Source organism: Copadichromis virginalis, linkage group LG6 (assembly GCF_057382275.1).
Source record: "Copadichromis virginalis isolate Kocher_CV1m ecotype Utaka linkage group LG6, C_Virginalis_male_GT1.1, whole genome shotgun sequence".
Lineage (NCBI taxonomy): Eukaryota > Metazoa > Chordata > Actinopteri > Cichliformes > Cichlidae > Copadichromis > Copadichromis virginalis.
In genome coordinates this window covers 12,717,172-12,861,350 of record NC_140623.1, presented here as the reverse complement: position 1 = coordinate 12,861,350, position 144,179 = coordinate 12,717,172, and the positions used below count along the sequence as shown (strand labels likewise).

At 40.2% G+C, this 144,179-nt stretch overlaps 6 protein-coding genes across 10 annotated transcripts; 4 read left to right on the top strand and 2 right to left on the bottom strand.

Moving 5' to 3' along the window:
• The first annotated feature begins 25,796 nt into the window (after window positions 1-25,796).
• LOC146707394 (cell adhesion molecule 4-like) lies at window positions 25,797-39,864 on the top strand. The gene is made up of 5 exons (XM_085460757.1): window positions 25,797-25,932; window positions 33,786-34,055; window positions 34,220-34,549; window positions 39,288-39,545; window positions 39,728-39,864. Exons 1-5 carry the CDS (start codon window positions 25,797-25,799, stop codon window positions 39,862-39,864), a joined length of 1,131 nt encoding a protein of 376 aa, XP_085316883.1.
• A 10,938-nt stretch (window positions 39,865-50,802) lies between these two features.
• Window positions 50,803-55,542, top strand: LOC146707393 (cell adhesion molecule 4-like). Its single transcript, XM_085458727.1, has 5 exons — window positions 50,803-51,093; window positions 52,407-52,676; window positions 52,919-53,251; window positions 54,144-54,401; window positions 54,509-55,542. The coding sequence occupies exons 1-5, from the start codon at window positions 50,892-50,894 to the stop codon at window positions 54,703-54,705; spliced, it is 1,260 nt and encodes a 419-aa protein (XP_085314853.1). The 5' UTR covers window positions 50,803-50,891; the 3' UTR covers window positions 54,706-55,542.
• A 4,038-nt stretch (window positions 55,543-59,580) lies between these two features.
• Window positions 59,581-86,944, top strand: LOC146707392 (hsp90 co-chaperone Cdc37-like). 3 transcript variants are annotated; one of them, XM_085458730.1, is made up of 8 exons: window positions 59,581-59,848; window positions 76,270-76,566; window positions 76,647-76,752; window positions 84,687-84,802; window positions 84,888-85,010; window positions 85,096-85,278; window positions 86,471-86,542; window positions 86,661-86,944. In XM_085458730.1, the coding sequence occupies exons 1-8, from the start codon at window positions 59,741-59,743 to the stop codon at window positions 86,763-86,765; spliced, it is 1,110 nt and encodes a 369-aa protein (XP_085314856.1). In that variant the 5' UTR covers window positions 59,581-59,740; the 3' UTR covers window positions 86,766-86,944. The 3 variants fall into 3 exon arrangements, with proteins under 3 accessions (XP_085314856.1, XP_085314854.1, XP_085314855.1); XM_085458728.1 differs by having other exon boundaries at window positions 59,832-59,897; XM_085458729.1 differs by lacking the exon at window positions 59,581-59,848 and adding an exon at window positions 73,832-74,349.
• Window positions 86,945-90,260: 3,316 nt separating this feature from the next.
• On the top strand, window positions 90,261-112,452 carry LOC146707391 (3',5'-cyclic-AMP phosphodiesterase 4C-like). Of its 3 annotated transcripts, XM_085458705.1 has the most exons (18): window positions 90,261-90,382; window positions 90,842-90,969; window positions 91,348-92,095; window positions 93,103-93,237; window positions 97,201-97,328; window positions 97,421-97,603; window positions 97,705-97,744; window positions 97,985-98,055; window positions 99,330-99,492; window positions 99,867-99,960; window positions 100,065-100,222; window positions 102,213-102,311; window positions 102,403-102,567; window positions 104,531-104,630; window positions 104,714-104,868; window positions 106,815-106,937; window positions 107,015-107,197; window positions 110,332-112,452. In XM_085458705.1, exons 3-18 carry the CDS (start codon window positions 92,054-92,056, stop codon window positions 111,217-111,219), a joined length of 2,727 nt encoding a protein of 908 aa, XP_085314831.1. In that variant the 5' UTR covers window positions 90,261-90,382; window positions 90,842-90,969; window positions 91,348-92,053; the 3' UTR covers window positions 111,220-112,452. The 3 variants fall into 3 exon arrangements, with proteins under 3 accessions (XP_085314831.1, XP_085314832.1, XP_085314830.1); XM_085458706.1 differs by lacking the exon at window positions 90,842-90,969 and having other exon boundaries at window positions 91,352-92,095; XM_085458704.1 differs by lacking the exon at window positions 90,842-90,969.
• Window positions 112,453-115,167: 2,715 nt separating this feature from the next.
• Window positions 115,168-125,495, bottom strand: LOC146707390 (ADP-ribosylation factor-binding protein GGA1-like). The gene is made up of 16 exons (XM_085458715.1): window positions 125,222-125,495; window positions 123,618-123,702; window positions 123,086-123,161; window positions 122,450-122,548; window positions 121,840-121,963; window positions 121,549-121,649; window positions 121,395-121,475; window positions 121,165-121,302; window positions 119,412-119,619; window positions 119,155-119,334; window positions 119,002-119,063; window positions 118,821-118,927; window positions 118,579-118,718; window positions 118,293-118,462; window positions 117,419-117,529; window positions 115,168-117,068 (listed from the first exon to the last, which is right to left on the bottom strand). The coding sequence occupies exons 1-16, from the start codon at window positions 125,262-125,264 to the stop codon at window positions 116,958-116,960; spliced, it is 1,836 nt and encodes a 611-aa protein (XP_085314841.1). The 5' UTR covers window positions 125,265-125,495; the 3' UTR covers window positions 115,168-116,957.
• A 1,246-nt stretch (window positions 125,496-126,741) lies between these two features.
• On the bottom strand, window positions 126,742-137,655 carry ears2 (glutamyl-tRNA synthetase 2, mitochondrial). The gene is made up of 10 exons (XM_085458717.1): window positions 137,243-137,655; window positions 134,527-134,682; window positions 133,493-133,682; window positions 132,942-133,092; window positions 132,332-132,653; window positions 132,140-132,248; window positions 131,113-131,266; window positions 130,704-130,834; window positions 130,483-130,618; window positions 126,742-128,008 (listed from the first exon to the last, which is right to left on the bottom strand). The coding sequence occupies exons 1-10, from the start codon at window positions 137,424-137,426 to the stop codon at window positions 127,910-127,912; spliced, it is 1,632 nt and encodes a 543-aa protein (XP_085314843.1). The 5' UTR covers window positions 137,427-137,655; the 3' UTR covers window positions 126,742-127,909.
• Between the last annotated feature and the right edge of the window lie 6,524 nt (window positions 137,656-144,179).

Below are 144,179 nucleotides of genomic sequence, written 5' to 3'. Positions count from 1 at the left end.
TTGCTGCCAGAATCTCCTCCAATGATTACATCCCGCGGTTAAAGGATTTTTCTGTTGTTTATTGTTTAGTTTAACTCTTGTTAGCTTGCCACATTCTTGCCTTAGTACTAGCAACTGGGAAGATATGTGCTATTTAGCCAACTTCTGGTCTTACAGCGACCCCTTGTGGACCCTACTAATTATAGTATTACCTGTTTCTGTTTCCAGACAACCATGCTTATAGTCACCTATACTGCATCTGCCACAATTATAAGTGCATATCTGGCTGTATCACGGTTGGATTAATCATGGCAAGCCCTGCTGTAACCAGTTCTTCTGTGAAGCTTCATTAAAGACGGTGAACTAAACTCCTGGACTGCTGCAGTCTTTCTGACCCAAGACTTAGGCCAGACTTGTATACCCAGCACTTCCAGTACATATATATTCTACACAAATGTTTATCAGTTGAAGAATCAGACTCCTTTTAAACATTATATTTGTACTAAATGTGTATGTAAATATGGTGTCTGTATATTTAATGCCTATATTTGTGACTGTGTTTCTGTTGTAGTTTATTCCTGTATGAATGTTAAATACTTGACTGAAAGTATTAAAAATGTATTTGCATTGCTTTACAGAAAAAGGGAAAAATCGTAGGACTGTGGGGGAAAGAGTGATTACCTCAGTTAAACAACTCGTGTAATTATATTAGGTTCATCTTTAAGGAACTCTGCATGTCTCCAAACAGCTTTGAATGTCTTTGAAATGAGAATAATACAAATAGAAAAAGAAAAAAAGTGGACACATGCAGACAAAGTAAAGAGATGAATATTCAGTAAGCTATAAAGATTCAAAGGTCTCTCAGTTTTTCTCAAATGTGTGTGAGGACTGCTTGTTTGTATTCTTGGATGCACTTAGTAAATCCAACAGCTCAGCTATTTGTTGTTTGTTGTTTTTAAAAGTTGCAGGAAGAACAAACTTCTTAAATAGTAAATGAAACAAAGCACAAATTCAAAGTTTTTTTTTTTCATTTTTATTATTTTTAATTTTTGTTTTTTAACTCAAAGTGTCCTGTTGTAACTGGACTTTTTGAGTTAAGAAACAGACCAAATCCCAACAACACTTCCCTCATGGTGCTTTATAATGTAAAGTCAAGACCCTACAATAATGCACAAAGACTCCAATCTCCTAGAGCAAGCACTTTGGCGACAGTGGGAAGGAAAAACTCACTTTTAAAAGAGAGAAACCTCCGGCAGACCCAGGCTCTAGGATGGGGTGGCCATCTGCCTCGGCCAGTTGGTGATGAGGGAAGGAAGTTGGGAGAAGAAGAGTAGTGATTTTTAACCACTCTGGTTTCAAAATTAAATTTAGAAAGCCCAATTGAAATGAATATTCACATGCACGTGTTGGTTCGACTTTAGCGTGCACATGAGAAAGCCCTAAAGATGATGTTTTGGCTCCTCAATTTTGCATGTTTTTTGAAGCTGCTGACGATTGCTTCATCCATTACTGGGTTTCTTGACCACATTAAGAGTATTGGAGAATCCCACCTGTCATGGAGTTCATTGTATATTGTCAGGGCGAGTTCTCCAATGTTCTCCAAGGACATTTTGTACTTTTTTGACAAAATTTTGTCCCAGATCTTCTGGAAAAGCCTCTCTACAATAAACTCGGATGCTACTGGATTCAGTGTCATCGTCTCATTTCCTTCGCTCATGGCGTGCATTACCAGATCTTTGGTCACATTTTTTACAACTTCCTTGTACTCTTGCCTGTCTTTAGAGACACTGAGTACTCTTGGTGGTAATGCCAAGAGGTGTTTGGTGAAGACTGAGACGGTAATATTGTCAAGCTGTTCCCTCAGATTAAAAACCAAAAGGTTTTCTTTGCAGTTGTGTGTGTTGCAAAGATCCTTGAGAATGGCCTTGCCCACATTAAAAATGCTGTCGTGGGATAAATTCAAGTGTTTCTCCTCAACTTCAGGCCAGATTTTCTCAATCAGACGATGGCTGATGCAGTCAGGAGTGAGGCGCTCTGTGAAGATCTTGTATTTGGAGGAGACTTTTTCTTTGGCCAGTAAAACCACCAACTGAATAACCCAGTTGACGCGCACCTTTTTCTGCAGCTTCAGTGTCTTTTCCAAAGCTGAAGCTGAAGCCCGATTGGTCTCATCCTTTAATACAAACTGCACTTCTTCTAACACTTGTTTTTCCTGTTCAGTTTGTCTCTTTGCGTCCTCTACCATTGTCTTCTCCTCTGACAGTGCTGCCTGTGCTTCATTCACTGCTTTTTTGGCCTCTTCACACTCTTTCTTTGCCAGTTTGGTCGTTTCTTCGAGTGCATTTTTCACTTGGTTCAGTTCAGCTTTTTCTGTGGCGTTTGAAACCATCAACTGAACAACTTTGTTGACACACAACTTTGAGGAGGAATCTGGGGTTGCCGTGTCTTTTTTCTCTGTCTTAGCCTCGGCTAATGGCTCTGTCTGCTCGTCCACTTTGTTCTGCATTTCTTTCGTGTCCTTCACCACTTTCTGTTCTTCCGGGACTTTTAAATTTTCTTCCTCCTCGACCTCCAGGTCGCCCAGTGTGCTCTCTGGCAGAGTGCACACTAATTCTGGTTTTGCTTGTTGGTCACTCGTTTTTGACATTTAAGCTACGATGTTACAATGAATCAGACATTCAAATAAGACTGAGGGTCGCAGAACAAAATCTCATCCAGTGAATCGCTCGTGACTGTAAGAAACGTGCTGGTCCAGTGTGGGTTTCACCTGCAATTTATAGACTTGAGTTGACTGTGACGTCACGGCCTGGTTCTCTTGCCTTTCATCTTTGAACCAGGCCCCGCCCACAACAACGTTCCATATTGGCTCATTGAAAATAGGTAACGCCCACAAATAACGGGCTGTCAGAGTTTCTGACGTCATGGCCCGATTCTCTCTTTCCTTTAATGTTTGAAAAAGGCCGAAAACCATTTTCACCACTTACGCAAAAGCTCTTCTCTGTGGTAGAAAACCTTTATTTTCCAGCTCTCTTCACTTCCATCCGCCTCTATCACGTCTTTTTGCCCACTCCCAGATTATTGCCTGTGGTCCTGTGGCTTACTCATAATATTTCAAACAAGCGGGCGAACTGATCTATTAATGTTTCCGACACACAGTTTACTTGAAACTGCGCTGATTTTCAACAATGAATAAATGACGTCTTCGTTTTCTGTGTTTTATATATATATAATGAAAAAAGCTGAACTGCAATTTTTTTTTAAATCAGCCTTAAAACCAACCACACCGATAAAATATATTTGCTGTTTTAATAACGTTTAATTGCCACTGTATGAGCTCATCTTGTGTTACATCCTTGAGAGAGAGACCTGCGGCTGCCTCCTTCCTTTGGCTCCTTGGGTGTCTTTATCTGAGCATCACTTTTGCTTCCACTATGACGCCCCTGGTAGCAACATTTAACTTTCAAGGCTGTTTACAATCAGAAAAAAATGTCTCAGTTTTGAGCGTAATCAGCTCTTAGTTATTCTGACCTCACCACAGCGCCATCGACACGACGTCTGTGTGCAGACTCATGACCGTCATGTCACACGTAGTAGAACACATGAGAGAGATGCTGGTTCATCACAGCCATAAATATGTTACAAATGAAGACATTTCACTATGTTCAGATACCGGATTTAGTGCTACATGTGGTATTTTAATAGAAAAGGCTGCGAGACAGTGTTTGGATCCCCGTTTTTTCATGTTGTCTGCAAATCTCAAAAGTGAGTGTTAAACTTTAACCTCACCTGTTCGCTGCAATAAAAATACAGATTTGTTAAAAAGTTATGTTTGTTATAACAGTAAGAATATGCTTACCTAGTTTTGCTATGAAAATTTGTAATTGTCATGGTCCTGGGTTGCTGAATCAGTGTTTTGAGTTTATTTTCTAGTTTCTTCTGTTTTTGTATTCGCTCTTAGGGGCTGGGTCTTGTGTTTAGTGTTTCTGTTATCCCTTCCTGGTGTTCTTATTTTGAATGGTAAATGGCCTGGATTTATATAGCGCTTTACTAGTCCCTAAGGACCCCAAAGCGCTTTACATATCCAGTCATCCACCCATTCACACACTGGTGATGGCAAGCCACATTGGAGCCACAGCCACCCTGGGGCGCACTGACAGAGGCGAGGCTGCCGGACACTGGCGCCACCGGGCCCTCTGACCACCACCAGTAGGCAACGGGTGAAGTGTCTTGCCCAAGGACACAACGACCGAGACTGTCCAAGCCGGGGCTCGAACCAGCAACCTTCCGATTACAAGACGAACTCCCAACTCTTCAGCCACGATCGCCCCAAGATTAAGTTAACTTTCGTTTATGTTTGAAATTATTGGGTTGATTTTTGTTTATATTTTTCAACGAAATAAACGCCAGAACTTAAAAGGCCGTGACACTGGTACTCATTTCTTGTCGTCTCACTGCCCTCGTTCTTTTCGCCTCCGTGCTCCCCTGGTTCATCTTCGCTCACTTCATCTGCACTTGGCTAGTTTTATTCTTCTTCGCTTGCACAGCCAAGACGAACTTCATGGAAAGTCCTTGTGGAGAATGGCTTCATCGAGCCACTGTTGGCCTCATTTGGTATTTCGACTGGTTTAATTTTGCCGAGGTGAAGACGCGGTACAGGACTGCGCCGTTTCACCGGTTTATACTGAGTGATATTTGCATCCTCTGTGCTGTGTGTAGGGTTGCCAACTCCCTGAAAAATAAATAAGGGACACCTCGTGGCCAGGGCCGGGCAACCCAGTTGTCTTCACCCTTCCCAGTGTGGTAGCTCTTTTTTTGTGTGTGAAATTATTTTTTAACCATTTGACTTGAACTTGATTTAAGCAGATGCATATTCTTTGTGATATGACTATATGTGAAACAAATGATCATTTAGCCATTTATTTTTAGCTCAAAATGACAACATTAACACAGTAAAACAGGTCTCCTTCTTAAACAGAAGCCTGTCATGCTTAACTTTTGAGAATATAAGTAAATCTTTCTTTAAAAGAACTCTGTCCTGCTTAACTTAAAATTATATAAATTAATAGAAAGCAATAGAACAAAAATATTCTTGTAACAGTGCACATATAGTGCATTTAGTACAATTGGCTTCAGCTGAGGTATTATTTCAGCTTTTCTAAAGCTAATTAGCTGCTCCTGTTTGTAAACCCGCTTGTTCCCATGATTACGCATCATAACTCATCATCATTATTCATCTATGTATTACTTTTATGTATTAGTCATCTATTTGTTGTAATCATTTATCCTTGCAGTTGTTTATTACACTTTATTACACTTGCCTGGTGGACAAGAAATTGGTTAAGGGTTCCCCGAGCTTTCACGCCCCTCGTGTTCTTCATGTGCCCACCATTAGAAGCATGCCTATGGAAAAAGTGCGCCAGCACACAGTGCAGTGCGCTTTATAGTGCACTTTTCCAGCCAGGTGTTTTCCTTTTCCCATTCCTCCCTGTACTTTTGCAGCCTTTTTTTCTTTCTCTGAGCGAACAAACATTGCTGCTCTAATGCTGGGCTCACACTGTGCGATTTTTGGCCCATTTTGAGCCGATTTTTGAGTCGTGCGACCGATTTGGTGATCGGCCCGATTTTGGCCTTCATCGTGCATCGTGTAGTATACGTGGGGTAACGAGAAGCGATTAACACCTCACGACCAGCTCCCGATCATCAATCGCTCGTGAGGGTGTCACCACAGGCGCTCACATTGCTCACGCGCAAACACATAAACGTCGGTGAAAAAGATGGAGCAGCACGGCTGTGCAGCGTGTGATCTGGATGGAGGCACAACTTGTAGAACTTTGGAAAGCTCATCCGAGCCTTTTCGATGTGGCATCACAAAATTATCACGACCATAACAACCGTGAAAATAGTTGGATTTACACTGTTGCTCAATCACAGCTGCCTTATTAATGTTTTTCATTAGCAATTTAGCAAAGTTGATGGTGGCGGTGTGCGTGTCTGTGTGAGTGAAAGACAGACACAGAGAGAGAGCGACAGATTTTCTGTTATAACCTTCATTTTATGGAGGCACAGTGTGCCGTCCGAGACTTGCACCGCAGTGTCGGCGTTTGTTTCCCTGTTGGCCGGTATTTTCTTCGTAAGCGACCTTTCCTCGACCAATGAGATAAACGATAATCTGACTTGTCATACTCGAATTGTCATAAGTGTGCTGTCAGCGCATTGGTCACAAAGCAGGGGAGGGGCTGGGAATTATGTTTTCAAACAAAGTGTTAATTCCATTAAAAGTTATAGACTACTTTTGATTCTCACTGTATTACGGGATAAAGTGCGTCCCTTATTAGCTCAATACGGGACGTGAACTTTTGTTTCTAAATACGGGACGATTCCGTTTTTTAAGGGACGGTTGGCAACCATAGCTGTGTGGTGCTGGAAGATGAGCACACATCCTCCTGATTTTGTGAAAGAGCCCATGTCAGCTTTAATTATTGCTGCCAGAATCTCCTCCAATGATTACATCCCGCGGTTAAAGGATTTTTCTGTTGTTTATTGTTTAGTTTAACTCTTGTTAGCTTGCCACATTCTTGCCTTAGTACTAGCAACTGGGAAGATATGTGCTATTTAGCCAACTTCTGGTCTTACAGCGACCCCTTGTGGACCCTACTAATTATAGTATTACCTGTTTCTGTTTCCAGACAACCATGCTTATAGTCACCTATACTGCATCTGCCACAATTATAAGTGCATATCTGGCTGTATCACGGTTGGATTAATCATGGCAAGCCCTGCTGTAACCAGTTCTTCTGTGAAGCTTCATTAAAGACGGTGAACTAAACTCCTGGACTGCTGCAGTCTTTCTGACCCAAGACTTAGGCCAGACTTGTATACCCAGCACTTCCAGTACATATATATTCTACACAAATGTTTATCAGTTGAAGAATCAGACTCCTTTTAAACATTATATTTGTACTAAATGTGTATGTAAATATGGTGTCTGTATATTTAATGCCTATATTTGTGACTGTGTTTCTGTTGTAGTTTATTCCTGTATGAATGTTAAATACTTGACTGAAAGTATTAAAAATGTATTTGCATTGCTTTACAGAAAAAGGGAAAAATCGTAGGACTGTGGGGGAAAGAGTGATTACCTCAGTTAAACAACTCGTGTAATTATATTAGGTTCATCTTTAAGGAACTCTGCATGTCTCCAAACAGCTTTGAATGTCTTTGAAATGAGAATAATACAAATAGAAAAAGAAAAAAAGTGGACACATGCAGACAAAGTAAAGAGATGAATATTCAGTAAGCTATAAAGATTCAAAGGTCTCTCAGTTTTTCTCAAATGTGTGTGAGGACTGCTTGTTTGTATTCTTGGATGCACTTAGTAAACCCAACAGCTCAGCTATTTGTTGTTTGTTGTTTTTAAAAGTTGCAGGAAGAACAAACTTCTTAAATAGTAAATGAAACAAAGCACAAATTCAAAGTTGTTTTTTTTTTCTTTTTTATTATTTTTAATTTTTGTTTTTTAACTCAAAGTGTCCTGTTGTAACTGGACTTTTTGAGTTAAGAAACAGACCAAATCCCAACAACACTTCCCTCATGGTGCTTTATAATGTAAAGTCAAGACCCTACAATAATGCACAAAGACTCCAATCCCCTAGAGCAAGCACTTTGGCGACAGTGGGAAGGAAAAACTCACTTTTAAAAGAGAGAAACCTCCGGCAGACCCAGGCTCTAGGATGGGGTGGCCATCTGCCTCGGCCAGTTGGTGATGAGGGAAGGAAGTTGGGAGAAGAAGAGTAGTGATTTTTAACCACTCTGGTTTCAAAATTAAATTTAGAAAGCCCAATTGAAATGAATATTCACATGCACGTGTTGGTTCGACTTTAGCGTGCACATGAGAAAGCCCTAAAGATGATGTTTTGGCTCCTCAATTTTGCATGTTTTTTGAAGCTGCTGACGATCGCTTCATCCATTACTGGGTTTCTTGACCACATTAAGAGTATTGGAGAATCCCACCTGTCATGGAGTTCATTGTATATTGTCAGGGCGAGTTCTCCAATGTTCTCCAAGGACATTTTGTACTTTTTTGACAAAATTTTGTCCCAGATCTTCTGGAAAAGCCTCTCTACAATAAACTCGGATGCTACTGGATTCAGTGTCATCGTCTCATTTCCTTCGCTCATGGCGTGCATTACCAGATCTTTGGTCACATTTTTTACAACTTCCTTGTACTCTTGCCTGTCTTTAGAGACACTGAGTACTCTTGGTGGTAATGCCAAGAGGTGTTTGGTGAAGACTGAGACGGTAATATTGTCAAGCTGTTCCCTCAGATTAAAAACCAAAAGGTTTTCTTTGCAGTTGTGTGTGTTGCAAAGATCCTTGAGAATGGCCTTGCCCACATTAAAAATGCTGTCGTGGGATAAATTCAAGTGTTTCTCCTCAACTTCAGGCCAGATTTTCTCAATCAGACGATGGCTGATGCAGTCAGGAGTGAGGCGCTCTGTGAAGATCTTGTATTTGGAGGAGACTTTTTCTTTGGCCAGTAAAACCACCAACTGAATAACCCAGTTGACGCGCACCTTTTTCTGCAGCTTCAGTGTCTTTTCCAAAGCTGAAGCTGAAGCCCGATTGGTCTCATCCTTTAATACAAACTGCACTTCTTCTAACACTTGTTTTTCCTGTTCAGTTTGTCTCTTTGCGTCCTCTACCATTGTCTTCTCCTCTGCTTCATTCACTGCTTTTTTGGCCTCTTCACACTCTTTCTTTGCCAGTTTGGTCGTTTCTTCGAGTGCATTTTTCACTTGGTTCAGTTCAGCTTTTTCTGTGGCGTTTGAAACCATCAACTGAACAACTTTGTTGACACACAACTTTGAGGAGGAATCTGGGGTTGCCGTGTCTTTTTTCTCTGTCTTCGCCTCGGCTAATGGCTCTGTCTGCTCGTCCACTTTGTTCTGCATTTCTTTCGTGTCCTTCACCACTTTCTGCTCTTCCGGGACTTTTAAATTTTCTTCCTCCTCGACCTCCAGGTCGCCCAGTGTGCTCTCTGGCAGAGTGCACACTAATTCTGGTTTTGCTTGTTGGTCACTCGTTTTTGACATTTAAGCTACGATGTTACAATGAATCAGACATTCAAATAAGACTGAGGGTCGCAGAACAAAATCTCATCCAGTGAATCGCTCGTGACTGTAAGAAACGTGCTGGTCCAGTGTGGGTTTCACCTGCAATTTATAGACTTGAGTTGACTGTGACGTCACGGCCTGGTTCTCTTGCCTTTCATCTTTGAACCAGGCCCCGCCCACAACAACGTTCCATATTGGCTCATTGAAAATAGGTAACGCCCACAAATAACGGGCTGTCAGAGTTTCTGACGTCATGGCCCGATTCTCTCTTTCCTTTAATGTTTGAAAAAGGCCGAAAACCATTTTCACCACTTACGCAAAAGCTCTTCTCTGTGGTAGAAAACCTTTATTTTCCAGCTCTCTTCACTTCCATCCGCCTCTATCACGTCTTTTTGCCCACTCCCAGATTATTGCCTGTGGTCCTGTGGCTTACTCATAATATTTCAAACAAGCGGGCGAACTGATCTATTAATGTTTCCGACACACAGTTTACTTGAAACTGCGCTGATTTTCAACAATGAATAAATGACGTCTTCGTTTTCTGTGTTTTATATATATATAATGAAAAAAGCTGAACTGCAATTTTTTTTAAAATCAGCCTTAAAACCAACCACACCGATAAAATATATTTGCTGTTTTAATAACGTTTAATTGCCACTGTATGAGCTCATCTTGTGTTACATCCTTGAGAGAGAGACCTGCGGCTGCCTCCTTCCTTTGGCTCCTTGGGTGTCTTTATCTGAGCATCACTTTTGCTTCCACTATGACGCCCCTGGTAGCAACATTTAACTTTCAAGGCTGTTTACAATCAGAAAAAAATGTCTCAGTTTTGAGCGTAATCAGCTCTTAGTTATTCTGACCTCACCACAGCGCCATCGACACGACGTCTGTGTGCAGACTCATGACCGTCATGTCACACGTAGTAGAACACATGAGAGAGATGCTGGTTCATCACAGCCATAAATATGTTACAAATGAAGACATTTCACTATGTTCAGATACCGGATTTAGTGCTACATGTGGTATTTTAATAGAAAAGGCTGCGAGACAGTGTTTGGATCCCCGTTTTTTCATGTTGTCTGCAAATCTCAAAAGTGAGTGTTAAACTTTAACCTCACCTGTTCGCTGCAATAAAAATACAGATTTGTTAAAAAGTTATGTTTGTTATAACAGTAAGAATATGCTTACCTAGTTTTGCTATGAAAATTTGTAATTGTCATGGTCCTGGGTTGCTGAATCAGTGTTTTGAGTTTATTTTCTAGTTTCTTCTGTTTTTGTATTCGCTCTTAGGGGCTGGGTCTTGTGTTTAGTGTTTCTGTTATCCCTTCCTGGTGTTCTTATTTTGAATGGTAAATGGCCTGGATTTATATAGCGCTTTACTAGTCCCTAAGGACCCCAAAGCGCTTTACATATCCAGTCATCCACCCATTCACACACTGGTGATGGCAAGCCACATTGGAGCCACAGCCACCCTGGGGCGCACTGACAGAGGCGAGGCTGCCGGACACTGGCGCCACCGGGCCCTCTGACCACCACCAGTAGGCAACGGGTGAAGTGTCTTGCCCAAGGACACAACGACCGAGACTGTCCAAGCCGGGGCTCGAACCAGCAACCTTCCGATTACAAGACGAACTCCCAACTCTTCAGCCACGATCGCCCCAAGATTAAGTTAACTTTCGTTTATGTTTGAAATTATTGGGTTGATTTTTGTTTATATTTTTCAACGAAATAAACGCCAGAACTTAAAAGGCCGTGACACTGGTACTCATTTCTTGTCGTCTCACTGCCCTCGTTCTTTTCGCCTCCGTGCTCCCCTGGTTCATCTTCGCTCACTTCATCTGCACTTGGCTAGTTTTATTCTTCTTCGCTTGCACAGCCAAGACGAACTTCATGGAAAGTCCTTGTGGAGAATGGCTTCATCGAGCCACTGTTGGCCTCATTTGGTATTTCGACTGGTTTAATTTTGCCGAGGTGAAGACGCGGTACAGGACTGCGCCGTTTCACCGGTTTATACTGAGTGATATTTGCATCCTCTGTGCTGTGTGTAGGGTTGCCAACTCCCTGAAAAATAAATAAGGGACACCTCGTGGCCAGGGCCGGGCAACCCAGTTGTCTTCACCCTTCCCAGTGTGGTAGCTCTTTTTTTGTGTGTGAAATTATTTTTTAACCATTTGACTTGAACTTGATTTAAGCAGATGCATATTCTTTGTGATATGACTATATGTGAAACAAATGATCATTTAGCCATTTATTTTTAGCTCAAAATGACAACATTAACACAGTAAAACAGGTCTCTTTCTTAAACAGAAGCCTGTCATGCTTAACTTTTGAGAATATAAGTAAATCTTTCTTTAAAAGAACTCTGTCCTGCTTAACTTAAAATTATATAAATTAATAGAAAGCAATAGAACAAAAATATTCTTGTAACAGTGCACATATAGTGCATTTAGTACAATTGGCTTCAGCTGAGGTATTATTTCAGCTTTTCTAATGCTAATTAGCTGCTCCTGTTTGTAAACCCGCTTGTTCCCATGATTACGCATCATAACTCATCATCATTATTCATCTATGTATTACTTTTATGTATTAGTCATCTATTTGTTGTAATCATTTATCCTTGCAGTTGTTTATTACACAAAATAAATTATATTATTACACTTCTGGCCACATAGCGCTGATATTCACTGCACATGCCCATATTAACCTTAACCAGAGGGTTTAAAAAAACAAACCAGTGTTTACATACCATATCTGCTTCTGCCATGCCTGGTGGACAAGAAATTGGTTAAGGGTTCCCCGAGCTTTCACGCCCCTCGTGTTCTTCATGTGCCCACCATTAGAAGCATGCCTATGGAAAAAGTGCGCCAGCACACAGTGCAGTGCGCTTTATAGTGCACTTTTCCAGCCAGGTGTTTTCCTTTTCCCATTCCTCCCTGTACTTTTGCAGCCTTTTTTTTCTTTCTCTGAGCGAACAAACATTGCTGCTCTAATGCTGGGCTCACACTGTGCGATTTTTGGCCCATTTTGAGCCGATTTTTGAGTCGTGCGACCGATTTGGTGATCGGCCCGATTTTGGCCTTCATCGTGCATCGTGTAGTATACGTGGGGTAACGAGAAGCGATTAACACCTCGAGCAGCTCCCGATCATCAATCGCTCGTGAGGGTGTCACCACAGGCGCTCACATTGCTCACGCGCAAACACATAAACGTCGGTGAAAAAGATGGAGCAGCACGGCTGTGCAGCGTGTGATCTGGACACAAGCGATGGAGGCACAACTTGTAGAACTTTGGAAAGCTCATCCGAGCCTTTTCCATGTGGCATCACAAAATTATCACGACCATAACAACCGTGAAAATAGTTTGATTTACACTGTTGCTCAATCACAGCTGCCTTATTAATGTTTTTCATTAGCAATTTAGCAAAGTTGATGGTGGCGGTGTGCGTGTCTGTGTGAGTGAAAGACAGACACAGAGAGCGAGCGACAGATTTTCTGTTATAACCTTCATTTTATGGACGCACAGTGTGCCGTCCGAGACTTGCACCGCAGTGTCGGCGTTTGTTTCCCTGTTGGCCGGTATTTTCTTCGTAAGCGACCTTTCCTCGACCAATGAGATAAGCGATAATCTGACTTGTCATACTCGAATTGTCATAAGTGTGCTGTCAGCGCATTGGTCACAAAGCAGGAGAGGGGCTGGGAATTATGTTTTCAAACAAAGTGTTAATTCCATTAAAAGTTATAGACTACTTTTGATTCTCACTGTATTACGGGATAAAGTGCGTCCCTTATTAGCTCAATACGGGACGTGAACTTTTGTTTCTAAATACGGGACGATTCCGTTTTTTAAGGGACGGTTGGCAACCATAGCTGTGTGGTGCTGGAAGATGAGCACACATCCTCCTGATTTTGTGAAAGAGCCCATGTCAGCTTTAATTATTGCTGCCAGAATCTCCTCCAATGATTACATCCCGCGGTTAAAGGATTTTTCTGTTGTTTATTGTTTAGTTTAACTCTTGTTAGCTTGCCACATTCTTGCCTTAGTACTAGCAACTGGGAAGATGTGCTATTTAGCCAACTTCTGGTCTTACAGCGACCCCTTGTGGACCCTACTAATTATAGTATTACCTGTTTCTGTTTCCAGACAACCATGCTTATAGTCACCTATACTGCATCTGCCACAATTATAAGTGCATATCTGGCTGTATCACGGTTGGATTAATCATGGCAAGCCCTGCTGTAACCAGTTCTTCTGTGAAGCTTCATTAAAGACGGTGAACTAAACTCCTGGACTGCTGCAGTCTTTCTGACCCAAGACTTATTAGGCCAGACTTGTATACCCAGCACTTCCAGTACATATATATTCTACACAAATGTTTATCAGTTGAAGAATCAGACTCCTTTTAAACATTATATTTGTACTAAATGTGTATGTAAATATGGTGTCTGTATATTTAATGCCTATATTTGTGACTGTGTTTCTGTTGTAGTTTATTCCTGTATGAATGTTAAATACTTGACTGAAAGTATTAAAAATGTATTTGCATTGCTTTACAGAAAAAGGGAAAAATCGTAGGACTGTGGGGGAAAGAGTGATTACCTCAGTTAAACAACTCGTGTAATTATATTAGGTTCATCTTTAAGGAACTCTGCATGTCTCCAAACAGCTTTGAATGTCTTTGAAATGAGAATAATACAAATAGAAAAAGAAAAAAAGTGGACACATGCAGACAAAGTAAAGAGATGAATATTCAGTAAGCTATAAAGATTCAAAGGTCTCTCAGTTTTTCTCAAATGTGTGTGAGGACTGCTTGTTTGTATTCTTGGATGCACTTAGTAAATCCAACAGCTCAGCTATTTGTTGTTTGTTGTTTTTAAAAGTTGCAGGAAGAACAAACTTCTTAAATAGTAAATGAAACAAAGCACAAATTCAACGTTTTTTTTTTTCATTTTTATTATTTTTAATTTTTGTTTTTTAACTCAAAGTGTCCTGTTGTAACTGGACTTTTTGAGTTAAGAAACAGACCAAATCCCAACAACACTTCCCTCATGGTGCTTTATAATGTAAAGTCAAGACCCTACAATAATGCACAAAGACTCCAATCCCCTAGAGCAAGCACTTTGGCGACAGTGGGAAGGAAAAACTCACTTTTAAAAGAGAGAAACCTCCGGCAGACCCAGGCTCTAGGATGGGGTGGCCATCTGCCTCGGCCAGTTGGTGATGAGGGAAGGAAGTTGGGAGAAGAAGAGTAGTGATTTTTAACCACTCTGGTTTCAAAATTAAATTTAGAAAGCCCAATTGAAATGAATATTCACATGCACGTGTTGGTTCGACTTTAGCGTGCACATGAGAAAGCCCTAAAGATGATGTTTTGGCTCCTCAATTTTGCATGTTTTTTGAAGCTGCTGACGATTGCTTCATCCATTACTGGGTTTCTTGACCACATTAAGAGTATTGGAGAATCCCACCTGTCATGGAGTTCATTGTATATTGTCAGGGCGAGTTCTCCAATGTTCTCCAAGGACATTTTGTACTTTTTTGACAAAATTTTGTCCCAGATCTTCTGGAAAAGCCTCTCTACAATAAACTCGGATGCTACTGGATTCAGTGTCATCGTCTCATTTCCTTCGCTCATGGCGTGCATTACCAGATCTTTGGTCACATTTTTTACAACTTCCTTGTACTCTTGCCTGTCTTTAGAGACACTGAGTACTCTTGGTGGTAATGCCAAGAGGTGTTTGGTGAAGACTGAGACGGTAATATTGTCAAGCTGTTCCCTCAGATTAAAAACCAAAAGGTTTTCTTTGCAGTTGTGTGTGTTGCAAAGATCCTTGAGAATGGCCTTGCCCACATTAAAAATGCTGTCGTGGGATAAATTCAAGTGTTTCTCCTCAACTTCAGGCCAGATTTTCTCAATCAGACGATGGCTGATGCAGTCAGGAGTGAGGCGCTCTGTGAAGATCTTGTATTTGGAGGAGACTTTTTCTTTGGCCAGTAAAACCACCAACTGAATAACCCAGTTGACGCGCACCTTTTTCTGCAACTTCAGTGTCTTTTCCAAAGCTGAAGCTGAAGCCCGATTGGTCTCATCCTTTAATACAAACTGCACTTCTTCTAACACTTGTTTTTCCTGTTCAGTTTGTCTCTTTGTGTCCTCTACCATTGTCTTCTCCTCTGACAGTGCTGCCTGTGCTTCATTCACTGCTTTTTTGGCCTCTTCACACTCTTTCTTTGCCAGTTTGGTCGTTTCTTCGAGTGCATTTTTCACTTGGTTCAGTTCAGCTTTTTCTGTGGCGTTTGAAACCATCAACTGAACAACTTTGTTGACACACAACTTTGAGGAGGAATCTGGGGTTGCCGTGTCGTTTTTCTCTGTCTTAGCCTCGGCTAATGGCTCTGTCTGCTCGTCCACTTTGTTCTGCATTTCTTTCGTGTCCTTCACCACTTTCTGCTCTTCCGGGACTTTTAAATTTTCTTCCTCCTCGACCTCCAGGTCGCCCAGTGTGCTCTCTGGCAGAGTGCACACTAATTCTGGTTTTGCTTGTTGGTCACTCGTTTTTGACATTTAAGCTACGATGTTACAATGAATCAGACATTCAAATAAGACTGAGGGTCGCAGAACAAAATCTCATCCAGTGAATCGCTCGTGACTGTAAGAAACGTGCTGGTCCAGTGTGGGTTTCACCTGCAATTTATAGACTTGAGTTGACTGTGACGTCACGGCCTGGTTCTCTTGCCTTTCATCTTTGAACCAGGCCCCGCCCACAACAACGTTCCATATTGGCTCATTGAAAATAGGTAACGCCCACAAATAACGGGCTGTCAGAGTTTCTGACGTCATGGCCCGATTCTCTCTTTCCTTTAATGTTTGAAAAAGGCCGAAAACCATTTTCACCACTTACGCAAAAGCTCTTCTCTGTGGTAGAAAACCTTTATTTTCCAGCTCTCTTCACTTCCATCCGCCTCTATCACGTCTTTTTGCCCACTCCCAGATTATTGCCTGTGGTCCTGTGGCTTACTCATAATATTTCAAACAAGCGGGCGAACTGATCTATTAATGTTTCCGACACACAGTTTACTTGAAACTGCGCTGATTTTCAACAATGAATAAATGACGTCTTCGTTTTCTGTGTTTTATATATATATAATGAAAAAAGCTGAACTGCAATTTTTTTTAAAATCAGCCTTAAAACCAACCACACCGATAAAATATATTTGCTGTTTTAATAACGTTTAATTGCCACTGTATGAGCTCATCTTGTGTTACATCCTTGAGAGAGAAACCTGCGGCTGCCTCCTTCCTTTGGCTCCTTGGGTGTCTTTATCTGAGCATCACTTTTGCTTCCACTATGACGCCCCTGGTAGCAACATTTAACTTTCAAGGCTGTTTACAATCAGAAAAAAATGTCTCAGTTTTGAGCGTAATCAGCTCTTAGTTATTCTGACCTCACCACAGCGCCATCGACACGACGTCTGTGTGCAGACTCATGACCGTCATGTCACACGTAGTAGAACACATGAGAGAGATGCTGGTTCATCACAGCCATAAATATGTTACAAATGAAGACATTTCACTATGTTCAGATACCGGATTTAGTGCTACATGTGGTATTTTAATAGAAAAGGCTGCGAGACAGTGTTTGGATCCCCGTTTTTTCACGTTGTCTGCAAATCTCAAAAGTGAGTGTTAAACTTTAACCTCACCTGTTCGCTGCAATAAAAATACAGATTTGTTAAAAAGTTATGTTTGTTATAACAGTAAGAATATGCTTACCTAGTTTTGCTATGAAAATTTGTAATTGTCATGGTCCTGGGTTGCTGAATCAGTGTTTTGAGTTTATTTTCTAGTTTCTTCTGTTTTTGTATTCGCTCTTAGGGGCTGGGTCTTGTGTTTAGTGTTTCTGTTATCCCTTCCTGGTGTTCTTATTTTGAATGGTAAATGGCCTGGATTTATATAGCGCTTTACTAGTCCCTAAGGACCCCAAAGCGCTTTACATATCCAGTCATCCACCCATTCACACACTGGTGATGGCAAGCCACATTGGAGCCACAGCCACCCTGGGGCGCACTGACAGAGGCGAGGCTGCCGGACACTGGCGCCACCGGGCCCTCTGACCACCACCAGTAGGCAACGGGTGAAGTGTCTTGCCCAAGGACACAACGACCGAGACTGTCCAAGCCGGGGCTCGAACCAGCAACCTTCCGATTACAAGACGAACTCCCAACTCTTCAGCCACGATCGCCCCAAGATTAAGTTAACTTTCGTTTATGTTTGAAATTATTGGGTTGATTTTTGTTTATATTTTTCAACGAAATAAACGCCAGAACTTAAAAGGCCGTGACACTGGTACTCATTTCTTGTCGTCTCACTGCCCTCGTTCTTTTCGCCTCCGTGCTCCCCTGGTTCATCTTCGCTCACTTCATCTGCACTTGGCTAGTTTTATTCTTCGCTTGCACAGCCAAGACGAACTTCATGGAAAGTCCTTGTGGAGAATGGCTTCATCGAGCCACTGTTGGCCTCATTTGGTATTTCGACTGGTTTAATTTTGCCGAGGTGAAGACGCGGTACAGGACTGCGCCGTTTCACCGGTTTATACTGAGTGATATTTGCATCCTCTGTGCTGTGTGTAGGGTTGCCAACTCCCTGAAAAATAAATAAGGGACACCTCGTGGCCAGGGCCGGGCAACCCAGTTGTCTTCACCCTTCCCAGTGTGGTAGCTCTTTTTTTGTGTGTGAAATTATTTTTTAACCATTTGACTTGAACTTGATTTAAGCAGATGCATATTCTTTGTGATATGACTATATGTGAAACAAATGATCATTTAGCCATTTATTTTTAGCTCAAAATGACAACATTAACACAGTAAAACAGGTCTCTTTCTTAAACAGAAGCCTGTCATGCTTAACTTTTGAGAATATAAGTAAATCTTTCTTTAAAAGAACTCTGTCCTGCTTAACTTAAAATTATATAAATTAATAGAAAGCAATAGAACGAAAAATATTCTTGTAACTGTGCACATTTAGTGCATTTAGTACAATTGGCTTCAGTTGAGGTATTATTTCAGCTTTTCTAAAGCTAATCAGCTGCTCCTGTTTGTAAACCCGCTTGTTCCCATGATTACGCATCATAACTCATCATCATTATTCATCTATGTATTACTTTTATGTATTAGTGATCTATTTGTTGTAATCATCTATCCTTGCAGTTGTTTATTACACAAAATAAATTATATTATTACACTTCTGGCCACATAGCGCTGATATTCACTGCACATGCCCATATTAACCTTAACCAGAGGGTTTAAAAAAACAAACCAGTGTTTACATACCATATCTGCTTCTGCCATGCCTGGTGGACAAGAAATTGGTTAAGGGTTCCCCGAGCTTTCATGCCCCTCGTGTTCTTCATGTGCCCACCATTAGAAGCATGCCTATGGAAAAAGTGCGCCAGCACACAGTGCAGTGCGCTTTATAGTGCACTTTTCCAGCCAGGTGTTTTCCTTTTCCCATTCCTCCCTGTACTTTTGCAGCCTTTTTTTTCTTTCTCTGAGCGAACAAACATTGCTGCTCTAATGCTGGGCTCACACTGTGCGATTTTTGGCCCATTTTGAGCCGATTTTTGAGTCGTGCGACCGATTTGGTGATCGGCCCGATTTTGGCCTTCATCGTGCATCGTGTAGTATACGTGGGGTAACGAGAAGCGATTAACACCTCGAGCAGCTCCCGATCATCAATCGCTCGTGAGGGTGTCACCACAGGCGCTCACATTGCTCACGCGCAAACACATAAACGTCGGTGAAAAAGATGGAGCAGCACGGCTGTGCAGCGTGTGATCTGGACACAAGCGATGGAGGCACAACTTGTAGAACTTTGGAAAGCTCATCCGAGCCTTTTCGATGTGGCATCACAAAATTATCACGACCATAACAACCGTGAAAATAGTTGGATTTACACTGCTGCTCAATCACAGCTGCCTTATTAATGTTTTTCATTAGCAATTTAGCAAAGTTGATGGTGGCGGTGTGCGTGTCTGTGTGAGTGAAAGACAGACACAGAGAGCGAGCGACAGATTTTCTGTTATAACCTTCATTTTATGGACGCACAGTGTGCCGTCCGAGACTTGCACCGCAGTGTCGGCGTTTGTTTCCCTGTTGGCCGGTATTTTCTTCGTAAGCGACCTTTCCTCGACCAATGAGATAAGCGATAATCTGACTTGTCATACTCGAATTGTCATAAGTGTGCTGTCAGCGCATTGGTCACAAAGCAGGAGAGGGGCTGGGAATTATGTTTTCAAACAAAGTGTTAATTCCATTAAAAGTTATAGACTACTTTTGATTCTCACTGTATTACGGGATAAAGTGCGTCCCTTATTAGCTCAATACGGGACGTGAACTTTTGTTTCTAAATACGGGACGATTCCGTTTTTTAAGGGACGGTTGGCAACCATAGCTGTGTGGTGCTGGAAGATGAGCACACATCCTCCTGATTTTGTGAAAGAGCCCATGTCAGCTTTAATTATTGCTGCCAGAATCTCCTCCAATGATTACATCCCGCGGTTAAAGGATTTTTCTGTTGTTTATTGTTTAGTTTAACTCTTGTTAGCTTGCCACATTCTTGCCTTAGTACTAGCAACTGGGAAGATGTGCTATTTAGCCAACTTCTGGTCTTACAGCGACCCCTTGTGGACCCTACTAATTATAGTATTACCTGTTTCTGTTTCCAGACAACCATGCTTATAGTCACCTATACTGCATCTGCCACAATTATAAGTGCATATCTGGCTGTATCACGGTTGGATTAATCATGGCAAGCCCTGCTGTAACCAGTTCTTCTGTGAAGCTTCATTAAAGACGGTGAACTAAACTCCTGGACTGCTGCAGTCTTTCTGACCCAAGACTTATTAGGCCAGACTTGTATACCCAGCACTTCCAGTACATATATATTCTACACAAATGTTTATCAGTTGAAGAATCAGACTCCTTTTAAACATTATATTTGTACTAAATGTGTATGTAAATATGGTGTCTGTATATTTAATGCCTATATTTGTGACTGTGTTTCTGTTGTAGTTTATTCCTGTATGAATGTTAAATACTTGACTGAAAGTATTAAAAATGTATTTGCATTGCTTTACAGAAAAAGGGAAAAATCGTAGGACTGTGGGGGAAAGAGTGATTACCTCAGTTAAACAACTCGTGTAATTATATTAGGTTCATCTTTAAGGAACTCTGCATGTCTCCAAACAGCTTTGAATGTCTTTGAAATGAGAATAATACAAATAGAAAAAGAAAAAAAGTGGACACATGCAGACAAAGTAAAGAGATGAATATTCAGTAAGCTATAAAGATTCAAAGGTCTCTCAGTTTTTCTCAAATGTGTGTGAGGACTGCTTGTTTGTATTCTTGGATGCACTTAGTAAATCCAACAGCTCAGCTATTTGTTGTTTGTTGTTTTTAAAAGTTGCAGGAAGAACAAACTTCTTAAATAGTAAATGAAACAAAGCACAAATTCAACGTTTTTTTTTTTCATTTTTATTATTTTTAATTTTTGTTTTTTAACTCAAAGTGTCCTGTTGTAACTGGACTTTTTGAGTTAAGAAACAGACCAAATCCCAACAACACTTCCCTCATGGTGCTTTATAATGTAAAGTCAAGACCCTACAATAATGCACAAAGACTCCAATCCCCTAGAGCAAGCACTTTGGCGACAGTGGGAAGGAAAAACTCACTTTTAAAAGAGAGAAACCTCCGGCAGACCCAGGCTCTAGGATGGGGTGGCCATCTGCCTCGGCCAGTTGGTGATGAGGGAAGGAAGTTGGGAGAAGAAGAGTAGTGATTTTTAACCACTCTGGTTTCAAAATTAAATTTAGAAAGCCCAATTGAAATGAATATTCACATGCACGTGTTGGTTCGACTTTAGCGTGCACATGAGAAAGCCCTAAAGATGATGTTTTGGCTCCTCAATTTTGCATGTTTTTTGAAGCTGCTGACGATTGCTTCATCCATTACTGGGTTTCTTGACCACATTAAGAGTATTGGAGAATCCCACCTGTCATGGAGTTCATTGTATATTGTCAGGGCGAGTTCTCCAATGTTCTCCAAGGACATTTTGTACTTTTTTGACAAAATTTTGTCCCAGATCTTCTGGAAAAGCCTCTCTACAATAAACTCGGATGCTACTGGATTCAGTGTCATCGTCTCATTTCCTTCGCTCATGGCGTGCATTACCAGATCTTTGGTCACATTTTTTACAACTTCCTTGTACTCTTGCCTGTCTTTAGAGACACTGAGTACTCTTGGTGGTAATGCCAAGAGGTGTTTGGTGAAGACTGAGACGGTAATATTGTCAAGCTGTTCCCTCAGATTAAAAACCAAAAGGTTTTCTTTGCAGTTGTGTGTGTTGCAAAGATCCTTGAGAATGGCCTTGCCCACATTAAAAATGCTGTCGTGGGATAAATTCAAGTGTTTCTCCTCAACTTCAGGCCAGATTTTCTCAATCAGACGATGGCTGATGCAGTCAGGAGTGAGGCGCTCTGTGAAGATCTTGTATTTGGAGGAGACTTTTTCTTTGGCCAGTAAAACCACCAACTGAATAACCCAGTTGACGCGCACCTTTTTCTGCAACTTCAGTGTCTTTTCCAAAGCTGAAGCTGAAGCCCGATTGGTCTCATCCTTTAATACAAACTGCACTTCTTCTAACACTTGTTTTTCCTGTTCAGTTTGTCTCTTTGCGTCCTCTACCATTGTCTTCTCCTCTGACAGTGCTGCCTGTGCTTCATTCACTGCTTTTTTGGCCTCTTCACACTCTTTCTTTGCCAGTTTGGTCGTTTCTTCGAGTGCATTTTTCACTTGGTTCAGTTCAGCTTTTTCTGTGGCGTTTGAAACCATCAACTGAACAACTTTGTTGACACACAACTTTGAGGAGGAATCTGGGGTTGCCGTGTCTTTTTTCTCTGTCTTAGCCTCGGCTAATGGCTCTGTCTGCTCGTCCACTTTGTTCTGCATTTCTTTCGTGTCCTTCACCACTTTCTGTTCTTCCGGGACTTTTAAATTTTCTTCCTCCTCGACCTCCAGGTCGCCCAGTGTGCTCTCTGGCAGAGTGCACACTAATTCTGGTTTTGCTTGTTGGTCACTCGTTTTTGACATTTAAGCTACGATGTTACAATGAATCAGACATTCAAATAAGACTGAGGGTCGCAGAACAAAATCTCATCCAGTGAATCGCTCGTGACTGTAAGAAACGTGCTGGTCCAGTGTGGGTTTCACCTGCAATTTATAGACTTGAGTTGACTGTGACGTCACGGCCTGGTTCTCTTGCCTTTCATCTTTGAACCAGGCCCCGCCCACAACAACGTTCCATATTGGCTCATTGAAAATAGGTAACGCCCACAAATAACGGGCTGTCAGAGTTTCTGACGTCATGGCCCGATTCTCTCTTTCCTTTAATGTTTGAAAAAGGCCGAAAACCATTTTCACCACTTACGCAAAAGCTCTTCTCTGTGGTAGAAAACCTTTATTTTCCAGCTCTCTTCACTTCCATCCGCCTCTATCACGTCTTTTTGCCCACTCCCAGATTATTGCCTGTGGTCCTGTGGCTTACTCATAATATTTCAAACAAGCGGGCGAACTGATCTATTAATGTTTCCGACACACAGTTTACTTGAAACTGCGCTGATTTTCAACAATGAATAAATGACGTCTTCGTTTTCTGTGTTTTATATATATATAATGAAAAAAGCTGAACTGCAATTTTTTTTTAAATCAGCCTTAAAACCAACCACACCGATAAAATATATTTGCCGTTTTAATAACGTTTAATTGCCACTGTATGAGCTCATCTTGTGTTACATCCTTGAGAGAGAGACCTGCGGCTGCCTCCTTCCTTTGGCTCCTTGGGTGTCTTTATCTGAGCATCACTTTTGCTTCCACTATGACGCCCCTGGTAGCAACATTTAACTTTCAAGGCTGTTTACAATCAGAAAAAAATGTCTCAGTTTTGAGCGTAATCAGCTCTTAGTTATTCTGACCTCACCACAGCGCCATCGACACGACGTCTGTGTGCAGACTCATGACCGTCATGTCACACGTAGTAGAACACATGAGAGAGATGCTGGTTCATCACAGCCATAAATATGTTACAAATGAAGACATTTCACTATGTTCAGATACCGGATTTAGTGCTACATGTGGTATTTTAATAGAAAAGGCTGCGAGACAGTGTTTGGATCCCTGTTTTTTCATGTTGTCTGCAAATCTCAAAAGTGAGTGTTAAACTTTAACCTCACCTGTTCGCTGCAATAAAAATACAGATTTGTTAAAAAGCTATGTTTGTTATAACAGTAAGAATATGCTTACCTAGTTTTGCTATGAAAATTTGTAATTGTCATGGTCCTGGGTTGCTGAATCAGTGTTTTGAGTTTATTTTCTAGTTTCTTCTGTTTTTGTATTCGCTCTTAGGGGCTGCGTCTTGTGTTTAGTGTTTCTGTTATCCCTTCCTGGTGTTCTTATTTTGAATGGTAAATGGCCTGGATTTATATAGCGCTTTACTAGTCCCTAAGGACCCCAAAGCGCTTTACATATCCAGTCATCCACCCATTCACACACTGGTGATGGCAAGCCACATTGGAGCCACAGCCACCCTGGGGCGCACTGACAGAGGCGAGGCTGCCGGACACTGGCGCCATCGTCTCACTGCCCTCGTTCTTTTCGCCTCCGTGCTCCCCTGGTTCATCTTCGCTCACTTCATCTGCACTTGGCTAGTTTTATTCTTCTTCGCTTGCACAGCCAAGACGAACTTCATGGAAAGTCCTTGTGGAGAATGGCTTCATCGAGCCACTGTTGGCCTCATTTGGTATTTCGACTGGTTTAATTTTGCCGAGGTGAAGACGCGGTACAGGACTGCGCCGTTTCACCGGTTTATACTGAGTGATATTTGCATCCTCTGTGGTGCTGGAAGATGAGCACACATCCTCCTGATTTTGTGAAAGAGCCCGTGTACACTTTAATCACAGCTGCCTGTGTTGCAGTTTATGTCCTATGTCTAATGCTTAAAGTTATTTATTATAAAGTCTTTCATCCAAATATGAGCTGAAAGGGGCCAACAGAGAGCAGCAACCTGAAGATGAGGTGGGACTTCGCTATTACACTCGATCATCTTTTCAAAAGAAAAATAGAAAAAATAGAAGAAAATAAATATGCAATTCTTCTGCATTAGATTACTTGTAAAAATGCCTCTGAGTTCATCAGGCTAACATTTAGCAGCTGTATGATATGAAATAACGAAAGAAGCAATAAATTGTTTATGCCATAAACAGTCTGTATATCTTTTTATAGCTGGAAAACATTTCACTTACCAAAGCTGGACACTTGATGGGTGCACAGAAAAGTGAGTAGGAAAACCAGAAGAATAAAATGGAAAAACATTGTCCCAGATAGATTTTTCTAAATCAAATGTGTGAAAATGATCAAACATGAAGTCCAAACGTGGATGGAAAGGGAATGGGTTTTGCTTTTCTGTTGCAGAGAGCAATGGTGACAGTGGAGGCTGTGTTTTGTTTGTTTTCTTTCTCCCTCAGCGCTGCATCCACTCGTTTTGTTATAACAGCCATGCCTTCAGTGAAAGTGGGTGTTGTAAAATCACCAAACAGGAGGCATGACAGAAGCAGGTCAGGTCTGCTTCCTGGGGAGGTTCTCGTGCATCCCTCTGCAGAATATTTTTTCAACTGACCTTACATAATGTGAGTAAGTATGGAGCGTTGCACTTTTTTAACAGGGCATTAAGGGAAAAGTAAGGACAAGAGTTTTGTAAGTCAGCCCTTGACTGGTTATAGTCTGTTCAGATGCTGACACTACTAGAATAGAAAGACCCTCACACAATAACAATAATAATAATAATAACAACAATACTATTCATAAAGCGCCTTTCAAGACACCCAAGGACACTTTACAATAGGATAAAACACATAATGGAAAAATGACAAAATGAAGAACAATAAAACAAAAACACAAGATAAAATGAACAAACAGTGGGTTCACAGTAAATATGCAGATTTGCAGACGTATCACTTATATCTCATCTTTTAAGCTTCATTAAAATCCATTTTTCCCTCTGACGTACAAAGCATTTATGAAAGTAATCTGACTGTTAAAAAAGTAAATCTTAAAATTAGACATACACAGCATGCGCTGAGCTGGATGTGTAGAGACAGAGCCGTATGTTCTGGAAACTGACTAGAGAGTCAGTTTGGGAGATGAATCCCGAACCACTTTGACTCAGGTCTGCTGACACCAAAGATCAGAATAATGAAGATTTCTGGTCATTTCCAAGGTTCACCTGAATTGCTCAGACTGTGCACCCTTCACTGGCATGAGAAGCTATAGGTCCTGTTATCTTGGACACCATAAACACCACCTCTCTGTGTGTCCAGTATTCACATTTAAAACTATCAGAGCTTTTCACAAAGCTGAAGCAAATGTTTCTAGACCAGGAAAGCTTTCACTTGGGTGGTCTCAGAATTTCACTTTAGCTTTCCACAGATGATGTTGTTCTATTGGCTTCATTAGGTGACGGCCTCCAGCTCACACTGGAGTGGTTTGCAGCCGAGTGCGAAGCGCTGGGAATGAGAACCTCCAGTGCAACTGGAGAAATGTGGAGTGCCACTCCAGGTCAGGGTCCTGCCCCAAGTGAAGAAGTTTTTTTTGTATATCATGGATGTGTTCACGAGTGATGGGAGAAGGGAGCAGGAGATGGACAAATGGATTGGTGCAGTGATGCGGACTCTGCACCAGATCGTATCAATATACCGGTCGCGCTACATCCCTACCCTCACCTATGGTCACGGGTGTAGGTAATGACCGAAAGAATGAGATCATCAATACAAGTGGTGGAAATGAGCTTCCTCCGAAGGGCGACTGGCCTCTTCCTAGAAATGGGGTGAGGAATTCAGCATCTGAGAGGGGCTTGGAGTAGAGCCGCTGCTCCTTCACATCGAAAGGAGCCAGCTGAGGTGATTCAGGCATCTGACAAGACGCCTCCTGGGAGAGGAGTTCTGGGCATGTCCCCCCAGGAGGAGGCCCTTAGGTGCAGACCAGGACACACTGGAGAGATTATATCTCTCGGCTGGCCTGGGAAAGCCTTGGTTTTCCTTTGGACAAGCTGGAGGAGGGGGCTGGGGAGAGCGAGGTCTGGGGTTCTCTGCTTAGGCTGCTGTCCCCGAGACCCGGCCCTGGAGAAGCGGAAGGAACTTCATACAAAATCTGAGAACAAATAAAAAAATGATATAACTAAGCACGGTCCGCTGTCCTTCCACTTACTGTATGATTTTTCTCCCAGCAGTATTAGTGGTGTGCTACCTTAGAACAAATTCAAAGATAGTTTATATCACACATGACAATCTTTATAATACAATAGAATAGCCCATTATTGTTATTGTACATGTACCACGACTGGGATTTCCACATCAACTGCACAGGAATAAAATATAAATAGTAAGACAGCAGGAATAAATAACAAACGGGAGGAATACATAAAAATTAGACATACTATAGAGACGTGCAGTTTGATGATTAAATGCCAATGACCTATCAAATCACAACAGGATCCCAGCAGTGATAGGAGTTAGGATGGGACTCCCCCAGAGATGCAGATGGAGGCTTGGATGGAGCTCTGAGGGAAAGCGGTGAGACAAAGGTTACACAAATGAGAGTCTGACAGGCAGGATGACAGAAGAGCAATGAGCTTTAAAGTATATGGAATGGGAGCTGACAGGGGCAAGGAAAAACCTTTTAACAGGAAGAAATCTCCAGCAGAACCAGGCTCAGGAGCCAGTAGGGTTTGGGGAGAGGGAGACAAGACAAATAACATGCTGTGGAAGAGACTCAGAGATTAACAATAACTCATAATTAAATGCAGAGAGGTGTAGAAACACATAGTGAGAGTAAAATGGATGTGAGAAGGAAAATCATTCAATGCATCATGGGAATCCCCCATCAGCCTACACCTAATGCAGCATAACTAAGGGAGGCTTCAGGGTCACCTGATCTAGTCCTAACTATATGAAACTTTTAAGCCTAATCTTAAAAAGTAGAGATGGTATCTCTCTCCCAAATCTGGTTCCACAGAAGAGGGGCGTGAAAGCTGAATGCGCTGCCTCCCATTTTCATTTCATTTCATTTTTTTTTTCATTTATTTATTCATTTTCAGGCACAACAAATACCTATATTGAACATAAAATGCACAAAACAAAAAACAAAAATTGCCTGAAAAAGGAGTGGGACGAAGAAAACTTATTAAATCCCACCCCTATACTCACTCATCAACAAAAAAAACAAACTTCCCGCAGCTACGCCCATCATTGCATACAGACCCATCAACAGCCCCGGGCACATACAAGCATCTAAACGGCAGCTCGCAAACAACAATTAGAGCCTTCATAACTGAATACAGAATATATAAATTATAAATTGGATTACCACAGGTAACAGGCAGTAATAACTACAAGTAACAAACACACATACATATACATACATATATATCTACACACACATGTACATATGTGTACATACATACGCACACTTTTTTTTTTTTTTTTTTTTTTATTTTGGAATCCATACCAGCAATGGTAAGAGAACAGACATTACAGAGCACACTAAAAGCATCATTGAGTATACTGTGACCAGACCAACTGTTTGTAGGGAAATTTAAATCTATGAATATTTTTGCATTGTTTCAATTGTAAACTCAGACTGTTCCAGATTTTCACACCACATACAGACACACAAAAGCCTTTACGGGTTGTTCGAGTTCTGGGTAATTTGAATTCTCCAAAGCCTCTCACATTATAAACCTTTTCTCGAATTTCAAATCTAGTTTGTAAATTTGCCGGTAAAAGTTTAGTAAAAGCTTTATACAAAATTATGGATGTATTGTAATTAACCAGATCCTGGAATTTAAGTAACTTTGCCTGAAGAAAGAATTTGTGAGTATGATCTAGATAACCAGCCTTGTGAATAATACGCAGTGCTCGTTTCTGTACTGTGACTAATGGATTAGTTGTATTTTTATATGTGTTTCCCCACACTTCCACACAATATGTAAGATATGGAAGAACCAGGGTACAGTACAGAGTACGAAGTGCATCTTTATCAAGGTATGGTTTCACTTTGTTCAAAACTGCGAGGCTTCTGGAAATTTTGGTTTTTATGTGTCTGACGTGGGGTTTCAATCAATTGGTACACCTTCAATGATAATTGGTAATTCTACATTATATTTTAAATTACCAAAAAACATTGCTTTAGTTTTATTTATATTTAATGATAATTTATTTATGTCCATCCATTTTTTTATTAATTTTAGCTCCCTGTTTACGGTCATTACAAGATCAGTATAATCATCGCTACTGAAAAATATGTTGGTGTCATCTGCGAACAGTATGAGTTTAAGTACTTGAGAAACATCAAAAATATCATTTATGTATACATTGAAAAGTTTTGGTCCCAACACTGACCCTTGGGGAACACCACATGTAATACCAAGTTTCTCTGAGTGGTAATGCCCTATGCTAACATATTGTTCCCGACCCGTTAGGTAACTTTTTAACCAGTTACCAGCTTTCCCTCGAATACCATATCTTTCCAATTTATCCAATAATATTGAGTGATTGATTGTGTCGAAGGCCTTTTTGAGATCAACAAAAATACCAACTGCATATTATTATTTTACTTTTAAATACTCGAGGAACCAGAACTAAGTCTGAGAGCAAGTGCTGTAATGGGGTGATACAGTTCTGTAAGGTTTTTAAGAAAAGATGGGGTCTGATTATTTGATGAGAAGGACTCTTACTGCAGAATTTTGGATCAACGGAAGACTTTTCAGCTGTTTTTAGGACAACTTGATAATAATGAAACTAGTTTTTCAGCCTCACTCTGCTACAGGATGTTTCTAATTTTAGAGATATTGCCCAAATATCTCTTAGATAAGATTAAGACAATTCATTAAACTTATTATCTTGAGTGTATTTAGTTACCTTAGGTTAAACCAACATTATTATTCTATTTTGAAAATAACATATGTCTGATAAACCGCAATTTAACCTGTTTGCAATATATGTATTTTTCTTGTTCATTTTATGTTACATTTAAAAATATACAGCCTGTCTGCAGCAATGTTAACCAGGCTTAAAGCTGATGTTACGCTAATCTCCAAATCCTGACTCATGGTACAGGCCTCTGCTCTGAGCTCTCGCACGTTTTGGTTGGTTTTGTTTGCTTAGCTGTTTTGGTGTTGGCCCTCCCTAAAATATTTTTGAACTTCATGAGCTGTCTCTAAAAAGAAATTCAAATGCTGACAAAACTGGTACATGAACATAAACACCCTTCCTGTGGTTTTGCCTTATCAGCTTCAGTCATGTGTGACGCATGTGTGAAAAGTGCTTGACACCTCACAGAACGCACTTTTTAGAAAGTGAAAATGTTTGAACTTAGATAACTTTGTTTTTGTTTTTTTACATAAAACATTTATATATTACCTTAGTTTTTGTTCTGTGTGATTTTTAATTTAATAAAATGTTCCCTCTCATCTGACAGCACTCATCATGGGCATTAATGCCATTGTATTTTGGGACTTTTAACGATTTCTTTGAACTGCTCTTTTTCCCTGCATCAAAATGACGACCTTTCCAGAGACATTGATAGGCCTTGTCAAGTTAAAATACTTTGTATAACCTTCAGAACCAGTTATTACAGATGTGAGTGTGTATATATCAAATCAAATAAAAAAACATTTTTTATATACACAATCATACACAATATGACATGCAGAGAGATGCTTATAGCTGTGCAACTGCCGACCAGATAAAAGAATAAAACTAAATTTAAAAGTCAAGTATAAAAGTTAAAAATCAAAATTAAAAAGGTGTGCAAATCAACAGTGTGCACACTGACAGTGAACAGTTATGAGTTATGAGGTATATTACTGAAGTACATTGTTGTTGTTGTTGTTGTTAAGTGCTTGTGCAATGATGTGTAGAGATATATAGATAAGAATATTTCTGTTTGTATGTAAACTCTGGCCCAGTGCGGACTGAATAAAGTCTAAAATAAATTCAAACTTGTGACCCAATTCTTGTTTGTGTGTTTTTTAACAGCGTGTGCTGTACAGTCATTGCACCCTGGAAAAAGAACAGTTCAAAGAAATGATTAAAAACCCACAAATTACCAAAAGTTTCACACCCACGACGAGTGTGTGTGTAAACCTATCATGTAAATTATTTTGATGAAGAAGTTTAGTTTGCATTTTGTATCTGGTATTTGTAAAAGCACCACTTGTTTATGATATTCCTACCCAGTCTCACATCACACCTACACACACACACACACACACACACACACACACACACACACACACACACACACACACACACACACACACACACACACAGAGCAGCAGTTCCTTTAAATTTCAGACCTGAGCTGATCAGCTTCACTTTTGGACGACATCAGCTGAACATCATGTTTTGCTGTTGCATATTTTTGGCTGTTTCTTTGTTGCATTCTCTGTGTCACTTCCATGTGTCAGGCTACGGTAAGTTCTCACACATGTGGAGTTTTGTTACTGTGTTTATAAATGGCAGTTCTATTTTTTGCAATGGTCTTATTTACTGTACATTATATTAAACAATTAAATTATGTGATTTTCACATGTATTGTTTCACAATATATATATATATTTATCGTAATTTTCTTAATTTACTTTTCTCAGTATTGTGCCTTCCTTATTTTCTGTGTAATAGTTATCATCTATATCCTTTTAAGTGCCAGACAGTGCATAACATATGAAGTGATATACTGTAACTATATGTGTAGTACAGTATTAACCACTTTCTTAGCTAATGGAGCAAAGCCTGGGAGCTACTTCAGGCAGGCTCTGCATCATGTATCAATTTGTTGGTTTATTTAACGTTCACATGTCATGGTTTGAGTGTTTTGAGCGTTTTGAGTTTTCCTTTTGATTTATGATGCTTTGCTTTATCAGGATGTTTAGGTCAGAGTTTTGCTCCTCTAATGTTTTGTGTTATTTTGTGTTCACGTTTCCTTCCGTTACATTGTGAAGATGTTTTAATTTCATTCAGTTTAGTCTTGAGTTCAGTTTTTTTATGCTGTTGAGTTTATTTGTATCTGTTTTTTGGGCTCTGTCTCTTTCCTGTGTCTCCTGTGAGAGTCTGCCATGTCCTCTGTGTGTTTTTCCCCAGTCATGTCTGTGTTTGGTCTCGCTCCCTCCGTGTCTCGTCTCCCATAACTGTTTCCATGTTTCCCTCTTTGTGTGTCCTTCCTTTGTCTCCGCAGTTGTCTTGTGTCCATTTGCGTTCCTTCCTCCAGCTCCGCCTTCTCGCTCCATGTTCCCACATCCAGGTCTTGTGTTCCGTGTTCTGTGTTTAGTGTTTAGCTTTAGTTCATGCAGTTTAGTTTGTTAGTTAAGTCTCTGTTCTCATTTGCCTCTTATTTATATTTTCATTCAACCCAAATAAACGGCTCGCCTTTTGTTTAAACTCACTCCCTTTTTCAAGTGTCTGCATTTGGGTCCTCATAATCTCTCCACACTGTCCGACATCAGAATTTCTCATCTCTCTCTGTCGCTTACTGTGTAGGAAAGGGTGACTATGTCTTTATGACGCACAAAGCTGGAAGATTCAAGTCAAATCTAAAAGTTACTTTAAGACAATCAATGATTAATTATCATTATTAACTGCAAAGTCAGTTATCATTTAAATGCTTAGCAGGGCCTCAATTTGCTCTAAAACAGCCTCAGTTCTTCTTGCTCTTGAGTCCAAAAGATGTTGACAGATTTGTCCCATTCAGTCTAGAGATGGCATGAAACCACTTTTTTATGCCCGATACCGATACCGATATCATAAATTTGGATATCGGCCGATATGAATCTGATATAGTGTGTTTTTTAATCAATATAACTGTTTTTTTTTTAATATCTTGCTGCTTTTTGTATAAGTTCATACTCAAGTAAAAAAAAAACCAAAAAAACCCCACTAAAGCTATTCTGTTATACCTGTATGCAAAAAATGCACTGCTCCCAAAATATTTCATTAATCGACGTAATCAAGTTTAATTTGATGCAGTGTGAAAAAAAATGCACAGAAATACATTTTTTTTTCAAGAATAATTAAATAGATTCAACATCTTTCTTCAACAGAACTGCAGACTGCACAGATGATACCTTCCCAAAGGAAAAAGTAGCTTACTAGGGTGTATTAGACTTAATGGACTTCTATTCATTTTACATCAGATTAAAAATTTGGGTGTAAGATTCAGATAATTATTTATTAAAAGCTAGACATTTTAAATGAGAATAAGAAAGAAAAGTATGTCTTTGTGCCCCCTTCTCCCTGTTCATGCCCTATCGGCCCCCCTGGCTAAACTTTGCTAGATCCGCCCCTGCACAGTTACCAGCCGTCAGCTAGTAGAAAAAGATCCTGGTGTAGAAAGTAATATTAAATAAATTCTAACAACAGCTTATCAAGCTTAAACGTGCTGCTGTTGTTCAGCCGCTGGTTTCCTCTTCCTGGTGCAAAGTGGGCGATAAACAAACAAGAGAGACGGACTCGCGACAGAAAAGCCGATCAGCTGATCACTGATCAGTTTCACGATTGAAGTAGCAGCAGGAGAGGGAGGGGGAGACAAGAGGCAGTCCTCCATATATCGGTTGTTAAGCTTAACGTGGGAATGCTTTACAAACATTCAGAGATGAACTTACACACTTGCTTTACTTCTCTCTGGGATAACTTCCTCTGAGATGAAATGCAGGATTGGTAGCGAGGCTACAAATACACACAGCCGCTCTATCACGTGAGCACACTGCTCCGATGTGCTACGGTTATGAGGAGGGTTACGCCGTGTCGAAAGTTTTGTGAGGTGCTTTTTTGATATTTAATGGATCGGATTACATTTTTTATTTTTCTCCGATATCCGATCCAGTAATTTACGTCAGTATCGGACCGATACCGATACGTAATATCGGATCCATCTCTAATTCAGTCAGTCTGTTTTTGGTTTGGAGACACCTGTGAGAAAAGATGTTGGAAAACTTTAACTGTCCAGATTTGGTGGAGCCTGTCTCTCTGCAGCCTCTGATTTCTGTTTTGGCTTGTTGAAACCCAACATGCATTTGTGCTGCTGTAGCCTCGAGGACAGATGCTTTTCTGTCCAGCACAGTTGCAGGTGAAATCTAAATGACCATAGTCTGTCCTTTCTCCTCTGGCCTCAACAAGCCACTGTCTCTGCAGAAGTGCTGCTCACTGGATGTTTTTGGTTTATCACATCTTTCAGAGTTACTGAAATGTGAATCCCAGGAGATCGACAGTTTCAAATATAGTCAAACGTTATCACAGTTGAAGCGATCGCATATTTTCTACATCCTTATATTTGTCACAGACAGCTGATCGATAATTGTAATCATATTCTTAACTTTTCACTTTCATGGGAATTTCTCCCACCTGCTTCATGGACACCATCATGATCTCCTGTACATGAAAAAGCTCATCCTCAGACAGGGTGCAGGCTTCAGTCATTTGTGACGGGCTCAGATTGGACCTGCTACACTTATACATTGAAAGCAACTGAGGTGAGCAGGATGGATGGTAAATATTTTCCTTGCAAATAATTGCATGTAATGTTTTTTTCTTACAGATCCTAGCTGCACAGAGTATCCTGTGTTCACTCCATCTGCACTGGTAGTGAAGTACGGTGACCCAGCCAATGTTACATGTGTTGTATGTCAGAAGGACTGCAGTGGAGATGTTTCAGGTTTAGAGCACACTGTGGGAAAAGTTTCACAAAATGGAACCACGATGTTCTGGACAGTTGACAGACTGACTGAATGGGGCATATCTCTACAGTGCTATTATACCAATGATGCTGGCAATCAGTGTACAAGCATTCTGAATCCAACTCTTTATCGTAAGTATGCTTACTTTAGAAAATGAGACTTTTTAGTGGATTTTACATCATCTGTGATCTAAATTTAATCTCTTTGTGTAAATACACAGTTAGATGGATTCATACTCTCAGCGGTTACTGACTGACATCTACCTGTGTTACTCGTTCTTTCCCTGTCTTCTCAGAGCCTCCAGAAAGTGTCTCCATCAGCTTTGTAAACCACACTGAGATGATGTTTGAGAATCAGCAGTACACCCTGCAGTGTAGCGTACAGAACGTAGCTCCTGTTCAAAGCCTCACTGTGACCTTCTACAGAGGAAACACAGCACTGGGTCACCTACAGTCCAACAGTGAACAGAAGAAACCAGTGAATGAGACCTTCACCCTGAACATCACTCCCAGAAGAGAAGATGATGGAGCCCAGTACTGGTGCGAAAGCAAGCTGGAGCTGAGACCAGCTGGACCACAGAGCCCTCCAGTGGTGACATCAGAAAAGCTCCCTGCTATAGTTCACTGTGAGTCTGAGGGGGGGAAACAGATTTACATTTACATGTGTAATTTTCATGGCTCTTTATGTAATGTAAGAGGTTTCAGTGCCTCAAATCATTTTCCCCATTTGTTCAATTTTCCATCGGATTATGACGAGAATACAATTTCTATCCTAAGTCTCAGACTGAAGACACATCTCTGACCAGTGAGACTCTGATCTTTTAATATCAATATATATCTAATATACAGTGGGTACGGAAAGTATTCAGGCACCCTTAAATTTTTCACTCATTGTTATATTGAAGCCATTTGCTAAAATCATTTAAGTTCATTTTTTCCTCATTAATGTACACACAGCACCCCATGCTGACAGAAAAACACAGAATTGTTGACATTTTTGCAGATTTATTAAAAAAAGAAAAACTGAAATATCACATGGTCCTAAGTATTCAGACCTTTTACTCAGTATTTAGTGGAAGTATTTTGGGAAAGATGCAACAAGTTTTTCACACCTGGATTTGGGGATCCTCTGCTATTCCTCCTTGCAGATGCTCTCTGATTCTGTCAGGTTGGATATAAACGTTGGTGGACAGCCATTTTTATGTTGGGTTTAAGTTAGGGCTCTGGCTCGGACATTCAAGAACAGTCACAGCGCTGGTGTGAAGTCACTCCTTTGTTATCTTAGCTGTGTGCTTAGGGTCATTGTCTTGTTGGAAGGTGAACCTTCGGCCCAGTCTGAGGTCCAGAGCACTTGGGAGAAGGTTTTCGTCCAGGATATCCCTGTACTTGGCCGCATTCATCTTTCCCTCACTTGCAACCAGTCGTCCTGTCCCTGCAGCTGAAAAACACACCCACAGCATGATGCTGCCACCAACATGCTTCACTGTTGGGACTGTACTGGGCAGGTGGTGAGCAGTGCCTGGTTTTCTCCACACATACCACTTAGAATTAAGGCCAAAAAGTTCTCTTGGTCTCTTCAGACCAGAGAATCTTATTTCTCACCATCTTGGAGTCCTTCAGGTGTTTGTTTGTTTTGTTTTTTTTAGCAAACTCCATGAGGGCATTCATGTGTCTTGCACTGAGGAGAGGCAAAGAATGAACAATTTAAGTGGGTCTGAATACTTTCCATACCCACTGTACACTACCAGTCAAAAGTTTGGACACACCTTCTGAGTTAATGGCGTTTCTTTATTTTCATGAACATTTACATTGTAGATTCTTCTGAAGGCATCAAAACTATGAACACGTATGGAATTATGTAATAAACAAAAAAGTGTGAAATAACTCAAAACACGTTTTATATTATAGATTCTTCAAAATAGCCACCTGTTCCTTTGATTACTACTTTGCGCACTCTTGGCATTCTCTCAATGAGCTTCATGAGGTCGTCACCTGAAATGTTTTTGCAACAGTCTTGAAGGAGTTCCCAGAGGTGCTGAGCACTTGTTGGTCTTTTTGTCTTCGCTCTGTGGTCCATCTCATCCCAAACAATCTCGACTGGGTTTCGGTCAGACGACTGTGCACTCCATCACTCTCCTTCTTGGTCAAATAGGCCTCTCACAGCCTGGAGGTGTGTTTGGGGTCGTTGTCCTGTTGAAAAATAAATGATGGTCCAACTAAATGCAAACTGGATAGGATGGCATGTTGGTTTAGTGTGCCTTCAATTTTGAATAAATCCCCAACAGTGTCACCAGGAGAGCACCCCCACACCATCACACCACCTCCTCCATGATTCACAGTGGGAACTATACATGTAGAGACCATCCGTTCACCTTTTCTGCTTTGCACAAAGACGCGGCAGGTGGAAACAAAGATCTCAGATTTGGACTCATCAGACCAAAGCACAGATTTCCACTGGTTTAATGTCCAATCCTTATGTTTCTTGGCCCAAACAAATCTCTTCTGATTGTTGCCTTTCCTTAGTCGTGGTTTTTAGCAGCTGTTTGACCATAAAGGCCTGATTCACGCAGTCTCCTCTGAACAGCTGATGTGGAGATGTGTCTGCTACTGGAACTCTGTGTGGCATTTATCTGGGCTCTGATCAGAGGTGCTGTTCACTTGCGATTTCTGAGGCTGGTGACTCGGATGAATTTATCCTCAGAAGCAGAGGTGACTCTCGGTCTTGCTTTCCTGGGGTGGTCCTCATGTGAGCCAGTTTCCTCGTAGTGCTTGATGTTTTAGCAATATTCTGACTGACTGACCTTCAGTTCTTAAAGTAATGATGAACTGTCATTTCTCTTTACTTAGCTCATTGGTTCTTCCCCTAATATGAATTCTAACAGTTGTCAAATAGGGCTGTCAGCTGGGTACCAACCTTCTGCACAACACAACTGATGGTCCCAACAATAATTAAGAAGACAAGAAATTCCACAAATGAAAAATGACAAGTCACACCTGTGAAGTACAAACAGGTGAGCATCATGAAGCTCATTGAGAGAAGACCAAGGGTTTGTAACGCTGTGGAGAGTCTTAGAAAAATGCATACACTATTGGTCTTAGAGCCACAAATCGACCACGCCCAAAAAAGTGCTATAAAAAATTTATATATTAATATTTTTTTCCACTTTAAATTAGCCAATCTTTTAGACCTACTTCTCCTTGAAATATTCATGTCAAGTTTTAATTACATTTCGCGGATTTTAACCCTTTATATCCCGGTTTCGTCACATGAGCGCACTGCTTTTTTTGCCCCAAAAAACAAAAAACTTGAATATTTTCCAAAAAAAACATTTGAGGTAATATTCAATTGTTATTATAATTAGGCCTTTGGATGGACTAAAGATTGGCACCAAGAGTCATTTCGATCGCCTTTTATTTTTTTTCCAGGAGCGCATTTCATAAAATGCACACTATCGACCACGCCCAAAAAGTGCAATAAAAATATTAAATATTAATTTTTTTTTCACTTTAAATTGGTCAGTCTTTTAAAACTACTTCTCCCTGAAATATTCATATAAAGTTTTAATTATATTTTCGTTGTTTTAACCCTTTAAATTACAAAAAAACTAAAAAAAAACCTAAAAAACTAAATATTTTCCCAAAAAAACATTTGAAGTAATATTTGATTGTTATTATAATTAGGCCTTTAGATGGACTAAAGATTGGCACAAACAGTCATTTCGATCGCCTTTTATTTTTTTTTTCAGGACCAGAAAATGGTCTCCAGGCGGCAAATGCTCCTCCTCTAGGCCGAAATAAGTGCATGTTGCCGGGGTAAGTCGCAACGATCACCGGGGCACGATCACCGGGGACTGCTTTTTCCAGCCCACACGTCCGATACCACGTGACAACAAATACGTCATTTCCTGTTGACTAAAAAAAAAAGCACCCTCTCATGGTCCTAGGGACCCAAAAATGGTCCCGCACGATCAGCGGGCGAAGCCGCTGCAGCACGCCGGAAATGACGCTTCATTCCCCGCAGGTCTCTTTAAGCAGCCCGCTGTTTTCCAGCCCCGGGTCAAATGTGGAGCAAGGGCACCACCCGGTGGACAAATAAAAAAATTACAATTCTAAGGCCTCTTCTCCAAAACAAAAACGAAACCTAAGCCATCACCCAGATGTTAACGGTATAAATCCTGCAGTGAAAAATAGCGTTTATAATGGGTTTCAATGGGGCACAAATCGACCCTAGGATCAATAGCGTAAGTTTATCGCTAGCTTAGCCACTGAAGCTAATTTCCGGAAGTCATACTGAAATTTTAACAGTAAATGTGACCAAACTTTTTTTTGCAGACTTTCGCTATATTCCATTCAACACTGTGCAAATGGCAGGTAATCAAAATTTGAAAATAGCCACAAATAGCCACAAATCGACCCAAGACCCTCCAGGGGTTTTAACAAAGCAAAGGGTGGCTACTTTGAGGAATCTAAAATATAAGACATTATTTTTAGAGTTATTTATCATTTATTTCTTTGCTACATAATTCCATATATCTTGCTTCATATATTTGATGTCTTCAGTAAGTATCTACAATAATGAAAGTAGTAAAAATAAAGAAAAAACATTAAACGAGATTATGTGTACAAACTTTTGGTAGTTTTTTGGTGTATACTGTATATTATGTTTTGTATAAAGAGCAACACCCTGCAAGGTAACTGCAGCAGTTAAATATAATGAAGTGGAATAAATAGTAAAATATTACCCACTGAAAAATAAGTATTAAGTATACTAGCATACGGTGAAAGTGAAGTATAGTATAGTGTACTAGAGACAGTAATTTGATACTTTCCACTCTCCATGAATATGTGCTTCCACTTCAGTGTGGACACAAGGGGCATGCTCAGTCTTTATGTGATAGTCATATTGCCTTTGACCTTTATTATGTTTTTGTTATTAATTTAAGACCCCCTCAGTAACATATTTAAGATGAACATGATTCTCAAATCATCACAATCAACAGCACAGTTTGATCACTGATGTGAGCCGGTGACATGAACACATTTAAGCAGGTAACTTATCCAAACAAAGGAGTCTGATGTCAGACACAACTGTTAACTCGCTACTCTGACTCACATCTGGATCCAGAAACCACCATACGTATATGTGCATCATATGACCTAGAGGGGATAACATTAATTGAGAACATTTAGTAATAACTCCAGAAAGCCTCAGAGGCTAATTGTACACAGTTCAGCAGAGATTAAAGGAATTGTCTGACTGTCAAAACAATTCATGTGTTCATCAGTGAACATTCCTCTTTTAAATTAAAAATGGTTGATTTTGCTAATATATTGTGTTCTGTTTCTTCTTCAATAATCACACAGATGGGCCTGAGCTCAATGAGCCACCAAATCCAGATGTGATCACAATCACGGAAGGAGACACTCTACACCTGAACTGCTCCTCTGTGGGAAACCCCAGCCCCTCATACACCTGGACACTCCCATTAAATAGCTCTCCTTCCTACAGTGGCAGCGTTCTCACTATTAAATCTGTTGGGTTTGAGCATGAAGGACAGCATATCTGCACTGTGAGCAACACTGTAGGGACTGTCACCAAGGAGTTTAACATTGACGTACAAAGTGAGTGTTGTCAGATACTTCCTGGAAAATGAGTCACTGAAGATCAATCACAATATTTTCCTCTAGAAATGATACAGCAGTTGAGAATAATCCAATCTTTAATCCAAGAATTAAATTCATTGTGATTGTTTTGGTGTTTTTAATTTGCCTCGTGTATATTATTCTTCTTTTCTTTTTTACAGTCAGCTCCATCCCATACATAATACGTGGAACCTTACTGGGAGTTCTGGTCCTTGTCGGTCTGTCACTGGGATGCTACTGTAAACGCAAGCAAAGGGGAAACTACAAACTCAGTAAAATTATTGTTATTGACAGCTGAAGAAATGACTGAATGGTTAACACCTGATTCTGATTAGCAGCTTGTCTGTCTATCCTCTGTGAGCAAACTTCCTGTTTAGCACATATGCAAGGCAAGCTTTCACATTTCTGATCATTTCTGATCAACAGTTGATTTCTTTCTTTAAATATTACAGATATTTATACAGCTGTTGATGAGCTGTAGTCCCTCACTCTCTGTTTAGCCGAACTAAATTCATGGTTCTCTTCCAATTTTCTTAAACTCAATAGTAACACATCAGAGCTTCTGCTGGTAGGCACTAAACAACACTATCCAGAACTAATAGCTTTTCAATTACAATCAATAACTGGCCAGTCTCTGTTTCTCCATGTGTGAAAAGTTTGGGTGTCGTCCTCGATAGTACTCTTGTAACTCACACATCAATAACATTACTCGGTCTGCATATTTCCATTTGTGTAACATTAATCGTCTCCGTCCTTTTCCCACATGCCACTGCTGTTCTTGTTCATAGCCTGGTCACTTCCCGGATCGATTACTGCAACTCTCTTCTTTTTGGTCTTAGTCAAAAATTTCTCCATAAGCTTCAACGTGTCCCGAACTCTGCTGCTCGTATTATCACCAGGACCCCTTCTATGCACCACATCACCCCTGCTCTGCAGCAGCTTCATTGGCTTCCGCTCAAATACCGCATCAATTTCAAGATACTTTTGTATACATTTAAGGCTATTCATCATCTCTCCCCTTCATACCTCTCTGATCTGGTTCAGATCACCATTCCTTCTCGGCTCCTCTCTCTGTCCCTTCCCCTCGGTTAGCCACCATGGGGCACAGGGCTTTCTCTGCTCCTCGACTTTGGAATTCCCTTCCTCCTGATATGATAAATATCACTTCCTTCTCTCTTTTTAAGTCTAGACTCAAAACTCACCTGTTCACAATAGCCTATTCCACATAAGCTTTTCCATTCTGCTTTTTAAATTTACTCCACATTTTATCTTTATAACTTTGTAAACTGTTATGCTTGTTGTTGTTATTGCTTGTCTCTATTCTGCTGTGTACAGTGTCCCTGAGTGTTTTGAAAGGCGCTTTTAAAATAAAATGTATTATTATTATTATTATTAGTCTCAAAGTAGGGCCATAGGGTCTGCAAAATAATTTACTATCAGTTAAACAAATTTCTTTGTTATATCACAAAAACATCTGGGTGTCATTTTGTCTACAAAACAACCACATGGTGTCCTCTTCACTCCCTCGTGATATCAGTGGGACAAAGATCACTGTCAAAGATCACTGAGTGTGTGCAGGTGACCAGTATGTGTGGATATTTACTGGATATTTATTGCAATGTTATTATTCTTTGCATACTTCGGGCAACATCTTAACTGACTTATTTTCCTTGATCAAAACTCTTACATGATGTTAGCGATGTCTCTTTGTTGCATTTACAGTAGTTTGTTGTTGTTGTTCAGCTTAAGTACAGATTTCAGAGCTGTGGTTTAATTATTATTTCATGTTAGATCCTTGTTTTCTTATGTTTAAGCAACAGCTGCCACTGTGTAATTATCTAACAACCTGCATTCATAATGACATTTATTTATTCGTTACAGAAGCACACACACACACACACACAGACTAACGAGCTATCATATCAATACTTTGTAACTGATGCCCCCTGGTGGTCACATCTTTTAAGAAACAAACATTATTGTCCTTCAAATTTGCTGCAACAGGGTCTTCAGATCAGCGGCGCCTCCAGGATTTTTTCATTGGTGTGGCCATATTTCCATTTTTATTATGCTGTTGTCAAAAATAGGTGACTTGAAAAATAGAGTTGATATCACTGAAAACAGATACAAACATACAGACTTTTAACTTCACACAAAGTGCTGTCACTGTTATGCTTGCAGTTTATTCACCCACAGTTTTTATTTCATTTTTTACTTTTTTTTAGTTCAGCGAGAGAAGTGAATAATGTTTGAGTCTTGAACGAGTACGTTTAAGGATCCGTGTTTGTATTTGTTAAAGTCTTTGTTTGTCCCATTTCATCCTCAGCCTATCCAAGCGCACTTATCTGAACAAATCACTCAAATCCCTCCCTGTCATAGCCTCTGTCTGTCTGACTTCTGCAAGTGAATTTGCTGTAAAGCAAAGCACATCTGCAAGGGAAGGTTCATTGTTTATACTCATCATTAGTTTCATCTCTGATTTAATGTTACATTTGTGCTCTGCCAGCTGTTGATGAGCAGTGGATTTCAAAGTGGGGTTCAAGATCCTAAAACCCAGTCTGCAAAATAATTTACTAACATTAATTTACTAAAAATGTCACTAATGTCACTGACAAATTAGTCTTTATTCAATGTTTTTAAACAAATAATTGCATCTAAGAGCACAAATGGTGTCAAGATTATAATAGATAAATATTCTCACCTGTGAGGGGGTCGCTGGGCCCAAAGGTTTGACTAGTGAGCTCCTCCTGAGGACCTTTAATAATGTAATACTTGTGTTTTACCACTAGAAGACGCTAGATAATAATCTGAGATACTGGAGGCAGTGTGAGCAACAGTTAATATGAAAAAGCTGATGATCTGCATGAATCTGAACTTTTCAGTCAAGATCACAGTCAGAGCTACAGTGGGGCAAAAAAGTATTTAGTCAGCCACCGATTGTGCAAGTTCCCCCACTTAAAATGATGACAGAGGTCAGTAATTTGTATCAGAGGTACACTTCAACTGTGAGAGACAGAATGTGAAAAAAAAATCCATGAATTCACATGGTAGGATTTGTAAAGAATTTATTCGTAAATCAGGGTGGAAAATAAGTATTTGGTCACCTCAAACAAGGAAAATCTATGGCTCTCACAGACCTGTAACGTCTTCTGTAAGAAGCTTTTCTGTCCCCCACTCGTTACCTGTATGAATGGCACCTGTTTGAACTCATCATCTGTATAAAAGAGACCTGTCCACAGCCTCAAACAGTCAGACTCCAAACTCCGCCATGGCCAAGACCAAAGAGCTTTCGAAGGACACCAGGAAAAGTATTGTAGACCTGCACCAGACTGGGAAGAGTGAATCTACAATAGGCAAGCAGCTTGGTGTGAAAAAATCAACTGTGGGAGCAATCATCAGAAAATGGAAGACATACAAGACCACTGATAATCTCCCTCGATCTGGGGCTCCACGCAAGATCTCATCCCGTGGGGTCAAAATGATCATGAGAACGGTGAGCAAAGATCCCAGAACCACACGGGGGGACCTGGTGAATGACCTGCAGAGAGCTGGGACCAAAGTAACAAAGGTCACCATCAGTAACACACTACAACGGCAGGGAATCAAATCCCGCAGTGCCAGACGTGTTCCGCTGCTGAAGCCAGTGCATGTCCAGGCCCGTCTGAAGTTTGCCACAGAGCACATGGATGATACAGCAGAGGATTGGGAGGATGTCATGTGGTCAGATGAAACCAAAGTAGAACTTTTTGGTATAAACTCAACTCGTCGTGTTTGGAGGAAGAAGAATACTGAGTTGCGTCCCAAGAACACCATACCTACTGTGAAGCATGGGGGTGGAAACATCATGCTATGGGGCTGTTTTTCTGCCAAGGGGACAGGACGACTGATCCGTGTTAAGGACAGAATGAATGGGGCCATGTATCGTGAGATTTTGAGCCAAAACCTCCTTCCATCAGTGAGAACTTTGAAGATGAAACGAGGCTGGGTCTTCCAACATGACAATGATCCAAAACACACCGCCCGGGCAACAAAGGAGTGGCTCCGTAAGAAGCATTTGAAAGTCCTGGAGTGGCCTAGCCAGTCTCCAGACCTCAACCCCATAGAAAATCTGTGGCGGGAGTTGAAAGTCCGTGTTGCTCGGCGACAGCCCCAAAACATCACTGCTCTCGAGAAGATCTGCATGGAGGAATGGGCCAAAATACCAGCTACTGTGTGTGCAAACCTGGTAAAGACCTATAGTAAACGTTTGACCTCTGTTATTGCCAACAAAGGTTATGTTACAAAGTATTGAGTTGTATTTTTGTTATTGACCAAATACTTATTTTCCACCCTGATTTACGAATAAATTCTTTACAAATCCTACCATGTGGATTCATGGATTTTTTTTTCACATTCTGTCTCTCACAGTTGACGTGTACCTCTGGTGCAAATTACTGACCTCTGTCATCATTTTAAGTGGGGGAACTTGCACAATCGGTGGCTGACTAAATACTTTTTTGCCCCACTGTACTATGGTAGTGACATAATTCTCCAGGCCTATTTCCTGTTATTTAAAGGTTGAGCTATTCCCATGTCAGACAATCATAACATGTAATGTAATAACAATGACCTTTCTTTTCTCACATAACACCACACACACACACATCAAACTTGGATTATTTATGTGAATATTACCTGATTAAGACATTTTCACAAAGTTATGTAGCTTATACGTATCTCACTTTGACCCTGAATATAAATAACTGTGAATAGAGGGTTATTAGTGGGGACTCTATTGTTAATTGCCCCTTGGAGATAAATAAAGTCTCTCTGACTCTGATTCAGTGAGAAAAGATGGACATGAGTTATTGCTGAAACAAACTTGAACTGAAACCATACAGCATCAGTATATTTTAATACTAGATGAGCCTAATGTGTTTGGACAGGCTGTAACCAGCACAAGCCTCACACACTTCTCACCTGACCAGCTGTCGTAAGAGGACAGTGTGCTACAGGCGAGGAGAGGGAAAAAGAAACAAAACAGAAAAATGGGAAACACTTCATATAATTGAATTCAGCAGATTAACTATAAGAATAAAAACATATAAAATAAATAGTATGAGTGTACACATAAAAACAAATAAGCTAATGAGGCCGAAGAAAGGCGTAAAAGCATGAAAACCCTGACAGCAGAGTGTAATTTGATGACAGGGCCTACCAGTTAGTTAAACTTTAGAATAAAGCAAACTAGAATCGATCCTGTCAAGCTGTTATTTCTGTTTTTTTTGTTTGTAGAAGCTTTCAGTGTCTGTAAGAGGTATCAGTCATCACTCAGAGAGCTGTGACTTCTTTATATTCTCATAGGAGTACTGGCAGTATGACTAGCTGCCAGTTCTTTGAATCAAAGTCATAGTGTTAAAATTAGCCGTACTGAGAAAAAAAGTCCCGTCAGGATGCAAACGTAATCCACTCCTCAGTGAAACTCATCGATCCACTGTTGCTTCATTTTTTCCACTTCTGTCAACTTTGCAGAACTGAAAACTCAGTTTTAGCTAATCTGACGCAGGCCTGTTACAGGTCAAAGCTGAAGTATATAGATGTACTGTTAAGTGGAATCTGAATGTAGAAATATGCATTTATGTTTTAGCATTTTCATTTCCAAACAATCAACAAAGTCCTGGTGAAATTTAAAGGCTGCTCAGTTTTGCCTCCAGCGTGTGTGTTTTCTCCCCTCTGTGTGTTTGTGTGCATGTTTCTTATTTAAAAGTTTCAGGAGGACAGGTTAAGAGGAGGCAGACGGGTAAAACTGTAAAATGCAAATCTTCATGCCAGAGCTTGACTCAGATGTGGAAGCAGTCAGATAATCAAAACAAACCAGAAGAGGAACAGGCAGAGGGCGAAGTCCAGAAATGACTTGGCTCTGTCCAAAACTAGACATCTTTAAGGTTTTTAAGCTACTTTAAAGCATTTTTTCTCTGTTGGCAATTTGTAACCTCATGAATGAACATCAGAGATTAGCTCGAGTTATAAGGAGAAGCTTTCACTGAGCCTGAATAAAAATCAGTGGAAAAGCTAGAAAGCAAAACATGGGCATTTTTCTTCTTCTTCTGGTCACTGGAGGCTGACAAACGAACTAGTGAAGCTAAGCTAACTAAAGTATGACTCCAACCATTCCCACGGTTTTTGCCACCTTTACTTTCATTTCTTCTTTACCAACGGGAAACTGAAACAATGAATGCTCTGATTTGATTCATTATACTGTTTAATGTGTTGTGAATTTAAACAGAAACACGTATATGTAAAAAAAAACAACAAAAAAAACAACCACACATCCATGTGGCAAATCAAACTTTAAAAGCAGTTATACAAACTCACAAACACACAGAAAAATATTAACAAGATGAAGCACAAACCTCCGCTAATGCAGCTCAGTCTCTGAGCAGTGTTTACTTTTAGGGAATAGTATTGTATTTTATACACATACACTATGTAGGAGCAGGTAATGGACAAGGTATTGATTTGTAAATAACTGGATGTGAACAACTTCAGCCTATTATATAATATTATGCTACAGTATATTTACAGTACAGTAACTAACTAACAAGTCATTGTCTTTCTCATTTTTAAAGATGTAACAAACTTTGGATTCAACTTGATGTAAAATATAAATCAGGTTTGATATCATTTGTGACATGATATTTGATTGTAAACTATAATGTCATATTTAAGATCTCCACTATCATTTTATAAATGTTGCCAATATTAACAAAGGCACTAAATTTTAACCACAGTTTTAAAGATAAAAGACATTTTATGAAAGTTTAACCTTATTTGACCTCAAAGAAGCCGTCAGAGGTCCAAAGGAATTGTCAGGGCCTGGATCTGTGACCCAGTGTTTTGAGTTTATTTTGTATTTTTGTTTTTCTTTTGTTAGATTGCATCAATGTTAAGTTCTTGTGTTATTTAGTTAGGGTTTATTGAGTGATTTATTCTAGTATGTTTTTATCCATGTCTCCGTATTCATGAGTCTTTCCTGTCTTCGATGTAAGTCTGTCTTAGTTATGCTTTCGTCTCCCTTATCTGTTCCCATGTGTCTCTCCCTGTGTTCTCAAGCTTGTGTTGTCATGTCCACGTTTCATTATGTTTCACAAACACTGTGTAGGAGCAGGACCGGAGTGGACTGCAGACAAATTTCCATGACTCCACTCCACAAGATTTCATAATTTTTTTCAAAATGTTCTTTTTACCAACAGAATAACATCCAATGCTACCAAAAACATAACTTCCTTGTCTGAGGTATTTACTGAAAAAGCCCTGTAACATTACAGACTTTCAGTGACTCTACTTCAAACTATGGTTATCTGATAACCACAGTTTAATAGATCTGGAGAAAGGAGATGTTGGGCAGATGTTACACTCCTTAATTCTGTGGGTATAGTATTCTAGGAATGTGCTCAGTAAGATTCAGGATTCAAGAAGTTTATTGTCATATACACCACAAAACACAAGTGGCCGTGCAGAGCAATGAAATTCTTACTTTGCGAGTTCCCTTCACTCAACTAAATAAACAACTAACTAACTAAAATAAGGAATAAACTTAACTAAAGTAAGAGAAATGTATTTTAAAGCCAGTTTAATTATTTTTCCCAGTTTAATTAGCCCCAGTTCACACAATAATGACGTGAATTTGAGTTTTTAATCTCATGTTTTCAGATCCTGCTTATGGATTCTTTCTACTGATGTAGATGTGATCCAACTTGTCTGGTAGTTTATGTGAGACTGAGGCTGATTCTGTTGTTATAATTCTGATTCTTGTGATTCTTCCATCATTTAAACACTTTGAGTTAATTATTCAATTATCCAATATTATCCAGTAGCAATATTTACTGATTAAAATCTCACATTCATTCATTGATTCTAAAAATCTAATAATAATCCAGTGTCTCTGATATGTGGATTATGAACTGCATCTATTTAGCTGTTCCCTCGCTTACCCACATTTCAGTTACTACACATTACAAAAACACAAGACTGAATTCACATCCCTACATGATGAGCTACATCGGGGTGGCTGTAGCTCAGGTGGCAGAGCAGGTCAGCCACTAATCAGAAGGTCGGTGGTTTGATCCCAGGCTGCCTCCTGGCTGCATGCCAAATATCCTTGGGCAAGATACTAACCCCGTGTTTGCCTACTGGTGGTGGTCAGAGGGCCCGGTGGCGCCAGTGTCCGGCAGCCTCGCCTCTGTCAGTGCGCCCCAGGGCAGCTGTGGCTACAACGTAGCTTGCCATCGCCAGTGTGTGAATGTGTGTGTGAATGGGTGAATGACTGAATGTAGTGTGAAGCGCTTTGGGGTCCTTAGGGACTAGAAAAGCGCTATACAAATGCAGGCCATTTACCATTTAAAATCTGTGATCGCACTGAGAATACCACCGCATGCCTTTACACTACAAATGGCACCAGCGTGTCTGGCACTGTCCCAGCACAGAGAAGCAGAGAGATAAGGTCTAACCAGAAAGCTCACAGAGTCCAGTTTAACTTTATCTGGAAGTTTTGTCTGAAGCTCCAGTCAAACAGAATATAAACTCCTTCACCATTAGATGTTTAACAGTCCTCGTTCTCTCTTCCCTTCACTGCCCTGATTGGTCTCTTTGAGGCTTTCCAAGTCTTCATGCACAGAAGCACCTCCCCTGTCACTTTAGTCCCGAAAAACCTTTTACTTCCTGACTCACTAACAAACTTACATCATCCTGCTTGATTCTCCTACTTGTAACATTTTGAATCACCATTGTTGCCAGGGTTGCTGGAAAGCTGCGCTCACAGTCACAGGAAGTCCAGACTGGAATGTGCCAAGTGTCCTCAGATCATGAGGTGATGACAGCAGTGGTCTCTTTTAAGTATATAGTTGATCTCATTTGACATTTAAATCCAGTATTTAGTTATGTTGGAAGTGATTAATGAAAAGTTAAAGTGGTTTAGTTTCTTTGTATTCAGATCATTTCTTAGTGTTTGCTTGTTTTTCCTTTTGACCTCTGTTTGTTAGGTCACTTTTTGCCACTTCAGTTTTGTTTGTAGGTTTTGTTGAAGCTGTTGGTTTGTTGTGTTTTGCTGTTTTTATTTAGCCTAAGTTTACTTCCATTAATGGCTCAGAACTATGATTTTCTTTTTCTAAAACTATTTTTGATTCTTTTTTGATGATCAAATAAAATCCACGTGTTTCACAACCATCTAACCTGTTAGCAGTCGGACGTACCGCCCACGGTACATACATCAGTCCTACAAATTTTGCCTAAAATTTGTAGGACTGCTAAGGGGCTAACCAATGTTCAGTTCATGTCCACTCTATTTAAATAACGCATTTTACAAACAATAGCAAACATCATGAAGATAAATCTAAAATGAAGCTAAGTAACTGGAATCTGGGATGGCAGCCTTACAACAGCAAACTCCAGCATTAGCCAGCATTTTCTGCATTGAGAGCTTCTGTGTTACTACTTTAAGTTCATTTGTCTACTTCTAGTTAAATTTTTTTGCTTGAGTAACATATTACATGCCTTAGTGTCTGTAGCACAAACATTTTACAGATTCATATCAGTGCTTTTACTTGGATTAATATTAAAAAAAGATGTTTGGTGTGAATAACAAATTGTAGCTCATACTATACCAACAGCATGACTTGAAAACTTTTTATAAATGACTAACACCTTCAGAATTTCCTCATTTAATGTTGCCATGGTTTCAGTGGTTGGCTCACAACCAACATTTTTGTATCTGCCTCAAAAAATGAAAACCAAAGCATTAAAATGAGTCCAAAAAGCAAAGGGAGGCAAGATTTTAGTAAACACAGAAGCATGTTGGGAATGTAAACTGTCTTTACACTCCTTAAGGCTCAGCACGATTACCAGTGACCCCCGAGTCAAAAGCCTTTTCACTAACACTTGTTCGTTTTTACTGTTACATATAAAAATATTAAAGGAGCTATAAAGAGAATAGTATACTTTAGACAATGTCACTGATATTGTGATTTTTTTTTAATTGGAGAATGGATAAATGCATTTGTTTGATCTAGTCTGTGTGACAAATCAGTTCGTTTGGGGAGATTTAAACTTCACAACACTGTGTTTTTATGATTATGAAACTTTCGTCCCTGACTCAAATGAATGACATGAACGAATGACAAGTTTTCTTCAGATGGCTTGGTCTCTCTGTTTCACTCGTGTGGCTCTGCTGCTGCACTTCTAGATTTTCTGATATGTAGTCGTGCCTCTTATGACTTCAAGCTGGAGTAAGGGGGAGCGAGAATAAACAGACTAAAAATAACTAAGGAGGAGTGACTAAACAAGGTTGTAGATCATTTCTGAAGTGTGAAGGAATGAAACAGATAGGAAGACAGGCTAAAGGGCTTTTAATGCTTCAGTCTTAGCAGTTGAGAGCTGGTCCTGTGCACGACTTTGTCCTGGAGGAAGGCTTCACAGGAAAGAGATAAGGGAAATCTGCTTCACTGAAATAACTAGGCCTCAGCATTTGTGTGTGCAGACCAGCAGGAAGGGACATAAAGTATATTTGCTGAAGTTTTTGAGTTTATTGAAATATTTCTAATTTATACATTTAAAAGCAAAACACTGCAAACTGTTATTGTCTTTCCTTTAAGAAAGCACATTTTAGAATTTATCACTCAGATCAGTCAGACTACATACACGTTTTCATTTACCAGTGTGTGTGTGTGTGTGTGTGTGTTTGTGTGTGTGTGTGTGTAAGATAAGATAAGATAAGATAAGATAAGATAAGATAAAACTTTATTAATCCCTCGGGTGGGTTCCTCTGGGAAATTCGGTTTCCAAAAGCACAGCACCGGCAGAAGTTACAGTTACAGAATATTATATATGCACACACACACACACACACACACACATATATAAATACAGAGACATATAAATAAAATATACGAAGGGGATAAATAGAATAAATAGGAATAAAAATAAAAATACAAGTGAATTGCACATTTCAAGTATGGAGTCTATTGCACCATTGACTATTAACAAAAGTACTGTACAAAAGGTATTGCACAGTGAGGTGAAGAGGCACTACAGCTTAGTTGTTCCCCCCTCCTTTGTCCTCCTGTTGTTTCCCCTCCCTCTCCCCTTTGTGTGTGTGTGTGTGTGGGGGGGGTCGTGGTGTTCAGAGGACCTGACTGCTATGAGGCTGACATGAGCTCATCGCTTATTTTTCTTAATGGGATTTCCCCGAAAATTCAGATTTCCCGGATGGATGTTTTCGATTTCACTTTCCCAAAGAGAAGACCAGCCCGCTGATCCACGCCCACAGCTTATAAAGGAGCGTGGACCTCCATGTTGCTATCTGTTCTGCTCTCAGTTCATTACAGACACCATCTGGCCAACAAACTTTGGGCTCGGAGATTTTTTTTATTAACAAACGTTTTTTCTTTTTCGTTTTCCCAACGAAACTATCTGGACACGATGCTTTCCTGTTACCTTTTCCTCGTTATTTCTTTGATGATCTCCTTCCGAGACGTCCGCGTGTCCGCCTCTGGTAAGTGTCCCGTTATCTGTTGTGCTCAGAGATTTTTTTTTTCCCCGTACTTTTGGGGGGTAGAGTGTTGCTGCTTCAAAGTAATACAACAGTTTGACGCTTCGTGTTTTTATTATGAGACTCAGAGATTGAATTATTTCATTATGTCTCATGTTATTAAATAGATGGGGGGGGGGGGGGGGGGGATGAAAGGAGTCAACATAAAGTTTTACTAGCAAAGTGCTTCTTAGAATCGACCTCCAAAATCTCCGGACCCCTCTACCGATGGAAAAGCATTCTTCCTAAAGCTGTTCATTCGTTTGGTGTTTTGGTGGTGGCTGAGAAACCAGACGTGTATAAACTAGAGCGATAAAAATATATTACAAAGTGGCTCCATGGCGTAGGGATTTACAAATTCTCCGCTTTGATCCATTTGGGACTGTGTCCGGATGGCAGCTGACCTAAAAATCTGCCACATCAAACTTCATCAAGCTTCCCGCTGTGGTGATCTGTTGTTGGGAGCAGCCGAAAGTAGCTTACAAAGACTGTCAGACATTTTCCATTTGTGATGAATATATTTGCTTAGCAGGAGACTTAGGAAAACTTCATTCAAATAAACTACAGTAGCCTGTAACCTGCACAGTTACAGTTACTCTTTTTCACATATCTGGATCTGATCAGGCTAACCCACACTGGTTAAACTGATTTGAGATCTATAGTGACCGCGAGGTCTGTAGCATATAATTTACATGCTTTTTTATAGTCATTAAACCAATCAGAGACCCGGGTCTCTGATTGGTTTAACTGATGTTGGTTTAACTGATTGGTTTAACTCACACTTTATGAAAGTGAGACCAATTAGGATGGAACAGGATCGACTGATCACTCAGAACAACTTTATGATTGATTTGCTCTGACTGTGCCTCAAGGAAAGATGCACATAAGGGCCAAAACTTCCCACTGCAGGGTTCAACTGTTCAAATTTTTCCTTTAACTTGTCACCAGAGTGTGTAACTATGCAAACAACGTCTCTGTGATTTCTTAATCCTTATTCTAATTCTTATTATATATAAACCTTGTACAAAATGTTCTGATATCAATTGAGAAGTTGAATCTACTTGTATAATCTTGCTGATTAATTTTGTGTTTGATTTTAAATAAACATATACACACAGAGAACAGCAGAGCCATATAATGTACAAAGATTTTATTGGGTTGCAAAACCTTTTACAGGATACAAAATATACAGTAATGTCTGACTAAAATAGTGCACACTGTGTATGAAGTGTATCTGCTAATCTACCAAATAACAACACTGGATGTGTTTCTTACAGGTTCTAACTGCACAGAAAATCCTGTGTTCACTCCATCTGCGCTGGTAGTGAAGTACGGTGACCCAGCCAATGTTACATGTGTTGCATGTCAGAAGGACTGCAGTGGAGATGTTCCAGGTTTAGAGCACGCTGTGGGAAAAATTTCACAAAATGGAACCACGATGTTCTGGACAGTTGACAGACTGACTGAATGGGGCATATCTCTACAGTGCTATCATACCAATGATGCTGGCAATCAGTGTACTACCGTTCTGAATCCAACTCTTTATCGTAAGTATGCTTACTTTATAACAGGAGACGCATTAGTGAATTTTACATCACTTACAATTAGTTATAATTCTAAAGTGATAATTGCTTTATAACTGTATTATTATATTAATTCATAGATTAAACTTCTTTATTTGTGGAAACATACAATTGGATGGATTCATACTCTCAGCTGCTGCAGACCAACCTCTAGCTTACATTCTATGTTGTTCTTTACATTTTTGTTTCTTTCCTTGTCTTCTCAGAGCCTCCAGAAAGTGTCTCCATCAGCTTTGTAAACCACACTGAGATGATGTTTGAGAATCAGCAGTACACCCTGCAGTGTAGCGTACAGAACGTAGCTCCTGTTCAAAGCCTCACTATGACCTTCTACAGAGGAAACACAGCACTGGGTCACCTACAGTCCGACAGTGAACAGAAGAAACCAGTGAATGAGACCTTCACTCTGAACATCACCCCCAGAAGAAAAGATGATGGAGCCCAGTACTGGTGTGAAGCCAAGCTGGAGCTGGGACCAGCTGGACCACAGCGCCCTCCAGTGGTGACATCAGAAAAATTCTCTGCTCCTCCAGTCTACTGTGAGTCTGAGAGAAATAAAGACGCTCTTTGTTCTGTTCCTCAGAGTTTAACATTTTGAGCATGTTTCATGTCACTGGTTTAGTTTTATGTCCCATTACTTTACTGTTTTGATTCTTCCTCACACCTCTCATCACTGTTAATGAACAGGCTCTAAAAAGCATCATCAACAAACTGTTGACTGACACAAGCTGATGAACATAGTGGAGGATTTAGCTGCTAAAAACTAAAACACTCAGTGTGTTTGTAGAGACCAAAAATAGAACTCCACTTTGTTTGTGAACCTTAAAAAATAATAATAATTGTGTTTAAACTCTAAATGAAATTTTTTTTAGTATATATCAATTTAAATCTGGAAGCAATTGACTGCAACAAATCTTCAAGAAAGAAAAGTCTGTTCTTTTTATTATGTTAAAGCCACTCCAGAAAAACTCATCCACTCCTTTCAGAGTGCCATATGGCTAGAATAACTCTCTGAACTGTCAGACTGACCTATTAATGTCACACTGCATGTAATATAAATTTTATGTCAGATGTTTAGTGCGGTGAGCATTAACCTGCAAAGTAAGTAGAGCAGTTAAACATCATGAAGTGGACAAACTGGTAAAATATGATCCTTTGAAATCTTAAAGAGTAGAAATTAAGCGAAATGGGCTGAACTGTGGACAGTGCTTTCCACTTTCTGCTGTATATTATGTTAGTGAATAATCTGTTTTACATTTCCAACGTGTTAAACATTTTCTCTGTCAATTATCACAGATGAAAAGTTACAGAGATTAACAAAATTGCGCGACTGTGAAAACAGGCCCATGTTTCCCGATATTGAATTTCTCTTCCAAAATTGTTTGTTTTGCTAAATCTTTTGTTCTTTTTTTTCCTTCAATAATCACACAGATGGGCCTGAGCTCAATGAGCCACGAAATCCAGATGTGATTACAGTCAAAGAAGGAGACACTGTACACCTGAACTGCTCCTCTGTGGGAAACCCCAGCCCCTCATACACCTGGACACGCCCAAAAAATAGCTCATCTTCCTACACTGGCAGCGTTCTCACTATCAGTTCTGTCGGCTTTGAGCATGAAGGACAGTATATCTGCACTGTGAGCAACACAGTAGGGAATGTCACCAAGGAGTTTAACGTTGATGTACAAGGTGAGATTTTAGTTTGTTTTTCACATCCAGTTTCAATTCAAGCAGTGTTTGGATATTTTCTGTTTGACTAATTTGAATATTCTCTTTTTCTGTTTTCTTTACCAAAGCCTCTATTCCCAACTCTGCAGCTTTCCCCTGGATATGGATAATAGTTGGGGTATCTGTGGCTGTTCTGTTTGTCCTCATTTGTGTGCTATGTTGTCTTTTCTATAAACAAAACCGAAAGGGAAGCTACAACCTAAAGGATGTTTTACGGTTTCCTATGCGCACTGCCTTGCCTCTGCAAAACTGCGAGAATATCTGAACTGTGGACAAACAGTCTGGAGCTGTTTCTTCGACATTAGGTGCTGTCTAATTCTTCAAGTCAATTTGTCAAGTTTGACATCATCCCGGTTTGATTGAGGTAGTGGTTACCTTCCTCTACTGATGACATCTGATGACACCAAACAACAAAAATGACAGCATGAAATGAAGACTTTAAGTGACGTGACCGGTGACCTAAATACTGAATGGAAAAAAAGCTTCTTTCTCTTTTAACAAGCTTCTGCTTTTAAGGTACTGTAACACAGTCAGCAGCAGTTCTGCAGTCACTTCCTGTAAATATGCTGCCTTAAATCCAGGTCTTGGGTTGCAGCTTTTAAGGAGTGATCTCTAGATTTCATTGTAGTGAGTGTGGAATTCAAAGTTCCCGTGTCGATATAGACTGAAAACATAGGATGTCACCAGCTTTTTCCTTTAACTGTTACACAGCCTGGAATTTAGTACTGTTGTCATGGCAGCAGCTTACTGGCCTTTGTCTGTATTTCTGCCACTACTTTGAACTAGAAGCAAGATGTAAAACATTCGCGATTTTGACTGTTGACTGCTGAGAAAATCGAGTTCTATGAGAAATATTTGATATTATTTTAAGTTATGTTTTCAGTATTTGGTGACTGTAAAAGTACAAACTCAAGACTAACAGGACACTAACTTAAAGATTCTGCACACTTTTTTTTTTTTCAATTTGTTTTGGCAAATGTGAAAGTAAATTAATGCTATCAAATCCATATGCAAGCAGAGGGCTGAATATCCACTATCACTGCTGTGTGGATGAACATGCTGTTTAACTGTTTTGTTTGTATAAAAATAATTTAAATGACTTTGTATGTTTATTTAGACATGTGCTTTTTTTGTACTAAAGTCTAAAGGAGAATTTCTGTTGCTTCCTTCAACGAGTGTAGTGGCTGCAATTGTGTCAGGCTAGCTTTGCACTCCTGACCTCCACTGTAGAGAATCAGAGGAGAAATGTGAAACATGCAGGTTATTGGCTCTGCCAGCACGCTGCCTCAGACTTGCAGCTCCCATCATTGCCAGGAATCTGGAAGAGGATCGTGCCAACTTAGAGCCATGCTTCTACCGGCTGATGGGAAATAGACAAGGCTGAAGTGTTTTGTTGTTCACATCCGTTATGAAATTTCCACTGAAGCCCTGAAACCCTCAGAAAGTCTAAAGTGTAAAAAATAAGTGGTCTCTGTGACACCACCCACTGGCTTGTGGGCTGAGGTTTTGAAGCCTCAGGTTTGACACCATCTAAGACATGTTAGGCGTCATGTTTCTGACCTGTAGCAACCCCCATCTTTCATATATTATCTACGATTCAAACAAACAGCTAGTGACCTACCAACGGTTGCCACATCCATGTATGTTTGTGTATAGTATGTGTGATTGTTTGTTATATTGTGGGTATTAGTGAAAAAGGCTAAGTTGTAATAATACAGTGCACACTGGAGCTTGTGTTTATTTTTAAAATGTAAATAAATTACAGAACCTTTTTTGAAAAAAAAAAAAAAAAAAAAAGAGAAACATGTATACTGATTTTTTTTTTCTGATTCTATTTATCCTGTGGAAAAATCTCACCTTGTCTATTTGTCTACATTCAGTTCAATTCATTTTTATTTATATAGCGCTAAATCAGGATAACGCAAGGTGCTTTATATTGTAAGGTGAAGACACTACAGAGAAAACCAAAGCAATTAGGTGAACCCTTATTAGCAAACACTCTGGCAACAGGGGGGGGTGGAAAACCTCAATTTTAACAGGAGGAATTCTCTGACAGAAGCAGACTCAGGGAGGGGCAGCCATCTACTGCAAATGTTTGGAGCAGAGGGGAAGGGAGACAGGGCAAAAGACAGCCAGAGAGTAATAATAACTAAACAATTCAAATAATTAAACTACTAAAAACATTTTTAGTGGAGAGTGAAAAAAGGTGAGTGTGGAAGAAACACTCAGCGCATCTGTCACGGCAGTGTAACGGACTCGGCGCGGACTGAGGAAGCACGGTTCAAACAGTTCTTTATTAATGACACTGGTGCGCTATATACATGTGAAGGGGTGGAAACACCAGGGCCCCGAGGGTCAACAGGTTGGGGAAACACACGTCTTCGTACTCCCTCCTCTCCTGGTCCGAACAATCTCCACACAAGCAGCTCACTTTCACTCACCCCAGGCGTCACAAAGAGGGCAGATCCAGATAAACCTATTTACAGAGACGTGGATTAGTCAAAGGCAAGTACGGGAACAACAGAATCGCTATAGAGCCGGGCAATACTAACAAGAGTAGCTCAATGTTCCAGCGGTGAGTAGTTCAGAGCCCCTGCCTTAAGAAGAGCCAGAGATCAACTGCAAATCACCGGTGATCAGCTGCAGGTGCGTAGGCCAAGGGCGGGAGCCCAATCTGAGCTCCGCCCAGGCAGACAGGCAAGAGAGAGAGCATGGCGAGGAGAGCAGAGAGAGCAAAACAACAAACACTTGTGGCCACACTGGGCTGGCCGGGGAGGCACAGGGACCATGACAGCATCATGGGAAGCCCTCCAGGATCCTAGGCCTACTAATGGGCAGTTCAGGCTTACCTGATCTAGACTTAACTATAAACTGAAATTAAAGAGGGTGCTTGTCTTTTAAGAGCTGATTGCACAGAAGAAGGCCCTGAAAGCTGAAGTAAGCTTTGAGCAGTCTGAAAGTGAAAAGCACTAATGGAGTGATATGGTACAATGACGGGTCCTGATTGTTCAAGAGCTTGTATGTGAAATATTTCTGTATGTATATCAAAGTCTACCTGACATGTTCTTTCACTGTGAAAACAATAAACACAAGTAATGAGAGAACTGGAACTGGTAATTACGAATTTCCTGTTTATAAGATTCTTCAACGCCAGATTAACTCCTGCACTCTTCTGAATGTCTTTGGATTTCAGGGGAAACTCCGCTGCAGAAGTTGTACATAGGATGAGTGAGTAAATGTGCTTCCTCCCCCTGCTTCCTTCACAGGAAGACATTTCCAGTGAAAGGAGGAAGGGAAAAAAGAGGGCACTAAGCCTGGTTTTTCTTATCATGCCATGCTTATTCACTGAAAGAACATCAAAAAAAAAAAAAAAGCACACCCAAACCTCCTTTAACATCCAACTTGTCTTCTTACATTAAACTTGTCTCAGTCCTGTGTAAGCCCCAGTAGAAAGTGTTTCTCCCCCGCTGATGAAATAAGTAATGCTTGTAAACCACTTAAAATATATATCTTGTGCTAAACATAATTAAGGCTGGTGTAATGTCCTCCCTTGTGTTTGTTATTGTTGGAATCACTTCAGTGTGTGAGGCTGGCTGTTTAGCTGTTCTTTAAAGACCTTTCATATTGTACACTTTTAGCCCTGCGATAGACCGGCAGCATGTTCAGGAGTACCCCGCTTCTCATCCCATGATAGCTAAGATAGGCTCCAGCAGCCACCCGCAAGCCTGATAGGATCTCCATTATCTTGAGCTAAAATCAAATTCAAATTCAAATTACTGGATGAATGGATAAAAAGTAACACATGTAACCATTTTTCTCAGCAAAACAATATTCTTCTATGATGTTTATAAATAGCTATGATGTAACAAATTAATAAATCATCAAAGTAGCTTGACTCGTCAAAAAATGTGATTTGGAAATCTTGGACATTCTGAAAATCAGAAGTTAAATCCCTTTTCTTACTGGAAGGAATGCATTGCTTTCCTGTGAAGCTGCGCTTAGAGCAGGCCTTTCCTTTATGGCATAATCCCCACAGTCATGTGCACAACAAGAACTTCCGATGAACAAGCCTGACACCACGCTTTTTTTCCAAGTTGCCATGGGGAAAATCTGCGCATATAAAAACACTTCCAGAGGAAACATCTGCCCTTTTTATGGTCACAAGAGTTCATGATGAACTGCAAAACTTTCAAAACAAGTTCAACATGGTGTTTCATTTCCTTTATATCCTTTTATTTGGTAAACTCAGCAAAACTGCTTGAATAAGTTCAAAACTACATGACTACAAGATCTAACGGTCTTTTCAAGAAAACATTGTAAACAAATGTCAAGATGTGACCCTGTGAAGACTTCCCAAAACTGGTGCCAGGAGTCTAGCAGTCCATCTGAACAAAAGGCTCTTATACTTAAACAGATATACGTGTGTTTGCTATACCATATATCAGCAAGAGAAGATACGACCTCTCATAGAAGGTGTGTGATCTATGCCAGAACCCTCTGAAGAGGAGTGAACGCACCCCCCTCTTCATGTTACACAGAGTTGTTACAGACCTCCTAGGATGAGACATTCTTTCAATCTACAAATGGTTACATACTTCTAAGCATATATATAAATATATATTTCTGGGCATAAATGACAATCCAACAATACAAATCTAACAAAAACACTTCCACTTTGGTAGAGCTGATGGTGTTATAGGAAGGAAGACTAACTGATGTGCTGAATCGGTGGCAAAGATTAAGAGGTGTGGCCCAATACTATTGACCGAAGTGTCAAAAGAAGAGCTTCAAGAAGACTGTTCCTAAAATCTATTTATAGAAATGACAATGAAAACTTGCCTGGAGCTCAGGCTGTGTTGAGGAATAAATGTGGCGACACTAAATGTCAACTTTCAAGTTCACTGGAATTCTGCAAACACATTTTTTCCTTACAGTGTATGCCCAAGTATGTTTGCACACGTTTCAATAAATCATTGCATCTATTTATCATTAATATATAAAATATAAATATGTGTAGTTCAGGTCTCTTGCGCAGCCCTGTAGTTTATAAATAATATATTATAACAATGTAAGCACACCCCCTTTAATCCAACCCTAAGTAAACGCTACACTTTCAACAAGCGCTTCTTGATGACGTAAGTGGCTGCATTGCGCCTGGCGTTGTCCTTGGATACGGGATTTCTCCTCTTAGCTTGTTTCGCTAAGAAGATTGGACTCCGTCTTTGCTCGCTTGGCTGATGTTTTGTCGGTGTAGGCTCACAGAAGTTGCCTCTTAGTATAACTGATAGGAGTGGGACAGCATGAGCGGTATCGACTACAGCGTGTGGGACCACATCTACGTGTCAGACGATGAAGATGTCACGTGCCCGTTCGTGGACACTCCGAGCTTGTTCAGAATGAGACACCGGGTCAGCAGTGACAGTAGTGCTAGCCGTGAAGTTTGGAGTGCTACACCTGGTTAGTCTTCCCACTAGTAAACCTGTAGTAGCAAACCGAGAGGGAGTAGACAGTTTGAGCAGCCGGTGTTACTTATGTGTAAATATACAGCGGATATACGCAATTCGGCTGCAGGATTATTTTAAGCCTTTAGTTTCCTAAAGGCAGCCACCGGTCCGGTGATGAGTCACCGATAGAGAAAGAAAAAGCAACGCTGTGTGTGAGATAGTGAGGTAATTCTGTAAAGTTTTGGGGGGTTTCCATATACTTTGCTGTTGGGTAACATCAGGTTATTTTAAAAGGGGAAATTACTTGAAATCCTTTAGCATCTGAAACATGGTAAACAACAAGGCATTTGAAGGAAGAAGGCAAAAAAAAAAATACTAAAAGAGGAAGACAGCTCTTAAAGAGAAGTCCACTGCCAAATTAACAACAACAAAAAATGTTTCCAAAGTCAAAAAAAGAACCACTAGAAGAAATTAAAAGTTTACTTTAAATGATCAAAACATACAAATGAAACCTGCAGTGTCATTTAACAGGAAATGTAACATGTAGCATGTAAAGATCTGCTCCTGATCTCCAAAGTAATAATAGGCTTTCCTGGAGCTTTCAGTCCCCTCCTACACTCTGCTTGATGAGCTTTTCCTGAGCTTTCTAATGCACTCTCAGAGTCTTCATCTCTTTAATGGTAAACACATTAAAAGTATGCTCATCTAAAATGTGTATTGTACACTGAAGAGATGTCACATGTTTAATGTTCGACAGCAGTTTTTCTTCTCTGATTTTCATTTTAAGTTTGAAACGCATGCCAGGATTTTGAGAAGAAAATTAATCTAAATGACATTGTTAGAAGGTAAAAAGGAGTTTGTGTAAGTAAGATTAAAGTGCGTTTGCTACAGTAACACTGTTGGTCAGACTGTGTCTGTCTGTGGAAACTGGCTCTGATAAGCTTATCTCATTGTTACCGTAGAAAGTGAAAGGTTCTAGAGAAACTTTCATTTCAGTATTTCCCTGGCTTCTGTTGCCTATTGTGTCACCTGTTTGTTTTTTTAACACTTTACAGTTTGAAACATAAAAACTTTCCAGGATAACGGGAAAGTTTTTACATTAACACCACTGTGTTTGAAATGTTAACTGTGGAGAAGAAAATTCCAGTTAGATTTTTTGAACTGTGCGACTGTATAAATGTGACCACATCATGTAAACTCACTCATGCACTTACACAGTGTCAATAAAGCTCCCAAAAGTCAAGGCAAGAATTTGTTCAGAGACTGTTGAACTCAGACTCCAGTTGGAGTTCAATGACCTTGTTTTCCCGTCTGCACTGCAAACACATTTAAAACTAAAAGAGGCCAAAGGGCTGTGAAACAAGCTCTGAGGTCTCATGATTGCGGTTATTTGTCACCTTGTTGGTCGCTCTGTAGATTTCATTCTTCTGTGTAAGCTGAGCCAATCATGTGCTACCTTTTTCAGTCAGGAAGGAACATGTCATGGAGACACATGAGATATGTGAAAAAAAAAATGGCAACACAGCTTCTGTAAATAGAACATTTCAGCAGTCAGTGCACTCTGTGCTGCTGTTTATTAGTGTGAATGCTTGAAAAGCATTCACAGTATTGTTCTTCGAATCTTTATTAGTGTGAATGCTTGAAAAGCATTCACAGTATTGTTATTCGAATCTTTATTAGTGTGAATGCTTGAAAAGCATTCACAGTATTGTTATTCTAATCTTTATTAGTGTGAATGCTTGAAAAGCATTCACAGTATTGTTCTTCTAATCTTTATTCTATTTTATTTATTATTCTGTATTCCGTACGTTTTTTGTAATCTATCTCCTTCAAAACCGTTCAACTTAGAAAAACCATTCAAACACCGTTAGATTCCTATTCTTTTGGACATGACTGCTTCTATTTTTCTCATTTCTAACATTTATATTTTTAATTTTATTCAACTTTATTTAACAAAAATTTATAATGTATTTCAATGGAGAGACCCTTCAAATTCTCATTCAAATTCCTCCTCTTTAAACTGTATCTACTTCAACATACGTTCACATAGAGCCTCCATTCAAACTTTAAAACGAAGACAAGACATTCAACTATTCAACTTGTATTTATCTTTTCAATATCTATTATACTTTTTCTTCAGTTCCAGTTTAAGTTTCATGATGTTTTTTCAGCCGTTTCAGAGTTTATAATGGGTGTGTATGGGACGGAATGTTGGGGCTAGAGTGAGACAGCTCAACTGCTAGAGTGAGAGGAGCAAAAAAATTAATCTTAAAATCTTTTTTAAAACTGCTGCTGTGTCCGCAGCGTTTGCTCTACAGGTATGATTTTACCCTCAAATCGTAGCCATCGCTGTCCTCTTTCATCCAATGTGTTTACTATTGTACTAGGTGTTATGGTTCTTTCATAAATGTCACCAATGCACAGCCTCCTCCCTCCAACTCTTCCATAGACTCTAATGTTAAAATGGCTCAGAAGGTTCGTTTGAAAATCAGAAGAGCATGGTGTCTTTCCACTGTCACCACGTCCATATAATAAACTCCACAGACATGAAAACTGAGAATTTGGTAGACTAGACATTGCTGTCGCTCACAGTGAAAGAATTTTGTCAATACGACTTTTACTTTTCATTTGGGAACGATTTGTTTCGGCCTGACTTTTCTGTTCATTTTAAGCAGCAAAAGTGAGGCGCATGTCTGTGTCCGTGTGTATGGAGCCCTTGGGTGCAGTCACTATAGCAACCAGGCTCACACCTGCCTGCTTAACGAGCTCTGCCTGCCACTGTACCAAGATTCATCTTAAGCACTTCTCTTTCAACTGCTGCTGTGTCCACAGTGTTACAGCCATCATTTTACCCTCAAATTGTCGCTATTATTGTTCTCTTTCCAACACCGTATATTTCAAAGCTCAGGCATTTAAACTTTTTAAACTGTGTGGATCAAAGTGGAGGGATCACATTTGAGTCATTCAGTGATTCAAAGAATATGACCTTTTAATATTCATTCAGATGTTTTCTGACTCTAAATGTTCTTTTCTCATTTCTTAGGGTTTTCTAATTTACAATTAAAACATTTTCAGTTTTTTTCCAACTCCTTCTTCTGTGTAACCTTCAGCTTTTAGCAGTTCAGCACCTTTGTTTTCAGGTTAAATTCGTTTTTTTTTTTTTGTTTTTTTTTAATCTCATTCAATATTTTTAACTCAAAATTCAGTAATTAATTCATTTCAGTGCATACATTCAGATTCAAGCATTCACACTGCAGTTTCTTCAGAAAATGCACTTTCTAGTTAGTGTGAATGCTTGAAAAGCATTCACAGTATTGTTATTCTAATCTTTATTATTATTATTATTATTATATTTTATCTATTCCGTACGTTTTTTGTAATCCTATAACTTCAAAACCGTTCAACTTAGAAAAACCATTCAAACACCGTTAGATTCCTATTCTTTTGGACAACACTGCTTCTATTTTTCATATTTTTAACATTTATATTTTTAATTTTATTCAACTTTATTCAACAAAAATTTATAATGTATTTCAATGGGGAGACCCTTCAAATCCTCATTCAGCTTACTCATTTTTAAACTCTTACTACTTCCACATACATTGACATAGAGCCACCATTCAAACTTTAAAACGAAGACAAGACATTCAACTATTCAACTTGTATTTATCTTTTCAATATCTATTATACTTTTTCTTCAGTTCCAGTTTAAGTTTCATGATGTTTTTTCACCCGTTTCAGAGTTTATAATGGGTGTGTATGGGACGGAATATTGGGGCTAGAGTGAGGCATCTCAACTGTTAGAGTGAGAGGAGCAAAAAAATTAATCTTAAAATCTTTTTTAAAACTGCTGCTGTGTCCGCAGCGTTTGCTCTACAGGTATGATTTTACCCTCAAAACGTAGCCATGGCTGTCCTCTTTCATCCAATGTGTTTACTATTGTATTAGGTGTTATGGTTCTTTCATAAATGTCACCAATGCACAGCCTCCTCCCTCCAACTCTTCCATAGACTCTAATGTTAAAATGGCTCAGAAGGTTCGTTTGAAAATCAGAAGAGCATGGTGTCTTTCCACTGTCACCACGTCCATATAATAAGCTCCACAGGCATGAAAACTGAGAATTAGGTAGACTAGACATTGCTGTCGCTCACGGTGAAAGAATTTTGTCAATACGACTTTTACTTTTCATTTGGGAGCGATTTGTTTCGGCCTGACTTTTCTGTTCATTTTAAGCAGCAAAAGTGAGGCGCATGTCTGTGTACGTGTGTATGGAGCCATTGGGTGCGGTCACTATAGCAACCAGGCTCACACCTGCCTGCTTAACGAGCTCTCTCTCTCACTCTGCCAAGATTCATCTTAAACACTTCTCTTTCAACTGCTGCTGTGTCCACAGTGTTAAAGCCATCATTTTACCCTCAAAACGTCGCCATCGTTGTTCTTTTTCCAACATCTTGTCTTTCAAAGCTCAGAGATGTAAACTTTTTAAACTGTGTGGGTCCAAGTGGAGGGATCACATTTTAGTCATTCAGTGATTCAAAGAATATGACCTTTTAATATTTTTTCAGATGTTTTCTGACTCTAAATGTTCTTTTCTCATTTCTTAGGTTTTTCTAATTTACAATTAAAACATTTTCAGCTTTTTTCCAACTTCTTCTTCTGTGTAACCTTCAGCTTTTAGCAGTTCAGCACTTTTGTTTTCAGGTTAAATTCGGGTTTATTTTTTTTTATCTCATTCAAGATTTTTAACTTAAATTCAGTAATTAATTCATTTCAGTGCATACATTCAGATTCAAGCATTCACACTGCAGTTTCTTCAGAAAATGCACTTTCTAGTTATTATTATTATTATATATTCCGTACGTTTTTTGGCATCTCACTCCTTCAAAACCGTTCAACTTAGAAAAACCATTCAAACACCGTTAGATTCCTATTCTTTTGGACAACACTGCTTCTATTTTTCATATTTTTAACATTTATATTTTTAATTTTATTCAACTTTATTGAACAAAAATTTATAATGTATTTCAATGGGGAGACCCTTCAAATCCTCATTCAACTTACTCATTTTTAAACTCTTACTACTTCCACATACATTGACATAGAGCCACCATTCAAACTTTAAAACGAAGACAAGACATTCAACTATTCAACTTGTATTTATCTTTTCAATATCTATTATACTTTTTCTTCAGTTCCAGTTTAAGTTTCATGATGTTTTTTCACCCGTTTCAGAGTTTATAATGGGTGTGTATGGGACGGAATGTTGGGGCTAGAGTGAGGCAGCTCAACTGCTAGAGTGAGAGGAGCAAAAAAATTAATCTTAAAATCTTTTTTAAAACTGCTGCTGTGTCCGCAGCGTTTGCTCTACAGGTATGATTTTACCCTCAAAACGTAGCCATCGCTGTCCTCTTTCATCCAATGTGTTTACTGTTGTCCTAGGTGTTATGGTTCTTTCGTAAATGTCACCAATGCACAGCCTCCTCCCTCCAACTCTTCCATAGACTCTAATGTTAAAATGGCTCAGAAGGTTCGTTTGAAAATCAGAAGAGCATGGTGTCTTTCCACTGTCACCACGTCCATATAATAAACTCCACAGGCATGAAAACTGAGAATTCAGTAGACTAGAAGCTGCTGTCGCTCACGGTGAAAGAATTTTGTCAATACGACTTTTACTTTTCATTTGGGAACGATTTGTTTCGGCCTGACTTTTCTGTTCATTTTAAGCAGCAAAAGTGAGGCGCATGTCTGTGTACGTGTGTATGGAGCCATTGGGTGCGGTCACTATAGCAACCAGGCTCACACCTGCCTGCTTAACGAGCTCTGCCTGCCACTGCACCAAGATTCATCTTAAGCACTTCTCTTTCAACTGCTGCTGTGTCCACAGTGTTACAGCCATCATTTTACCCTCAAATTGTCGCCATTATTGTTCTCTTTCCAACACCGTATCTTTCAAAGCTCAGGCATTTAAACTTTTTAAACTGTGTGGATCAAAGTGGAGGGATCACATTTGAGTCATTCAGTGATTCAAAGAATATGACCTTTTAATATTCATTCAGATGTTTTCTTCCTCTAAATGTTCTTTTCTCATTTCTTAGGGTTTTCTAATTTACATTTAAAACATTTTCAGTTTTTTTCCAACTCCTTCTTCTGTGTAACCTTCAGCTTTTAGCAGTTCAGCACCTTTGTTTTCAGGTTAAATTCGGGTTTTTTTTGTTTTTTTTTAATCTCATTCAATATTTTTAACTCAAAATTCAGCAATTAATTCATTTCAGTGCATACATTCAGATTCAAGCATTCACACTGCAGTTTCTTCAGAAAATGCACTTTCTAGTTATTAGTGTGAATGCTTGAAAAGCATTCACAGTATTGTTATTCGAATCTTTATTATTATTATATATTCCGTACGTTTTTTGGCATCTAACTCCTTCAAAACCGTTCAACTTAGAAAAACCATTCAAACACCGTTAGATTCCTATTCTTTTGGACATGACTGCTTCTATTTTTCTCATTTTTAACATTTATATTTTTAATTTTATTCAACTTTATTCAACAAAAATTTATAATGTATTTCAATGGGGAGACCCTTCAAATTCTCATTCAACTTACTCATTTTTAAACTCTTACTACTTCCACATACATTGACATAGAGCCACCATTCAAACTTTAAAACGAAGACAAGACATTCAACTATTCAACTTGTATTTATCTTTTCAATATCTATTATACTTTTTCTTCAGTTCCAGTTTAAGTTTCATGATGTTTTTTCACCCGTTTCAGAGTTTATAATGGGTGTGTATGGGACGGAATGTTGGGGCTAGAGTGAGGCAGCTCAACTGCTAGAGTGAGAGGAGCAAAAAAATTAATCTTAAAATCTTTTTTAAAACTGCTGCTGTGTCCGCAGCGTTTGCTCTACAGGTATGATTTTACCCTCAAAACGTAGCCATCGCTGTCCTCTTTCATCCAATGTGTTTACTATTGTCCTAGGTGTTATGGTTCTTTCGTAAATGTCACCAATGCACAGCCTCCTCCCTCCAACTCTTCCATAGACTCTAATGTTAAAATGGCTCAGAAGGTTCGTTTGAAAATCAGAAGAGCATGGTGTCTTTCCACTGTCACCACGTCCATATAATAAACTCCACAGGCATGAAAACTGAGAATTCAGTAGACTAGACATTGCTGTCACTCACGGTGAAAGAATTTTGTCAATACGACTTTTACTTTTCATTTGGGAACGATTTGTTTCGGCCTGACTTTTCTGTTCATTTTAAGCAGCAAAAGTGAGGCGCATGTCTGTGTACGTGTGTATGGAGCCATTGGGTGCGGTCACTATAGCAACCAGGCTCACACCTGCCTGCTTAACGAGCTCTGCCTGCCACTGTACCAAGATTCATCTTAAGCACTTCTCTTTCAACTGCTGCTGTGTCCACAGTGTTACAGCCATCATTTTACCCTCAAATTGTCGCCATTATTGTTCTCTTTCCAACATCTTGTCTTTCAAAGCTCAAACATTTAAACTTTTTAAACTGTGTGGATCCAAGTGGAGGGATCACATTTTAGTCATTCAGTGATTCAAAGAATATGACCTTTTAATATTCTTTCAGATGTTTTCTGACTCTAAATGTTCTTTTCTAATTTACAATTAAAACATTTTCAGCTTTTTTCCAACTTCTTCTTCTGTGTAACCTTCAGCTTTTAGCAGTTCAGCACTTTTGTTTTCAGGTTAAATTCGGGTTTTTTTTTTAATCTCATTCAAAATTTTTAACTTAAATTCAGTAATTATTTCATTTCAATGCATACATTCAGATTCAAGCATTCACACTGCAGTTTCTTCAGAAAATGCACTTTCTAGTTATTATTAGTGTGAATGCTTGAAAAGCATTCACAGTATTGTTCTTCAAATCTTTATTATTATTCCATATTCCGTACGTTTTTTGGCATCTAACTCCTTCAAAACCGTTCAACTTAGAAAAACCATTCAAACATCGTTAGATTCCTATTATTTTGGACATGACTGCTTCTATTTTTCTCATTTTTAACATTTATATTTTTAATTTTATTCAACTTTATTCAACAAAAATTTCCCATGTATTTCAATGGGGAGACCCTTCAAATTCTCATTCAACTTACTCATTTTTAAACTCTTACTACTTCCACATACATTGACATAGAGCCACCATTCAAACTTTAAAACGAAGACAAGACATTCAACTATTCAACTTGTATTTATCTTTTCAATATCTATTATACTTTTTCTTCAGTTCCAGTTTAAGTTTCATGATGTTTTTTCACCCGTTTCAGAGTTTATAATGGGTGTGTATGGGACGGAATGTTGGGGCTAGAGTGAGGCAGCTCAACTGCTAGAGTGAGAGGAGCAAAAAAATTAATCTTAAAATCTTTTTTAAAACTGCTGCTGTGTCCGCAGCGTTTGCTCTACAGGTATGATTTTACCCTCAAAACGTAGCCATGGCTGTCCTCTTTCATCCAATGTGTTTACTATTGTCCTAGGTGTTATGGTTCTTTCGTAAATGTCACCAATGCACAGCCTCCTCCCTCCAACTCTTCCATAGACTCTAATGTTAAAATGGCTCAGAAGGTTCGTTTGAAAATCAGAAGAGCATGGTGTCTTTCCACTGTCACCACGTCCATATAATAAACTCCACAGGCATGAAAACTGAGAATTCAGTAGACTAGACATTGCTGTCACTCACGGTGAAAGAATTTTGTCAATACGACTTTTACTTTTCATTTGGGAACGATTTGTTTCGGCCTGACTTTTCTGTTCATTTTAAGCAGCAAAAGTGAGGCGCATGTCTGTGTACGTGTGTATGGAGCCATTGGGTGCGGTCACTATAGCAACCAGGCTCACACCTGCCTGCTTAACGAGCTCTGCCTGCCACTGTACCAAGATTCATCTTAAGCACTTCTCTTTCAACTGCTGCTGTGTCCACAGTGTTACAGCCATCATTTTACCCTCAAATTGTCGCCATTATTGTTCTCTTTCCAACACCGTATCTTTCAAAGCTCAGGCATTTAAACTTTTTAAACTGTGTGGATCAAAGTGGAGGGATCACATTTGAGTCATTCAGTGATTCAAAGAATATGACCTTTTAATATTCATTCAGATGTTTTCTGACTCTAAATGTTCTTTTCTCATTTCTTAGGGTTTTCTAATTTACATTTAAAACATTTTCAGTTTTTTTCCAACTCCTTCTTCTGTGTAACCTTCAGCTTTTAGCAGTTCAGCACCTTTGTTTTCAGGTTAAATTCGGTTTTTTTTGTTTTTTTTTAATCTCATTCAATATTTTTAACTCAAAATTCAGCAATTAATTCATTTCAGTGCATACATTCAGATTCAAGCATTCACACTGCAGTTTCTTCAGAAAATGCACTTTCTAGTTAGTGTGAATGCTTGAAAAGCATTCACAGTATTGTTATTCTAATCTTTATTATTATTATTATATTTTATTTTTCCGTACGTTTTTTGAAAGCCTACTCCTTCAAAACCGTTCAACTTAGAAAAACCATTCAAACACCGTTAGATTCCTATTCTTTTGGACAACATTGCTTCTATTTTTCTCATTTTTAACATTTATATTTTTAATTTTATTCAACTTTTTTCAACAAAAATTTCCCATGTATTTCAATGGGGAGACCCTTCAAATTCTCATTCAACTTACTCATTTTTAAACTCTTACTACTTCAACATACGTTCACATAGAGCCACCATTCAAACTTTAAAACGAAGACAAGACATTCAACTATTCAACTTGTATTTATCTTTTCAATATCTATTATACTTTTTCTTCAGTTCCAGTTTAAGTTTCATGATGTTTTTTCACCCGTTTCAGAGTTTATAATGGGTGTGTATGGGACGGAATGTTGGGGCTAGAGTGAGGCAGCTCAACTGCTAGAGTGAGAGGAGCAAAAAAATTAATCTTAAAATCTTTTTTAAAACTGCTGCTGTGTCCGCAGCGTTTGCTCTACAGGTATGATTTTACCCTCAAAACGTAGCCATGGCTGTCCTCTTTCATCCAATGTGTTTACTATTGTCCTAGGTGTTATGGTTCTTTCATAAATGTCACCAATGCACAGCCTCCTCCCTCCAACTCTTCCATAGACTCTAATGTTAAAATGGCTCAGAAGGTTGGTTTGAAAATCAGAAGAGCATGGTGTCTTTACACTGTCACCACGTCCATATAATAAGCTCCACAGGCATGAAAACTGAGAATTAGGTAGACTAGACATGGCTGTCGCTCACGGTGAAAGAATTTTGTCAGTACGACATGTACTTTTCATTTGGGAGCGATTTGTTTCGGCCTGACTTTTCTGTTCATTTTAAGCAGCAAAAGTGAGGTGCATGTCTGTGTCGTGTGTATGGAGCCATTGGGTGCGGTCACTATAGCAACCAGGCTCACACCTGCCTGCTTAACGAGCTCTGCCTGCCACTCTGCCAAGATTCATCTTAAACACTTCTCTTTCAACTGCTGCTGTGTCCACAGTGTTAAAGCCATCATTTTACCCTCAAAACGTCGCCATCGTTGTTCTCTTTCCAACATCTTGTCTTTCAAAGCTCAGACATTTAAACTTTTTAAACTGTGTGGATCCAAGTGGAGGGATCACATTTTAGTCATTCAGTGATTCAAAGAATATGACCTTTTAATATTCTTTCAGATGTTTTCTGACTCTAAATGTTCTTTTCTCATTTCTTAGGTTTTTCTAATTTACAATTAAAACATTTTCAGCTTTTTTCCAACTTCTTCTTCTGTGTAACCTTCAGCTTTTAGCAGTTCAGCACTTTTGTTTTCAGGTTAAATTCGGGTTTTTTTTTTAATCTCATTCAAAATTTTTAACTTAAATTCAGTAATTATTTCATTTCAATGCATACATTCAGATTCAAGCATTCACACTGCAGTTTCTTCAGAAAATGCACTTTCTAGTTATTATTATTATATATTCCGTACGTTTTTTGGCATCTCACTCCTTCAAAACCGCTCAACTTAGAAAAACCATTCAAACACCGTTAGATTCCTATTCTTTTGGACATGAATGCTTCTACTTTTCTCATTTTTAACATTTATATTTTTAATTTTATTCAACTTTATTTAACAAAAATTTATAATGTATTTCAATGGAGAGACCCTTCAAATTCTCATTCAACTTACTCATTTTTAAACTCTTACTACTTCCACATACATTGACATAGAGCCACCATTCAAACTTTAAAACGAAGACAAGACATTCAACTATTCAACTTGTATTTATCTTTTCAATATCTATTATACTTTTTCTTCAGTTCCAGTTTAAGTTTCATGATGTTTTTTCACCCGTTTCAGAGTTTATAATGGGTGTGTATGGGACGGAATGTTGGGGCTAGAGTGAGACAGCTCAACTGCTAGAGTGAGAGGAGCAAAAAAATTAATCTTAAAATCTTTTTTAAAACTGCTGCTGTGTCCGCAGCGTTTGCTCTACAGGTATGATTTTACCCTCAAAACGTAGCCATGGCTGTCCTCTTTCATCCAATGTGTTTACTATTGTCCTAGGTGTTATGGTTCTTTCATAAATGTCACCAATGCACAGCCTCCTCCCTCCAACTCTTCCATAGACTCTAATGTTAAAATGGCTCAGAAGGTTCGTTTGAAAATCAGAAGAGCATGGTGTCTTTCCACTGTCACCACGTCCATATAATAAGCTCCACAGGCATGAAAACTGAGAATTAGGTAGACTAGACATTGCTGTCGCTCACGGTGAAAGAATTTCGTCAATACGACTTTTACTTTTCATTTGGGAACGATTTGTTTCGGCCTGACTTTTCTGTTCATTTTAAGCAGCAAAAGTGAGGCGCATGTCTGTGTACGTGTGTATGGAGCCATTGGGTGCGGTCACTATAGCAACCAGGCTCACACCTGCCTGCTTAACGAGCTCTGCCTGCCACTGTACCAAGATTCATCTTAAGCACTTCTCTTTCAACTGCTGCTGTGTCCACAGTGTTACAGCCATCATTTTACCCTCAAATTGTCGCCATTATTGTTCTCTTTCCAACACCGTATCTTTCAAAGCTCAGGCATTTAAACTTTTTAAACTGTGTGGATCAAAGTGGAGGGATCACATTTGAGTCATTCAGTGATTCAAAGAATATGACCTTTTAATATTCATTCAGATGTTTTCTGACTCTAAATGTTCTTTTCTCATTTCTTAGGGTTTTCTAATTTACATTTAAAACATTTTCAGTTTTTTTCCAACTCCTTCTTCTGTGTAACCTTCAGCTTTTAGCAGTTCAGCACCTTTGTTTTCAGGTTAAATTCTTTTTTTTTTTTGTTTTTTTTTAATCTCATTCAATATTTTTAACTCAAAATTCAGCAATTAATTCATTTCAGTGCATACATTCAGATTCAAGCATTCACACTGCAGTTTCTTCAGAAAATGCACTTTCTAGTTATTATTCCATATTCCGTACGTTTTTTGGCATCTAACTCCTTCAAAACCGTTCAACTTAGAAAAACCATTCAAACATCGTTAGATTCCTATTATTTTGGACATGACTGCTTCTATTTTTCTCATTTTTAACATTTATATTTTTAATTTTATTCAACTTTATTCAACAAAAATTTCCCATGTATTTCAATGGGGAGACCCTTCAAATTCTCATTCAACTTACTCATTTTTAAACTCTTACTACTTCCACATACATTGACATAGAGCCACCATTCAAACTTTAAAACGAAGACAAGACATTCAACTATTCAACTTGTATTTATCTTTTCAATATCTATTATACTTTTTCTTCAGTTCCAGTTTAAGTTTCATGATGTTTTTTCACCCGTTTCAAAATTTATAATGGGTGTGTATGGGACGGAATGTTGGGGCTAGAGTGAGACAGCTCAACTGCTAGAGTGAGAGGAGCAAAAAAATTAATCTTAAAATCTTTTTTAAAACTGCTGCTGTGTCTGCAGCGTTTGCTCTACAGGTATGATTTTACCCTCAAAACGTAGCCATGGCTGTCCTCTTTCATCCAATGTGTTTACTATTGTACTAGGTGTTATGGTTCTTTCATAAATGTCACCAATGCACAGCCTCCTCCCTCCAACTCTTCCATAGACTCTAATGTTAAAATGGCTCAGAAGGTTCGTTTGAAAATCAGAAGAGCATGGTGTCTTTCCACTGTCACCACGTCCATATAATAAACTCCACAGACATGAAAACTGAGAATTTGGTAGACTAGACATTGCTGTCGCTCACAGTGAAAGAATTTTGTCAATACGACTTTTACTTTTCATTTGGGAACGATTTGTTTCGGCCTGACTTTTCTGTTCATTTTAAGCAGCAAAAGTGAGGCGCATGTCTGTGTCCGTGTGTATGGAGCCACTGGGTGCAGTCACTATAGCAACCAGGCTCACACCTGCCTGCTTAACGAGCTCTCTCTGCCACTCTGCCAAGATTCATCTTAAACACTTCTCTTTCAACTGCTGCTGTGTCCACAGTGTTAAAGCCATCATTTTACCCTCAAAACGTCGCCATCGTTGTTCTTTTTCCAACATCTTGTCTTTCAAAGCTCAGAGATATAAACTTTTTAAACTGTGTGGGTCCAAGTGGAGGGATCACATTTTAGTCATTCAGTGATTCAAAGAATATGACCTTTTAATATTCATTCAGATGTTTTCTGACTCTAAATGTTCTTTTCTCATTTCTTAGGTTTTTCTAATTTACAATTAAAACATTTTCAGCTTTTTTCCAACTTCTTCTTCTGTGTAACCTTCAGCTTTTAGCAGTTCAGCACTTTTGTTTTCAGGTTAAATTCGGACTTTTTTTTATCTCATTCAATATTTTTAACTCAAAATTCAGCAATTAATTCATTTCAGTGCATACATTCAGATTCAAGCATTCACACTGCAGTTTCTTCAGAAAATGCACTTTCTAGTTTTTAATGTCACTGCTTGCGCTGCCAAAAAAAAAAAACCCAAGCACATGCAGTTCATCTGTAAGGTTTGGGCTGCAGTACAACCTTGTACTAAAGTACCACTCAACAGGTTTCCATAGATATTATGTTCTGTTGGACACGAGTTACCATGGTGATAAAGCTTGGTTGAAGAGCACCACCTTCGACACAATAACAACTTTGGAGGTGGGGTGCCCCCGGCCTCTCGGCCTGGGGCTCGGTCACTCAGGCACAGCTGGCTGCCGGCGGAGCTCACGGGCGCGTCACTGCAACTCCCCCTGGCTTCTGCTCCGCGGCTGCTGAATGAGCTCTCATCTGGGACTCTCCTTAGCTCTTACTAGAACAGTGGCGCGGCTGCCCCTCTGTGGGTCTTCCTTGGTCTCTTGTGTTCTGGGGGCCTCTGGATGTCTGGAGTTTTGATCTCCTCCATACCTGCTTGATACCATAGAGGACAGGGCTGTGGCTCCCCACACTCTCTAGCAGATCATTACATGGAGAAACCTTTGGAATGCAAGCATGCTGATCCACACAGGTATGCACACAGGTGTACACATGGGTATTCACAGATGCGGACTACAGCTTTCTTGGCTGCTGCCTCAAAGCACATTGTGCGCTGTCTATCTTGCGTGCTGCACAATATCGTTTATTATTTAGTAACTATTGATATCTATGACTAGCTAGTTTATTGTGATGGTGCTTTTTTTTTTATTTTATTATTATGTTGCTCTTTGTTGTTTGCTGTCTCCCCTGTTTTTTTTGTTTTTTTTCCTCTCTTCCCCCCCTTCTCACCGTCTCTTCTCCCCTTTGGTTTTCTTTCTTCCTCTCCCCCTCTTTCTTTCATTCTTTCCCCCTGTCCTATTAAAAAAAAAAAAAAAAAAAAAAAAAGGATGACAAAGGATGAACTGAAGCTCCGCCATCACGTGATGTCACATGCTGCTGTTTCTGATGTCACTTAAAACAAAACAAAAAAAACAAAAAAACAAAAAAAAACAAACAATAACAACTCTTAACGGTAGATTCACACAGGGAGAAATAAAACAAAATAATGTGATGCTATAAATATATCCAGCTGTTTCTATGTGCAGTGTTGAGCAAAAGTCTGAATCTGTGCCTTTGTTCTATTCAGGTATGCTTTTACTGCACTGGCAGTGTTTTTGAGATCAGTGTCGTGGTGAAAAATGAAGCCGATAGCTGAACTGCAAATGAGTGAAAAAGCAGTTAGTGTCCTAAGAAAATCCTTTAAACCTTTAAGAAATCCTGAAGAGCTATTACTCAAGACCACTTTTAAAAAGGACAAGAAACTCTGGCCCCTGGAAGCAAAACATAAAGAAAAGAGTAGTAGCCCAGCACTTTTTTCACTGTTCTTTTAAGCCTGTTATTAGCACACAGTACCTTTAATATAACAGTCAACAACAAATCATCAGTGCATACACACAAGCACTACAGATATCACGTTAGATATACTAAAAAGAAACGTGTCAAAGCCAAAACTGTAGCAACCAAAGCATGGCCGTGTCATCTCAATGATATTCTTTTTGGCAGCGGTCAGTCAAAGAGCATACAAACATGCTCGTTTGCTCTTCTTTTTAAATGCAGTCGTGCGCTACCAGAAGTACCAGATATTATTCTTGACCACTTCACCACCAGAAGTGGTCAAGAATAATATAATCTATAATCTATTATAACACAGCTCAGTCTTTCTTTTTTGTGGCTCAGAGAAAATATTGTGAGGCAACTTAAACTTATTGACCTTTGATCTTTCTCCTACATCAGGTATTGATTTTTTCTGTAGTTTTTAAATTCATTAAAATTCTTTAAAACTACAGAAAAGCAGTACCTGATGCAGGGAACTGCATTTGTACTTTTTTCCTATTATGCCATCTTTAAAGTGGGCCTGCAAAGCCCTTTTTCAGCTTCAGCTTTTTATTCTTAGACTTTGGAAGACTAGCTTGACATGATTCATAGATTAAAAATTTTCTCATTGACCATAAACAGCACCTCACTGCGTCCACTTCCTTGCTTTAAAGTCAGATTTCATCTGATTGGCTGCACCATTAAAAGCAGAAGGTTTAAATAGCTGGTGGGTGGGGCTTATGGTCTCACTGCCAAACCTACATGCCCTAGGTAACCATATTAGGATATCATTTGTCTTTGATAACAAACAGTCTGAAGTATAGTAAAAAACTGCCAGAGATTGAGCGATTAAAGGCGTGTCAGCTCTCTGGGTTACATACACTCACAGTGGGCCAACATTAAATTTGACACATTAAACAGGATACTTCTTATTTAAATATACTTATTGTATGTTTTCTCCCTACACAGTGTCCATATAGCTCTTGTCTTGGTGTCCCTGTTTCACTTTTAAATCACTTGTGCTTTCAGCTCGGTCTCTGCCTCATGCTTATTTTACTTTTGTCTCTTTGCTCCCGTCCACTCGGGACCTCCACAACAGAGCCGGCTGGAGAAAATGGTAGAGTTTCAGCAGAGAGGGGAAGACCTGGAAACCAGCTTTGCAGAATGCAGGAGGCCATTAGAGGAAGCCCAGGGACGACTTGCATACCTAGAAGAAAGAATGAGGGAAGGAGGTGAGGATAAGGAGAGGGAGGCTGAGCTGAAAAAAGTCCAGACAGAAATAAAGAAACTGAAACAGGATGAGAAGTCCTTTGAGAAATTGCTAGAAGAACACCAAAAAGAAGAGAAGAAGCTGCCCTGGAATGTAGACAATATCAGCAAGGATGGTTTCAGCAAGGTAACGCAGGCCATCTGGGCCGCAGGATTTGTCAACTTTTCAGTTTCCTGATTTACATGTTGTCTTATCTTACTTTGCAGAGTGTGCTGAATTTTAAGCCTTTATCAAAGGAGGAAACTGGGGAGGAAAAGGTGGGGAACCACAAGAACTTTCTGAGGAAGTATGGGAAAGAAATCAAACTCTTTGGTAAGTGAGCTGGTTGTGTTTGTTGTGTTTCCCCCTATACTCCCACACAATGTTCTGCCTCACTACTTCCCTTATCTCGCTCTCTTCCACTGCTCTCCTCCTCCACCCGGTGGAAAATACGTGTCATTCGGAGTCTACAAATACATTTTTACTCATTGTCCCAGAGGTTTCAAAGACACTAAATTTATCATGGGCTCTGGACAGTCCTGTAGCTACAAGTTGTTAAATGTGTTGTAACGTGCAGTTTCTACTGATTGATAGCTCCATGTTCATAAGGTGCATGTTCATAAGAAACACTGAATGAGTGAGCTTCTTTACAGTGACAAAAAAGGGGATGGTTTACTGGTCTGGCCCACTTAAGATCACAGAGAGCCGGATGTGACCTGCTCTAAACCGACACAGCTTTTACTTGCAGTTTACTAACAGGATATAACCAATAAAATTTTTTTTTTTTTTTTTTTTTGTGTCCCGTTTGGATCTTTAGCCATCAGAATTGTTGTCTTAAGGCCAAGAAAGATGCCAAGCGGATTTATTTTACCAAGTGGATCATCATGGCCTTGCCATATTGGTCCATTTGATTGACCTTTATTAGAATTATGTATTTATTTTATATTCAGTTGCTACAAACGGGACAGGACAGGGAGAAGGAATGAAAGAAAGAGAGGGAGAGAAAGAAAACCAAAGGGGAGAAGAGACGGTGAGAAGGGGGGGAAGAAAAAAAAACAAAAAAACAAAACACCTCGGTCACCTGTATGGAGAAAAAAACAGAAGAGAAAGCAAACAACAAAGAGCAACATAGTAAAAAAAAACGGCACCATCACAATAAACTAGCTAGCAGTAGATATCAGTAGATACTAAATAATAAACGATATTGTGCAGCACGCAAGATAGACAGCGCACAATGTGCTTTGAGGCAGCAGCCAAGAAAGCTGTAGTCCGCGTCTGTGAATACCCGTGTGTACGCCTGTGTGCATACCTGTGTGGATCAGCATGCTTGTATTCCAAAGGTTTCTCCATGTAACGATCTGCTAGGGAGTGTGGGGGGGCCACAGCCCCGTCCTCCAGGGTATGAAGCAGGTATGGAGGAGATCAAAACTCCAGACATCCAGAGGCCCCCAGAACACAAGAGACCAAGGAAGACCAACAGAGGGGCAGCCGCGCCACTGTCCCAGAAAGAGCTGAGGAGAGTCCCAGATGAGGGCTCACTCAGCAGCCGCGGAGCAGAAGCCAGGGGGAGTTGCAGTGACGCGCCCGTGAGCTCCGCCGGCAGCCAGCTGTGCCTGAGTGACCGAGCCCCAGGCCGAGAGGCCGGGGGCACCCCACCTCCGAAGTGACCCGAGCGAGCCCCAGGCTCCAGGCCCCGATAAGCGGCCGTCAAGGAGTGAGCCGGTGTGTACCCGGACGCCCACCCCCACACACAAAGAACCACTAACGCACCGATGTCTGAGGGAGTCCGCCACTGGCAGGGGAAGTGGTGGTGGGTGGAGATAGGCCTCCAAACCTTGGAGGGCCTGAGATGTCCCCAGAGAGGTGGCGTCTGATACCCAACCTGACATATAGACACAGACATACAGGCACACACAGATACAAACATCCATTCCCACCCTCATGCTCTCATATGCACTTACTGCACCCAGACCCAGGTGGTGTTACCCTTTTCCCTGCGGTGGGGAGAGGCAGACCGCCCCGACTCCGCAGCAGCAGGGAGGCCCCACACTCCAGACCGCAGTCGGACGGCCAACTCCTCCTAGCCCCCCCGCTCCAGCAGGCCGCAGAGAACGGGGGTGTGAGAAGACTCCAAACCTCCCTCCGCCCGCTCATTGTAGTGTTGATGCATGTGTGTTCTAAGGTGCAATTAAAACCCAGGAGGGCATGGAGCTACCTGCCAGAGAGCAGCAGGTAAGCGCATGGTCCCTCCTGCTAGCCCTCAATGTCTACGTGTATTTAAAATTGAGAGGTGGGCAACGACGCCAGGGGTGAGGTGTACACCCTGATGGTAATTTGGACTCCGTGTATCGTGCCCACCCCCAAGATCCTATATGTATGTGTAATGAGAGTGTGAGTAATGTGAATGTCTAAGTTGTGGGATAAAATTGAGGCAGAGGCAGCCAGAAGGGGACAGGGGGGGGGGTAGCCTCCTCTGCACCCTGGTGACATACCCCTACTCCAAGGTCCTGCATGTGTGGGTGGTTGTGGTGCAGCGGGAAGGGGGAGGCAGCTGGAGATGGGGAGGGAAGGAAGGGAGGGGCAGGTGACCCCTCCCTGGGGCCAGCTCCCCCGCTGACCCCAGTAGGCACTCCCATACTCCGCGACCCGCCAGGGAAAGGGGGCCCAGGCCCATCCAGACCGGGGCCCAGCGCAGCAGCGACCCCCGGCCCCACCACAGAGAAAACTGCACCCACCCCACCATCCACTCATCTTCCAGACTACATGAGACAATAGACGCCCAGGCTGAGATCTTCCTCCACCTCTCCTGTATCTCCCCCTCCTGCAGAGAGTTCCTGAGGAGAGGAAAGCTCCTGCAAGGTGTGACAATCTCCCCCACCAGTTGAAGAGCCCCCCAGGTGGCTCGACGCACCGGCGGCACCCTGCGCCAGGGATGGGCCCCCATGCACCCACCTGCCCACAACACCGGCAACACACAAACCAGGACCCAAGGCCCCGAGGCCCGGCCAGGGCCCCAGCCCAGAGACGGAGCGCCCCCAGAACCTCACGCCCATCCCGGACCCACCCAGGGGCAGCCAGGCTACCAGGTCAGTAACCCACGTCCGTCAGCACAGACCCTCCCCTAGCCCCGCTGCACGCAGCCACGAGGAAACAGTCACCCGAGAGCCAAAAGAGCCCCCAACCGGAAATGACCGCTACCCCGGGTTGAGCCCCCCAAGGAAGATGCCTCCGGGGAACCCCCCGACGCCCTAAGCTTGTCCCTACCCCCACACCAATCACAACAGTGAAGGCGGGACCAAACTATGACCCCCCACCCCCACTAGGTGATGGAGCTGATCAAAGGAGCCCAGAACAATTGATCTGATGTGGTGGCAGAGGCTGTGTCAAGACTAATGTAATCTAATAGATAATTTCTATATTGGTTAGAATTAAGATTATTTTTATTTTTCCAGTTCATGAGGACTGTTTTCTTGGCTATGCATAGGGCAGTGGAAACCATATGGGCGATATTCTTATCTGAAGTGACATTATCTAATTGTCCGGTGAATTGGTTTGGCAGTGTAAGCAGTTGTTGGTAGACGTAAAGCCCATCTTCAGTTCAGTTCAGTTCAGTTCATTTTTATTTCAAACATTTCAAACATGTGCCTTCACAATCATTACAAAATATCATTCCATTATTTGTTTGAAAAGGAGTAGGCTGAAGTATTTACTTATTTGTCCCTACCCCCTCAAGTTTTACCTCTCATTCATTTAATTTTTTTTTTGTCTTAAATTAAACAAACAACATATGAAACATATAAACATATGAAGTAAAACAAAACATAACATACATAAATCAAAAACAAGAAATTAGCAAGCCCCATCTTGAACATCCGATGACCTGTATAGTGCACTCTATGTAGTATTTTGTATTGTATTAATTGTAGACTGGGATTTTTAATCAATTTAAAGGTTTTTAAGCATACCTGAGACCAGAAGTTTTGGTCTAAGCTGACTGATAAATCTGCTTCCCACTTTGCAATAGGAAGGGATATTGATTCATCTAATTTAGAAAGTGTTCTGTATATTTTAGATAATAATTTGGGGGATTTAAGAGTAAGGAAATGTGCCGCACTTGGTGGTGTTTGTAATTCAACTTGACTGAGGTTAAATTTCTTTTTTACTATGGATTTAATTTGTTGATATTCTAAAAATCTTTTCTTGTTGATCCCATATTGTGCAACTAGTCTGTCAAATGGAATAAATTCTGTTCCCTCTAATATATGTTCTAAGTATTTAATTCCTTTACAACTCCATTCTGGGAAATTAATCATATTATTGTTTTGTAATATGTCAGGGTTATTCCAGATAGGTGTACGTTTGCATGGGATTAATGAAGACGCCGTCAATTTTAGAAACTCCCACCATGCTGTCAGAGAGAAGCTGATGTTGATACTTTTAAAGCATTCATGTCTTTTGATGTTTGAGCTAATAAATAGTAGGTCTGAAATCTCTAGATCCTTGCATAGTGCCTGTTCAACATCTAGCCAGGGCTCATCTAAGAAGGTATGTTTTGACCATTCTGAGATGAACTGAAGCCTGTTGGCTAAGAAGTATTGGTGAAAATTAGGCAGATCTAATCCTCCTCTATCCTTGGTTCTTTGTAGCGTTTTTAAGCTGATACGCGGGGGTTTATCTTTCCAAAGGAATTTGGAAATATATGAATCCAGAGATCTGAACCAATCTTGTGATGGTTTGTTAGGGATCATCAAAAATAAGTAATTTATTTTTGGCAAGATCATCATTTTTATAGTGGCGACCCTTCCCATGAGTGATATGGGTAAAGATTTCCATCTAGTCAGATCGCCTTCTACTTTCTTTAGAAGTTGGATGTGGTTTAATTTAGTTAAGTCTGAAAGCTTAGGAGAAACATTAATACCTAAATATTTAATATTTCCGGATTGCAGTGGGGCAGGAGCAGTTAATGGGGAGAACTGTAGATTTTGGCCAGTTAATTGAATAATCTGAAACTCTTGAAAACCAGTTTATTAGAGTAATTACCTCAGAGAGGTTGGTTTGTGTGTTTTGCAGAAAAAGCAACACATCATCCGCATAGAGACTGATTTTATGTTCTATGTTCTTACATTTTATGCCCTTAATTGTTGTAGCCTGTCTAAATGCTGCTGCTAGAGGTTCGATAAAAATTGCAAAAAGTGAAGGGGAGAGTGGGCATCCCTGTCTGGTGCCCCTCAGGAGACAGAAGCTGGAGGATGTCTGGTCATTTGTTCTGATACGAGCTGTTGGGGAATTGTATAATATTCTTATCCAGTTTATGAAAGAGTTTCCAAAACCAAATTTGTGTAAAGTTGCGAATAAAAATTTCCAGTTAACTCTGTCAAATGCTTTTTCTGCATCTAGAGATAATATTATGGTTTCGATGTTTTTATTGTATGAGTAGTCAATTAAATTAAGTAATCTACGAGTGTTTGTTGAGGAGTGCCGACCTTTTATGAAACCAGTTTGGTCAGGATGAATTAAGAGGGGGGTTATTTTCTCTAATCTCTTTGAGAGAGCTTTGCAGATTATTTTAAGGTCTACATTTAAAAGAGAAACTGGACGATAGCTTGAGGGAAATAAAGGGTCTTTGCCTGGTTTTAGCAGGAGACTAATGTTGGCAGAATTCATATTTGGTGGTAGTCTGCCATTTTCCTCGATTTCCTGCAACATGCCGTGGAATACTGGTGCCAGAATTGTCCAGAATTCTTTGTAGAATTCTGCAGGGAAGCCGTCTGGACCTGGAGCCTTATTATTGGGCATACTTATCAGGGCTTCCTGGAGTTCACTTGGCGTCAGTGGCGAATCCAGTTCCATTGCTTGACTGTCTAGTAATTTTGGAAGAGTTACGTTGTCAAGAAACAGATCAATTTCATTTTTAGATGGGTTTATTTGTGGTGAGTATAAAGTTTCATAGAAATCCCTAAAAATGTTGTTTATTCTTCCAGGGTCATATATTGTGTTCCCCGATAAATCTTTAGCAGCACATATAGTTGTTTTTTCTTTATTTATTTTTAACTGGTTAGCTAGAAATCGACCTGATTTGTTACTGTGTTCAAAATTCTGCAAGCGAAGTCTTTGTATAAGGAATTGTGTTTTTTTATTAATAGTTTCATTTAATTCTAATTTTGTCTTGCGTATTTTGTTCAATGTTTCCTGATCTTGGTCGCACGCGTAGGCTTCTTCTAGTGATTTGATGGTTTTTTCTAATTCCTGAATATTTTTGTTTTCTTCTTTCTTTTTGTGTGATGAGAAAGAAATTATTTTAGCTCTCATCACAGCTTTCCCTGCTTCCCATAGAACAGAAGCAGATATTCCGGGAGTGTCATTAAAGTCTAAATATGAAGTCCATTCCTTTTTAAAATATTTAATAAAGTCTTCATCTTTAAGCAATGATGTATTAAATCTCCAGTTTTTACTTGGCGTAGTATTATTCTTGTGCATTAGTGTTAAAGATACAGGAGCATGATCGCTGACAGCTATAGGATGAATCTCAGTGTCTGAAATGTCACACAGCAGTGAGCTGCTGACCAGAAAATAATCCAGACGAGAGTAAGAGTGATGAACATGCGAGAAAAAAGTATATTCCTTACTGTTGGGGTGAAGGGAGCGCCATGCATCGCGAAGGCCAAAGTCGCTCATATACTGTTTGATTATATTTGTGGATTGACAATTGCGCTGAGTTCCTGTTGTGTTGAGCCTATCCATGTCTTCATTTAGTCCAAGGTTGAGGTCACCGCCAAGAATGAGTGTGCAATCGAGGTGTTCAGAGAGTGTACTAAAAAATCCGTGGAAGAATGAGGGTTCATCAACATTTGGACCATATATACTTTCAATACATAGTTTTTTGTTCAATATTGATAGATTAATAATTAGAAATCTACCCTCTGGATCTATAACTGTATCGAGTACTGTAAAATTAACATTTTTATGTATTAAAATTGCTACTCCCCGTTGTCTAGAATTATAACAGGCTGCAAACACGTTAGGAAACTCAGGTGTTTGAAGTTAGTTTAAACCTGTGACAGGTCTGTGAGTTTCTTGTAATAAAACAACATCTGCCTGTAGTTTTTTAAGCTGGTTAAATATCTTTAACCTCTTTCCTCTTTCCAATTAAATTTTTTTAAGTGTGGATTTCCTGTTTGTAAAATTATGCTTGGAGTGACATTAACAGGACCACACCCAGTAAAATATATCCTGAAGGGACTTCCACTCGCTCAGATTGCCTGCTGATTAAATGCCTTCAGCTTTTGTGTGCCAGAGTTCTTCTGAAACTAAACAAACTGGGGAGGGGTCATGGAGAAGGAGGGTGTTGGGTCTGTGTTTCCACAAGCCCCGCTAATTCTAGAGAATTTCTTTCATCATAGTTAAAACAATGTACAAATGGTAAACATAAAAATGACAATCATTTAACAATTCACTCTAACAGAGGGAGTATGTTTTTAACTGCGTCACATAGAAACGGATAAAGAGTAAAATTTAGTGTCCACACACTTTCTTAAAAAGATTCCCCTTTTCCTATCTTAGAAGCTGTCGATTTTTACGACTTATCTTATCAGCCCATATTAATGTTAATAATTATTATTGTTGTCACAGACTTAATGGAGTTCCCCTTAAAATGGGTTGTGTAAGCAGTCAAATATTTCTAAAAAAGGGATGAGTTGAGTACCAAGAACAGCAGTGATTTCGCAACTGGAGCCAGTATTTCAGTAACTGAAAGCAAAGGACTTACAAAGTGTTCGCTTTGTAAGTCCTTATACACACTGTTATACACAGTATACACTGTTACTGTAGTGGGTATTCATAATAAACATGGACAAAGTTTCAAACAATGAAGTTAGCATAGGAAAAAAAGCTCAGGCTTTACGCTGCTCTGAACATTTTTCATACTCTTGCTCCTGATGTCACTGGCAGCGGATATCCCAATACTGTTTATTAAGAGCACAATAGTGGCTGTGTGAGCAGAAGAAATAACCAGCTGCTATGTTTATGAGAGCAGCTATTCAAAAGGAAGCTGGCTAAAATAAAGGGGAAAGAGCATTTTAATGGTGGTGACAGTGGGTGAGAAGAATTTTCCTGAGAACTGACAAAGCAATGAAAAGAAGTCCAAGATCTCATTTTGTAAGATCTAAAAATATTGAAGCTGATCTCTATTTCCATTCTTTTTTCAATCATATAACTTCTGGAGATGTGCTTGTGCTCAGCATAATGCTCAATACGATGGCGTCTTCCAGGGATGCTGCGGCGCTGGGATGACAGTCAGCAGTATCTGTCAGACCACCCGCACCTGGTGTGCGAAGAGACTGCTAATTACCTTGCTGTCATCTGTATCGAGTATGAGATAGATGAGGTGAGTGCAGTGAGGAGCGTGTGAGTGCGTGTTGAGGTTGAAATTCAGGCAGGTAGAGCCTTCAAAACTCTCAATATGCTTGCAGAAACACGCCCTGATGGAGCAGGTGGCCCACCAAGCCATCGTCATGCAGTTCATCTTGGATTTGGCTCGGACGCTGAAAGTTGACCCAAGAGGCTGCTTCAGACAGTTCTTCTCAAAGATCAAGGTATGCTACTTAAACATGCCTTACTGTGCAGTCGCTATGCTCAAGAGAATTCAGTCATTGTCATATGCGTGCATGTCCATGTCAGACTCTAGATAAGTCGTACCAAGATGCATTTGAGCATGAGCTGGAGATGCTAAAGGAGCGGGTCCGCAGTTCTGCACAGACTCGTATGGAGAATGCTGTGAAAGAGTTGGAGGAGGAGGAAATACAGAAGAGACTGGGCCCAGGTTGTTTGGACCCTGTAGAGGTCTATGAATCGCTACCAAAGGTAGGCCATACATGCAGACACACTCTGGAGAGAGTTTTGGAACAGCAGTTTTTCATGCAAACTTCCCGCCCCCAGTCTCTTTCCTTGCTCTCTGTTTTCGTATCCCAGAGTTTGTAGCACACTCTCTTTGTTTTTCAGAATAATTCATGGGGCGTGTTTAGAAAGTCAAAGGTTCCTACACACACTGTAAGCTTCTGCAACATTTTATGCAATCGCACACTGCAGCTAAACACCTCACTGTCTTGTTGTTAAATTGCCTCAACTTTTAAACATTGTTAAAGTGTCCTAACTGTACACAGTAGCTCAGACGCTTTGTTTTGGTATACCAGGTGAAGCTAAAAGCCCAGAAAAGTCAAAACTACAAATTAGCTCAGAGAAGCTGTAATTATCCAGTGAGGAGTGGCTAGGAAGTGGAAGAAGAAATAACAGGCTTTTGAAGGATGGACGATGCAGTCTTCTTAAACGTAGATATATTTAGAGAATATAGCTTCTCCTTAACTATTTAAAATTTAACACATTCACACAACAAAGACGAGCTCCTCCATGCTACACTTGACACATGCTAACCCTGTTGTAGTCATAAAGTAAAGGCCTAATTATCCATGCAGTTTATGTTTTTTATAGATAATTACAGTCCTGTTGTTGGAATATTCTTCTCTTACTCGTTTTGTTTTTTGTTCTTTTTAAATCAAACAGACTTCAGCATTAAACCTAACCTTGATAAGTGATTCTACTTTGAACTCACACAACATTATATAATGTTATTCGGGGGGACTTAGTTGGTAATCTTAACTTGCATGTATTGTTCCGGCGTTCTCATTGGATGGATTGTTTATGCACCTTTACTTTAGCTTCACTGACGTTGTGTTTCACAGCCAAGGTTTCTTTTCAAAGACTGAAAGGTCATTAAAAGTCCCTCTCATCTCATGCCATAAAAAAGAAAAGCCTTGTTACTTTGATAATCGTGTAGTTTGTGCAAGTGATCGTGTTGCCATTTGGATAATCAGGTGAGTCGGTAGAATAAAGGTCAGCAGAGTGGACTCCACCTGTCAGACGTGTGTGCAGTGCAAGGTAAACACTAGCAGGTTTACATATGTGCTTCAAATAAGTTACGCTAACGTTTCCTTCTGTTCAAGAAAGCAAGTTCATATTAATATAAAAGGAGAAGAGTGATGAATTTATTGTCTCATAGGAGGTAAAGAGGAGCTTTCATGAGAAGAACATTCAGATGCTGCAAGAAGCTATGAGCAAGCTGGACCCTGAGGTGTGTGTGTGTCTCTGCCTAAAATAATTTATAGTCATTAAAAGCGGCCTGATCAGAAAGTTTCTGTGTTTGTTCTTGCTGTCTCAAACTGTTGTCACCATGTTTTTTCTGTCTATAGGAAGGAAAATACCACCTGAAGAGGTGTATTGACTCTGGATTGTGGGTCCCTGATTCCAGAGGGGATGAGGATGGGGAGGAAGATGGGGACCAGGAAGAGGATTAATAATACTTTATTATAAACCTAGTCAGTGTACCGACTGTGTGTTGTTATATAAGTGTTGTTTCTGGCTGCTTAGTTTTTAAATGTCTCCATGTTAAACTAAATCTAGTCAATTAACTGCATATACATATACTGTGAAATGTGCATTGTATATTTTTTAATAAAGGAGTATTTGAAGGTTAGTTTTAAAGAAGTATTTTTATGAATCAGTTCTTATTATTGTTACTGACAGTATTGACAGATTTATCCCTGCTGTTAATCATCTTTAAAAAGCCAGTTCTCTCAAACATGTTAATACAATCTATGTTTTGAAACTCTATAGTTACTCAGGATGTACTTTTAGTTTCACAGTTGTAGCTGGGTCACGTTTCTCTGCAGCTTATAAAAACACTCTTCTCTCTCAGTATGAACGCTTCATGTCACCGTCCATGTCAGGCGTAAAGAGCAGTTTTTTCTGCTTGGTTGTGTCTGTTGTCCCACTGTGGTCAACAGCGCCACCTAAAGTCGTATTTGGGGAAAGATGGCCGAGGCGGTGTGGTCGACAGCTTTTTTGTGATTGTTGAATCTTAAGTTCATTAAAGATGTAACTGTTAAATAATATATCAACAGAGAATGAGCTGGACACATGCATATAATCTTTATTATTTAGTTAACTTGAAATAAAGTTCATTCATTAATAGATGTGTCGATTGTTGCATTATTTTGATTTATTTATTTATTTTTATTCTTGCGAAACTTCATTAAATTTTTTTATGTTTTGGCAACATAGCTTTGATAAACTGTCGTGCCAGTGAAGCACCATTGGACTGGATTAAATTTGAATTTAAATATCAAGCTAAAGGCACAAGTTAAATGAATAAAGCAAAAAGAAAGATCCTGTACAAACACACATTTTATAGATTTATTCCAGTGACTGAAAAGGAAGTTACACTATATGTTACTCAAGCTCAACAAGTATTGAGTTTAGGTCATAAAAAAGTGTGCTGCTTTGAATTTAAAGAAAGACGTTTAACAGTGAGCAGGCTTATTATGCACTGATGACATCATATGAAATTTTAATACAGATAAATTTAAGTTTAGGGCTTTATAGTTCTTGAGAACATCAGCAGCCATCTGTGCTAACTCAGTGACATGAATCCAACATCTTTGTTTTTAATCCTCTTTCTCCATCTTTACTTCACACAGTCTATCGCAGCTTGTGTAATACCCTTCATAGCATGACAGAGGGCACTTTGATGCTTCACTGTTATCCCACACCCCACCCAAAGTGACATCAGATGGACAAACTGAAACAAGAAAAATAGAAAAAAATCACTTTAAAAATAAAGAAAAGTTTACTAGAACGTGTTTAAGCTGGTGTAAGTTTATCTTGCTACTACTATGATTTTTCCAGTTTACAGTGACGGACACAAGACACAATATTTTATGCATATATGCTTGTTTTTATGACAGTGTATCATTGGTATGATGCCCCTTATACCATAATACACCATATTATAAGTAAGTTGAGCCAAATATGCTGGCTCTTATTCAGCTATGTTTGAAACAATTCAGATTGAGCGCCTGAAAATCTGTGGAAACATTATCAGTTTATTGCTGGTTTTTGTGGGCTTTTGTGGTTAGGTGCGGACATTTCAGACTAAAACTGGCAACTGTTTTTATTTATGATCACAAAGCTGAACACAACATTGCCGCTTTGGACATATATTAAGTAAACAGTTTGCTTGATCAACGATTTGATGTTTTAGTCATTAAAATGTTGAATAAAGTCTCCAGCCCATTCAGATCATTTTCTCTTTTTTGACAAACTGACATTTCAGCTCGGGTTTTGCTGCTTGTGTCTACTCTGGAGTTTCTTATGCTGTATTTGTCCCTGGAAGTCTCTCTTACAATAAACTGAGCTTAACTACTGTCCATTTATTTTTCTCTAAGTGCTCTCTCTCTCTCTCTCTCTCTCTCTCTCGCTCCCTGCCACTTGCATAATGAATTGCTGGGCCGCTCTCTCTCTCTCTCTCTCTCTCTCTCTCTCTCTCGCTCCCTGCCACTTGCATAATGAATTGCTGGGCCGCTCTCTCTCTCTCTCTCTCTCCTTCATAATTAATTGGTGGGTTTGATTTAGCATTCTAAATCAATTTTTTCGAGGCAAAGCGTCTTTGCGCTGTCACTTTTGCAAATAGGGAACAATCAGTGCAGGTCCTGGGGAGGAATCAAATCTAGATAATGCCTATAAAAGCTGATGGGAGAATAACAGAACAGCAAGGCAGCGTCATGGAAAAAAAAATGTTTGTGTGTGTGTGTGTGTGCGTGGACAATTTCTATTATTATTTGGCTGTAATGCTAACAAATCAGATCCTCTCTCAATGACAAAAGGCAGCACAGGTTTAGTATCTGCTCAAGCTATTCTATTCACAGTTTCTGTGAGTATCAGTGTCTGTCTGAAAAACTAAAACACTGGCTCAGTGTTTCTCCTTCCTGCTTCTCACGTGTGAATTTGCTGCCTTAATTTGTCCTAGAACAAAAGGCATTGAATACCATGCATTGTGATGACCCCTGGAAACCTATCTATCTATCTATCTATCTATCTATCTATCTATCTATCTATCTATCTATCTATCTATCTATCTATCTATCTATCTATCTATCTATCTATCTATCTATCTATCTATCTATCTATCTATAAGACGTTTATTGCCATATATGCTGTAAAACACAGTGGTTATGTGGGCTCCTTTCACACCAATACATAACTTAAATAAACAAAAATAGAAAAATAATATGCACAAGAAAAATTAAATAAACAAAGCAAGTACTGTGCAGAAGGGTAGAGTGTATTCAGACTATAAAGTGTGATTGCTTATGCATACTATAACAATCTTATGATATAATATTGTACCTTACAATATAAAGCGGCTGTTTGTTGGCTGGTGCTTTATAAATAAACCTTGGTTGAAAATTAAATAAATACAAAAGATACAGAAACAGTGTATTGAGAACTGTGCTGCATGCCCTTGAATGGCTGTAAAAATAGCAAAGAGGCGTGGGAGGAAAAAAGGAGAAATGAATGCTTATTGTGATCTGTGGGTTGTTGTTTTTTTTAATATGAGTGGTTTGTTCCAATAAAAATGTGCCCTGTGTCGTGGGTGTGTGTGATGGAGAGCGATGAAACTGACTATTGAAACAGAGGATCAGTGTGTGGCTGCTAATAAGATGGAAAAAATAGAAATAGACAGGAGTACCGATGGAGAGAGGAGGAGGAGAGGAGCGGAGAGTGTTGTATGGGATTAATGGACATACTGTGCGTCTGTGCAGGAGGAGGGAGAGGAGGGAAGATGGGCTTCTCCGTGGAGGCTGTGGCGGTGGTGGGAGGGGGGGTGGCTGGGGGAGACCACTGAGGCAGGGGAGAGGGAGAGGAGAGAAAGGGAGGGAGGGGAGCTGGTAAAGCTACGGATATTCATGAAAACAGCAAGTGTGTGTGTGTTTTTTTCTTTCCCCCTCTAGCCGTGGCGATACACCGCTATGTCTACAGAAAAACAGAGGGAGCAGGGGAGAGAAGGAGAAGGCGACAAGTGAAAGCAAGAGGAGGCGCAGCCCATCTTGCTGTTGATCTTCAGGCGATCAAGGTGAGTGTGATTTTTTTTCCTACATCCTCCAGTCTGTGTGTGCCAGTGTATGTGGACATGTGTGTGTATGTGTGTGTGACACATACCTCATGCAGTGTGTGCAAACAGTCATGACAGCAGGGGCATTCCTCATATGTGAATGTTTTCAGCATGTGCGCGCTCGCTTTATATATGTATTTGGGTGTTTTGTGAGAGAACAGCAGGCTGGTGGTTGAGCTGCATATTGATGCATAGCTGCTTGGTTTTATAAGCTGCTTTATCTGTAGTGGAGGTGGTATTGGTTTGCAGCTATTGCGTGTGTGTGTAAAGGCTCAAATGCCTTGATTGTCTGTGCATATATATGTCACTGTGTCACTATGCATTTGATGATTTCTCCTCTTTTGTTTTGGGTATGTTTTTCTTTCATTTTGTTTTGTTTTTTTACCCGTGTGAATCTGTGTGGACGCTGCTGTGTGGAAGACCCATCGCTGAGAGGGTGTGTTCATGGTGACCCTTGATGAAAGTCTTCTCCAGCAGCTCTCTATGTGTGTACCAGCTCCATCAGAAACACTCTGATATGCTGAATCTGTCCCATCCAATAGAATTAGGTCAGTTTGGACTGCTCAGAGTAATTATATAACATCAGAGAGCTTTTTGGTGTTGCAGTATCTGCTCAGAATTAGCCACACTGTAGGTACGGCTCCAGCAAGGCCAATCAAAACACGTTGTCCTCGCTCTGAGTTATTTACCAGTCAACCAGCCATGTCTTGAGAGTTTTGTTTGGAGGCTTTTTTTTTCATATATGAAATTTGTATCATGGAAAACCACTCACATCTTCTGTAGTACTGTATACATGAGGACAAGTTTTTCCAATTTTATGATACATCAAATGAATTCACTGAAATAAGACAGGAAAGAGTATTTCTGTTTTGTTCTTGTTTTTTAAAGTCTGTACATACTAACACTTAATTTCTGTTTTCTCACAGGAAGATTTTTTCCAGGATTGACTCTGGCAGATCAAACCAGGATGTTTGGACTTCTCAGACGAGGTCATGCTTGACACGTCTTCCTAAGCAGGATTTGGATCCAGACCATGACCAGTCATATTGTGGATGATTGACCTGAGAAAGGAGAGGACCAAATTTCTCTGTAATCTCTTTGGAGTTTGGATTCTTAATTGTTGGGAAATTGCCTTCATGTGGAATCAGGTTAACAACTGGGGAACATCATGCAGACAACTCTCAGAGCTGGATAGACGTTTTAGAGAAAGGGGTTTCCTTTGGCAACGGCATCATGAACCCTGACTGAGATGTTCATTGGCTCATCTGGCCAAAGCAAGACAACATGGAGTGACTTTTTTTCTTTCTTCTGCCTTTGACTTTGGAAAACAGACAGATCCAAACAAAGGTCAGCGGCCTCGGTCTGAACCTGCAGCCTTTGAGGGCTGCGTAAATGCTCCTTTACTGTTCTCCACCACGCTTTACTTCAACCACCTGAAGACTGAGGTGCAGAGGGAGCGCGAGTGAGGCGGTTGGCTGGCCGAATCCGCTCCAATGGGGGCCGGTTGTGACCCGGTCTGACCCCGGTTTGACCTTGCAGTGACCTCTGACCTCTCCGGTCCTGGCTCTCCACCTGCTCTGCTGCCTGGGTTCCGGAACGCTCCGCCCTGGGGCCCAGAACGAGCCAATCAGAATGAAGAAGAGCCGCAGCGTGCTGTCGGTGACTGGAGAAGAGGTGAGGAGGAAGATCTGAACAATCAGGGAAAATCTGCTAACCTTGTCACAGTCACAGAGACCGTAGATCCCAGGCCTAGTAGCAGACTGTCTCACTGAACTCTGTGTGTGTGTGTGTGTGTGTGTGTGTGTGTGTGTGTGTGTGTGTGTGTGTGTGTATGTGTGTGCGTGTGTGTGTGTGTGCGCGTGTGTGTGTGTGTGCAACTTGAATGCCTACCGTCACATAAACGCCCCATGACTTTCACACATCCAAGCTCTCTTTGTTCCCGCACACACTCAGAAGTCCGAGTGGACAGTTTGCATCCTCCAGCCTACACTCACCCAGCAGGAGCCACTCAGTCCCAGTCCTCTATGTAAATGAGCCGCAGCTAAGTGAGTGCTCTATGTAAATGAGTGATTTCCGTTTAAAGGTGAAGTCCTGGCCAAAGGACATAACAGCATGCATTAATCGGGAGCTCTTTTATTGATTATACATTTTGTTATGCGTCCATGTGTGTGTGTGTGTGTGTCCGTGCATGCATGCGTGCGTGCATGCGTGCGTGTGTGGATGCGAGCATCTCCCCACATCTGGGTCTGGATGACATCAAACACAGCATGGAAGCAACACGGCACTGTTGCCTAGCAACTGCTACCATTCCCCCAGTGTTTTGTTGCTACGGTACTGCAGTGCAGATCAGCCTCTAAGAGCTCAGTCTGTAGAGGCCCTATCCCAGACACACATGCACAGTCACACACACTTACATCAATAATTTATAGTCTGTGTTTCTGTACAAGTTTCTTTGCTCGTCATTGTTTGAATATGGCAAAACAACACAGCCTGGGACATGAGCCAAAACAGCAACTGCGTTCTTCCATTTTTGCTACTGAATGTGTTGGTTTTTTTAATCATTACACACGCAACGCAGTGTTTTTGTGAAAGACACAATATGTTCTCTTTTAATCCTCTGAAGATGCACCTTCTTGTTCCATATCCCCATTTCCCTTACCTGCCTCCCTTCTGTCTCTCAGGGAAATGACACAGATATAACAGGTGCTGGGGAGAAGGCGGAGTCATCTCGCTACAGCCGATCGTATACGTCCGGGTCCACGCTGGGGGCTGAGTTACGCAGAGGGAGGAGCAGAAGACTCTCGCCAAGTCTCCAGGTATGGGAAGATGGAATGAGCATGTTAAAGTGGCAATCTGAATGGTTCCAGTCCCGTTGATTTGGTAACACCTGAAGTCACTGTTGATAGCAACAAACACTTTAGCACAACAGGTCACTGAATTATAAGGACCACCTTGGTGAGCCACCAAGATCTGTCCCTTTTTCTTCTGTTACTTCAAGCAATACTTCAAACTTATCTGAAGTTGAATAATGCAGGAAATTACCCTTTTTAGACATATAGACTGTAGTTAATAGATGAAAGCAGCTACCGTGAGTTCATCCACTGATTGTGGGCACCTGTTTTGAACCCTAGAAGGCTATAGCGATCCTGGTTTTATGAAGCCAAATTGTATCAGAGGACAGAGGTAATGATTGCAAGCTTAGCTGAATCTGTGCGAGAATTCTATAACAGCAAAGATGGTGGTCAAACTATAATTTCCAGGGAGGAAAAGCTTTCTAAAACTCTAGTTTGGAGCAAATACACCAAACCGTTTACGTCTCTTTTAATCAGATGTGACTGGTGTTCCTGTACGAGCAGTTCTCATGTCCCGCTGATCAATGAAAACTGCCCCAAAAAGTTCCTACACCAATTCACAATGCTGATGAGAGACACCTGCTAATTAGTGCTAAGTAACATACAAATAAAATAAAAGATTGCTGGACTGTGATAAAATGGGCTGCTGTGCAGATTATTAACCACACAGCAGTTTGTATAATTTGACACATAATTGCATTAAAATGTTTCTAAAGGCACCAAGTGCACAAACATGGTCAAAGGGTTCAGTTCAGCAATAAATATCATGCAAAACAAATACATATGCTACGCTTTGTCTGCTCCGTGTTTTCTATAGGAAATTATTTATAGGTTTATCACTTAGCGAGAAGTTAAAATGTTAGTGTATTTACAGCTTTCTCCTGCTGCCAAGGAAACAATAGGAAAAACTCAAAACAAAATTTTTTTTGATAGCACTTCATGCCAAAATATTTTTACCTGCTGACAAATAGATTTTGAAAATGTGGACTAGATGGGCAAATTTTGACCTCTCACACTGAAAATCACCAAAAGTATTTACAGCTAAAAAATCATTCATTCATTTCACCCTAATCCTAAAATTTTAATCACACCCTCGTGTGCACCTGATTGTGAGATATGTGTGAGAATAAAAAGCACAGCCTTCCCGCTGCTCTAAATCTACCCTTGCCTCTGTATGATGTCAGTGACACTGACTGGTCATCTTATCAGCTAGGTGTACTAGCTTTAAGCACATAAGCTCCACCCACCTATTGTTAAAACCTTGGTTAGGCAAGCTATATCTCCCAAACAGTGGCGTGTCCAGCGGGGTGGCCTGGGGGGGCACAGGCCACCCCCCCAACCAGACTGGCCACCCCAGGTGCCACCCCAAAGGCAAAACAATAAAATTCAATCAAATATCAAATGTCCGATTATGTTTTCACGGTGAAGCTCAGATATCCGAGTGTAAGTGAATGCAGCATCGGCTTCTGCGCTATGTGCATCACGTTAGCAAAGGTAGGAGAGCCAAGCACGAAAGATGGCACTGCAGGAAACAATTTTTCGGTGAAAGAAAATGAGGACAGAATAAATGTCCCGGTAAGTAATATTAAGTTTGTTGAGTTTAGTAAACTTCGGTGAAATTAGAATACCAAAGAAAAAAATAACACTTAAAGAATTATTGCTGCCATCAAATATTTCAGACAGTATGCTACTGAGGGGAGCTAACATAAGAGTTATGAGTTATAAGATATAATCTAAGTCGTAACATTGCTGTATGGAGCTGCAGATTTGGTTGCAGGTTAACATAGCTGGACTGGCCATCGGGCATACCGGGCATATGCCCGGTGACTTATTTTTTTTTCTTTTTTTTTTTGTAACGGCATGAACAATGAGAGGTGGTGGATTGGCCAGATGCAGGTCGATGTGTAAAAATAACTCAGTTGTTTGGTGGTGGCTATGGCGGGGCTTCCACAGAGGCCAGCAGGTGGATGAGGGAAGGGGAGGCAGGAGGAGAGCCCCGAGGCAGCCGCCAGTCCGAGTGTCAGGTGAACTGAACTTCAGGTAAGAAGTCATGACCTGCAGTCTATCTGGGTCAGATATAAACCAAGTTTAGGTGGAGTTTATTTTCGTTGTGCTGACTTTTTACCCTCAGTTGCAATAACTCGTACTGCATTCTAGCCAGCTTGACAGAGTTTATATACAGCTGGGTGGGTGCTATGATGTTACTGATAGTGAACTTTATTTTATTCATAAAGTTAGTAGAGTTGCCAACGGCTCCTTAAAAAAAATGGAATGGTCCCTCATTCAGAGAAAATATTACACGTTTCGTATTGAGCTGAGAAGAGACGCAGTTTGTCCCGAACTTTAGCTAGAATGGAAAAAAGACACAAAGCTGGAGTTATTCTGTCGTTACGCTGCACAGCTGCCTCTTCTTCTCTCATTCTCTCCCCCTGCCTCTCCTGTTGCTAATTCAATCATGAAACTGATCAATGATCAGCTGATCAGCTTTTCTCTCTTGTTTATTTATCGCCCACTTTGGGCCAGAAAGAGGAAACCAGCAGATGTCGTGCTAAACAACAGCAGCACGTTTAAGCTTGATCAGCTGTTGTTAGAATTTATTTAATATTAATTTCTAATATCAGCTGATGTTTGCTGGAGCCACAGCTGTAAAGCTGCTGGTCATGATGTCGGTTTGGATGTGTGATGAGAGGGAAACGTGAAGATGAAACCAGGAGATGTCCTTACTGAATCATCAGAGCTGAACAGGTGATGGAGAAACAGGTTTACCTTTTAGGTGACATGAATGAGTTGAAGGGAAGTTATGAACTGTTTCTGAGAGATAAATAGCACCAGGATCCTTTTTCTACGTAGCTGACAGCTGGTAACTGTGCAGGGGTGGATCTAGGAAAGTGTTGCCAGGGGGCCAGGTAGGGCATTAACAGGGAAAGGGGGGCACAAAGAAATACTTTTCTTTTTTATTCTCATTTAAAATATCTAGCTTTTAAAAAATAATTATCTAAATCTTACAACCAAAGTTTTTATCTGACGTAAAATGTATAGAAATCATACATATACCAACAAGACTGTACATCACTGTCACAACAGCATTTGTTTTCATTCAAAGTCTTTATGGCTTTAATACCTGGTGGGTCGGTCTGTAGTCAAAATGCCCGATTTTCTGTCCCAGTCCAGCCCTGCAGGTTATACTGGCAGTGTCACCATGCCAGCTGACTGTATTTCATCATCAGCCAGTGTTGTTCTTTATCAATATTACCAAAGTTTACCATAAGGCAGCAGAGAAAGTATTTACTTGCTTTCAGGTTTTATTCAAATGTTAGTCTTTTCAGTTGTTTCCCCACTTTTTTCCTGTTTCAAAATCAGACACCAGTTTGTGAGAAGATTATCTTCTTTTTTTAACAGGCAGATAAAGTTTTACATTGGAACTGGCTAATTTGTCAATTGTTTGTTACAAATGTTCGTATTTTAATATTCAAAAATGTTTTTGCCCAAAACATATGTGCACTACATGTCAGTAAAAATACTATGCAAATATTTCTGTCCTTGAATGCTGAGTAAACACTGACAAAGCACTGATTGTATCTCTTGTACTTTATCAACGCAGTATCTAAAAACTTTGCACCGTAGTGGTTAAAATCTCATTCTAATAAGAGTTAAAAGCGCATTCGGTTATTAGGTGTATAGGATTATTGAATTATGGTTAACGGTTGGTAGAATTTTTTTTTAAAACATTATCTGCCAATTACATCTGCCACCCTTCTCCAAATCTGTGCCCCTACCTGGCCCCCCCAACAAAAATTTCTAGACACGCCACTGCTCCCAAACAGTAGCTTTGCCCATAATTGTGCCTAGAATCACAGATCGTTGACTGATGTAATTGATTGAGTCACACCCATTGTGCCGGACTGAACCTACGTTTTACCTCACCAGGTACCTTGCTGGCTGCGACCTCGAGATCGCACCCGGTCACCAGAAGTCCTGGGCAACGCGTCACGTCCCACAACTCTTCCCCTTCGTATCCCGCCTCGCATCTCCATCACACAAGCAGACTCTGACAGGTTCACACACATTTTAAGCCCTCGTCAAATCACCGATTTCATTTTGCAGAAAGCTTTCCTGTCGTTCTCTAATCACTGCTATCATGTTCCAGTTACGAAGCAGAAAATGGCGTGTCCCCAGGTCACACCCCTTTGGGCTCCCAGAGTCCGAGCCTCACGCTCCACACGACCTTCCCCCAGGGCCAGAGAAGAGAGTCCTTCCTGTACCGCTCCGACTCGGACTACGACATGTCCCCCAAGACGGTCTCACGGAACTCCTCCCTCGCCAGCGAAGGGTGAGAGTTAGAGAGAGATGAGATTAGTGATGACTTTATCCATGGCTGTATGAAATGTTGCACTCAGCTTTCTCTCTATTTTCCAACTCTTCCTGTCTTAGGCATACTGCAGAAGATTTTATTGTCACACCTTTTGCCCAAGTGAGTTTGACTTTATAGATTCATTTATCTTCATGAGTGGTCATAAAAACTGGTTCATACTGTTTCCAGTGTGCCCAGACACTCAATATAATTATAGGATTTGGAGGCGAAGTTTTTATTGAAACAGCAGAAATGATTGATCACGTTATTAAGCGTTCACCTCTCAGTAATATGTGTACATCTGTGTAAGCTTGTTCTGTATTTATGCTGTTTTCCTGTGATGCTGTGCGATGATTGTAGGTATTGGCTAGTCTGCGATCGGTACGGAGCAACTTCACCATCCTTGCCAACGTCTCCACACCGACCGTCAAGTCAGTATCACCACCTGTTGTCCACAGAGTTTATGTTGCATAAGTTAAAGGACCATTTGTACGTTACAGGAGTTTATAAGACCTGTTACCAATAAAAAAAGGGATGTTAGGGAAAATGTAAATAAAGACAGAATGCAAAAGTAGTTCGGTGCAAGAAGGTTTTACTTATTTTATCAAACCACATTCTGCATGTATTCCAACCATACAGTAGCTCAACATTGCTATAGGAAAGTAGCCGAGGTGCCTGATTTGACCAGCAGTGCCTTATAACATACATTTGAAAGCAAAAGTATGAAAAACTCCTCAGACAGTTACAGCTCAGTCACACATGTTTAGCTTTATTTTGTATAGCATTTTTTATCTTCTATTCTTTGCCAAATGAACTTATGTATATTGTTTACATGATCGAAATAAATTAACGAACAAACAAACAAACAAACAAAGTAGGACAGCAAGCTCCTTGCACCTTGGAAAAATCAGTAAAAACCTGTAAAAATGCAAGTTTGCAGAGCGCCTGTCATTTTGCAGTTAAATCGCTGCCCTGTAGATACGAGGTTCTGTCAGGACTCTAAATGTAAGTAATGAATGTAAACTTCAATGTGAATTTTTGTGTACGTAGACAGCAAAAGATTTATTTTAAACAAATTTCACATTTAATAGATGCACTACAAACAGACCCCAACTTGATCCTATTCAGTTGCAGACTGACTCCATCTTATTGTCATTTTATTGCCACTTTGATGCCCAAACGTTGTTTTGAAGATGGTAACTGACTGCTCGTGGTCGCAGACCTGCTCCTTTCTTTAAAACAGCGAGGCGAGAAAGCTTCAGGTTTATTGTGTTTTGATGATTTTGGTCTTGCTGTAGTCTCCAACCACTGTTTCTGTCAGCATCAAACAACTGAACTACAGTAACCACAAGTACTGGAAGTCTGTTTCCTTACAGAGCATTGCTAAAAACATGTAATGTAACACACCTACAGTTTTTTTTAAAACAAAACAAAACATGTTGCTTGCACCGTATTCAAATTTTAGCAAGTTAAAAAAAATCTCAGTTTCAACATTTCAGATGTTGACTTTGTGCTGTTTCCAACTAAATGTATGCTCAAAATAACGTCCAAATTGTAGCATTCTGTTTTTATTTACAGTTTAGGTAGTATCCATGCTTAAAAAGCATGCAGTTTAACACCCATGCACACATTTGTGATTACAGATACTTGTGGATTGTACTGGGTTATTAAAAGCCTAATTATTTTACTACTCTGTTTTTTTTAGGAGGTCTCCTTTGGGTGGAGTGTGCGTCAGTCCTAGGGCGACACTATCAGACCAGCAGTACCAGCAGCTCGCTCTGGACACACTGGAGGAGCTGGACTGGTGCTTAGACCAGCTGGAGACCATCCAGACACACCGCTCTGTCAGCGAGATGGCTTCCAACAAGGTTTGTAACTAACACCGTATAAACTTATTAACATGTCACCAGCTGTAGATCAGCTCATAACCATGCAGATGAACCTTTATGTATGTTTTCAATATTTAGCTCAAATCATTACATTTTGATTTTTGCTAGCAGTTAATACATGAATTGGTGCCTCTGTGCTGTAAGTAATAATTATAGGACACTAAACAGAAAATGTAAAAATCTATCTCCAACATTTTTTTTTCAGTCGTTTTACTGTTTCCTTAAACCTCTGGACTCACTCAAAGCCCAGAATCCAAACAGGCCTTCTGTTTTGAATAATAACGCTAAGTTTCCTGAGGGAAGCCTCAGGTTGACTCACACCATCTTTGTGTTTTGTTCTCATTCTGCCACAGTTTAAGAGGATGCTGAACAGAGAGCTCTCTCACCTGTCAGAGATGAGTCGCTCCGGGAACCAGGTGTCTGAGTACATCTCCAGCACCTTCATGGGTGAGCGGGACCAGAATGTGATTTCTGTCCACATCGCATTTATGACCTTATCCAAATTAAAAACTATAAATCCACTGTGTGTGTGTGTGTGTGTGTGTCTTCAGACAAGCAGAATGAGGTGGAAATCCCGTCTCCCACTCTGAAAGATAAATCCATGAGTCACATCAGCGGAGTGAGGAAACTGTCTCACAGCTCCAGCCTCTCCAGCGCTTCCATGCCTCGCTTCGGCGTCAACACGGACCACGAGGATGAGCTTGCCAAGGTGCTGTTTTCTATCTGCGTTATTCACACTCGCCATCAAACTTTGCTCAGACTTGAGCTCGGATCTCTGAAAAATGATATTATTTTTCATGGCTTTGGCATTGTTTTTCCCTTCTAGCAGCAAGAAACAGATGTACGCACGTACCCTGTATCTGATAGAAACATAAGCAAACATGATTATATCCCACGTTACTGTATACTTTATGCAATCGAGAAAGTTTGGCCTGGCTTTTCAGAAAATAACTGCAAGTACTGACTTGTTGTAAGAAAAAAGTGCTCATATATTTATTAGGTTTATGTCTGTTCACATACCAGCTGGAGTCTTTTATTAATCCTTTAGTCTGCTTTCTAGTGCCTGACGCCTGCTTGTTTAATTCCATCCAGTCTTTAGCACCACATTTTTTTGGAAGGTCCACAGTGGGGTGGAGACTGTCTCTGACTGCTTGGTCATGCAGCACATAAATCACATTAAAGTATGCTAGATACAAACATAAAGCTTTGTTCCTACGCCATTGTAATTAAGAACTGGACCAGGTGACAGATATTCTCTATACATCTGTGGACCACCTACCACTAAGGCTCAACTGTCAAGGTTATGCTGAGAGACATCAAAGCAGTGTCTGCTGTGTGATTAGTGTTGAAATGGTGCCAGAGCTCAAAGATGGAAGCACTGGAAGTCTGCTCATGTTTGGGATGGAGGATGATTTGAACTTTCAGCTGTTTGCTCAATGAAGTCTTGTCAGGAAACATTATGTAGGTTAATACAGAGTGACCTTAGACTTGATTTAGAGTCATGTGTTTGACCTTTGGGCTAAAGTCTGGTGCTAAAGTCTTAAACTACCATCCATGTATTTATCTAGCCGGGGCGATCATGGCTCAAGAGTTGGCAGTTCGCCTTGTAATCGGAAGGTTGCCGGTTCGAGCCCCGGCTTGGACAGTCTCGGTCGTTGTGTCCTTGGGCAAGACGCTTCACCCGTTGCCTACTGGTGGTGGTCAGAGGGCCCGGTGGCGCCAGTGTCCGGCAGCCTCGCCTCTGTCAGTGCGCCCCAGGGTGGCTGTGGCTACAATGTAGCTTGCCATCACCTGTGTGTGAATGGATGACTGGATATGTAAAGCGCTTTACAAATACTGGCCATTTATTTATCTGTTTTGCTGGGAAACTCTTTTCTTTAAATAGTCTTCAGGAAGAGTTCTTTGGATTTTCGTTGCCTTTTGTTCTGTTCTCGGTCAAAATGATCCCACACTGCTTCAGTAATGTGTAGGTCTGAGTTCTTTGGAGGCCGATCCATGACTGATAGGGTTCTACTGTGTGTTCTTCTATCCATGTATGCTTTTACTGCATTAGCAGTGGGCTTAAGATCATTTTCATGCTGAAAAATGAAGCCACTGCCAGTCAGAATAAACGTTTCTGGGTTCAATATTCCATCATTTTTGCGAGCCCCGACACCACAGGCTGAAGGCTCTCTGTTGTTCCTCTCTGCTGACCTCCTCTGTACATATTAATGACAGTTGTGTGTTCTCTTTTGAATTTTTAAAATTCATTTAAGAACAAGTTATGTGTTTTGGCAATATGCTGTTAGTAGCAAAGTGACTAAAGATACTATTTGGAACGGGTTCTTTGTTGTCTGTAATGTGTAGACACAACACTTGTTCATACCTTGAGTTAGGTTCTTTTTTATGTTTGAGTGATTCGTAGGTCAGTTTTAAATGACTTACTAAACATCTTCTAAAAATGGTCAAGTGCAAGAATTGGACTGAAAATGAGAGAATGTGCAAAGAAAGTCTTTGAAAGATCTTCAGAAAACTGGAGAATTGTTGCTCTACACCACTGTTAAAAGTTACAAGAAAGTCTGGCCCCTTGAAAGTAGAGTATACAGCGCACTGCACTGTAAGGAGGACTTTAATACGACCATCTGAAAGTTTTGATGAAACATTTTTGAAACAGTGTGATTTTCAAGCTATGGCTCGCTTTACTTTGTGTGTTGAAACAGGAGCTGGAGGATCTGGACAAGTGGAGTTTTAACATATTCAGAGTAGCAGAGTTTTCCAACAACAGACCTCTCAGCTGCATCATGTACGCCATCTTCCAGGTAAAGAAAATAATCGTATAAATGTGGACTGTTCGTGTCTGTGCTCATGTACACGGTGTACTCCCTTTTCTTTTGTCTCGCTCCTCCTCAGGAGCGAGAGCTGTTGAAGACATTTCGTATCCCAGTCGACACCTTTGTCACTTACGTGATGACCCTGGAGGACCATTACCATGGAAACGTAGCGTACCACAACAGCCTCCATGCTGCAGATGTCACCCAGTCCACACATGTTCTTCTCTCCACACCTGCTCTTGATGTAGGTCAACACGCACACAAACACACACACACTTTTGATGTCCGTTCACACATAAGGAGAGAGGCGTGAAGAAAAGGTGGAGAGAATAAAAAATCAAAGCAAAGAAAGACAAACATCTTCTAACTGAAACATCTGGGTACTTTCATAGTTGAACATGAATTAACTTTTTCTCAAACAAATAGACCTATTTAAATAAGTGTGTCGTGTTGTAATACATTATATATTAAAATGCATATTATTCATGTGTCTAGACAAAAAAAATATGTTTGAGCTTCCTCAGACTTTTGGCCCAAGGCCTCAAACTGACCTGTTCAACATTTCTAAATTGCACCTGTGGCTGCTCTGATTCCTCAGTCCACATACTGAAGGATCCTTGGGCAAGATACTGAACAGTGAGTTGCCCCCGATGCATCCATCCAGCTCTGAGTGTGTATGTCTATGTTAGAAAATCCCTTGGGCATAGATGAAAGTGCTGTATGGCGGACTTTGAGGGCTGAGTAGAAGGGTGCTATACAAGTACCAGTCTTTACGGGTTAGTAGAGTAACAACTGTTTAATTTAATAAAGTCAGTTGTATTTATATACCGCCAATTCACAACAAGAGTTGCCTCAAGGTGCTTTATTCTGTGAGGTAAAGACTCTACAATAAAACTCCAGCAATCAGAGGATCCTGTTTTGAGCAAGTACTTGGTGACAGTGGGAAGGAAAAACTCCCTTTTAACAGGAAGAAACCTCCTGCAGACCCAGCCTCAGGGAAACACAGACATCTGTCACAACTTGTTGTGGGTGAGGGGATTCAACTGTGGGTCCAGGTGTTAGATTATCAACAGAAAAGAAACGTGTACCTGATCTAACACACATGGTTCTATGGAGAAGCTGCACCTGAGAAACATCCCTGAAAAATAATAACAATTTAAAAAAGATAAAAAGCTGGAGAGAGTGTTTTTACTTTTGTCACATGTTTGTTAATGTGTTGCATAAAAAGCTGGAGCCCTTTTATGTGGTCACATTGGATCCAAAGCAGACTGACCATGTGACCCTTATTACACCATGGCTTATGCCGTGATGTAACAACAAAGAAATCTTAAGTTTAAAAGATTTTCACAGCATTATGACTTGAGTATGAAGTATAAGTAAATCTATGAGCTGATATTGATCACAGATTCAAACACACAAACAATGGGAGCTGGGTTCAGTGTCACTGTGGTTGCTGTTTTTTCTACTGGAAATAAAAGAACAACATCTGACTTTATCTGGGAATGCATTTGTCTCCCACACACTGAGACAGTGTTCCATATTTTGAGTAGCTCTAGTTTTCAGGACAGCAGGACAGACGCTTTTCTGTCTGGCTTGCAAAGAAAGCAGGAAAGGCTGTTCTAGTGGGTCAAGTGCAGGTTAACCCGCCACGAGCTTTTGCTGCTTACACAATACATAAAATTAGGGAACTACAAAGTTACAAGCTGCACAGTTTTTGGCGGAATATGGAAATGCGGTTATAAAAATGACTGGAAACAGGAAACTGGGTGAAACCACTGGAAGACCCAATATTTTTTTCTAGTTTTTATTAAGTTTTACAGAGAGGGAAGAATATGATGTGACGTGAAGTCTACAGAATGAATCCCAAGAAAAGGCGTTAAAACATTTTATACAGTTTTTAAAGGCAAAAAGGGGAAATATGACTCCAAGAAAACTGCTGCAAAAGGCAATAAGAAGACACAAACTCTTAGAACAGAGTTTGTGTGTGTTTGTTGTTTAAGTTAGATATAATTTTGTCCCATACCGTCTCACATTTAGCTGCGGTATGGTCACGTCTGCAAAGACAGTAAAAACGTTTATCCATATTCTTCAACTGCAGTATGTTCTTTGCTATTAGACGCACCTTTTTGCATTTTATTAGCACAGAAACTAGTTTTGAAACTGTCAGAGGTATTGACTTTTGTCTCCTGCCCTTCTTGTCATTTCAGGCTGTCTTCACTGACCTGGAAATCCTCGCCGCTCTATTTGCTGCAGCCATCCACGATGTAGACCATCCCGGAGTTTCCAATCAGTTCCTCATCAACACCAGTGAGTTCACATACGCTCACACACTCACACACATGCTTTGATATTTGCACACGCTGTGTTCACACCCCCTCCTCTGCGCTCAGACTCAGAGCTGGCCCTAATGTATAACGACGAGTCAGTATTGGAGAACCACCACCTCGCCGTGGGCTTCAAGCTTTTGCACCAAGAAAACTGTGACATTTTCCAGAACCTTACCAAGCGGCAGCGCCAGAGCCTTCGCAAGCTCGTCATCGATATGGTAGGGAACTAGTTTTAAAATAATGTAGCAGTAACCTAACAGAATTTCATTTTTTTCTATTATCATGCAAATGATGTATGAATCTAATTTATCATTTTTAGTTTTAGTCATATTTTATTTAGTTTTAAAGATTTGTATTCTCTTAAGATTCTCTTAAGTGTATATTTAAACACCTTGAACAGGAAACTGAATGTATCTGTTTTGGTTCTTCTCATTTAAGCTACCCTTATTCTGACTGGCTGAGCTTTGCAAACACAAGGTTTGCACTGGGTGGGGTTGCTGTGCTCACATATGATGCCTTAAAGATACAGATGAGGTGCTTTAAATACAGCTTTTGATTTACAGGGACTACTTGTACATACAGTTGTGTGTCAGAATCATATCCGCTCTCATGGGGATAAATGTCATTGTAATTTCTGAATGTTCTTTTTCCAGGGTGGAATGGTTGACAGCATTTGAATTCATGTTGGGGTGGGGGGTAATCAACACAGGGTCAAAAGTATACCCACTAATATTTGGGTAAATGTGTTACACTTCAACCAGACCTTTTTGTTAGCCATCAACAAGTTTCAGGCATAATTGTGGCTAAATATTAGACTACTATTCTTGGTGGAATTGGTAGAGTTCATTTAAATTAGTTGGTTTCCTGGCACTGACTCGGCGTAGTCCAGAAATTTTCCGTAGCCTTGAGGTTGGAACTTTGGGAAGCCTGCTTGCTCCATTTTGAAACCAGTATTGATGTGTGTTTGGGATCATTATCTTTGTGGAGGTGTTTCCTTTCTTTATTGCATCCACTTTGTGTAATGCACCAGCTGCACTGGCAGCACAACAGTTCCAGAACATGATGCTACCACCACCATGCTTGACAGTTGGTACAAAACCTCACCTTTACTCCTTGAAACATACCTCTTGTCACTGTGGCCAAATACTTCAATCTTTGTCTCATCTGATCATAAAATGTAAAGCTGTCTACATGGAGAATGGCTTGTCCATGTAGACTGCGCCACACTTCAGTTGAGTCTGAAGGTGTCAATTCTTCCTGCACCAAGGAGTGGGGGCTTCTTTCCTGGTCTTCTTCCTCTCGGCCCATGGTGAAATGTTGATGGTAGAACTCGAGTCACTGTGGACAGTGATCCAGGTGTTCCAGCGGTTTCCAGTTCATGCCAGGCCTGATTGGTTCCTGAAAATCATATTAGTGTTTGAACTGATGATTGTGGAATTTGCAGTGTAGAATGCCTCCAAAAACGTTTGCAACTTTGTACTCTGTGCTTTGTACTGCATTTCTTGGACCCATTGTTCTGAATACTGAATGAGACCTGTTAAACAAATTATTTTTAATGTTTGCATTGCCTATCAGCTATAGTCAATCATATTACATATATATACATATATACACCCAGCACGCCCCTGCAGGCGGTTTATCCTTCAAGCTCAGGTCCTCTACCAGAGGCCTGGGAGCTTGAGGGTCCTGCGCAGTATCTTTGCTGTTCCCAGGACTGCGCTCTTCTGGACAGAGATCTCCGATGTTGTTCCCAGGATCTGCTGGAGCCACTCGCCTAGCTTGGGAGTCACAGCACCTAGTGCTCCGATTACCACGGGGTCCACTGTCAGTTCAAAGAGAACATTCATGTCCATGATGAATGTGTGCAAACGTCTGACCACAACTGTAAGCTCAAATCTTTAAATAATGAGGTCATTATTTAAAGATTTGAGCACACAACATTGTGATAAATAAAGAAAAAGCATAATAGGTTCCCTTTAGAGAAAAAGTGGACTGACTTCATCCCTGATTCTTGCATTATATATTTTCAGAGTAATTTATAATCACACAGGAGTAGAAGGGGGTTGATTCCTAACAGGGCGTAGAGCATATTACAGGTTCAAGGATGCAAAATAAAAGCTTCGGGCAGAAAGTAGTTTGCATTTCTTTCTGTCGTTTTCTGCAGGTGTTGGCCACAGACATGTCCAAACACATGACACTGCTGGCTGATTTAAAGACAATGGTGGAGACCAAGAAGGTGACAAGTTCTGGCGTGCTACTTCTGGACCACTATACAGAACGAATACAGGTAACTTGATCAGTAACGTTTGACCCCGCAGAGAGAGAATGACATACATAACATTAAATATTCTTGTATGATCGTAGGTACTGAGGAACATGGTGCACTGTGCAGACCTGAGCAACCCCACCAAGCACTTACCTTTATACAGACAGTGGACAGAGCGGATCATGGAGGAGTTCTTTCGGCAGGGCGACAAAGAACGCGAGAGAGGGATGGAGATCAGCGCCATGTGTGACAAACACACTGCGTCTGTGGAGAAAAGTCAGGTAAAGCTCTCTCTGACTCACAGCGTCATTAATATAGTGAAGATGTTAAATGTGCACACAGAAAGGATAATGAGCCACAAACAAGCAACTTTAAAGTGTCTATGATAGCAAGGGTGGATAAAACAACAGAAACACAGAGCAGTGTGAAATAACAACCCTGAAATAGACTCTGTTAAATCTTCAGTTTATGCTGAGACTCTGAGAAAGTGTTAATGAGCATTTTTCTGTCTGTGGCAGGTCATTCACAAACACCGCAAATGTGGGAGTTGGTAGTGTGTGGGGAAAGTATCCGATCTGATAATGATAAAATGAACACAAAACGACAAGCAGTGGTAAATATATGCACAAATGCAATTCAGTTTTATTTATATAGTGCCAATTCAGAACAACTGTTGCGTCAAGGAGCTTTATATTGTAAGATAAAGAGCCAGTGTTAGAAAGAAACACCAAACAATTAGACAACCCCTCTGTGAGCAAGTACTTAGAGACACTGGGAAGGAAAAACTCCCTTTTAACGGGAAGAAACCTCCAACAGAACCAGGCTCAGGGAGCGGCAGCCTCTGATATGACCAATTGTGGGTGAGGGGAGGAAGTGTGCTATGGAAGAGAGCAATTTGGTAGCAACCAAAGAATTGCACACAATACAAATTTTTCCCTAGCAACCAGTGGTTGCCAGATGGTTACCACTGATTTGGGCTTGATTCACTTGATCCTACAAGATTCGATTAGATTCAGTTCAATTCAATTTTATTTATACAGCGCCAAATCACAACAACAGTCGCCTCAAGCCGCTTTAAATTATAAGGTAGACCCTACAATAATAGATACAGAGAAAAAAACAATCATATGGCCCACTATGAGCAAGCACTTTGGCGACAGTGGGAAGGAAAAACTCCCTTTTTCCTTCCCACAAGATCACAAGTCCAAAATCGCAGATTGGTTGCAGTTATTTGACAATAAAGCTTCAGGTGTAAGTATACTGGGTTATGAAGTGTCAGCTTCAAACCAGTAAAAAAAAATCAAAATATGTGACAAATGTCCATCAAATGTACAAACCATTTGCACAAGACTAGATCAAGAGAAAGTGTGTGTGTGTGTGTGTGTGTGTGTGTGGCTGTGATTTACACACAGTTGTGGATTGGGCTATTTAAACATGTTTGTTTGGATGGTGGCTATTAGGACAGAAGCCCAGCTAAGATCGTTCCAATTCATATACTGTGGGGGAACAGATTATTTCTTTTAAAACCACATTTTAGTCGGTGCATCTGCTTTCTCTCAGAGCAACAGGAAGGAAAGAAAAAACTCAGAGAGACAAAAGTCAGTAAGGTTCATCCTCTGGAGACATGAAATTTTAAAGCAGTCCAACTGCTGGCTGCTGAGTGACGTGGAGAGACCAACAAACCTCGGGCCACGACGCAACTAGAATTAAAACTAAAAATTGCGTTTTATATTGCGTTGTGACAGAATGACAAACTGTTGATTGTGCAGCACTTTTATTTGTCCCCCAAAATTTGTCAGCACAATTAATACTGGAATAACTTGTGCTAAACTCTCAGTCAGTAAATCTGTTTTGGATACGTGTGTGAGAAATGTATTCCTGTGTCAATGTCCAGCTGGAAGCAGCTACAGAGATATGCCTCTTCTGATTTTCACGATGAGAAACAGTAACATCATTCTGTGTCAAGTTTGTGGTCACAGATTCTGCACTTTGTAAAATGGTTTTGTGTTTGTTAATGTACAGCCAGTTGGATTTAGCTCTAGCAAAGGTAAAATACTACTTAAGGGACATATGTTATTTGCTTTCTTTGCCAGGAGTTATTTGAAAGAATTATGTATTACATGGACAATCATCAGTATCAATGATGACCATGAAAACATGGAAATATGCAATAATGCATCAGTGTGTCATTTCACGCACTTTATTATTTACTATAATGTAGATCAGAAAACCCCGACCCTAAAACCATATTTTAAGCTGTCGCATCATTTGGTGTTTCATGAAGTTCTTTCTTTCTCAAAGCTGAGAATCTGATGTGAACTACTTTGTTAAGTTGCTTTGGTCTCAATATTGTTCAATACATCAGGAGCAAGAATTGTGAATCTGTGAGAAATGTGAATGGAGGTTTTTCTCTGAAAATGTGGGGAAAAGTGCCCCTTAAAATCACTAATGTGACCCTGACCTTGAGCACAGTTTGGGTGAAGACCCATCTGCTGATGATTGAGTGCAACTTCACTAAAATCTTACCAATACTCTCACAGAGGAGCGATTCTTGTGACTTGTAAACAGACAGACGACAGATGCCTCGGCACTGCATGAGCTCATCACTCCTTCATTAAAATGAGCTGAATTAAAGGCACCATAGTTGAGTAATATGGAGTCTTTGGACCAGCACTCTTTTTCAGCCATGGAGGTTTCTGCTTAATAAAAGTTTACCACTGCAGATTTTACAAATAGATGTACAGACCAAAACCATTTTCTTGGCTATAAACCTTGTGCTGTGAAGTTAGTGATGTTACCATGGGAATTAAATGGATTTCAATCAGCCTCAAGTGGCCGTTAAGGGGACTGCAGTTTTTGGCATTCAAGTGTTGTCCTGGGTTTGCTCTGACTTGTCTCAGATATTTGTCAGATATGGCAGTGGAGACTCACACCGGTGTCAGAGCAGTCTGACTTTTTCTTTGTATAACTATCAACCTAAGTGCAACACAGCAGCAAGAAAGTTGGCACCACCTTGTGGCCTAATAAAGCAGCTGCAGTTACAATTTAACAGCAATTGACAGTTTACAGAGTTGAAATAAAAGCACAAGTATCACTTGGGTTTTTGTACAAGTCAAACATACAGGAGACGTGCTTATAAGCATGTCTTACAATATACCTTGAGATGACTGCGGTTGTAAGTTTGTGCAAGCTGAGGCATTGAATAGATAATGTGTGATTTAGTCGTTAATGGTTATGGCACATGGAGTTTGTGATGTAAGGACAGAATCAGGTCAACTCAGTTTTTATGCTCAGCTAAGTCAACCATAAGTGAATCAACATATTCTCCAAAGTGTTGACATGTTCCTTTAGCACCACACATTAAAGTGGCTTCGTCTAGTATTTGAAGTATTTTCATCTTCTTTTTCTTTCCCAGGTGGGCTTCATCGACTACATCGTCCACCCGCTGTGGGAAACGTGGGCCGACCTGGTTCATCCAGATGCTCAGGAGCTGCTGGACACGCTGGAAGAGAACAGGGAGTGGTACCTGAACACCATGCCCCAGTCTCCCTCGCCTCCTCCAGATAGACACCTCCAGCATGACCGCTTCCAGTTTGAGATCACTATTGAGGACCTAGAGCAAAACAACCACAACCACATACACATGAGAAACAGCAGCGGGAGGAGTGGCCGGAAAGCCATCTGTGATAACAACGACGAGGACTTAATGCAGGACGGCCAGGTGGAGGCAAACGGAGAGGAGCAGAATCATGCAGAAGATGACAAAGATGAGCAGGAAAATCACAACAGTGAACAGAATGGAGTCCAGGAGGAAGAGGGGGAGGAGGAGGAAGAGGAGGAGCAGGAAGAGAAAGAGGCAGAGGAGGTGCAGGAAGAAGGGCAATTTGAAGAAGAAGGAGCACAGACAGAGGAAGAAGAAGAAGCCAATGATGTAGCACAAGAGGAGGAAACAAAAGGGGAGGAGGAAGCTGAAGAAGAAGAAGGCGAGGAAGGGGGAGAGGAGAAGGGAGACTGCGAGGAAGGTGGAGAAACTGCATATGTAGAAGAGGAAATAGATGGAGAAGAAGTAGAAGATGAGAGAGAAGAGGACATTGAAAATGAGGAAGCAGAAGTGGAAAAAGAGGAGGCTTTGGAACAGGAGGAGGGGGATGTTGAAGAGGATGAGGGGAAAGAGGAGGAAGAAGTGGAGGATGAGGAGGAAATAAAGGAAAATGTGGAAGAGGAAGAGGCAGCAGCAGAGCAGGGAGAGGAGGAGGCACCAGAGGAGGCAGAGGAAGAAGTACAAGAGGAAGAGGAGAGCTAGCCAGGTGTAAAAAGGTGAATTCACAGGGTCAGTGAGGAAAGACTGAGATGAAGAGGGCCAGAAAGAGGCCACAACGGCAGCGAGTGGGTGTAGAGGATGATAAATAGCTGATGACGCCCTTCCTTCCAAATAACGCGCTCTGACCACTTTGTCCTGTGAGCATCGTAGCTGAGGAGCAGTTTGTTGTCTGCTCCGGACATCCTTAAAACACTCAGAGAAACACTGAAAGACCAACCGTACACCGAAAACAAAACCTCTCTGGATCTTCCCAAACGCAACTTGAGGAGCCGGTAGTGACAGACTGGAGTCTTCTTCACCTGGTGTCTGTAAATCCATCACTGCCATGGAGGATGAACTGGGGGGATGATAATGATGATAATAATAACAATAATAATAATAAAAGGGAAGGGATTTGTTCTGTCGACCTTTTTGTAGCTCCTGGAAATCTAACAAAGCCTGAAATACGCACATGCAAACAAGTGCGTGCCTGTTCTGTTCTTATAGACTACCCTCCGCTGTCTCTCGGTCACTGTCTCAGTCCCGTTGATGAGGAAGATAACATCTCACACACACAGTGAGCATCAAATGCTAAAAGAATGTCAGCTTCCTCCGTTTGTCAGAAAACAGAAAAAAATAATGCAAAAAAAAAAAAAAGTCTGGAAAGTGTAGTCTGTCATCTCACATTTACTAGAAAAAAACGTTCCACTTGTGAACAGGAATGCCGAGTACACCTCCAGGGATGTGGTCCAGGAACAGTTTAACCTCGTCACATACTAACCTTAATGCAACAATGCTGGATTTCTGACACTGTCTCTGAGTAATATGTGGACCGTTATAGCTCAGAAGCCTGATCTGTTGTACATGTCGATGTTGGTTAATGTTTTAAAAATAATAGTAATAATAATAATAATTAAAGAACACCCAGTATTCATCCTATCATGACAGGTTCACCTGAATCGTGCCAAACCGTCCCACAACCAGCACTGAGCAATTCAGCCTCCGAATGAGGGGGCTACTCGTCACGAAGCAATGAAACTGTGGGACCCGGCCACCAGGTGTGATGGTCTTCCACAAATCCCATTGTTTTATTTTGTTTGATTTTTTTGATTGTTTGGTTTTGTAAAAAAAAAGAAAATGTATTTGGCACTTTATCTAACACCCCTGTTACATATCTGTACATAGTAAACATGTATTTTAATCTGCTGATGTCATATAATAAATACGATCAATGCAGCTGATGGGCTGGAGTTTCTAATTGCACAAGAGCTGAAACAAGAAGCCATTTAAGGAAAAAGGATAAAATTCTTTTTTTTTTTTTTAATATATATATCAATTACCAATATTATTGCCTGACAGACATGTATTGGTATTGGCGTGTGTCTTGCCAAATGTTTTTTAACGCTCTTCCTAATGCGACTCTGCAGGGAATTGTGTCTCCTCCTGGGATCAAACTGGACACCTTTTGCTTGTCAGGCTAAATGACTACACTATGAAGCCATTTTTACAGATGAAAGATGTTTGGAAACAGTGTTCTCAGTTTATCCAGCAGTGGATCTCCCACTCTGTTACTTGCACAGATCTCACTCTCTCTGCAGCACAGAGTAGCATGAAGATGGACCAGACCTGGGCTCAGCAACCTTTACTAAGAAACACAACTGCCAAACTTTGAAGCCTCACAATGAAGATGACAGGCTCTAATAATTATAAGTTAGCGTATCCAAATGAACAGGTGTAAATAATTAACATCTTTTATCACATAACTACTCTGCAGTACGTTATTTATCATTACCTGGTTATTTAAATTTGCCTTTTCATTATAGTTATTCTCCTTTTAGTGCATTTTTTATTATTACAGAACTAAAATAAAAAGTTTTATATATAAAAAACACCCAGCACGCCCCTGCGGGCGGTTTATCCTTCAAGCTCGGGTCCTCTACCAGAGGCCTGGGAGCTTGAGGGTCCTGCGCAGTATCTTAGCTGTTCCCAGGACTGCGCTCTTCTGGACAGAGATCTCCGATGTTGTTCCCGGGATCTGCTGGAGCCACTCGCCTAGCTTGGGAGTCACCGCACCTAGTGCTCCGATTACCACGGGGTCCACCGTTACCTTCACCCTCCACATCCTCTCGAGCTCTTCTCTGAGCCCTTGGTATTTCTCCAGCTTCTCGTGTTCCTTCTTCCTGATATTGCTGTCATTCGGAACCGCTACATCGATCACTACGGCCGTCTTCTTCTGTTTGTCTACCACCACTATGTCCGGTTGGTTAGCCACCACCATTTTGTCCGTCTGTATCTGGAAGTCCCACAGGATCTTAGCTCGGTCATTCTCCACCACCCTTGGGGGCATCTCCCATTTTGACCTCGGGACTTCCAGGTTATACTCGGCACAGATGTTCCTGTACACTATGCCGGCCACTTGGTTATGGCGTTCCATGTATGCCTTGCCTGCTAGCATCTTGCACCCTGCTGTTATGTGCTGGATTGTCTCTGGGGCATCTTTACACAGCCTGCACCTGGGGTCTTGCCTGGTGTGATAGACCCCAGCCTCTATGGATCTTGTACTCAGAGCTTGTTCTTGTGCTGCCATGATTAGTGCCTCTGTGCTGTCTTTCAGTCCAGCTTTGTCCAGCCACTGGTAGGATTTCTGGATATCAGCCACCTCCTCTATCTGCCGGTGGTACATACCGTGCAGGGGCCTGTCCTTCCATGATGGTTCCTCGTCTCCCTCCTCTTTCTTGGGTTTCTGCTGCCTGAGGTATTCACTGAGCACTCGGTCAGTTGGGGCCATCTTCCCAATGTATTCTTGGATGTTCCTTGTCTCATCCTGGACTGTGGTGCTGACACTCACCAGTCCCCGGCCCCCTTCCTTCCGCTTAGCGTACAGCCTCAGGGTGCTGGACTTGGGGTGAAACCCTCCATGCATGGTCAGGAGCTTTCTTGTCTTTATGTCAGTGGCTTCTATCTCCTCCTTTGGCCAGCTTATTACCCCAGCAGGGTACCTGATCACGGGCAGGGCGTACGTGTTGATGGCCCGGATCTTGTTCTTACCATTCAGCTGACTCCTCAGGACTTGCCTGACCCTCTGCAGGTACTTGGTGGTTGCAGCCTTTCTAGCGGCCTCTTCATTGTTCCCATTTGCCTGCGGGATCCCCAGGTACTTGTAACTGTCCTCTATGTCTGCAATGTTGCCTTCTGGTAGTTCAATCCCCTCAGTTCTGACTACCTTCCCTCTCTTTGTTACCATCCGACTACACTTCTCCAGTCCGAACGACATTCCAATGTCATTGCAGTATAGCCTGGTAGTGTGGATCAGTGAATATTATTTATTTATTTATTTTTATATATATATATATATATATATATATATATATATATATATATATATATATATATATATATATAAATAATTTTACTGTTTTACTTCAGTAACAACTGTAAAGTGGAGAGACAAATTAGCATTTTTAGGCCTACTGTGAAACAGTAACTACAAAGTGGTCTGCAGAGCTTTGATTTATTTCTGTTTGTAGAAATTTATCAAGTCAAAATGTAGCAGTCCAAGAGCTTTAAAAGTTATATAAAAAGGTAGGTTTTCAGTTCTTTGACTTAAACCCAGCTGCATGTGGAATCCATAGCAACGGAGGGTGAAGACTAAACATTTATGTGTATTCAGCCGAGCTAATCATCGCTGTAGAGGTCGGCAAATACAAGAGAATGAAGTAACACGTGTTAGACGAAGGAGATGAAGCACATGTGAAAACGTTTTTTCTTTTTTTAATTCAGTGTAAAGGCTACATACTTTCACAGCTGGAGGATGTAGAGACAAACTTTTAAAAAACACTGCAAAATATCCATTGTTCATTTTGTGTTTATATTATTGTCTTTTGACGATACCACATTGAGCCCCTGCATATGTAAAAGAGCCACAGATCTGAAATCCCTGGACCCAGAACACAACTGTAACAGAATCCATATTTATTAAAGAACTCAATACTGACACATGACAGACATGCATTTCCTGTTTCACAGTCACACAGGAGGAAGCAGGTAAAACTGAGCCTGAATGTCTTCTTTGGGGTTCATAAAGTGGTTGAAGCTGAGGAAACAACACACAGTCTGTAATTAAAGAAAACTAAATAAAATGAAATGAAACACAAACAAACTGGAAACAACTTCACACAGAGAAACAAAATGAAGCATGCTACTAAGAGTCAAACCCTACAAAAAGCTACAGCAAAGAGTAGTAACTGATTTATTTTAAAGTGTATTTAACACATTCATCAGTTATTTTGTCCTGCTTTCAGCCACAGAGTGGGGGGAAAGTGTTTACAGATGTAAACAATTTTATCAGCTTTGCTACATGTCTTTGTTTTTTCTTGAATCTTTTAATTGATACACAAACAAGCAGATCCGAAATGCAGTAACACAATTATATAATTATACTCACACACTTTAAGTGTAAGGAAAGGAAATCTTAGTTGGAAGATAAATACATATTAAAAACATCTCAAGGTGCTTCGGGAGTTCTGATGTCAGAAAAGCAGAAGAGTTTTTCAAATGCAGACTTGAAACCAGCAACACGTCAGCTTACGCTGGATTGCACCTCAGTGGTTTAACAACAGCATGAGGCAGCGAAATAAGATGACAGCAGAGCATCTGACACGTGAATCGGGTCCAGTCGGGGATGTGCTGAACCCACCTGAACACCCTTACATCAAATGCTTAGATTTGAAATACAATATTCTGATGCACACAAAAGTGTAAAAGAACTGTAAAATCCTCTGAATGAATAATAGATTGTTTTATTTTTGCCACAGATTTTGTTGTACTTGAGTTTCTTAACGGCACAGCTAAAGCAACAATAACTACTAAAGCCTTGGACTGTTTGGGTTTTACAATAAACAGAGCAACAGCTCCTGCCTTTGCTGCTCATTATTTGTGTGTGTGCGTGCATCCCACTGGCCTGTTGACTGAACTGAGTATTTTAGAATTCAGTGACTGATTGAAAGTGGTTGCAGCAATTAAGTGCTAACCAGAGCATAAACACGGGTGCACAGGTCACCGCGTGGGAGACAAACTGTGTCCAAAGCAGTCACTCCAAAGTGAGCACAACACATCCACGTCATATCTCTTTGCAATAAGGGGCTCAAGTCAGCTGGTTGCCAACTGGTTGTATTCTTGTTATGTACCTAAATAAAAGCAAGGTAGCAGAGTTAATGTCATTCTGTAGTTTGCTTGGAATACAGATCACAACAACTCACTGACGAGTAGTTAGACTAGATCTTCAAAAGGCAACAAGATCTCAAGGTCACAATACTTTTAGTTGCACTGCTGTGTCCAGCCACCGTTTACCATAGTGTGACTCCAGTGTCAGTGCTTGGTGTTTCTTTGGAATACCAACCAGGTATAAAGGAACTGGAAGTAACGGATTCCATGTGCAATGTAAGACTTTCAACTCTTTTTTTAAATAATGTAAGACATTTTTCTTTGCCTGAATCACAGTTGCTACTTTTTTTAATCACAGCAAATTGTTAAAAAAAAACAACAAAAAAACCTACGCACACAAAGTAGGATTTTCAAAAATACAAACTTGCTTGGTGTTACTTCATGAAGTGTCCAAACCTGAAAGCATCTCCATCTTCTGGTTGAGTTTTTCTTCCTCCCTGGCTTCACTATCACTCTCTCTTCTTTCAATTGTTAATTTCACACCCAGCACAGAGTACAAATCCGAGTTTGTGAAGTTTTCAGTGGCCGGTCAAAGACATCCAGTCAGGAAAGTTGTCGATCTCTCCCGTTTCGCTCAGATGTTGGTCTCCGTGCATCAGTGTGAGCTTGTAGCGCAGGCGGACTTTACGCTGAGGGAAAAAATAAGGGACATCTTAAGAAATTGGCTGAATTTCTCCAAAGAAAGAAATAAAGAACAAATATTTTAAATATTATCAGCATTATCTTTTGTGTTGTGTTGTAATATAAAACAAAGTATGGTGTTTATCTACAGCTTTACTCTCTTAACCATTCCTGCCATGTACAGGAAATGTGTAAAGCATCTTACTGAGGATCCGACAATTTATAGCAAGAGCAAAACAACCCTGCTCTGTGGAAATATACAACAAAAACAAGTATAAACAAACAAACTCACATGCAGAGACGCTGACAACTTTAATCAAGGTAGACAGGTAGTAACAGTTACATGCATATAACTCACCCTCTGAGGATTAGCTAACAGGAGGACCTGGGAGACAGCAGGTGGAGGCAGGACAGGGTTGTATGGAGGTAGGCGTGTCCCTGAGGCAGGCTGAAGTTTCACTAACATCGTCTGTGTGACAGTGATTAAAGTAAGAAAGAGCTGTGTGCCCAACTCAGATAGGAAGCAGGCAGACACTTGAAGTGGTTTCAAACAGAAAAACACTGACAGGGACTGCCCCACAAATTTGAACTGTCAACCCGACTCCAGCAGGGGGCGCCAGATACATTTTGTTGTGATTTGATAGTCTGAGCCTTACAATTAACTGCACAGAGCTTGGTGTAACAGCTGTCACAGGCCAATGACCTAGCTTCCTCTCCATCTAAACATATACAAAGTTGTAATATTTTTAGACCCACAATGAAGCTACAGTTTAATATTCCCTTTTACACAGACAAAGCCTTCGTGTCATCAAATAGACACACACAGAGGTGTTACCAATCCCACCTGTGTGTGAGGTGAAGGCCAAGTGCGTAACATAATTCATTCCATCAGTAACACCCGTGTCTACCTACTTCTTAAGAAAAAAACATCTGCAAGTGAGAAAAATGTGTACTGGCATTTATACAGCACTTTCCTAGACTTATTGACCAGTCACTATTTAAAATTCAGAATTTCTAGCACTAATTTCAACATTTTATTTCATTTTTTAAGCAAAACTGTGAAAAAAGTACATCATTTGAACCAGCCTGCTTTCTTTGTTGTATCTTTTTTGTTTCAAGATTAAAGAGGTTTGAAGTCGACACGTCCTAAAGATATTTTCAAAAGTTTTCCTGATTCAAAAGTGCATCCGTCCACATTTTAAAAACATCACCCTGCAGTCTGAGTTTGTTACCTTTGGAACAGCAGCTTGAAACAGGAAGTCTCTCACATCGAGCGCAGATGTGTTCACTGCAGACATGACGACCACGGCGACACCTGGATGACCTGGCGGAGGGTCTCTAGCGAAATGAAGAGATACGTGGAAACCGGCCCGGTTGTATAACGTGATCGGCTCCAGCTGACCTAACATACACGTGAAAATAACAATTAAACAAAGTATCTGCTGATACTGAGGAACGACTTCCTCACAGCTGCAAAACTCGCGGCAAACACTGGACGATTCGCTTCAGACGACTTACTGGATTTGATGCTTTCCATTGGAACAAAGATGTTGTTCAGGAGGTGTGGGGGGCATGAGTCCTCTAGTTTCACTGGAGAACCTGAGCCTTCATTTGATGGTTTGTCTGACCATTTGAACTGCTGACTTTGAGGGTGAGACCTAACGGGACAAAAGACAGATTTTTAAAAACAAAAGGTTGTTTACTTGTTTACAACTCTGACTAAGTGCATGCAAAAGCTAGAAATTTCTTTGCTATCTTACCAAATGTCTGTCCCGTTAGTTGTCGCACTGCTGCCCCCACATCCACGGGCTCTCAGTAAAAGCCCCCCTCCTCCGTTCTGCTCAGCATTAAAAATGTCTCCATTTAACTAAAAGTAAAAGAACATGTTAAATCGCATATTCCAAATAAAATGCATGTTTAAATCTTCCATTCAAGCCTCACCTGCATCAGTTCCTCAGAATAGGACTTGGAATTCTCCTGAGTCCTTTGCTTTGAGACCAGATCTAATCACACAACAGGACGTCATTACATTATGAAGCGTATTTGTCAGTGTTACAGACAATAACGGCGAAATAAGAACAAAAGCAGGCCCACCTAATTCGTTTAAGTCCTGGTCGTCTTCTGAGCTGAAAGCTTTTTCCAGATAAGAGGTGAAGACTGGTGACGAAGATTCGAATACAGGCAGGGAATCGGCTTTCCTGTGAGTCTGCGGAGAGTCCAGTGCTGACAGATCAATGAGGTGGTAGCTCTTAACCTCTCTGTGACTCGTAGGAGCTGGACCAACGAGAGAAAAGAGGTTCGCAAACAAGATTTTTCCACGAGGACTAAAAGGTGAACAAAATGAAGCCTACCCGTATTACTTGTCACTTCTTCACTTTTACTTCGTGCTCTTTCTCCGTTACACTCTGCTCCCACCACCCGGACTTTGTAAGCGTTCACTACGAGAGTCAAGTCATCGTTAGCTGCCAGGATCTGCGCCAGAGCAGCGTCGTCTTCCATCGTGTCGCTGGCTAGTCGAAAGAGGCTGGGCCTCAGCCGGTCGCAGCGCTCATACAGCGTCTGCAAAGGTTTAAAAATAAAAATAAAAATTTAATGTTTTCTTTTTTTAAATGGATCATTTAAAAAAAGAAAGCTTGGTTTTGACCTTTGTACAAAAGGTCCTATTTTTTTGAGGTGTATTTCTCGTTCAAGTAAATCAACTGTCAGACACTGTGCCTCAAGTTTCCACCAGCAGAACATCGTTTCCCAGCATTGTGATAGTGGGAAAATTGGCTCTACCAGCTCAACATCACAGCTTGAGTGAAGTTTTTAAAACCGATCAGTTGTATCCAAGGAGATAAACTAAGGGTGGAAAAAAGCGACTTCATCACAGACACAGATTTTACTAAATAAAGATCACAAGACTTCAATCAGCAAACATCCTGTCCACAAGGACAGGAGCTACTAACAAATGTAACTGCTGAGGGTCATTAAAGCATGAGTTCAGCTTCCAGTGCTTCAGGTTACTCAAAACACTAATGACCAAAACAGGGATAGAAAGATCTGTAATGATAAATGAAGCTCAAAGACATATCGATGTATCCCAGCTCCATCGAGCTGATTAAAAAAGGTTAAATGTGTAAAATTGCAGAAACAGTGTATCCATGTGTCCAAAGGGTATGCAGTGTATCCTGTGCATGCATTCATCAGAAAACATAAAGCATTAACACTCGTGACAATACGGTTAAAAGGTCGAAACTTTTCAACCCATTTCACATTTCCTAACCCGTCCATTGAGTCTGGATTCCAGTCTTGGCTGGGCCGATTCTGGCACTCAGGCCTCATGTTTGACACCCCCGCCTTAGGGTAAAGGCAGTGTGTTGCAGGGCTAACACAGAGAGGCAGACAATCTTTCGCACTCACGTTCATACCTACGGGCAGTTTAAAATCACCAATTAACAAAACATGATTAACTAATTTTCAACATATTTTCAGAAATTCCCAATTATAAGTTAGATTTTTGATTTAAAATAAATATTCAAGACTAAATTTATAAGTTTTTTTTTTCATTTTACAAATTATTTAGATTATTTTATAACAGAGCAAAGGTAAAATATCTAACGCATCAAAATAATTGATTTTATGTAGAAGAGTGTTATGGAATCATTACAAATAAATGTAGGATAAAGTCTGGTATTACTTATGCTAAAGAAAAAACCGCTCAGTGTGAAAGATCGAACCGATTGCCTCCGTTTTAACACTGGGTAGTGTTTGCTAATAATATTGTTTATGGAAGCATGTGTAACGTAAAACGCCTCAGTCCCAGCACAGAGCCCTGTGGAACTCCATGAATGACTTTGGCATGTGAGGAAGACTCAATGTTTATATGAACAAAATGGAATCTATTGGATAGATACGATTCAAACCACCACAGTGCATTTCATTTAATACCAAAAGTGAATTCTAGTCCTTGCAATCAAATGTTGTGCTCAAACACACCCAACGCTGCACAAAAAAAAAAAAAAAAAAAAAAGAAAGAAAACAGTTCTGCAGTTGCAAAGCAAATAAAGACACAACAGTCACAGGACTTCCCAAGCGGAGTGTGTATTTCATGTAGTAACATACCTTCATGTCGTCGCTGGGCTGTAATGAAGTTCCAGTGATAGCGTGCTGTTCCAGCAGCTCTCTGAGCTGCTTAGTGTTGCTCTCCACGTCCTGCAGAGTAGACTCACGCTTTGACACTTTCTCAGCCTTCTCTTGCTCCTTAATGTAGCACATACACAGGGAAAAAAAGGTCAATATTAAATTGATATAAAAGCACGATCATCATCTTTGATCACCGCAGCACTCCTCACCTCTTTGATGGTGCTTTTAATGAGCCTGTTGGCAGTTTCCAGGTCTTCAGGACGGCCACTTTTCAATAATCTGGCCAACAGCTATAAGCACAGAAAAAAATGTAAGCAGGATGAAACCAGTCGCACACCTCAGTAGACAAACACACATGCTCACCTTCGCTTTCTCCTCCTGGTCAAAAACAGACTCTGTGGTTCTCTGTGGTGGAGGAGCCATTATAACCGTGTCCGGCAGTTTGGGATCTTTCTCCACAATACCTAGGATCAGAAAAAGAAACCCACTCAAAGAAAAAATCAAAACACGTCCTCTCATCGAGACTTGAACACAACAGAACAACTAAGAAATGATTAAACTGTTACGTATCACGTGCTCAGTGTTAAATGAAGGGATTCTCAGGTAGAGCTTCTGAGCACAGACTTCATGTTTTGTATCTGCATTGTTCCTCACCTTGTTTCTTGAGCATGCTGTAAGCTTCCTGAATCTTAGGTTCATCTTTAAGCCAGAGCGTCCAGCCGTAGAGGACCTCCGTCACCCTGTCTTTGACTTTCTGTGGAGTCCACGAGCCAAAATACTGCTCGGAAAGATGGATCACATGTCAGTGTTACTGCAGAAAAAGCTGCTCATTAGAAATTTCCAGAATATCCTGGTCCCACAGTCTAGAACGTGGACCTTTGGATGTTGGACTAATTTTAAATCTATACGCTGTCAGATTCTTAGATTAGATTGGAGCAGATTTACTAACGTGCTGCACAGTTGGGAACACGGAGACTTTTGTGACTCTATCCCTGCAGTAACTGTCTAAACATATTAATTGAAGTACATTTTTCATTCTTATAATATGAATCTCTATATGCCTTTTTTTTTATTGAACTTTCGACTGAGCCTTGTGATATATGGAGGCTATTTTTTTTCCACGTTCACAAAAGTTCACTGCAGTTCATTTGAACTCTTAAATAATTTACTTCGTGGAAGTCTGACTACCAAATGTAGAGGTTTTCAGACTGTTCTCACAGCTTTAAAAACTACCACTGACATTTTTGTGTCTGATAAGCAGTACCTTTGGTGTTAAGACTTTGATGAGCTCATTGAGAAAGCGAAACTTGGCAGCCTCGCTGTGGAACCGCTTGCCGCAGTTGTTCATACAAGCCTCGAGAATCTGGAAAACACCAAAAAAACAACAAGAAAAAAAACTCAATCCTAACCACTAGAAACTGAAGAACATTTACGCAGCACAGCACAGAGAGAAGAGATTTTCATCTTTGATATTTGTGGTTAACCACATTTAAAATGTCACATGTCCTGAGGCACATGGTCCTCGAGAAGCTTCTCCAAGTCGCATCTCATAGCGAAACACTGGCTACAAGCTGTGCGTGCCCTCACAGCAGCTTCAAACTTGGATTAAGTGCCTCATGTCGCTTCGTCCACGTGATAAATATTAGTCACGGATATTATTCACCCCACCCCCACACACAGAGTTACAACAAACACATTTGTTTTTCTGTGATGGCCTCTGTCGACAAAAATACTGTGACAAATGCCGAGTATGACCGTTGAGAAGGAGAAATAAATCAATACAGAATTATAGTACTTGTCCGTGTTAAAAAAATCTGATTCAAATTCAGACGTCTGCAGATAAAAGCACCGCAAAACAAGAGAGATAAATACATGCCGTGACATTAGTCTGGTTACTCACTGTGAGAGCCTGCAGAGCCACTTTCTCCTGTGGGGACTGGATTTTATGTGCGAGAAGACGAACGGCTACCTGCGGCCTGAAAGGCAGAAAAATCTCAAATCATCTGAGTGAACTGCGAGCAAACATGTCGTGCAAACAGCTGAAGACGTAGTGTTTGCACAGCTTCCACACAGCGCTCTGCCCGCCTCAGCAGAAATCCACTGAAATGCTTCAAATAAAACAGGACTCTGCCTTTACGTGAAAGTACCTTTACACTTTATGCTGCATCATATCGGGAAGAGTGAAGGGGAAAAGGTGTCACAGACTTCCCTCTTGATCTTGCACGATGGTGTAACTGACAAACTGTGATGGCAACATGGATGTGAAGCAACTATTTCCCAAATGTCTGAGTTGTGTTGAAGTCATTTTTAGAACCAAGTGGCTTTGCTTACAAAACTTTAGTTTATACTAACTACAATAAAGAGGGAAAGTATACAAGTTTTACAGGTGCTTAAATTATAGGTAAGACTGAAGAAAGCAACACTCTGCTCACCCGTTAGTCTCCTGGTTGACAAGCTCGTAGAAACCCTGAATACAGTCCCATCTGTCCTCCTGATTATTTGGGTCCGTGGCCTGATCTGGACAAAAAAAAAAAATCAGACCACAGAAAGAGTGAAACACAGAAGAAGAAGAAAAAATGATTTTCTGTGGAAGTGAAAATTAAAGATCTGCACAAAAAGGGGAAACAAAGCCTATGTTGCACCAAGTGTGCTTCTAATGTGTGGAGGCTAGCTAGCACACATATTTGTGCACTATCCCCACCATATAAGATGAAACTGTGTTTTATTTTCCTTTAAGTACTCTATTTAATAATTTTCTAGATCCAATTTTTTTTTGATGAAATACATAACCAGGGGTAGGGGAGGTTTTTTTTTTTTCATTTACAGAAAAGCCTGAAACCACATTAAAAAAAATCACTTCTTTATATTTTGCTGTCATGGAACTAGACTTCGTATTATTTTTAAAGTGGTGTTGAGCAATAGTTCTCCAGGCCTTCTGAAGGTCTTTCAAAGTTTGGACATTGGCTACTTCTTTACTGATTTTCAGTCCAGTTCCTATACCTGACCTTTGCGTATGTGGGAAGCCACTTAACACTAACCTATGAATCATTCATGCACAAAAGGCACCATTCTTACAAATTCCATTCATAGATTCAGCTAAAGCCAATCACTTAGGACCACTTTTAAAAAGTTACAAGCAAGAAGGGCTACTTGGAAGCAAAATATAAAGAAATGAGGGTTAGCTCAAGGTTTTTGCACAGTACAGTGAATACAAGAAATATACAGAGGAGCTTATCCAATAAGGCGACGAGGCTTTAACGCACATTTTAATTGAGATTCTGGATGTCTACAAGCCTGAAAGTCGACTGGTTTTAAAATGTTCTGTGTTTTTATTGAAACACCTGTAGTGACTCTGATATATGTCCTCCACACAATGATACTAAGACTAAACCTAACATTGAGCCAATTAAAAACTAAACTAAACAAAAAGTCAAAAAGAAATAAAGATAAAACCCATCATAAAAATAAAAACTATACAGTACAATATGACCATGCTATGAACTGACTGCTTCAGCACTACCTCTCTCCTGTCTGGGTGTCTACTTGTGTTATTTATTTTAAGTAATGCTCTGAATACAGTATGAGATGCATTATGGGCTGAATTATTGCAGTAAAACCTATAAAAACCTGCTCTGTACTTCATCACAGGTCTAAAGTCAATACCAGCTACTTATTTGGTCACACGCCTGCTTTTATTACATAAAAAACCTGTGACAGCACGCGCACTTCTGCAGGTGACACGCGAACACCGCTTCTCTCTCTCGCTCTCTTTGAGGCACACGCACGAGCGAACTTCCTGTTCCAGCTGAGAGTTTCTAGAGAATACCAAAACGTAGTTTAAGTTAAATAAATAAAACAGGGCGTTGTTTCGCGCATAAAAAGTGTGTGCGGTGATGGAGTCAAACTGAAGTCACGAGCCGACCGTTGACGGGACGTTAGCACGGACCGTCTCGCCAATGAGAAGTACGCTAGCTCTGCAGACTCGCAGCTGAACGCCAACAACAACACAAACTTTTTCTGTTCCTTGTTCACTTACTGAGCCATGACTCGAAAGTTTCCTGGCTGTCACCGCTCGCCATCGCCGTCCGTCTCCTGCCGGTCCAGAGCCGCTTAGCTGCTGACTGTTTCTCTCTGGCGGAGAAGCGGAGGTGTCAAACTGCCGTCTGTGTACGCTGACATGTGACACTCACGCCCCTGACACACCAACCACGTTACACCCCCTCACTGCCTGCATCAGCACGCGCTCACACACATATCTGCTTATCTTCAACTCTGTCGTGTTTGTCAGTGCAGCGGCGGAAAGAAGGGACTCAAAACACACTTCAGGCACATGCACACTTCTTCACATTTCACACGGAAAGCTTTTACTTCGTTAGATCACCCAAACTTCTTTCCACTTACAGAAGAATTCATTAGGAATCGATATTTTTATATTGTTTATATTGTTTGGAGTACTTTTAGTACTTTCATAGCGCATTTCTTATGATGCTTAATTCATAATGTATTAAGTTCAAACGTCCTTCACCTCTTCTTGTAAAAATATTTATTCTAAATATAATCTGACTCAAATTTAAAAAAAAAAAACAAAAACAAAAAACGTGCTTTGATAATTCAACTAAGAGTCCATTATCTGCGATGCAGTTCTCAGAATTGTCTCCAACAGTCTGCCCAGTTAGGATCCATAAACCATTGTGGATGCATTTCACCGGCTTTGATGCAAATGTAAGTGTCACCAAGAGCACTGGAGAAGCAACAAAAACATAACCACCAAAAAGGAAATGGTTTTGGAGGTGATGGCCACAGATCATCACTCTCTCAGCTCAGCTGACAGTAACTGCAAGCACAGGTACTACTAAAGGACTCAAGGCCCTCATGATAGCCTCATGGAGTCTGCTGTTCATGTTCTTAAAATAATTGTATCTCACTATTTAACCCTCCCTGTACCAAAAAAGTCAAAGACTAATTGATCATTAGCAAATGTGAGGACCTCTGTAAAAGTATTCAGGGGTGTATCTACACTGAGAAAGATCATTCACAAAAAGGAACGTTTAAGAGAGTCTTTTGTTTCAGACTCTATAAACATGCTAAATGAGGCCCAATGTTAAAGTTCATGACAGTACAGACTGTTCAGATCTAAATTTGCATCTGGCAAAACCCACGAAAGACTTCTGGAACAATGTCCTTTGAACAGATTAGAGCAGAGTGGAGATGTGCGGCTATAATGCACAGCATTATGCTTTGAGAAAACCAAACACGTTAGACCGTCAAGCACAGTGGTGGAGGTGTGATGATTTGGGCTTGTTTTGCAGTCACTGAGTCGACCATAAACTCCTCTGCATACCAAAGTATTCTAGAGCCAAATATGCTGCACAACAGCTAAAGCTTGACCCAAACAGGGTCAAGCAACAGGACAATGATCACAAACACAGCAACAACTCTACATCTGAAAAAGAAAAGACTCAAACTGTCGCAATGGCCCAGAGTCCAAACCTCAGCCGTATTGAAATGTTGTGGTGGGAACAATGCATAACATAAAAAATGCCCCAAAAACCTCAATGCACTGAAGCAATGTGATTAAAAAAACAACAACAAAAAAACAAAAGTAAATCCTTCACAACAAATGAAAAATTAATAGTCATAAAATGAACAATGACTTCAAATTATTGCTGCTAAATGCGGTTCTACAAGAACTACCCAATGATGGTATGTGCTCAGTTTTTCACATGCTGCTTCTGCATTTTCCCTTTGTTTAATAATAACAGTGTAATTTTTAAATTTTTTGTCATGTCAGGTAATATTCACCTATATTTTTATTATTTTAAAACCTGGTTACAACCAGATTTTTTTTATAAAGCTCAGTAGTGAAAGAGGGTGCATGATAACAAAAGGTCACTCTGCAACAAGATTTCGCGGTACTTCACACATCAGTCAACCCTGTGATGTCACAGGATTATAGAAGCAGAAGCATTATTTCACTGCCTGTTATTCTATATAACAGCATTATAAATGTCAGTTATCACACTGGTGTGGTGGAGTAAATAAATACTCAATAATATGAAAATGAAGGGAAGTAGAAGTACTTCAGAATGTGATTTCAAAATGTTTACCCTAGAATTTCTGTAAGCCATCTTTCATAAACAAAAACATTTTGAAAAGTAGTTAAATTAAATGGTTTAATTACACAAGTCTTACATCATTTATAAAACAGAAAAGCATATAATAAAAGAATATATTATGTCACATTCAAAACAAAAAGCTGTTAACTGACAGGAGAACAACTGAGCAGAAACTCTGTATTAAATTTAAATATATTTATCTATCGGTCTCTGGGGTATTTATTTATTGACGTTTTCATCTTCATCTTTTACATCTGCCCTTGAAGTTGTAACACTTGTGACTGTACATCTGTGGACCAGTTCATTAAAATTTCTTCAGTAAAGTACCTTGATATTTGCATGGAAATATCAAGGTACTTCCCATCCATGTGTGAGCACAGCAACAGGTGTAAGGTCTCACATTACTGCATAACACAGTCTGAGTGCATAAAATTCTCAGCACCTTTTTCTAATATTTCGAGTATTAATCGGCATTCAGTTTATTTTAAAGGTGGCAGAATCAGCATGTGTGAGATCAACTGTCAACATTCAGGCCAACCAGTCCAGCAGCAGCTCTTTTCTTCAGGCGCGGTGACTGTAGGGTGACGTGGTGGCGGGTAGTTTAGTCGTTAATCTGTTTCGTTTGAAAGCAGCAGAAGTTTCTGGAATCGATGGATGATCTCTGCAGAGCCCAGAGACACCATCATCTCAGCAACACTGGGACCTTGCTGCAGGTCAGAGGGGAAGAGAGGATCAGGGGTCAGAAAAGTTGACACAATCAACCCAGCCAGCATCCTGTGTGAAACACAATCAAGAAACAGCTTCCTCTTTCTTCATGCCTGCCCTCACCAAGTAAGCAGGGCCAACGTGGCGACTAAGTAGACGACTGTTTGTCATTACCGCCACCTTTCAAAAACGGTATTGTGGAGTTCAGTTGAGTCATTTCACATAAGTAAATGAACATATGGCACATGCTATGAGTATTTTTCTGATTTCAGCAGCTAGACATGATTGAATCTGCTGATCTGCAGTTTGACAAACACAATTTTAGAAATGAGACTACAGAAACGAAAGTGATCTTTAAAAAATGACCGATGGACATTTTAAGTTCCTCGTATTATGCTACTTATCTGTCACTACTCTAAAGCACACAGTGTTCTTAAGGACGAGCAAACGTGACCTCTAAAGTAAAGATCAAAACGACAAACACTGATCTTTGCTTGATTAATTTAACCACAGACCTCACAACCTCATTAACATGCAAGTGTGTGTGTGTGTGTGTGTGTGTGTGTGTGTGTGTCTACTTCTGACAAATATGGGCATCTATATGCAACCTTTCAGATAGGAAGAATCAGGCCGGCAGCTACAATAAGACACGTGCAGAATAAAAGCTCTTTTAAGAACATATAATTGTTATATTTATTATGAAATTATTAAGCTTTTTTAAAATATGTTCGTTATTTTTTTAACTGCTATAACAAATCTTGTATCTACAACTCTTCATTAAAGACTGCAGTCTGTATCTGACGCTGGAAAAAAACAGTATTACATCATTGCAGGAACTTCTTTTAACAAAGTCTTGTGATCAGTATGGGAACTGGATGACTTTGCAAGAAAAGGTCAAAACATCAATTAAATGTAGTTGGGGTCAGAGCTGAACTGTCACCACTGAATTAGTGACCACCTCTGCTTGTGGACTTCTATTTTAACTACTACAAATACTTATTGACTTTTTAGAACCCATTGGGAGACAAGTTTGAGAAAAGACGAGCACTATAGTAATTCAGAACTAGCTTTACTTCACAGATTTTGCACATTTCCGTGTGTTCTTTTTCAGACAAGCTGCAGCGCACATTACTCCCACACCTGACTTGTGGTTTCCAGTTCTGACAGAGTTCAACTCAAATGGCAACAAGTGATATTTGATAAAACTTCTGCAGGTCATTTAGAAGGTGATACGACTTTATTTATACACTGCTTAAAAAATTAAAAGTAACATTTTCAAAACACATAATGACTATAGACTGGGTAACGTTTTAGGAATGAAAGATGGCACATTGTTTGTTGGAAATGATCACCTTACAGATCATTGAATTCAAATACACACAAGAAATCAAAGTGTAAAAAATAATGCAGCAGGCTACTCCATTCTGCTTAAATTGCATTGTAGCAACTCAGAATGACACTCAGTCGTTTGTTTGGCCCCCACGTGCTTGTATGCGAGGCTGACAACGTTGGCGGACGCTCCTAGAGACTGAAGTTGATATCCTTATGGCGATCTCCTCCCAGATCTGGACATTGTTCATTTGAGCTCCTGGACAGTCTGGTAGCTTAGACTGGAGCCAAACATAATGTCCCAGAGGTGCTCTGACCAGCGTAGGGTCTGAGTGGGTCCAAGGATTTCATCCCAATACTTAACAGAAGGGGTGCTGTTGCTTAGCCTATAGAGGTGTGTGTGTCCCTCTATGGATATGCCTCGCCAGACCATTACTGGCCCACCACCAAACCAGTCATGCTGAACGATGTTACAGCATTATTTTCTCCACGGCATCCCCAGACCCTTTCACGTCTGTCCAATGCTCAGGTTGAACCTGCTCTCATCTATTAAAAGCACAAGGTGCCAGTGGTGAACCCACCAGTTCTAGTACTCTATGGTAAATGCCAAACATGCTTTACAGTGCTCAGCAGTGAGAACAGGGCTCACTAAAAGATGTTGGGCCCTCAGCCACCCTCAAGAAGTCAGTTTGTGATTGTTTGGTTCGAGACATTCACACCAGTGGCCTGCTGGAGGTCATTTTATAGCTCAGATATTAGAAGATATGATATTAGAAGTGACACTGACCCTAGCCAAATGCAAAACTAGTCAAAAAGAAGTCGGAAAAGATGAGGAGGGAAAAATGTCAGTGTCCTCCACCTGTAAAACCATTCCCGTTTTGAAGCTTGTCTCATTGTTGCCTCTCTAGTGCACCTGTTGTTAGCTTCATTAACACCAAAGCAGCTGAAACTGATTAACAACCCCCACTGCTGCTTGAGAAGAAGAACTGACTTGATCTTGTACTCTGATTAAAAAGTGTTCCTTTATATTTTAAGCAGTGTATATATTTGTTTTTGCTTTGCAACCACATATGCAGATAGTGTATAAGATGAAAACAGAGTTCGCACTATCTGTAATGAAAACACTCTACAGGACGAGGCTGAGTACCTGCTGACCGCTGAGAACCAGACGTAACAGCTTCATCACCTCCCTGTACTTGGTGGCTTTAGCCTGCTTAGCCACAGCTTTCAAGTCTTTACCGAGTCGATCCACCGAAAGCTCCTCGCTTCGCTCTTCTATCAGCCTAAAAGCACAAATTCAATTGTTTAAAATCACATTGAGAGACTGAAACTGTAAGATGAAAGATGAATGAAACAGGCTGTACACACTTCAGCACTAATGAAGCAATGTGCTGGGCCTCTCCAGTGAGTGATGCCACCTCCTGGCTGGAAAAGGAAGGACGCACCCACAAGTAAGAGTAAGTGGGGCTTACAAGCTCCTTCAGGAAGGATATGTGACCCTGTTAAAGAGAGAAGAGGATTGTTTCCATAATAGTGCACACTGTTTGGACATCACACTAGAAGCCACACCAGTGTAGGACAGTATTTAACTACAGATCAACAACTGACAACAGCTGGTTTCATATCCTCAACATACCAGAAATCAAATGATAGGAATGCACACAAACGCACTACAGTCACTATAAGGTCTATATAATTTAAATCTTCACTAAAAAGGCCAAGAACCTTTTAATTAGCAGAGGAAAACAGAGTTAAACCAGAGTAAAGTCATGGTTACCTTACGGAGACGCAGAACCCGCCTGATGTAATCCTCGCGCAGCACATCCTTATCCTGGATCTGTTCTGCGAAGGCCTGATAGATTTCCTCCCGCAGATCTTGTATCAGCAAATCACACTGCTGCTCATCTTCAATTCGCTGCTGCAGGTGAAGTCTGTCATAATCACAGAGAGTTTCATTTACCTCGTAAAACGAATATGTATTTATATATTCCTTTTCATCTCTTCTTTTTAATAAGACTTCCTCATGTTCCACATAAAAACAGACACTTTGGATTACTCTTAACAACAAGGTGACATTTTGGGGAATGATTACTTAAACTTAATGTTTTGCTGTTCTTGAGTTAAGCAAAGATCCATTGAGCTTCACTGTGATGCGCTCGATTCAGACATTTCAAACTCTAGACACTTAAACTAAAGCAATCAGCAGGAATGAATTCCAGTAGAAAGAAATCTACACTGCGTTAAAATTGCAGTTGGAAACATTTATCATCACCAGAGGAAGTCTGAATTAGTCTGATCTGTATCTTGAATTGCTCATTAAAGGCAAATGTTTTTTGTTGGGACATTTGTTGGCAATAACATAAAAAGAAAAAAAAAAAGCACTGGGTTTTAGACGACTCCTTTCAGTCTGTCTCATGGCCTCACACTGGCCAAACTAACAGTACTGAAGCCTCAAAGCCGGTCTTCATGAACACGCTCATGTTCACTGCAGTAAAAATATAAAAACAGCTGTATAAGAACCAGTCCAGGATGCGGCATCTTTAATTATCAAAGATCAAGATCAAGATGAAAAATCTGCACTGATGCACTCTCAGAGTACTGAGTACATAGTTCTGTGGCTCATTCAGTCATTATCATGTGAAAGTTAGAGTGACTCACGTCTGCATGATAGAACACGATCACTTCAACAGACTGAAGAATGAACAGACATAATGCATCTTTCCTCTTTTGCTTTAAAAATGAAATAAGGCCTAAATAAACAGAACCTAGGCAATAAAACCAGGACGTATAAAGTTCTGACTCACCTGTTGAACTCTGGCAGCTTCTCGAGGTCTAACAAAGCAGAGTGAGTCGTGATCTTTGAAGGGTTAAACTCAGAAATCAGTTCATCTATCCTCCTCCCCATTAGATTAGCTATATGGAAACACAAGACGTTGGACTTTGATATAATGTTCACTGTTTACAGTCACAGTTTTGCAGAGTCTCCCATCACTCACTGTTGAATCCAGATCCACAGTTGGTTGTTGTATCCAACAGAGCCTCTGGCAGGACTCCGTCTCTCTTGAATGTTTCGATGAATATGTCCCCCTGCCTCTTTGACAGTTTACTGCCGTCTTTGTTCATCAGCAGCGGCAGATGTCCGAACGTGGGCGGCTGCCATCCAAGAGCCCGGTACATGAGGAGATGTTTGGAGGTGGAGATCAGCCACTCTGAACCCCGCAGGACATGGCTGACCTTCATGTAATGATCATCTACAATGTTGGCGAGGTGATAGGTGGGGAAACCGTCTGCTTTTATCACCACGGGATCCCCCTCCACCTAAAAGTGACAGAGGATGTGTTTAAAAACGAGAGGAGCCAGAAGAAATCTGGCAGATAGACTGAAAACTAAAGGCAGGTTTTTGCATTCAAGTACCACTGTTAACAGCTCATTATATGGACTACGCTTGTTTTAAAAGCACAGTTACAATCTGAACCTCAAGAAATTTTAAATTTATTTCAATCAAGCAAGAATATTTATAGTCAAACATTAAAAAAAAACAACAAAAACATTAGCTTTATTAGACATGGTTACACGTTTAGCATGAAGCCCAGTGAAAAGCCCAACCTGTGCAACCTCATGCCGATTCCATCCAAAGATCAGATCCTGAAAAGGCTCAACGCCCTCTTCCAGACGAAACCTGATCACATATGAGGCTCCCTGAGCCAGCTTCTCCTGGACCTGGTCGGCCCGCAGGTGACGACACCTGTTGTCATACCTGGAGAGATGCAAACGCTGTCAGAACCTTGACAAACAAAAGCACTCAGAGAGCGCAACTCTCTATTATATTAAGATATAGTCATGCAGTGTTTGATTGTGTGAAACTTTATGGTGTCATTGTGTCGTCGTAGCGCGTCTTATTGAAAAAATTAAAGGTTTGCTGTCAGTTTTCTCCAGACCCTTTCATATCATATATTTCTTGAATTTTTTCAGGGCCAACTTTGACCTTGGCACTAACGATGAAGGTCAAGGTGCAATCCTTAGCCAACATGTTACTCAGGTCCCCCATGGCCTAGTATATTGCTGTGAAGTGTATCGTCTGAAGTTTGAAGATGATACATTAAAAAAAAAAAAAGTGGGTAATATAAAGTTTTTTACTGATTTGTGTTCTGAATTACCTTGGAGTCTGCCCCGACCTTAATGCCTCTTTTTTGAGCAGCTCCAGTCTCTGAGAGCTGCAGAAACAATAGTAAGCGTGATCACTGGCAACAAGCTGCCGGGCTGTCTGATTGTAGAGGTCGAGTCTCTGAGACTGCAGGTATGGACCTGTCGGGCCACCTCGACGTGGACTTTCATCTGGAGGTATACCTGTGTGAAAAATTCAGCTTAGATGGTGGCAACACCTTAGCCAAACGCTTTTAAAGTCAATCCCCGGTATTTGTGGGGGTTAGGGACCACACCTGCCCTCAAAACCTTGAGACCCCCTCTAAAAACGCTTAGAACTGCCTATTTTAATTTTCCCGGGATCTTTGTGTTTGTAATTTCTGTATCATGCAATAAATCAGAAAATAATTTGGAATAAAATCCATGAACTGCGAATAGACGGGGATCGACTCTATTAGGATTTAATGCAGTGATTGCATTGATCCATTTACCCAGTGTTATTCAGCAGATCAACCCTGAGGAAAGACACAATTTTCAACACAGTTTTAAACAGAATGAAGTTAGCAGTTCTGTAAGAACTGTTTAATGCGCTTCAGTTTTTCAACAATATTCAAAATTCAGCCAGTAGTTTCTGTGTAAGCATCAGATCAACTGATCCCTCCTTCTGTGTTAGCCATTACCTCATATTAATAAAACACTCAAGAAAGCACAGTGTGCAAAAAGCAGATCTAAAGACAACTTTTAACAAACTTTGAAAAACAAAGAAATGGAGAACCACGGCCCATATTTGTGTCAGACTTTGTTTTTTTCAAGAGACATCTTAGAGATATCTCGTATTATATAAATGTTCGATATATGTACAGACTGAAAAATAAAAGGAAATGTTTACTTATTTCTTATGTTGTTATCTTAGGTTCATTTTCTATTTACTGATGTAAGTAGATTCTTCACTTGGGAGCCACATTAGATGAAAAAAATGAAGTGGTCATGATTGTGTACAAAGAGCTACGTATTACAGAGTCAATCCTTCTGGACTAGTGTCTCTTACCAGCCCACTCTAACATGTCCTCTATGGACTCTGCTGCTCCTGGTACCAGTCTGCTCTGATCAGTGTCCTCCAGCCGCAGGATGAATACACCTCCATACTTCTTTGCAAATATGTAATTGTAGAGAGCAGTTCGAAGTCCGCCGAGGTGTAGGAAGCCTGCAGAACAAAGCATTAAATGGTTACAGCATCCGATTGCAGTTTTGAAGGTTGTGTGTGAGAGAGAGAGCCAGCACACACACAGCACCAGAACACTAAAAATGAACCAGAAAATGCATCACTAATGTTACATGTGGAACTACTCTCTTTCACAAGAAAAACCCTAATCGTTATCAATCTTGTGACTTCCATCAGATAAAACTTGCAGCTGCACTCACACTTTGTGCTGAACAAAACTATCTGACATAAGCTGAAGCAAAAAACACGCAAAGGCTTACGCTGCACCATATCCACGCTTCTTTGCACGAATGCCAGCAAACACCATGTAACATTTATTATTGCCTATTATTGCTTTGTCTAGGTTTGCAGTGCAAACACTTCCCACACACACGAGTCATTTTTGCCAGAGTCACTGTCAACCCACATTTTTTTAACACATGGAAATAAATAAAAAATACTGAAGTCAGTTTAAGTGGAAAATTACATTCATATATGCATATTTTTGTCCTCCACAGTACCAAGCACCGTATACAAATGGAAAAATACTCAGACTGCATATTATATAAATAAATTCTAATGAATACTCCTTTATTTATGTCAGTAATCACTGATATATCCCATGTGTAGCATTTAGTAAATAGAAAATTGTGTTTTTATTGAAAAGAATAGCTGCAGCATGTTTTAAATAACCTGACATTAAAAATGCGAAAGCTACTGAATATCTGGCAGTTATAACCAGGACTATTGTTGATTAAGATTTAACTCTAAAATGATGTATATATATATATACACAAATCTAGATCAACACCAAAACTAAAAACAGCAGACTGCTCTACCTCTTTCAGTCACTGCCCATTGACATACATGAAAAACAATTCAGATTATGGGACAAAATCCTTTCCAAGTTTATATGGAACGGTCACAGACTGAGAATCAAATTCGAAACACTACAGATAAGAAAGGATAAGGAGGGTTTGGCACTCCCAAACCTTTAAGCATACTTTCATGCTGCACAAATCAGGTATATAATTTGTTGGTGTGACAATGATTATGAAGCCAAATGGAAGAATTTAGAAAAATCAGTACAGGGAAGAGAAATGCAAAGCCTTATGGGAGACAGAAGAAGCAATGAGTGTAATTAAACAGCTGAATTAAGTCACTCAGTTTACGTTAAAAATGTGGTTTAATCTGGTACGAAAATACAAACTGGAAAAAGAGCTCAGACTGCTTCGATGGACAGCTTATGATAAGGGTTCTATTGGTTGTATGAACCAAAGATTTAAACAGTGGATTCCTAATGGATTAACAGCAATATGTACACTAATTAAAGATGGGAATTTTATGAACTTCCAGGAGATTAAACAAAATATGATCTAAGCAATCAAGATCATGATAGATATTTGCCGATTAGGGACTTTTTTTAATAAAGAAGTAAAACGTAGTGTAAATCTGGATAAAAATTCAATAATCAAAACCATAACTGAAGCCCACAATGCAAAAAAAAATTAGAATAATCTCTACAATTTACGAGCATATAATGGAGGCAAGAGGGTGTACAACAATGTATGTAAAACTGTGGCACAGAGAGTTGGGAGTGAACATATCTGATGAGGAATAGTCACAAATTTGGAAAACACAGCAGGCAACAACATCATCATCACGTGTCTGGAGATTGCATTGCTGGAAAAATGTAATTCGATTTTTTATAACACCCAAAATTAGGAACAAACACACTTCCTTCACACTTTAGTGTGTTCTGGTTCTGTCCCAAGATCACAAAATTTTGGGAAGATGTTCAGTTAGCTATAGGTAAAATTCTGGGTTGTGCTGTATCTAAGTCTTGTACATTATTATATCTTGGTGTCATTACGGGAAATGTGTTGAAAGAAGATAGAAACGTACTGAAAATTATGCTTGCAGTCGGTAAAAAGGCAATCACAAGGAAATGGAACAAGATAGACCCACCATCGCAGGATGAATGGATCAATATTATAGACGAAATACAAATTATGGAACAGCTGACTTACAAAATAAGGACTCAGGAAGATCAATACCATTGAAAAGGGGGAGAAATGGACTGATTACATAAACTCGACAGGACAAAGACCATCACATTGATAATGAGAAACGATCAAATTGTAGAAACATGGTGACCCAACACGTTCTTTTTTCACCTTTTTTAAAAATAATAATAATAATAATAATAATAATAATAATAATAATAATAATAATAATAATTATTATTATTATTATTATTATTATTATTATTATTATAATAATAATAATATTTTATTATTTTTTATTTTTATGTTCCGTTTTGTTGTTACACTCCATCTCCCTGTATAATGTTTAAAGAAAACAATAAAAAGAAAGTATCAAAAAAACAGCCATGAGACCACAATCAGACCACAAGTTAGACGAACAAAACTGAAGCATAAAAATATCCATCTAAAAGGATTTTGGGGGCTGTTGACAGTTTTTTTTCTCCATAATTCTTTCAACTAAATTTACCGTAACACATGTCTACAGCCAGGTCGTGCAGGATACCGAAGGACCTTACCTGTGGGACTGGGGGCAAACCTGACCCTCACCTCCCCCTGCACCGTTGAGCAGCACCTGTCGCCTGCTGCACGCAGCTGGAGCTCCGTCCGTCTGTTTCCGTCCGACGTGAGGCAGCGAAACCCCCTGCGGACCTCCAAACTGTGCAGAAAAGACCGCGTACAGGTTTTAAACCACCGCGACATGATGACAGGTCACGAGGACACGAGCAGCATCCTCCAGGGTTTTTCACGCTCTCCCTCGCGCGCTGACCCGGCCGCGGTTAGGCACAGTTAGCCACGAGTGTTGCTAAAACCGCAGTAAGCACAAAAACAGCAACACAGTAACAACAGTAGCAAAAAGACAAAGTTTGTCCTCACATGTGCAAATGCTAAACCGTGTTTATTACGTAGGTTACGTTCTTCTTCGTCGAAACTAAACCGGAAACGAATCCTTCAGACGTAAACCTGCTTACCGCCGCCTGTCGGAGGAGCGCTCGCTTCTTCCTTTAGGTTTCCTGGTGGCAGTACTGCCCTCTACAGCTGACTCTGTGTATAATTCAGTATCGTTTCATTTGGATGCCACACGAAATAAGAGCCGGTAGCTTTTATACTTGAGATAATATTTATTTTATCTCGTGCATCCAGGTTGTTTGGTTGTCTTATTCTACTGATGTCCGACTCATTTTACATGGTAGGGGAGACCGGGGATAGTTGTAACATTTTTGACATTTCTGTCTGTAAATTGGAGCTCTTTTAAGGTAGTGGATTCAAAATGTAATGCAAAGTATTTACATGTCTCGGCTATTAAATAGTGCAGCTATTTTCTCTGCAGCACAATTACCCATTGCATGGTATGGCCTCAAACACAAAGAGTGAAATGTTACAATTAACCCCATAGTCTGGGTTAGTTGTAACATATCCTGGGGTGAAATGTAACACAATGAAATAAGGGTACTGACAAAATATTAACGTGTAATCTTTGTTTATTCAACACATGAATGCACTTAGAGCCATTTATGTAGCTATGTGTGTGTGTGACAGAATGCAGAAATCTAGCTTTTGAACATATTCCAACCCCCCAAAAAAGACAAGTTATGGAATTTTCTGCAACTGAATATTTCATTAATTTTGGTTGGTCTTCCTTGAGTTTGGCCTCATTGGCTCAGTGGGCATTGTAACCTACAACTCTTGCACCAATTTTGAACATAACAATGAAGCTGAAAAAATGTAGTTGTTCACCAGCATCGCAATTCCATTACTTTTATCATGGCTTACCTTGGTGTGGTTTGCAAAGTGCTTCAGAAAGATGAGGAAATCTGTTTCGTGCACCCATCCTGATTTATTTCCACTACCAGTACTTCCTACTGCCCATCTCTGACACAGTGGTCTGCATAATGTATGTGTGGGAACACAAACAGTGGAGGAATTGTGTTGTCAATGGCATTAACCGCATATACAAATGCGACCAGTGAACCTCTCTCTGCTGATGTCGTTGCCCCAACTTGTTTAATATACGTTAAAGTAATAGTGTGGTAAGTTGTAACATCTGCATTATTGTTACAACTAACCCAGACTGTTGCTGTTACAACTGACCCAGACTCCTATAGCCATGAACTAGCTAACATTACAGCCAACGGCTAAAACACTAGCACTAAAGACCTACACAGAATATATCCCCATAGACATACAAATAACATAATTTAAGTTTGATGAGTTTAACTGCAAAGCAGATAATGCTATTAAACATTGAAATAAAGTAGAAAAACTTACTTTTTGCCATACAAATGACTTTTTTTCGTGTTAAATTGTCTGTGTTTGACAAAATGTGCTGATTTTTCACATGTGATAGCAAAACTGAGTTGGGCATGTACAGGATGAGTCACATCATTTGAAACTTAGCCCTGATTGGAGAAATTGGAAGTGTTACAACTGACCCACGTTACAACTATCCCCGGTCTCCCCTACTTTAATATTAACTTGGCCCGACCAGTGAAAATACCCTTTCTGTCAGTGTGAAGAAGCCTTACTTATATTTTTTTCTCAACATAAGAAAAAAAGTCCAATTTCAAAGGAGTTTTTCTAATTGCTAAAAAAAAAAAAAAAAAATCCAATGTAATGAATAAAATAAATACATAAAATAATTCTGTCAGCACAATTAAATTGTATGAAATAAACATGTAAAATCAGAGAAAAAGTTCTGGTAAGCCATTGTCGTCGTTTTTGTTAATCACCAGAAAATGTCCTACTTTATTTGCACATTTATTTATTTTACTGTGGATATATTGTTAGGAAATAATAATAAAAATAAATAAATAAAAATGAAAACAAAAATCTATCTATATTAGATAATGAAAAAACAGGAACGTTTCTGTCATTTAATTAAATCTACTGTATAACTTTACTTCTGGTGTAATATGAATGGCTGTAAGGGATTCCTTTATCAGGATAAGCTGTAAAGATTATGAAAATATATGTGAATGTGTAAAATTGATTCCCGCCTTTACATTTTCCAAAGCTGTCGTCTGGGTCAGATTAAAGTGTTTTCTGGGCGATTCTGAAAGGTCAAATGCACTGCAACTTAAAAAGTTGCAGAAGCACATAAAATACATCAGAAAGAGAAAATAAAACACCACAAAAGCACACATACAAAAAAAGAAAACTCACAAAACATAACTGTTCCATGATTTGGGTGAGACAATATTGTGAGGGAGCAGTCATAGGACAGTGAACTAACAGTAAAGGTTAATACCAAACATGTATATACAGTTTTAAATGAACCATGCAGTTAAAAAACACATCACCTGCATCTTTTTCTTCCCCACAACACAGATAAATGCTCAGTTCTTTCAAGCGTGCCTGAGGGCAGTTCTTCACAGCTGCCACATTATTGTCTTTCTTTGTGTTTTGTGTGTTTTTGCAACATTTTCCTATTTGCTGGTATTTTCTTAAGTTGCAGTCCAGAGCCTTATGTTTACACCTCTGTCATATGCCAACACTTTTTTTTCTTTGCAAAAGATTAAAAAAGACAACAACAAAAAACTTTAGAGATATTTACAGGCTCCATGCAACAATATATAATTAGAAAATATGCCACATGTCCTCCCTATCCTATTACCTTCAAGGGTGGCTGATATAATAAACCCTTCTCTCATTTCCTATATACAGTTCGTTATATTGTTATAAGTATTGTTATATACAAATACTGAAATATAATAATAATAATAATAATAATAATAGTAAATTAAACTTTTTGTTAATTCATTCAGCAAATACTCATGTACTGTTACATGAGCCAAAACTTTCGCAATACAATTTTATTTGCTCTGCTTCCAGCTCGTGGTGACCACACTGAGCACACAGTGAAATCATTTAACCTGAAGTGACTCTTTGTGACGTAACAGTGATATTTATAAATATTTCTCTTGAGTTGTGGACCCTTGTTGTTTGTTGCCTATTCCATTATCATAATAATTTTGAAATATGGTTTATTTAGTAGTGCTTCTGCTTCTCTGAGGAGGAATATCTTAATTTCTAAAGCATCTAAACACCAGTTAAGTGATGTTTAAAGAAAACAAGCATCAAGACTGATAATGGGTTTGAATATGGAAACATTGGGGTAAATACAAATGTTTGCAAATGTCCTTGAGACCACAGAAGAAGCTTGGCAGATGAAAAATGAATCAAAAAACTCAAGGGTACAGAGAGCCGGGGAACACTGGGAAGTGAACCAGCAAACAAAACAAAGTGATAGCAGGGGACACCACTGTAAGTCAGATGAGAAACGGCTGGGGAGTAATCATGAGGCCGTATGCCGAGGGATCACTCAGGTGATGTAGGTCAACAACAGATCTCTTAGTCACACCTAAGAGACGTACAATCCCACATCTCATGGTTAACCTGTATACTTACAACCAAATGTCATGATTCATAGATGGATGCACTTTGAGATGCAGATGTTGGACCTGCAGCAGCATTTAGGACCAAATTAGGTTAAATTACAACATGAAACTGCTCGCAGTCTTGACCAAAACTAGCAAAAAGTGATTCAATGTTAACCTCAGAGGATTGTGCAACATAACAGGTTTCACACTGACAGTAAATTCTAGTTTAGAGTAAGTCACAGTTGTTTATATTAGACACTTTACCAGCAACTCTTGTCGAAGACAGGAACGGGTACATAAACAATGTGTACATCCACTTTGGGCAGACAGTAAGAGACATACACAGTCTGGTAGGTGGAGCAGCTGAAGTTCCTGGTGCTGAGACAGGACAAGAAGTGCTTGGTGATGGATTTCAGCAGCGGTTTCATGTTGACCTCCATCCACATCTTGAACAGATCTTGATTCAAACTCCAGGCCTCAAGGGGCGGTGTCCTGCAGGTTTTAGATGTGTCCTTGATCCAATACAGCTGATTTAAATGGCTAAATTACCCCCTCAACATGTCTTGAAGTTCTCCAAGCACTGGTAATGAACTAATCATTTGATTCAGGTGTGTTGACCCAGGGTGATATGTAAAACCTTCAGGACACCAGCCCTCGAGGCCTGGAGTTCGACACCCTGCTGCAGAGGGACTGCTGCCAAGTCTAATTCCCTCCACACTCAACACTGTCCCGACAGTCATGCTTGATGTCTGTGGCAGCAGTGAAGGAGAGGCTTTATTCATGTGTTTCACCAAAAAGCGAATCAGCATTCATATGGTTACATATAACCTAATGTTTAGAGCAGTAAGTTAGCATATCATGGGATGGAAAATATCCATGTTGTGACACAGCAAAACAAAAAGAAGGAGCAGAAAAACTCATTGTATCCCTCACTGGTCTTCTGAAGAAAGCTTGTTGAATTCATACCATAAATGATGCACGTGTCTGTTGTGTTCAAGAAAAACAAGTTCAAGATAGCATCTGGGACCTTCAAATTTATGACAAGTGGAAAAGTTAAATGGGAAGAAAAAAAGAAACTTACGGGAGAGCTGAACATGACCTGAAAGCAATGTGTTAATTAACCCTAACATCTGACTGTGATTCATTAAATAAATAGCCCAATGCCTCCCAAACATCCATGAATATCAATAGCCATGTTCTTTTCATAAGTAGCTAGAGAGATGTAATACGATACACTGAAAACAAACAATGTGCATAAACAAACCGTCAACTTTAAGAGGAGCAATAAGACTTGTTATACACCAGCGAGTGTGAGTTAGGATTGTTTTTCTTGAAGTGCTCAAGAGTGTGTCACTCACAGATGAACTGCGGACAGATTTGTGAGGCTGTCTAAAGGTTCTCATATGTCCTTAATAATGAACTAATGTTAGTTCAGGTGAGTAAAAAGTGTTGGCAGTAAGAAGCAGCGCGACCACTCGCCGTTAATTCACCGGCTTAAATTAGTACATCTGGACATCACGTTGTAATAAGAACCTGGTGCGTGACATCAAAAGTAGTTCAAGGTTGCGTTGCGTGTGTGAAAATGGCTTGATTATAGTGAGACAAAAAGGTAATGGAGACATGCCGTGATTTCTTCTCCTTTGTCATATTGTGAAATAACTTTGAAGTATGTTCTCACTGCACCCGTCGGACACCATTTTTCCTGAATCGATTCACTCTGGTAAAACCTGTATTAATTTCTCTTTTCAGCCAGAGCAGCAAACCAGTTTAACTGGATCTGCGTGTGCATGCCATGCTGTGTACGTGTTTATGATAACAGGCAAATGAAGCCTCTCAAAACCCAAAATAACTTGTTTTCAAAATGATTGGATGCAGCATTTACTGTAGATATGTTGATTTTACAGAGCGAACGACAAAAGTTACTAAATGACAGAGGAAAGCCTGAAGACTGACAAAATCTCTTTTTCATCATTGGGAAAAAAGTCAGCCTTTATTTTGGTGTCTACAACAAGTTGCCAAGAAATCCAAAAAACAAAGTGGAAGTGCAACCTGCTATTCAGAAATAACTTTATGCTGTATGTCTCTTGCTCCACTTTATACACACATTCACAGACAAAGCAGCAGATTCCTTGCCGTCATCTACATAAAAGCTCTGATTACAATATGATACACTCCTACAAAAAAAGAAAAAGGGCCAGCCCTCTTGAGCAACAGGTAGGATTCAGCCATCATCACCGGTGTCACAGTCACAAGGAAACACACCCTTCACTCGTGCGCCGGTGCCTCCAGTGTCAGAAGACAGTGTTTAACAGAGGCGATTTACAAGACCTGAACAACTCTACCTACAGACGTGATCTGGTAAGAAATCTGGCTTTGATTTGATTTGCTGTTTTATCATTTTAAGTTCCTACTCAGCCTTGAAACTCCATCAAAAGGACATATTGCTCATTTTAAAGCGTATCACAGACTTAACTCATAGATCTACTTCTATTCAAGAGATGTTTTTAATCACTGCTGCATGTAGGCTTGTTATTCAGTAGCAAACAGACGCAGACAAAGCAGAAAATCCCTTCAGCTCATAATAATTTGGTCTTTCTTGCCCTGCGAGGGTTTACCTCCAGTGACAACGCGCTATTTGCGGATTGCATGCATGGGAATAACAGCTACCTTATTAAACCAAGAGTCTTCAGGTTGGTGTGTTATCCTCGAAGAAATGGCATCACTGTGCTCTTTACAGTGGTACCAATAAAAAATATGACTTTCTAAAGGAGATCAAAATATTTTACTCTTGTTCATAAGAAAATATACTACACTGAAAAATCTTTAAACACAGAAGCAGGAAAATATTAAATTCAAAGTGCATACAGCAAATGGTACAAGTTATTACACGTCTATAAGTAAAGCATAAAAAATAAAGTACTTCTTATATTTACTTATTTTTACTCGAACATAAAAGGCGTCTTTAGCGGGGATGGCTTGTTTTATTTTTTTCACGTTTTCTTATTCTCTATTTTATTCTCCACAAACTGACAGTTCAGATGACTGCCAGTAACAATGCAGTACTATTTGCTTTATA

Bases quoted from the DNA above. Each gene is read 5' to 3' on its own strand.
- LOC146707394 (XM_085460757.1), top strand. From the start codon at position 25,797: ATGGATGTGTTCACGAGTGATGGGAGAAGGGAGCAGGAGATGGACAAA. The intron at 34,550-39,287 runs GTGAGTCTGAGG...ATAATCACACAG, and splicing joins GCTCCCTGCTATAGTTCACT to ATGGGCCTGAGCTCAATGAG. The intron at 39,546-39,727 runs GTGAGTGTTGTC...TCTTTTTTACAG, and splicing joins GTTTAACATTGACGTACAAA to TCAGCTCCATCCCATACATA.
- LOC146707393 (XM_085458727.1), top strand. From the start codon at position 50,892: ATGTTGCTATCTGTTCTGCTCTCAGTTCATTACAGACACCATCTGGCC. The intron at 51,094-52,406 runs GTAAGTGTCCCG...TGTTTCTTACAG, and splicing joins CGTCCGCGTGTCCGCCTCTG to GTTCTAACTGCACAGAAAAT. The intron at 53,252-54,143 runs GTGAGTCTGAGA...ATAATCACACAG, and splicing joins CTCTGCTCCTCCAGTCTACT to ATGGGCCTGAGCTCAATGAG.
- LOC146707392 (XM_085458730.1), top strand. From the start codon at position 59,741: ATGAGCGGTATCGACTACAGCGTGTGGGACCACATCTACGTGTCAGAC. The intron at 84,803-84,887 runs GTGAGTGCAGTG...ATATGCTTGCAG, and splicing joins TCGAGTATGAGATAGATGAG to AAACACGCCCTGATGGAGCA. The intron at 86,543-86,660 runs GTGTGTGTGTGT...TTCTGTCTATAG, and splicing joins TGAGCAAGCTGGACCCTGAG to GAAGGAAAATACCACCTGAA.
- LOC146707391 (XM_085458706.1), top strand. From the start codon at position 92,054: ATGAAGAAGAGCCGCAGCGTGCTGTCGGTGACTGGAGAAGAG. The intron at 97,745-97,984 runs GTGAGTTTGACT...CGATGATTGTAG, and splicing joins TTGTCACACCTTTTGCCCAA to GTATTGGCTAGTCTGCGATC. The intron at 106,938-107,014 runs GTAACTTGATCA...GTATGATCGTAG, and splicing joins ACTATACAGAACGAATACAG to GTACTGAGGAACATGGTGCA.
- LOC146707390 (XM_085458715.1), bottom strand. From the start codon at position 125,264: ATGGCGAGCGGTGACAGCCAGGAAACTTTCGAGTCATGGCTCA. The intron at 121,964-122,449 runs GTACTGCTTATC...CTTTCCGAGCAG, and splicing joins TCAAAGTCTTAACACCAAAG to TATTTTGGCTCGTGGACTCC. The intron at 118,463-118,578 runs GTAAGTCGTCTG...CGTGTATGTTAG, and splicing joins AATGGAAAGCATCAAATCCA to GTCAGCTGGAGCCGATCACG.
- ears2 (XM_085458717.1), bottom strand. From the start codon at position 137,426: ATGTCGCGGTGGTTTAAAACCTGTACGCGGTCTTTTCTGCACAGTTTG. The intron at 134,683-137,242 runs GTAAGGTCCTTC...TTTGTTCTGCAG, and splicing joins GTTTGCCCCCAGTCCCACAG to GCTTCCTACACCTCGGCGGA. The intron at 133,093-133,492 runs GTAATTCAGAAC...GCATCTCTCCAG, and splicing joins AGGTCGGGGCAGACTCCAAG to GTATGACAACAGGTGTCGTC.